At 39.3% G+C, this 144,179-nt stretch overlaps 7 protein-coding genes and 1 non-coding gene across 9 annotated transcripts; 2 read left to right on the top strand and 6 right to left on the bottom strand.

Annotated features, from left to right (window-relative positions):
• Positions 1-14,564: 14,564 nt before the first annotated feature.
• On the bottom strand, positions 14,565-14,876 carry LOC110580915 (histone H4). Its single transcript, XM_021690607.1, has one exon. The coding sequence runs from the start codon at positions 14,874-14,876 to the stop codon at positions 14,565-14,567; it is 312 nt and encodes a 103-aa protein (XP_021546282.1).
• Positions 14,877-18,039: 3,163 nt separating this feature from the next.
• On the top strand, positions 18,040-18,744 carry LOC110580854 (histone H2A.J). Its single transcript, XM_021690519.1, has one exon. It carries the CDS (start codon positions 18,184-18,186, stop codon positions 18,571-18,573), a length of 390 nt encoding a protein of 129 aa, XP_021546194.1. The 5' UTR covers positions 18,040-18,183; the 3' UTR covers positions 18,574-18,744.
• A 14,209-nt stretch (positions 18,745-32,953) lies between these two features.
• Positions 32,954-48,556, bottom strand: WBP11 (WW domain binding protein 11). 2 transcript variants are annotated; one of them, XM_044914918.1, is made up of 13 exons: positions 48,407-48,553; positions 47,999-48,001; positions 46,323-46,430; positions 45,847-45,878; positions 44,924-45,017; positions 42,290-42,486; positions 40,871-41,004; positions 40,456-40,655; positions 39,863-40,054; positions 36,993-37,094; positions 36,265-36,558; positions 35,083-35,265; positions 32,954-33,975 (listed from the first exon to the last, which is right to left on the bottom strand). In XM_044914918.1, exons 3-13 carry the CDS (start codon positions 46,384-46,386, stop codon positions 33,542-33,544), a joined length of 1,926 nt encoding a protein of 641 aa, XP_044770853.1. In that variant the 5' UTR covers positions 46,387-46,430; positions 47,999-48,001; positions 48,407-48,553; the 3' UTR covers positions 32,954-33,541. The 2 variants fall into 2 exon arrangements, with proteins under 2 accessions (XP_044770853.1, XP_021546493.1); XM_021690818.2 differs by lacking the exon at positions 47,999-48,001 and having other exon boundaries at positions 48,411-48,556.
• Positions 48,557-50,950: 2,394 nt separating this feature from the next.
• On the bottom strand, positions 50,951-58,753 carry SMCO3 (single-pass membrane protein with coiled-coil domains 3). Its single transcript, XM_021690740.2, has 2 exons — positions 58,698-58,753; positions 50,951-51,644 (listed from the first exon to the last, which is right to left on the bottom strand). Exon 2 carries the CDS (start codon positions 51,626-51,628, stop codon positions 50,951-50,953), a length of 678 nt encoding a protein of 225 aa, XP_021546415.2. The 5' UTR covers positions 51,629-51,644; positions 58,698-58,753.
• Positions 58,754-61,480: 2,727 nt separating this feature from the next.
• C5H12orf60 (chromosome 5 C12orf60 homolog) lies at positions 61,481-62,215 on the top strand. The gene has a single exon (XM_021690803.1). The coding sequence runs from the start codon at positions 61,481-61,483 to the stop codon at positions 62,213-62,215; it is 735 nt and encodes a 244-aa protein (XP_021546478.1).
• A 5,622-nt stretch (positions 62,216-67,837) lies between these two features.
• ART4 (ADP-ribosyltransferase 4 (inactive) (Dombrock blood group)) lies at positions 67,838-79,987 on the bottom strand. The gene is made up of 3 exons (XM_021690697.1): positions 79,650-79,987; positions 76,768-77,476; positions 67,838-68,385 (listed from the first exon to the last, which is right to left on the bottom strand). The coding sequence occupies exons 1-3, from the start codon at positions 79,848-79,850 to the stop codon at positions 68,294-68,296; spliced, it is 1,002 nt and encodes a 333-aa protein (XP_021546372.1). The 5' UTR covers positions 79,851-79,987; the 3' UTR covers positions 67,838-68,293.
• Positions 79,988-89,695: 9,708 nt separating this feature from the next.
• On the bottom strand, positions 89,696-89,802 carry LOC123324973. The gene has a single exon (XR_006540148.1). It is a non-coding gene; the product is annotated as a U6 spliceosomal RNA (small nuclear RNA).
• Positions 89,803-122,469: 32,667 nt separating this feature from the next.
• On the bottom strand, positions 122,470-126,278 carry LOC110580906 (matrix Gla protein). The gene is made up of 5 exons (XM_021690595.2): positions 126,255-126,278; positions 125,873-126,018; positions 124,180-124,212; positions 123,266-123,341; positions 122,470-122,846 (listed from the first exon to the last, which is right to left on the bottom strand). Exons 2-5 carry the CDS (start codon positions 125,931-125,933, stop codon positions 122,705-122,707), a joined length of 312 nt encoding a protein of 103 aa, XP_021546270.1. The 5' UTR covers positions 125,934-126,018; positions 126,255-126,278; the 3' UTR covers positions 122,470-122,704.
• Between the last annotated feature and the right edge of the window lie 17,901 nt (positions 126,279-144,179).

Here is a 144,179-nt window from a genome sequence, read left to right as displayed (position 1 = left end):
GCTTGAAAGTTCTCCTAAATATAAACAAATATACAGTTACATGTGAATAGACTATTTACATATGATACTATAATATAAACTAAAATGTTGACAGTGATGACCACTGAGGGCAGGACTTAGGGGAGTCTTTAAAAATTTGTTTCCTCGTGCTTTTTCTATATATTCTGTTTTTTCCCTATTAAATAAACACTGCTTTTATAATAAGAAAAAAAGTTACAAAAACTGGATTTTTAAAATTAGGTCCTTGATAACCTATAAGTAGTTTCAGTATGGTATGAGGGTGGAAGATTTTTAAATTTGGGTAAGTAGTGACTGTGATTTGAGGAAGTGAAGACAATGAATACAGACTGCATCTCAGAATACTTGCCATTTAAGTGCAGGAGGAGATCCAAGGATAGGTTTAGGGGGAGGTCAGGATGAGGGTAAAGAAGATATATATTCTAGTAATATACATATGTAAATATATATTAATAATAATATATAATAATATATGGTATTATTATATAGTAATAATAATACACACATATATATATGTTACTAGGATAAAGAGAAAAAGACATTGGAGAAAAATGTTTGTACACAGATTAAGGTCATCTAGAGATATAGTATCTTTCCTTATCCGTGTAACTTTACCTATAGGTAGAACTTAAAGGAAAAAGAAAAATGCAAAATACTGTGCCAACACATAGTAAAACGTGTAAATATGATGACATGTTAGGTTGTACTGGTCAAGATTCTCAGAGAAACAGAACCAATAGAATATACATATACATATACAATAGAATGTATATGTACACACACACACACACATATAAAGAGAAATTTGTTTTAAGAAACTGGCTTTCATGATTATGCAGGCTGGCCAAGTTCAAAATCTGCAGGGTGGGCCAGCCTACTGGAGACCCAAGAAGAGCTGATGTTGCAGTTCAAGTTCAAAGACCAGGCTGCTGGCAGAATTCATTCTTGCTCAGGGGATGGCAGCCTTTGTCCTATTAAGATCTTCAAATGATTGCCCACATTATGGGCAAAGTCCACTGATTTAAATGCCAATCTCATCCACAAAAAATCACCCTCACAGAAACATCCGAAGTACCACTTGGCCAAATTTCCTGGCCCCATTGAGTTGACACATAAAATTAATCATCACAAAAGTACTATGAAAAATAAAAATAGTTCTTCTGGGTAGCAAGATTGCGAGTTTTTCTTTTTTTTTTTTTTTTTTTAAGATTTTACTTATTTATTTGATAGACACAGCGAGAGAGGGAACACAAGCAGGGAGAGTGGCAGAGGGAGAAGCAGGCTTCCTGCCGAGCAGGGAGCCCGATGCGGGGCTCGATCCCAGGACCCCGGGATCATGACCTGAGCCAAAGGCAAACGCTTAACAACTGAGCCACCCAGGTGCCCCGTGAGTTTTTCTTAATACTGTCTTTAATTTTGTTACCTTAAAGGTTAAGTATAATTTTTTAACAATTCATACACGCTGTTCAAAATTCAGAAGGGCTTCAACTTGTATAATGCCTCATCTTCAACCACATAACAGTTATGAGGTAATTATGCTATTTCTATGTTATCACTGACTCCTAAACTTCTTTTCAAACATCAGTATGTAATTACATTCTTGACTGAATTTGAATATGTCCCATCAACATTCACGGAGTGGACATATTTCGTTACACATATATAAGCATATGGGACACTGGTATAAATATGTGCCATTAGGGTCTTTTGGGAAGCAGAAGTCAAGCAGCATGGGTTGTAGCCAGAACGTGACTACCAATCGGCTGTGGCAACTTGAACAATTATTCAAGGGACATGAGTCTGACAAACTACAAAAAACAAGAGGGACACTTACACACTAGCCTTAACAAGGGGTTTTAAGGAACAGATAGAATAATAGATTTTGCTTTGAAAATATAAAGGGGTCCAAAAAGAAATAAATATTTCTCCAGTGGTTTAGGGATAAAGAGGAATCAAAAAGATGTTAGAGAGAAACAGATTTTACTTTCAGTCTCTCTGTGCTTGAGTCGCTCATAAGCTAGTCGGAACTCCCAAACTGGTCAGACAATGTTATCCCTTATAACTGTCATAAAATCCTGAGACGTATTATTGCCACATTATAGATGTGGAAAATGAAACTCAGATTTGTTAAGGGACTTACACAAAGCTAATACATGTGGCATGATGCTTGCTGGAACTTTCCCATTGCCCCACAACTGGTCACAAGGGCCCCCAGTGCATTCTAGGTTTTTTACAGTGGGAAGAAAAGTGAAAGTACAAACCATTCCCTCCTCACTCCAAACCTATTGAGCTTCTAGCCTTAGGAGGAAGGGAAAGTTGTTTTTTGTTGTTGTTTTTTTTTAAGATTTAGTTATTTATTTCAGAGAAAGAGAGAAAGAGAGAAAGAAGAGTGGGAGGGGCAGAGGGAGAGGCAGAGAAAGAACCTCAAGCAGACTCCACACTGAGCGCAGAGCCTGGAACGGGGCTCAATCTCACAACCATGAGATCAACACCTGAGCCTAAACCAAGAGTCAGACAGTCAACTGATTGCACCACCCAGGGCCCCAGAAGGGAAAGTTTTGTTTTGTTTTTTTAAGATTTTATTTATTTATTTGACAGAGAGAAACATAGAGTACAAGCAGGGGAAGCGGCAGGCAAAGAGAGAGGGAGAAACAGGCTCCCACCTGAGCAGGGAGCCCGATGTGGTGCTCGATCCCAGGACCCTGGGATCATGAACTGAGCCAAGGCAGACACTTAACCGACTGAGCCACCCAGGCGCCCCAGGGAAAGTTTTTTATACTGTAAGAGATTGGAGCTTTAAGTAGATTTGACTTTTAATAACTGAGAGTGACCAAAAAGTAACAGAATCTTTTCAAGATATCATGAGGTGAAAAGACAGAAAATGGAAGAAGTTTTCACATTTATATCCTGAATTGAGAACATGTGACAAACCAGTTACAATTGGGGGTGGGAAATGGAGCAATTATCCAGAATCCTTCAAGAATCTCCACATAGACATAAATATGTATATTAGGTTCATCAAACAATTCTAGATGTAAAATTGGAATGGGAAAGATACTACGTATAGAGATAAGAATAGCCAATGGAAAATATTTAAAGCTACACGTATTCTGAACAGAAATTACCTGTGGATTATAGTATTTATGAGGATGTCAGAAGATGTTGGGTGAATCTTCTTTTGTTGTCCCAGAATTGATAACTAGGGCCCCAGCCGTGGCTAAAGAGGCATCACATACCTCACATTCCAAAGCCATTAATTGTGATCAGACGTTGCCTTTCCAGGCTACTAAAAGGAGGCAGACTCAGGTCCACCACCACAAACCATTGCTTCAGGGGGGAGAGAGGGATAATCACTGTTATGCGTCGTTAGTCTGGAGGGGCATTTTACAGCTCTTTCCTCCTCCTTCCTTACGGGAGCCTACAAGAAGAGGATTAATCTCCTATTCTGGACAGACATCTCCACAGGCAATCAACTTACTGTTTTGCCTACAGCTACGTAGGCAGGAGAAAAGAGAATGGACACAGATGGTAAGGTTGACAGAAGGGCTGGCTACAACCTGAAACTTGACCTGATTATCTTCTTTCTCTGACAAGTGAATGTAGAAACCACTGAACAAATCTTATTTCATTATGTATTTAAGCAAGACCATTCCCTGGCAGAATTTAAATGCAAATGATTACGTTAGAATCCTTCTCTCCCTTGTGGGTCTCCCACTATAATTCAGGGACTCGTTTTTCAAAGGGACAGTTGGCATATCTAGTTGAGGAAACTAGGTCTCTTTTCATTCTCACCCCTTACCTGTGAAATGTAAGCTAGGTAAGAGATGCAGACAAAGCTATATTGGTAAGGTATATATAATCTATAGATAATATCATATAGAGTCTAGTAGTGTGAGGGATATATTCTTCCCACTTGTAATACACACATACATATATAGAACCTTCCCATGAATCCTCTAGTCACGGGATGCCTGGGTGGCTCTGTCGGTTGAGCAACCAACTCTTGATTTTGGCTCAGGTCTGATCTCAGGGTTGTGGGATCGAGCCGTGTGTCGGGCTCCCTGCTCAGTGGGGAGTCCGCTGCTGCTCCCCACCCCCACTCACTCATGCTCTCTCTCTCTCAAACAAATAAGTCTTTTTAAAAAATCTTCTGGTCATATCATGTTTGTGAAAATCCATTTCAAACTGAAAATTTTTTAAAATACTGATTTAATTATGAAAGTATACTTGTAGAAAACAGCAATATTTAAAGATGAAAATTTTAAAAATCATAAACCTCAGGGATTCCTGGGTGGCTCAGTCAGTTAAGCATCTGCCTTTGGCTCAGGTCATAATCCCAGGGTTCTGGGATCAAGTCCCACATCAGGCTCCCTACTCAGCGAGGAATCTGCTTCTCCCTCTCCCTCTGCCACTCCCCGATTGTGCTCTCTCTCTCTCTCCCTCTGACAAATAAATAAAATCTTTAAAATAATCATAAACCTCTTCCTATTAATAACTACTTAACGTGTTGGTAAAGGGAAAGATTGATTGTAGTGTTCTACTATATCAACATTATGCCATATGCAGTTTTATATCCCACTTTGAAATTCTTACTTATACACATATTTGTGCTTATGAATAAAAGACCTGGAAATAAATGTTTCTGAATGTAGAATACTATCTATAGCAATAATAGCTCTGGGGTTGGTAACATAAGATGCATGAAAAGTAATAGGTTTCCAGGTCAAAAAAGAGACCTTAGAAATTATTGAGTGATATTTAAAATATTTAACAAATGGTTATGATAAAATCATTGACCGATCAGAACGGACACTAGGCACAAATAATTGGTTTGTCTGTACACTCATGTGTCTGAGTACTACTCCTGCATAAGAGAAGACAAAAGCCTTGAGAAGCCAAATAATCAAAGGTCACATTGATATTTGGCAACAAAACTATGATTACCATCTAAGACTCAATTTCCTGGCCAGGGTTTTTCCTACTATATCAAGTTGCCTCCTTATATGAAAGCTTTTTCAAATGTATAAGGTGCTATTTAAGTGTACATTCTAATTAATATTATGAACACGGTCAAATACATAGAAATTAGTATCCAGGCTCCAAAGTGCTATTAGGGAAAGCACATTTTTAAGAAAGTGTTTATCATAAAGAAATCTGAAAATCCCTTTGGCTTTTATTATAGATACATCACTTTATTCTATATAAATTCTTGTTGAAGGCAATACGCTTCAACTTTTTGTATACATGTAGTATTGCACAGTAATGTTATGTAAAATTTCAATTATAAAATTGTTCATGTCATGAATAAAATACATTTTTTCCAAGTTCTCTGTAAATTCATCTTTGACTTAATAAAGAAATATTTAGCAAAACGTTTCTTTCCTTTCTAATTAAATACCAGCTAACTCATTCTTACATGTACCTGTGAATTTTTCCACTTGCAAGTATAATAAATATAGCAGGGGTTTATTTACTATGTTTCCTGGATACCTAGTCTGACAGAAGCAAACCTGATGCATTTTCAGGAAACAGTTCAAAGATTGTATTTATTGGACAAAGTTGATTGAACATCTGCTCTGTACCATGCATTCAACTAGGCGCTCAGTATAAAGGGGAAATAAAGTAAGGTCATCCTTGTCCTGGTGGAGCTTAAGGTCTAGGACATTAAAAACAAACAAATAAACAAACTAACAGCAAACACTCTGAAATACTATGCAGATTGCATAAAGTACCAGAGCTTTGGAGAACTTGCATCACAAACATTCTCCAGTCAGCATCGTTCTGGAAGGAAACATGTTCCAGTCATTTGATCTTATCTGCCCAGACAAATGCATAATAATCATCCCTCTGTGAAACTATTAGAACACATTGTAAAGGAAGTAAAGGAGGTAGGAGGTGCTGTCTGGGGGGGAGTTGAGTTGTAAATACTTCCTGTTATCCCTGATGCATTTATCAAATGAAAGTGGACATTTGAAACCATAAGCGGGATACTGTTGGGAGAGCTCTACGATAGTTGTCATGGGACTCTACTCTTGCTCGTGCCCTTCTGGGCAGTTCTTGAGCACACGGATAAATCAATGACACTTCAGTTTTTCATTTCCACAACTACAAATATGGTATTACTATCTACCAAAGTCTGCAGGACGATGAGCAGTAATAATAAAACTTGTAGGGGGTTTGCCAACTTCCTCCTAATCCATACTCGCATTTTTGTGTCGTCCAAGTCGGCAACTTCTCCCCCCATCAGTCCTTTAATATAATCAGTCTGTGGCTTACCTTTTGAAATTGAGTCAATCTCACCATTGTTTAATGGTATTGTATACAGTAGTATATTTTCTAGTAACCAGTCAAAGCTAATAGCCTCCGTCAGATGGCCCTTCTTCATGGCCCCATGACACTGTTTCTCCTCTTCATACTATTTGACACATTGCATTTGTGTGACTTACTTGTTTGTATCTCCCACTAGACATATATTCTGTGAAGGCAGCAACATTTGTTTTGTTCACCATTGTGCATCATTCTTTCTCTAATGCCTAATGTGGTCTGGCACAGATAAAGAGCTTGGTATATATTTACTCAGTGAATGTGTGGATGGACAGTATGGCAGTGGACTCTGAATCCCTAGAGAATGGGGAGCATACATGTATCCCCAGCATCTAGCATCTTACCTAGAACTCCATAGGTCTTCCACAAATGTTCTAAATTGAAATGACAAAGTGGGTCAAGCTCCTTCAGATCAAAGATTTCGAGGTTGCTGGAACCTAACAGTACATGTTATTAGTTTCCAGGTAGTTGAGCAAGTACATTGTCCTATGAAAGATAAAAGTCAGAGCAAACTTAAGTTGAGGCCTGCAATAATAGTTCTTTGAAACTATCTGTGAGGTAAAGCTATATTGGGTGTTAAAAGTTTAAATCTGCCTCAGTTCTCTTGATTTCATGAAATTTGAATAGAGAAAAACTGCTTCCAAAGATTTATGGTTTTCCATCTAACAGATCCATTTACAATTTAAAGTGAGGAAATTTCATTTTTGCTGCATATAAATATTCTGTATATTAAATGAAAAATAAAAGGCTAATATAATTTTCAGCTGAAGGTCACATTGCAGGGTTAAAGGAAAACACAACCTTTAATAGTTGTACTAGGAAGAATTTCATGTAGAATAGCTCAAGACAAACTTGTGTCCATTTAAGAAGCTTGCTTTTTCTTATTATAAGGAACTAAATCAGTATAAATTATATTTAAATTAACTCCTCTCTGTGAGGCCACTTTGCTCCTTGTGTTGCTTAAATTATTGCATATATATGTTCTTCATTCCCTCTCCTTTATTTTACTGAGAAGGTAATGAATATTGTAAATTCAAAGCACATGACACATGCCCCACAATTAATTCTTTTCTTCCTTCCTTCCTTTCTTTTCTTCTTTCTCTTTCTTTCTTCTTTTTTCCCTCCTTCCTTCCTTCTTTCCTCCCTCCCTCCTTCCTTCTTTCCTCCCTCCCTCCTTCCTTCCTTTTTTTTCCCTTTCTCTCTCTTTCTATTTAGAGAGAGAGAGTGTGTGCACAACCACGTGCAAGCAGGAGCCGGTGGCGGGGGGCGCAGAAGAAGAGGGAGAGAGAATCTTAAGCAGGCTCCATGCCCAGTGCAGAGCCCAACATGGGACTCGATCTCACGACCCTAAGATCATGACCCTGAACTGAAATCAAGAGTCAGATGCTCAACTGACTGAGCCACCCAGGCACCCCTCAATCCACTTTCTTATTAACAGAATCCTATTTTTTGTTCAAGTATCGAGTGTCCTTGAGCAAGACAAGAGGTAGGATGCCTTATAAGCTCCAGATGTAAATCTTAATTAGGATAAGAAAAACAGTAACTCAATCCCCTTTATCTATGATTGACTTAATCTTTGACAATAAATCAAAATATTTCTCCATTACCCCATTTTCACGTATTCATTACTTCAGTGCTTATTTATTGAGTGCTTACTATGTACTAGATTAAATCAGGGAAACTCTGGTTGCAGATTTTATAGGATGCCCCATCCCAGGTGTCGGATATAGCCAATACTCTAATGCAAACTAAAGACTCCATGAAGTAATGAAATACTTCGCTGAATGATTTTTTTTAAGATTTTTTTTTTTAAAGATTTTATTTATTTATTTGACGGAGAGAGACAAAGCAAGAGAAGGAACACAAGCAGGGGGAGAGGGAGAAGCAGGCTTCCCACTGAGCAGAGAGCCCGATGTGAGGCTCGATCCCAGGACCCTGGGATCATGACCTGAGCTGAAGGCAGACGCTTAACGACTGAGCCACCCAGGCGCCCCTAAGATTTTATTTATTTATTTTCAGAGAGAGAGAGAGAGAGAGAGAGAGCACGAGTAGAGGGAGTGGCAGGCAGAGGGAAAAGCAGGCTCCTTGCTTAGCAAGGAGCCTGATGCGGGATTCAATCCCAGGACCCCAGGATCATGACCTGAAACAAAGGCAGATGCTTAACTGATTATTATTATTTTTTTTTAAGTAGGCTCCACTCCCAGTGTGGAGCCCAATGCGGGACTTGAACTCACGACCCCGAGATTAAGACCTGAGCTGAGATCAAGAGTCGGATACCTGACTGACTAAGCCACCCAGGTGCCCCCTGAATGATTCTTTATAGAATTATCTTGAAAAAGTTACACATCTTGGGTAGGAGAAATAAAGCCATGCAATGTCTAACAAAACTCTATATCAAATAATTTAAGTTTATTTTTCTAATGTTGTTTGTGTAACACCAAATTGTTCTTACACTTTTATTGCCCCTGAGTTACAGGTGTAGATATTTTATGCATTATCTCAAATAATCAAAATAGTTAAAATGAGGGGGTAAGATAAACACTTTAGTTAGATAATCAGTGTATTAAGGGTCGCAGGTGCCAAATAGCACTTGAGATAAGGTTAAAAAAATTTAACTAATTGGAATTCAACTTAATTGATACCTAAGGGACCAAAAAAAGGGGGTGCGGCTAAAAATAGTTATTCACATGATAAAAGGTATAGCCCATAAAAAAGTTATGGCAGTCATACCAAAAATACCAAATCACACATGACCAAATTATGTAAAATAAATATTATTTAAAATGAGGATAAATTGACAGAAACAAATATATAGCAGGAGGCAACACAATACCATCAGGTACAATATACACTGAGTAGACAAAAACAAAGATCCAGGTTGTATTTTCAGAATATAATTAATAATTAACAATGTTGAACAGGGGCGCCTGGAAGGCTCAGTCGGTTAAGCATCTGCCTCCGGCTCAGGTCATGATCCCAGGGTCCTGGGATCGAGTCCCACATCGGGCTCCCTGCTTAGCAGGGAGTCTGCTTCCCCTCCTACACCTCCCCACTCTCTCTCTCTCAAATAAATAAAATCTTAAAAAAAAAAAAAAGCCGAACAAATAGCTATAAATTGAATGTCATATTTTAAAACATATACAATGCCTCCTTGTCTAAGAACCATAAAGTATTTTCAAAAATTGGTCCCAAATAAAACTTCGATAATTTCCAAAAAGAAGAAATAGCAGAGGTCACTCTCTAGCTCAAATTTCTAAATAGAAATTAATATCGAGAACTAAAATAGGAAAACATTCCAACTACCTAAATTTTTAACCCCTTTTATAATTGGGTTAATTTGAGATGAAATAAAAATAAAATTATGGAACACTTAGGAAAAAATAAAATACACTATAACATTTCAAAAGTTTGAGATGCAACCAAACTGTAATAGAAATAAATCCAGAATCATAAGTTATATCTTTATTTAGAAAATAAAAAATCTAATATGAAATGGGGATAATAGGTTTGGAGAAATGGTAAAAAAAATTGTATCAAGGAAATTACAGGGTAAAAAAAATACAAAAAAATTCAAAAATTCAAAATTGAGTAATTTTTTCTTTGAAGAAGCTAATATATACCAGACTTCTGAAAAATATAACCAGAAGAAAGATAACACAAAATTCAAAATGAGAAAGACAGACAAGGTTTTTAATATTAGAATATATGATATGTGTATAAGTTTGTTCTAATTTTTTATAAAACATATAGCTTTACAGGAAAACATAAATTACCAAATTTAACTGAAGAAAAAGTAGAGAGTCTAAATAGACAAAAATAAAAATGGAGAAAGAATCTGAAAATGTAGTCCTTCCAGGGCAGGACTTCAAGGCAAATAGTTTACTAATAAATTCAAGGATCAGATAACTGTCATGGTATATAATCTTTTCAGAAAATAGAAATGTTTGAAAAACAACTCAGTTTATTTTGTTACCATATTATCAAATACATAAATAGACAATTTTCCCAAAACATTAATAAGTGCCTGTGTGTATTCAAAATTCTGGATCAGAGCTGTTCTAGGGATACAGACCTGAGTGATTCCTACTCTCAAGGAGTTCAGAGACTAGGGAGGGAAGACATATAAAATCAAATGTTATAGTTAGCTAAACCCACTGCGAGCAGTTTGGCAAACTAAACAGTCTGAATGAAATTTCTAGCACAAATGCTGCATTACAGTGGTCACAGGAAAATAAGGAAAATCTTCAAAGGGCAAAAAAATTAAAAAATAGTGAAATTACAACTGAAAGTGAGGGATAAGCAAGCATAAAATCTAGGACTATAAAGAATAAGTCTTGGGCCTCCTATAAGGAAGTGAAGTAGAATCCGAGAACCACCCATCAAGCTGAGATACTCGAGAGGGGACTAAAGGGGTCAGAAATTCATAGAAGCATTCGGCCCAAAGGTGAAGCAAATGCCAATTTTTCTTGGAGGGCAGTATGCTCCATTAGTTCCTCAGGACTCCCACAGATGATAATCAACCATGTATTATTTCAGAATAAAAATCTGCCAAATGAAGACTCAAGTTTCCATGTGTGTCAGCAGAACAAAACACTGGATGTAGACCACCCTGAGCTCATATTGTATTTATCAGTTCATTCTGATTGCCAAATTCTATTTTCACCATTTATTCATCCACTCTCTTGTCAACATGCATTTGGCTTCTTTGTTTTTGCTACTTTGGACAGTTCTTATTTTCTTTTTTTTTTTTAAGACTTCATTTATTCATTTTGAGAGAAAGAGAATGCGTAGCGGGGAAGGGGAGAGGCAGAGGGAGAGGGAGAAACAGACTACCCGCTGAGCAGGAAGACCAATGTGGGGCTCGATCCCAGGACCTGGAGATCATGACCTGAGCTGAAGGCAGATGCTTAACCATCTGAGCTGCCCAGCTGCCCAGCTACTTTGACCAGTTCTAAGGTAAACTTTAGTGAACATGTGTCCTGATATATGTGTGCAATAATCTCCCTTAGGTAAACACCCAGGAGTGGAACTGCTGGGTCAGCATACCTGTGAATCTATCTTTTAAGTTTACAAGATAATGACAAGCTTTTTGTTTCAGAAATAGCTGAATGTGTATTCTTACTAGCAACAGAAGACATTTTGTGCAGCACTGCTATTGTCACTTTTAAGTTTTCACCAATCTAGTGAGTGCAAAATCATATTTCATTGTGGTCTTGGTTTGCAGTTCCCTGACTAATCAAGCTGAATATTTCTTACTGTACTTGTTAGCCATTTTGCTCCACTGTCTTCTGTCCACTTTTCTATTGGTTTGTTTGGACCTGGTTTCAGTTTTTATCCATCTGTTGACCTAGTCCATTTCATTATTCTTGGACCACAGGACAAATTAAATACCCAACATTAGGAGGTCCCCAGTACACCATGTCTGGAAACTACTGTGGCATTTGTTCATGATGTTTGTTCCCTAAGCGTGGTTGGCTTTCCCGTTCTCCAATGGACCTTCAACTCAGAACAAATACCATCTGATCTTTGAAGATAACCCAAATCTGACAAAATTTGTCCTGTATACCAACAGCACTTAATTCATAGCACTCTAGTAAACCACATGTGTACAGTGATGCAGATGACTATCTCCACCCTCTCTACTTTGAAAACAGAAGCTTCTTGATAGCAGGGACTGTGCTTATTTATCTCTGAATCTTCAAAAGTTAACAGTAGTTGGAACAAATGAGGCATTAAATGTCCAAAAATCAGAAGAGGATGACTTTGCTAATTTCAAAAACATTCTGTTCACATTGTTAAAAGAGAGGCATTACAGAGAAGATTTAAGTTCTTTCTTTAACAAACATTTGTAGTAAGGCATTTTATTAGTCAACTTCAGAAAATCTCAGTTCCACTTTCAGATACTTTATTGTGTTATCAATCATGTGACCCAGTTTAGGTTTGGAAAACATGATTACTTTAGGACTAGGTACTACTACCATGGGACTTACACAGACAAATATAAAGATTTCCTGTGCTCAAATAATTTGGTTATATTTTATAAGGAGCATAAAACAAACAAAAATAGCTGTGTTACAAGGGAGGATATAAATTGTATTATGCAACTAGGAAGAATTGAGGCCATCACCATAAATAAATAAATAAATAAATAAATAAATAAATAAATAAAACAACCAATTCGTAATAAGTTAAATACTTAAGGAATAGATATATTAAATTGCCATAGAAATACTTATTTCCATGCTCCACCGGCGTCTTAATCTTCATCCTCAATTTTTTTTTAAAGATTTTATTTATTTGAGAGAGACAGAAAGAGAACACAAGCGAGCGAGCGGGGAGGAGGGACAGAGGGAAAGGGAGAAGCAGACTCCCCGCTGAGCCAGGAGCTGGATGGGGGGCTCAATCCCAGGACCCCCAGATCATAACCCGAGCCGAAGGCAGACGCTTAACCCATTGAGCCACCCAGGTGCCCCCTTAATGATTTGATTCATGTTAAATGGGAGATTTAATAGGTAAAATATCCATCCATCCATCTACTCAAATTCACTCATTCACACTCAACCAACAGAGGCATAAAAGTGTGCTAAGTTTGCTGCTTCTTTTAAGTAACTGTTTTTTCACCTGGATGAAAGAAAGCTGAGCTTCTGGGACTGTCTCAGTGCCCTAGACATTTAATTAATACCAGAATAACGAACACACTTCAGTCTTCATGGAATAGGGGAAAGCACTTATAAGTGAAATATCAGCAAATACGGCCAAGAGGCCTCCATGGCAGAAGCAGTGTCATATAAGGGTTAAGGACAAAGGGTGCGGGATCCAACAGAGTTGGGATCAAATCCAGCCTCTAGTTCTTACACACACGCCCCCATTATCAGTTTCCTCATCTGTAAAATAATAATAAATACTTCATAGATTCGCTGGAGAATCAGAAGCAGTAATGGAACACACAGTGTTCCAAAGTGCCTGACCCCCCAATAAACGGTATAATGCCAGCCTCCGCTGAGGGAATATTAGAAATGTTCCAAACCGAGCTCGGTTCTCGCCTCGCCCCACTAGCGGCCCCTGCCGGCCCACCCCGCGGTGGGTCTCCCGGTGTTCGGCCCCTACAGCCGCCTCTGTAAAGCGCCCCAAATGGCCGCCCCTTGCTCCGGGTTTCCAGGCGGCAGAGCGGAATCATTGAGCAAGGGGACCCGCGACTACACAGCTATCTCGCCCACGCCATTTGCGCCGAATTTATTAGAACGCGGCCCTCCACTCATCTCCCTCCTACAGCCAACCCCACGGGCGGCTCAGAAAAGGGCCTTTACTCGAAAGCTAGGGCTTATCTCCCGGCTGCGACCGGGTTACAGGACACTGCCTCCCGAGCAGCAGCAGGATGCTGCCCCGCGCCCCTGGCCGCACTGCGGGCTAACTCCTGCATCTGCGTGGTCAGGGGTTCGAGCACCGCCGCCGGGTCCTCGGGCCGGGACGCTCACCCGCTCCTTGCCGCTAACAGTGCAGCGCGTCCCCGGTAGAGCAGCGGCCGCGAGCTAGGCCCCGCCTTCGATTTCGCCCGCGCTTTGCCGCCTTCATTCGGCGTCTGAACTTGGTCACCTCCTGCTCAAACGTCAGCAAAGAAATAAAATATTCACTCGGCAGCACTCCGGAGCGCCACACCAGGACAGCACTTGGCACTTTCGCGCCATCCCACTCCCGCGTTCTGAGGGGGCGGGTCTACGGCGAGGAGCCGCCCCCTCTGTCGCGCGACCCTCCGATCCAATCGGAGGCAGCATCAGCTAACCCTAATTTGCATAGAAGCTTCTCTATATAGGCTCAGGGACAGAGGCCTCCGCTGCTTAAAAACCATGCGCTACTTATGCGTGGATACCTCCTTACCCCAAGTGGGACCCAAATTCTAGACAGGATCCCAGTCTGCATGTGCACATTATAGCGAGGTCCCTACCTGGCACCGCGCTCTCCAGACTACGTCCCAGGGGAGCGGCGCTGGATCCCCATTGCGAGCCCTACGGGTCATACCTCCCCCTCCTAAGCCCCAAGTCCGCCGTCTGCAGCCCGGAGCCACCCGCCAGGGTAGGAACTTCCACGGCACAAGGCAGGGCTTCATCTGACACACCTAGGTCCCACATTCACACAGTAAATAGAAAGTGTTGGCTCTTTTCCTGACGTTCTGAGGGCCCTTAAAAGGGCCTTTTAGGGATTTGAAGAGAAGCCGCAGAGACTGCTCAGCCGCCGAAGCCATACAAGGTGCGGCCCTGGCGTTTCAGCGCGTACACCACGTCCATGGCGGTGACCGTCTTGCGCTTGGCGTGCTCCGTGTAAGTCACCGCATCGCGGATCACGTTCTCCAGAAAGACTTTCAGCACTCCCCGGGTCTCCTCATAGATGAGCCCAGAAATGCGCTTGACACCACCTCGGCGGGCGAGCCGGCGGATGGCGGGCTTTGTAATGCCCTGGATGTTGTCCCGGAGGACCTTCCGGTGGCGCTTGGCGCCTCCCTTCCCCAGCCCTTTACCGCCTTTTCCGCGACCAGACATCCTCCCGACCCAGAGAGCAAGCAGCTAATGGTCGTGGAAGCGTAGAGCAGGGCTTATAGTTCCTGGTAGCGGACCTGTTTGAAAACCTCAAGAAAGTGGGCGGAGCTCTAGGCCCCAGGTGATTTTTGTCTTTCCTCTAATAATGAGCGAAGGAGCCGTAAGCAGAACAAGACTGGTATTTGTTGTTTGATTTCTTGGGAAAACTTTTATTTTTGCCATAAAACTGAGGAAAGAGTCAATGGAATTTATATTGCTTTTTCTCAACGCTTAAATAAAAATAGACCAGATCCTTTTGGCGCTCGTTTCCTCCCTCCCCTCCCTCCTTCCCATCTCTCCCCGACTCCCATCTCTCGCGCGCGAATTCCAATTATTTTTCAAAAGGAATGCGTCCATTAACAAACCCGAGGTTCTCACATCTCCCACTTACAAATTCAAAGTTCTTAAAAATAATGATGCCACGACGGTAGCTTTAAAGAGTGATTTCTACTGCAGATCGCCCATCAGGAGGCTCTCAATCCTTTCTTAAGAGAATCCCTGAACAAATATGAAACTTTCAATAACGTCACCGCTCTAGGATACAGGACTCTGTCTTCCCAAAAGGGTTTACTGCAATAAAAGGTAGCGGTATTTAGAGGAGGATTCATAACTCTTTGTCAAGCATTTAACATCTGGAGGAAAGAATATTTTAGTAAATTGTGCTCCCTGTCCCAAGTCTTGAAAGATAAGCTTTTCCAGGAAAAGCTTTGTAGTAAATATTTGTATGTGTGTCTGAATGCTTATAACTTACCCATCCTTACCCATCTGCATAACACAGAAAGTACTTTTTTTTATTTTAAAGATTTATTTATTTGAGAGAGCGAGAAAGTACATGAGAGGGGGGAGGGTCAGAGGGAGAAGCAGGCTCCTCGCTGGGCAGGGAGCCCGATGCGGGACTCGATCCCAGGACTCGATCCCAGGACTCCAGGATCATGACCTGAGCCGAAGGCAGTCGCTTAACCAACTGAGCCACCCAGGCGCCCAGTACTTTTTATTGTTAAAGATAAATTAAAAGAGTCCTCAGAGGGGGCGCCTGTGTCGCTCAGAAGGATTAAGGTTTAAGGGGCACTCTTGATTTCAGGTAGGTCATGATCTCAGGGTCATAAGATTGAGACCCAGCGTGCCCCCCACCACCCCAGCTGGGAGTCCGTTCGTCCCTCTCCACCTCCCTCCCTGCTCCTCCACTCACTTGTCCCTCTCCACCCCCCTCCCTGCTCCTCCACTCTCTCTCTAAAATAAGTGACTCTTAAAATAAAAGATCCCTCAGAATACTGTTTGTATGGCTGCAAAAAATCCTGAATAGTCATATTGTACTACATGATTTTCATCTTTGACTCACAGGGAAGAAGAAAGTCTATCAGATCTGGAAGAGATCAGGATTCTTATAATGGTAAATTGGTTGATTATATTTACTAAGACAAAAAATCGAGGTTAGAACAAATTTTTCAAGTTAGAAATCATTCTTGCTTACAAGAATAAAAGGAAAAAGTGTTCAAAATAGTAACAATAATTGTCAAAAATTTCCCTTGATACAGGCAAAATTTAAGCAAAATTTGCAAAATTCATATCAGGAACATGTTAATAACTGCATCAGAAACTTGTATGTCCATTTATTTAACTCATCTAGCAGTTATTGGATGCTTACTAATGTATTTAATCTTCAAAATAACACTGGGATAGGCGCAGAGCCTACCCAAGTCAACCGGTAAGTGGTAGAGCCAGGATTTGAACCAAGGCAGTCTGGCTCCAGGATGACTGACTTAATCATGACAATATGCCGCTTCTCAACTCCAAAGACATTTATTGAGTTCCTACTATATATAGGTTAATCAGTGTTCTAGGCAATAAGGACATGTACAGAAATCGCTGAAAATGATTTCAGAAATCAAATCTTTATTAGGATGGTGGGATGGTAAATTTTACTTTTAAAATGGTTACTATAATCTCCATAAAATGTCGCTTATTTTAATGTGTTTACAACACATAGCAGAGTACTTGTATAATTATGGGAAATGTTGAGGTAACTGAAATTACATCAATGAATTAGTAAAAAATAATTTCTAATAAAAAAAACTTACTTTGTTCCAAATGTTATGGCTCTGCAATTTGGGTAAGGACAGTTGCTCCCGTTCTTCTTTAGTCTTTTCATGACCTCTGAGCATCGCATGTGCAGTAGAGGGCTGGAAAAAGGGACAGCCAAGTGCCATCACAATGTCTTACGCGACCTTATTTACCTCCAGGCTCAGAATCGCCATGGAGAACATGATCAGCGCGGTGACCACTAAGGAGTAAGCCAAGACCAAGACTCCGTGCCTCAGAGACTGATCTTGCAGCCTCTCCCTGGAATCCAGAGACTCTTTTCAGGCTCATAATCTCAAAAGACAGGAGATGTTAAGTTTTGGCTAAGCGAGCTTGTTCTGCAGTCTGTGAAGAAAGCATTCACGTCTAGTGTAGCACTAGTTTCGCAGTCCCTAGAAGCTAAGATTGGCAACCTGTGAACGGCAGAACTGCTCGGGGAGTCCAGTGTCACCTGGTCTGGTTAAGAAAGTTTAGATGGCCAGTTCAGTGCGAGGCATCTTTTGGAGCCAGCTCCCCACACTGCTGGGTAGCAGCAGGCGCATCTGGGTTTGCAGGAGACCAGGCGCTTGTCTAAAGAAACGGCAGTTAGAGGGGTACTGTTGCCCACAAGCGCGGTGTCTGGAGTCAGCTAAACTGGCTAAGGATGCTATATAACGTGAGAAAATCCACCTAGGGGGCACAGCACCGTGGGACGCAGCACCGGAGGGCTCATCTTGCGACCTCCATTGCTTGAGGCGTTTCTTGCTTGAGTGTTTTTGTACTTGTACGGGTAGCTCTTCCGGATTTTTCAGTTTCTAACCGTGGTTCCTTAATTCTTAAGACGTTCTTGTCCCAGGAGCGAACTTGGACGTTGAAATCTCAGGGGCCAAAAAATTCAACGGAAGCCCCAAATGCGGAACGGTCCGGTCCTAGCCTCTCATATGAGAGGCTATGTAAATGAGGGCTAGGAGTTTGCTCTTTTGACTGGACAGAGCTGGAGAAGGCGGTCCCTTTGCCAGGAGCTCTGGTTGGGAGCGGAGCCTGCCTGTCATTGGTCAATAGAGCCGAAGATGTTGCTGCGCCCAATGGGAAGGCGCTGCCTAGTGTCAGCAAAGTGATAGAGGCAGTTCCGGTGTTGGTAAATTACATTCACCTACTGAGAACCGTGTCTCTGTGTTTTTCCTCTCGCAGGAGTTTTAGGCGAGAGGTAAACATGTCTGGTCGCGGAAAGCAGGGCGGCAAAGTGCGGGCCAAGGCCAAGTCTCGGTCTTCCCGCGCGGGCCTGCAGTTCCCGGTGGGCCGAGTCCACAGACTGCTGCGCAAAGGTAACTACGCGGAGCGAGTAGGCGCTGGGGCGCCGGTGTACCTGGCTGCGGTGTTGGAGTACCTGACGGCAGAGATCCTGGAGTTGGCTGGCAATGCGGCTCGTGACAACAAGAAGACCAGGATAATCCCTCGCCACCTGCAACTCGCCATCCGCAACGACGAGGAGCTAAACAAGCTGCTGGGGAAAGTCACCATTGCTCAGGGCGGCGTCCTGCCCAACATCCAGGCCGTGCTGTTGCCCAAGAAGACGGAGAGTCAGAAGGCGAAGAGCAAGTGACCCTGACGCCACCACAGGGGAGCTGGCTTCCCCAGCAAAGGCTCTTTCCATAGCCACCCCGCAGTATTTTTCAATATACTCGATGTCATGGAAGTCTGCCGCGATCTAGTGGGGAGGTGGGTGGCGAGGGGCCCGCCGAGTCCGGGGCCAATAAAGTCGGTGAAAATCGTGTGGTCGAGAGAGCTATGTAGTCTCGGGGACCTTCCGGATGACCCGGGGGGCAGCCAGGAGACCTCTGGAGCAGGTAGTGAGGGGTTGGTTTCTGCCGTTTTGTGGACTACTTTGGTCCGCACCCTCGAGGTGTTTTGTGGGCGGTCGAGGGAGACCATGAAGGACCCACTGGCCGGAGGTGGGCAGAATTGGGATCTCTCCCTACTCGCCTTAATGCAAAAGAGAAGCAGACTAGGGTGCGGGGGCGTCAGGGGGATTATTTTTACCTGTCATTCTCAGGGCCTTCACTCGTGTCTTGTCTGGGCTGTTCATGGGGACCCAGTTCTGAAGACGCAGTGGGGGCTAGCTGGTGTCGCGCAGGAAGGTGGCTCTCTGGCCATACTTTTCAAAAAGTATGGGAGTAACTTTCCGTCTTGGAAGAGTGTTCTGATGACACAGTGCCCACCAGATTTTTCGTAGCCTAATAGCTGTTGTGTTTTCATGTTTTGGGTATCAGATATTTCTATATACACATTTATGTTCCCATTTCTTTAAAATGAAGGGAACATCCAGTAATATGTGTAATATAGAAGCATGAGTCATAAGTAAATTTGTTCCCCCCGACACTCATGTTGCATAACAGTGCAGTGTCTTTAGTCATACATTACTTATGCTTAGGAGCTTTTAAGAGATTTTTTCATGATGGTCTTGTCTCCATCATATCATACTCCTTTGGAAATGTAATCAGTTTGATTTTGCTTCCTAACAACAAATAATCTACTTGAAGTCTCGTGTTCATTCCCGCCTTAGCCTGGAGTAATGACCTCGTTCCAACAGTACTGTGGGGGTAGCATTGCTTGATTGTACAGCACTGCTTTCATAAACATGAAATGTGAGAAAATGTAAGGATAAATGACTTAAGTGCCAGAAGTTACACATTTCAGATCTGGAATCCACATTTAAAAGTTAAATAGCCGTCTTGGGCGCCTGGGTGGCTCAGTTGGTTAAGCGACTGCCTTCGGCTCAGGTCGTGATCCTGGAGTCCCTGGATCGAGTCCCACATCGGGCTCCCTGCTCGGCAGGGAGTCTGCTTCTCCCTCTGACCCTCCCCCCTCTCATGTGCTTGCTCTCTCTCATTCTCTCTCTCTCAAATAAATAAAATCTTTAAAAAAAATAAAAAATAAAAATAAATAAAAGTTAAATAGCCATCTTATTCTGTCCTTAATTGACCCTTCCATTTCACCCTTTTCTACAAGCTTCATCCTGGCCCACAGGGCCCACAGCACAGATCCCAGTTCAGATTTCACATCTTTGGTGTCATCTTTCCTATGAGTCAGAGTTGAAGTCTTCCTGAAAAAACATTATGGTATTTCTTCATCCTTAGTAATGGGTGGCCCATTTTCCCACGCGGACTTTCTTTATTTCTTCCCCAGTATTTATTGAGCTCTTCAGTATGCCATGCTCAATACCAGATGATGGGAGTACAGCTGTGAATAAGGCCAACTAGATTTCCACTCTCTTGGAGCTCACTTCTTTTTCTTGGTACCTGATGACAGAACAATGAACAAATAAGTTAATATCGGAAAAAGGATTCACCTTCAGCTTCCATCAATACTTGTGTCTCCCTGCTGCTTATGCAGTGAATGAATGTTGGGATTACTTCTCCCACGTGGTCATCTTTTTGAGGTGTACAAAGATCAGGCTACACGTAGTACCTCTGTTAGGAGGCAGATTATTGCCCCCAAATTCCTGAGGAGAATAGACCCCAAGGCTACCATGGTCAGCAGGTGCCAAGATGTCCACAGCTATTTACTGCACTCCCACCTTCCATACGGAAGGCTTCTTCATATGTTAAACAGTCCTAATGCCAATTTTGAGGACTGAGACTGTTCATTTATATACACATTAGGCATATATTAGGTGCTGAATAAATTAAAAGAAGCTCCATTTCCTACAAGATATGGGCTTACTCTTATAGGTTAAGGTATAGGTCACTGTAATTAATAGGATTTTGTTTTGTTTTTATTTTTATTTTTAAAGATTTTTAAATTTATTTATTCACAAGAGACAGAGAGAGAGAGAGAGAGACAGAGGCAGAGGGAGAAGCAGGCTCTCCACGGAGCAGGGAGCCCCATGCGGGGACTCGATCCCAGGACCCTGGGATCATGACCTGAGCCGAAGGCAGACGCTTAACCGACTGAGCCACCCAGGCGTCCCTTGTTTTGTTTTTAATGCTCAATCATTAAGACAGTTCTCCGTATTATCACTCTGGGGACATGGTGCGCAGTGGAGAAAAAAAATGTGTGTATATATATAATATGTAGATATCCAATGCTAGTTTTGACATTTAAGTCTTAGTTTCCTAAAAGATTTGAGGCACCTGAAAGATTATTACTAAAACAGTAACAAAATAAGAACAAGGATCACTAAGACATTTATAAGAAAAAGGCATTTTTCCTTTCTCTCTGAAGATTCAGAGTTGTCTGTCTAAGCCTGTTACCCGAGGAGCAAGACAGACATGATAGAAAGTACAATGCCTGCCCCCTTACCCACACCACCTCCACTGCCCCAGGGATTCTGTTTCCTCTCAAATCCTCCCCCTGCCACAAGTTTCCACCGGTCTTTCACCATTTCTGTTTTTGAGGGTTTTTTTAAAAACCTGAATAATTTATTGGCAGTTAAAGATGCATACCTCCTGCAAAATCAATTCAGCCTGTGATCCTTGAACAAATAGTTCTTGCCAAGATATGATTGTTAATTTAAAAGGACAATATTTCTTCAAGCACAAGACCACAAAGAAGACTTAGGACAGAACTGGGTGGGACCTGAATTCTGATTTTGTTTTAATACGTTTATAATCCATAGTTGTATTTATAGACACACATACTCTTTCCTGCCAAGATAAGCCATTCGTGTGGCAGGCTGTGACTTGGGCAGGATTTGTGCTTTGTTTTTCCTGTGGGGCCAGTCTCGTCTTCGTGTCTCTGAGAACTGGTCTGTTTAGTTTTGTCTGCCTGGAACCGAAAGGTTTAGTCTGGCCCTATAATTGGTGATGCCTGGCCTATGATATGCAAACTCTTCACAAATGCCCCTGGAATGTCATATACCATGGTGTCTAAGGACTCCAGCTCTCTGGAACAACACTCAAGCTCAAAGCCACTCTGCTCCTTACTAGTTAGATGATTTTGGAAATGTTACTCAATTTCCTTAAACCTCAGTTTTATTTATTAAGTGGGCATAATAGTAGAGTTTACATCAGTGGATTTTGCAGAGGATTCATTGAGTTAATGTGAATGAGGGCACTAGAGTTCCCCATGTAGAAACATGTTCAGCGAATAGTAATTATTCTTATTTTTATGTGCAACTGGATTTAGAGTGGGTTGCAACAATTCTGGGACCTACTAAGATAGAAGAACATGGCATTCTCGCAGTCCTGTGACTTTTCTGATAGCAAACCATAAAAACAAGTTTAATGGCTGTTTTACTAATTACAGGACATCCACAACCAATCTGTAACAGGAAAGAGAGTAATAAATGGTTAAAGCTTGTTAACCGTTCAGGTTAAAACCTTAATTTGCATTTCCCCCCTCCCTAAAGATGACCTAGTTTGGAATTAATGGCTGACATACACCCATACACGGAAACTTTTGATTCAACAATTTATTGAGTATATATTATGTGTGAAACCTATGATTGATACCCAGCTGTTCAGAAAAATGATTATAACAAAAAGGTGATTACAGTGTAGCAGGCTACATGTAAAGAAAGGGAGATGCCCAGGGTGTTACAGTAACAGGGAATGGAAGCACCTGTATCACTCAGCCTGGTGGGGAATGGCACCTGAGATAGGTCTAGTTGTGCGAGTTAGCCTAACATGCTAGAGTGTTCTGGACAGAGAGGCAGCATGCACCAAGGCACAGGAGTCAAAGGACAGTGGCTGCAGTTGGATGTGAGAGAATCTAGGGGATAAGGCTGTTGGGGAGTCATAACTAAAAGTCGGCATCCAGAGGGAATATACATACACAGAATATATGTATAGATGTGTAAGTGGATGTATAGAAAACAGCCCAGCTGAACAGGGGATGTGGGGATCCATGAGATCTGATGGACTGACAGAGGAATGGGAGCCACTGAGGACATGGAGGGAGGACGTGGCCCAAGGAGAGAGACTCTGTCAAAGGATGGAGATTTCTCACGGTTTGGATCCCTGCACTCCTGGACACCCCCTAATTTGCTTGTATTTTGCCGTATAATTAGAAAATGTTCTTTGAACGTTATTACGTTCTCCTATCCAGGAAATGCTGACAGGCTGGCTCAGCTTACTAATGGAGTTGGAATGGATATGCTTTTTTACCCTTTGCGTTTTCATGTGGCACATGCAGAAGCTCGGGGTCTATATGGTGACAACAAGAGCATTTTTTTTAAAAAAGCTGAGAACAATGTTGGTAAAGAGCCCTTTAAAAATATGTCCTTTATTATCATTCCATTTAGTTGAATAGTTTTTTTACATGTTTTAATTTTAATTGAAGTTTTAATTTTAAAGAAGTTATAGAAACAGTGGTGACTTATTAACTCAGAAAACCAATGTAGTTAATTAATTAATTAATTAACTTTCTTAAGGAAAGGTATATTGCTTATAAGTATTATCTGTAGAAAGTTATAGTGATTTTTATTGAGGTATAATTGACAAATAACATTTTCAGGTATATAACATAATGATTCAATATTTGTGTATTTTTCAAAATGATCACCGTGGTAAGTCTAGTTAACATCTATCACCATTCATAGTTCCATTTTTTTTCTTGTGATGAGAACTTTCGAGATTTACTCTCTTAGCACTTTCAAATATGCAATACAGTATTATTAACGATAGTCACCACGCTGTACATTACATCCCCATGACTTCATTATTTTATAACTAGAAGTCTGTACCTTTGACTCTCTTTACCCATTTTGCCCAACCCTCCCAATGCACCCCTAGCTCTGCCTACCACCAATCTGTGGTCTGTATCTAGGAACTTGGTGTGTTTTTTTTTAGTTCCATATATACATGAGATCATACAGTATTTGTCTTTCTCTGACATATGACTTATCATAGTACCCTCTAGGTCCATCCATGTTGTCAAAAATGGTAAGATGTCATTCTTTTTTATGACTGAATAATAGTTGTGTGTGTGTGTGTGTGTGTACCACATTTTCTTTATTCATTCATCTATTGATGGACACTTAAATTTTTTTCACATCTCAGCTATTGGAAATAATACTGCAATGAACATAGGGGTGCATATATCTTTTTGAGTTAGTATAATGTAGGTATTTTCAAATGTTTAAAACAAGAGAAATTTGACCCAAACAAATCAAATTTTTTTTTTTAATTAGCTAATGTTTAGTTTCCTAAGGGAGGGAAGTGGACCTAAGAGGAACAGAAAAAAAACAAACAAAAAAGCCAAAAAAAAAAAAGAAGAAGAAAGGGAGCCAGCTGGCTTTAGGCAGATATGAAATCACCACTGTAAAGCTTTATTTTGTTTTCTCTATAAGGAGAGGAAAGAAAGTTTAGGTGTTGAAAACATATTTTAACATACACATACAGAAAAGAGAATGGCAGCACTTTTGGATAGTAACATGGGTCCTTGATAATTTTATCAAGCCATGAAGTTAAAAAGCCAATACTCCTTGACTCTAATTTATGGAAGTGAAGGAGGGATAAGCCCTGTATTCAGTTATCTATTTTTTAAAGACAAATCAGACCAACCAGTCTGCTTATGAGGGTTTATTTGCTTTCTCTTTTAAAGTACTTCTCAATGAACTATCTTGTTCGTGTCGAAAGCCCATGTAGCAACTGCAACTCTAAAACACCCCTGGTGAAATTGTTTATTAGGGAGAGAGGTGTACAAATTCCTGTGAAAATGAGAACACGTGAAGGAAGCAAGTGGTTGGCCTGGAAGAGGTGCAGTTTGAGATTGTGATGGCTAGGAAAAATCATCTGGTTTATAAAAATGGGTAATTTCTGATCCCCATAACTTGGCCAGGGGCTGGTCATCCCCAATCATAGGTCCAGACAGACAACTAAATGGACCAGTCCTCAGGGACACAAAGACAAGAATGAGGCAGAACTCTTTCTTTGATTGAGAAATGGCGACCCAAAGCCAAGTTTGCCCTAGGGTCGCTGGTCTGAAGAGCCCTGAATGCCTCAGTCCTTGGGAGGTTAGCTCAAAAACAGACTAGTCAGACTTCTGTCCACTCTCTCCCTATGGACCTTGCCTCTTAGGACAACACGAAATATCAAGCAAGCTAACAAGCAACAAAAGCAGAGAATAGAAGACTGAAAACAATTTCGTCAAAGAATACTAATGGGATCAGACAATCAAAAAAAAAAAAATTCCAAGAGCTCTTCTTCCAGGGGAAACAAAATTAACTCAACACTGAAGCTTCAACAAAATATAAGGACTCAGTTCAGCATGAACTTACCCCCCAGCCCTGAGCAGGTGGCACCTTATCCAGAGAGAATCATAAGTGGTCTCAGATGTGTGCAGTCTTACTGAGTTGAGAGTCCTGGTCCAAGCAATGGGAGCTTCAGCTGAATCTATATTTTTGTCTGTGCCCTCCAGCAAACACCACGAGGGATACACCCATAGTTGAACAAATTGGGGTTTTGCTCTTTGCAGCATGGAAGACACACTGTGGGGCAATGTGGGTGTCTCACTAAGAGGATGTTAGAAAAGATTTATTCTAGATTTTCGGTTTTGTTCGGTTTGTGTTAGGGGCATTGCCTATGATTGCATGCTGCTGTGGGTAGGGGTAAGTCTATGATTTGGTAGCTTAATACATATAATAAGGTGTAAAGAATGAAGTGAGGCTATAGCTGTAATTGGTGAATCTGGCTAATGCCCAAACAACGGGCTGTTTGGGCATTTTTGTGGTTTGGATAACATTTGTGCTTTTTGGGTTCAGAACATGATTACAGAGTAGTCTTGGTTTTCTTTTGATTTTTCACGGGCACAGAATGGCCTTGTCTGGTGTTGCTGTGCTGTGACATTGTTTATGTTCCACGGGACAGCATGACACCTAGCAGCACCAAGGCCTGGCTGAGAGTCCAGGCCTGTTACAGGCTGTTATGGGCTGCCTTCCTCTTTGTCAATAGCTAAAGAAAAAATGGAACACCCAGAAGAGGGCTTGCGGAGCCGTGGAAGTAGACAAGGACATCTCAAGACAAATGTTGGCAGTGTCCAAGCACCATGCAAAAGAGAGAGAGCTACCGTCTATGGGTATTTCTTTTTTTTTTTTTAAGATTATATTTATTTATTTGAGAGAGAAAATGAGAGAGAGAGAGAGCACAAGAGGGGGGAGTGGGAGAAGCAGACTCCCTGCTGAGCAGGGAGCCCGATGCGGGACTGCCCGATGCGGGACTCGATCCCGGGACTCCAGGATCATGACCTGAGCTGAAGGCAGTCACTCAACCAACTGAGCCACCCAGGCACCTATCTATGGGTATTTCATTTCTGTACTTCAAACATCCAAATCCTCGAGCGACATCCCCTTGTTTTCATGTTCGTCAAGGAAATTTTTATCTCTAATTGCTTTTTGTGTGTGCCTTTGTATAGGGTAAGAATGTTCTGGTTTCTTTAACATGATAATCCATGTACTGCTAATTGTAAATGATGTTTTAAATGTAAGTTTATATTTTATTTATATATACTTATATATAATTTTTATATATTTAAGTGTATATATTAAGTAAATACCATGACCTCACTTTCCTCCCATCTTCCAATATCCTGCTCCCCATTGCCCAGCCCAAATACAAATCGGTAAGTTTTTCTGATTTGAACTCATATCAGAAAAAAAAATTCAACTCAATAAAAATCTACACATTTATTTATAAGCTTGCAAAGCCTCCGTTTTTTCTTTCTTTTTTTTTTTTTTTTTAAAGATTTTATTTATTTATTTTAGAGACAGAGCACAAGAGGGGGGAGCGGGAGCGGGAGAAGCAGACTCCCTGCTGAGCAGGGAGCCCGATGCGGGACTCGATCCAGGGACTCCAGGATCATGACCTGAGCCGAAGGCAGTTGCTTAACCACCTGAGCCACCCAGGCGCCCCAGCCTCTGTTTTTTCATGCATAAAATTGGATGATCAGATCTACGCCTATAATGAAGCAGTTGGTGACGAGTGTATGGTAAGGGCTCAGTAAATTACTGCGATTGTTATGATCATTACCCTATATTTTCTACGTGGCTTTTTCTCTTTCCCTTTTGTGTTGCCATATCTCTGGGTCAGTGTTGGTGATCTGTATCCCCTACCTGCCTACTCCCTCTGCCTGTTTCAGGTTTCCATGAGGTTTTCTCCCAGGGACCTCAACCTGAGCTTGTTCCACACTAGCCCGGTTCCCTTCGTTATACTCCTCCCTCCCTAGGTCTGAATTTCTGCTCCGTTCATGGTGTACTCTGCGCAAGTTATTTAATCACTCTGTGCCTCCATGGACACATCCGTAAAATGAAGGAAATGACAGTAGCTGCCTCACCAGGTTGAAGGAAGGACTGAATAAATTAATGCACGTAAGGCAGAAATACTAGGGACTACATTCTGATTTCTCTTGATGCCTAATCCCCTGTATCACACGGATGACCTAGGCTTGTGCTTTCTGTCTCTGAACTGGATCTTCAGCTCCTCTCCTCCACCCTCCTGTGCTAGTCCGAGTGGTCTCCTCACGCATCTCCCAGCTCTGGTCTTTCACCCTGCAGCCAGCCTACCCCCCTGCATCACAGCCCTGGCCTCATTCTGAAACACAAATGTCATTCTGGAAGCACATTATATTTACCATGTGCCAAACTGCTCCTGAGAAGTTTTATGATGTTAACTCATTTGTTATTTGTGTTCAGTGACTTCTCCCTCTTTCATAGAGTATTTATTTATTCCATAAATCTTGTATTTATTCAATAAATCAGGAGCTCAACCAGCTAGGATCCTGCCAGGAAAGAGATGGCATGCCCAGATACGGTGATTTGAGAAATGTAATAATGGGATTATTTACAATGATATGAGTAGTGTGCAGGGAAACCACAGGGAAGGAGGTTAGGGACAGCTGGGCTCCATGACCACCCCTGGGCTTGATGGAGTGAAAGGAGGGAGTGTTCACCAGACCTGGTAGGAGAGGGTTGTGTGGAGGGGGCCTGCATGACAGGAAGAATCAAGGGGGTCTAATCTAAGACAGCCATTCAGGTTCCCATGACCTCATTTTCCTCCCTTCCTCCAATATCCTGCTTCTCATTGGCCAGCCCAAGTGAAAGCCAAACGACAGAAAAGGCCCCTTGATGCAATCGCTACAATTCAGCCTCCTAGGGCCATAGAACAGAGTGGAAATATGTAAAGAGAGGGGCTCTGAAGGGCCAGACCTCTTAGCCATCCAAACACGAAGTGGGTAGGCACCCACTGCCATAGGGGAAGAGGGGAACTGGGCCTTGTGTGGCGTGACAAAGATCACCCCCCCGTCACAAAACCCTTGACCTACAGAGAGGGCTAGCAAGAGCAAACAGAGCAGATGAGATCCCCATGTTCCTGAAGCTTTCACAAGAGTAGAGCTTAAATTAAGTCTATAAAACTTAGAGATTCCAGCCTATTTTGCCATTTTTTCATATATATACCACTCACCAGCCATACCAAGCTACCTCCTGTCCCTTCCAGCAGCAGATGCAGAAACACAGGGAACTCACACCCATTCTTCTTTGCTTCAGCCCCTTGAGTAGAACTAACCCCATGTTTAATTTAACTGCAAAGAAGTTTGGAAATTGTAGAACTGTTGGAAAATTTTAGTGAGTACCACTGTCTGTCTGAGTTTCTCTCAGAGCAGCTTTTGCTTACCTTCCACTTAGCTTTGTTCTAGTTAGCGTACTCCTGACATGGAGACTGCCAGTCAACCAGGGTTCTCTTGAGATGTTTGAAGAACAAAAATGATGGCCCAAAAAGCCTTTTATCATTAGCTCATACACATAAGCTAACAGTGCCTAACCGGTTACCTGGCAGAAGGAACTTGAGAAATACTCCATTAGTTTTTGTCAGAGGAATTGGTGCCAATAATTTTGTAAGTAGGTTGTGACAGGAGATTGGATTTTCTTCAAACACACATAAGCCAGTTATGAATTTCTTGCCTCTGAGCCCCACATTCAACCTTCGGTACTTGCTCTGAGAAAAGAGGCAGAATTCCTTTAATCATTTTTTCCATTTTGGTAAGCATGCTAGTCTCTCAGTAGAAGGCACTGGAATGACTTGGCAGGAGGAAGGGACAGCTCTTGTTGGCTCAGGCTGCCGGTGGTAGTGGTGGGTAAGCCGTGAGGTGTGTGAGGACATCAGATGGCAGTCTGCCCCAGCCATGTGTCCAGAATGCACAGTCTCTCTGTGACCCGGCAGCCCCAACTCGCTCTGGGGACTGCCTTCCTGCAGCCTCCCACCAGGGAAACCACACTCCAGGCCTCTGGCCTTCAGCAGTGCCCAGACCCCTGCACAGGGCCACCTCCCAGAGCTGATCTCCTGTGGTCCTTTCCTGGAGGTCAGGGAGTGTGACTGTCTGCAGTGCAGAGTTCACACTACAAAGGCAGCATTGAGTCGTTGTGACAGAGACTACAGGGCTCACAAAGCCCCAAATACTTACCATCTGGCCCTTTACAGAAAGTTTGCTGATCCCTGTTCTTGTCTAATAGTGTAAACAAATAAAAAAACAAAATAAAAACCCGAATAAACACAAAGTATCTATTTAAATGAATTGTCCTAATTTTTTTCAGAAATGTATTTTCATGCCATTCTTTATGTTCACCATAAGTTTTCTCATGAACATGTATTTTATGAATAAACTCTGAGTATAAATACGGATTTTAAAATCGCTCCTCCTGAGATCTGGGTTACTCAGCAGTAAGAATGGTCATAGGAGAAGCTGGATTTGTATTTGCCTGCATTTTGATTCTCTTATCACTCGAAAAAGCCGACATATTCGAAGGTATGGAGTTTTTTATTTTGGATTTTGTTTTGCAGTAAGTCCCTAAACATGGCAACCTTTATCAACTCCCAGAAAAAAAGTCCCACTTTCATAACAGCACGACCTTTTCATTTGTGGGTAGTGTATTTTATAAAATCAGACAAGATTTCATAGCTATCTATATTCATGTTTTCCCCCTCTCCCTGCCTGAAGTTTGGCTGTTACCTTTCTTTTCTTTACCTTATTCCCCATTTTATTGGAGTCAAGGTTGCTGGGTGCAGTGGTAATGATGGAATTAATTCTGTTTTTCCTTGGACTCTAATTTTTCTTGAGATTCTATGGATATAAACACCATTGGATCCTAATTTTCCTCTGCTATGCAAATCCTTAAAATCCTTAAAACACTTTTTTTTTGCATCTCACAGCATTCTTAGTGTTAATTCTCCTAGTTCTCAGTTATTTATCTCCTGTAAATGCAATATAATTCTTACTAATAAGGATTCATGCTGGTAAATTGCAATAGTAGACAGCTTATTTTTAGGCTTCAGACGGCCAATGAGGGGAAATACTGTTTGAATAGGACAACAGGTCAAGGAAAAACAATGTATTGGGGAATCCATGGTCTTTTCTTTGCAAACTTATTTTTTTTTTTAATGTTTTTCTCTATTTGGTTGCAGCACCGTTAAGGTAATCAGTTGATATTTAGTATTTTTAAACCTTCAGAGAAAACATTTCAATTTTTTAAAAACTTTAAAAAAAGGCTTAGATTATAAGGTATGATGAATTAGGTCTTCACTGGCACATGGCATAGAATAGCTGTCAGATTTTTTTTTTCCAAATTGTTCATTAGCACAGGTTAAATGAAATAAATTCTTTTAAAAAATTAATATTGGTAAATACCGTATTCAAGGTATAAGACAGAAGTGATACAGACATTGATGCTTTATGTCTTAAAATTTCCATAAGGACCCTGAGGGTAGGGACCTCATCTGACTTTCCTTGCCACTATTTTCCCAGCACCTAGCTCACAGTAGGCGCTCAGTGACTATCTGCAGAATAGTTTATGACTCACACACCTCCCCAAGCCCTCAGGTAGCTCATTCCATCAATCACTCTTTTCATTCTCCAACCTGTCCCTCTCCCCTGGCTATTAGCCCTCAGCAAACTGGAACATGCTGATCAAGCAAAACCCCTCCCTCTGCTCACCCAGTCCTTAGACACCTGCCCTCTATGCTACCTAATTTCCTTCACAGCAAAACTCAAAGGCATTCTTAGAAATAAAGAGAACTGTGGTACGGAGTTATTTTGGTCTCACAGAAGTCCTAGCTCCGACCTTTGCTAAAAGCCCTTAATTCCAGGGATGTAAAGAACAGAAAAATTTCTCCACAGCTCGTTTATACCTTCCTGAACCCAGGACTAGGTGTGGTAGACATTATCCATAGCTCTGCTCGGTAACAGCTCTGAGTTCCGGAAGTGCTATAAGGCCTGTCCTCCAAACTGATTCTGGCTGAGGAACATTTTCATGTATTAGACCTGCTGCAGTTGGAATGGAAGACAACATGAGTGTGCAGTTCTATATGGGATGGGGATTGTGGCATCTTGTAGCCTGAAGAATTACTTGAAGTAAAAAGAAGTTTAATATTAAAAAATGTCTCCCAACTATGTATAAATAAAGCAATAGTTTATAAAGAGCACAAACTAGAATATGCAATTGAGAATTGAAACTAACAGAACTTTGGATGTCATCTAGAACTTTATGCTGATTCCACACCATGGCAGAATACTGTTGTGATCATTAATTCACATTTTATACCTTAAAGCCCAGGGAAAAGAGTAAAAGGAATTTCAAAATGACTTTAAGGGGCAGTTAATGTATAATAAAGTGACACTTTCAGAAGGAAACAGAATTGAGCCGTATTGTCTGATTAAAGATTTGTATCAAATTTAGCAGTGATCCATTTTGAAACCATAATGTAAATTATGATCATGACAACAAATTCCTACTCAGAATCTACCCAAATTTTGAACTGCTGATTCCCCTTTCCTGCAAATACAGCTGACATATGAATGTGTCAGATTTTACAACTGTTTTCAGAAAATAAAACAAGCGATACTAGAAGATGACTTTATGATAAACTGTGAACAGCTTCCTCAATAAATATGAACAGAAATCTCGGAAAAAATACAAATTTCAAGCAAGAACATTAAAAATATTGCACACCAAATACCAAAGAATAATTATTTACATTTAAATTATAATACTGACTTGATAATGATGTAACTGTGTTCCATCCTTTCATCTAAATGGTAAAAGGTTCAATTCACTTACTGGCCTAGCTAGACTGATTATACTAAAAAAAAAGAAAAAAATCCAAAGTGACCTATAGACTGCTTTGACAGGACCTGCTTTAATCTGGAAGAATGACTTCCAAGAAAAGTCTCACACACAAAGGATCTCAGAATAGAAATCTAAAAATCCATCAAGGAAATCACCTGCAAGAAAATAAAAGCCTTATTGTGTTATTGCATTATCTTTTTAGGATACCGCCAATTTTTGATGACATGGGATTCACATGAAAGGTATTGAAGATACAATGGAAAGTAAGAATAGGTATGCCTCGTTTAAACCCAATGCACACATTGTCTCATTGTGCATGTGTGTGTGTACATCTTTGTTCATAAAATATTCATACTTGGGGCCACTGGATAATCCATTAGCTTCAATACTCTCATCTATAAAATGGGGAAACTATCTGTGAAAATCATTTCCCAGGATTACTGTCCAGCTGAATTAGTTATTAAAACACTAAAGAAAATGGTATCAATGCAAATTAATAGTACTGAGCATTCTTCATTTTATGTCTTTTAATAATAAAAACTTACACAACTGACAAATTGAACAAAGTAAAAGTAACTTTTTCTGGCTATCTAATAATTTAGACATGGTTTAAAAGCTTTCGCCCATCAATTAGTGTCAGCTTACAGACCTCTGGAAAAATAAACAATCTTTGAGGAAAAGACTCATGTTCTATGCAATTAATAACCTCTCAATTTCTCCAAAGCCAATATCATAATCCATTAAGGAAAATAATTCTCTTTTCTTTATGCCTTAAAATTTAAAACTTATTTTCAACGATATTCTTAATAAGATTCTCATTGTGTACCAGCAATGGTAGTTCCTTAAAACACAATTTTTAAATACTTGCTTCTTTTCTGCCCATAACACAGATACCATATTTATATATTATCAGTTAACACAAAGGATATCTTGGTGTAGAACATTTATTTATTTATTCCACGAAACACTCAAAGTTTAGCTCAGTGGGAAGTAATTTTAATCAAAGAATTGTACATTTTCTTCCCACATATCTTGCTTTGTATTAGGAAATGACACTGCGATCCATTTCACTAAAATATTACAAAATATTTACAAGAAAATATTAAAATAACTCAAACACAAAAGGCAAGTTGGGGTAAAATAAACCTTTTTTTTTTTTTTTTCAGAAATCTCTACTCCAGTGCCCACCGCACACGAGAATCAAAACAAGGAAGTAACAAAGATTCCCCCCGATCACAAGTTTCCAAAGAACTGGAGAAGGGGAACAAACGGGATGAAAAGGGTGGTCTGAAAGGGAATGGATGTTAGCAGCACTGCTTCAATAACCAATCTATTCTGAATGAAATAATCCTCTCTTATATGCAATAAATTCTGAACAAGGCTAAACTTTAGGATATTCCTTGAACTAAAATTTAAAAATACCGACAGCGAAAGTCGCTCTTTCACTAAGTGTAGTAAGAGCCTCTTTCCCCACGAACCAGATGTGAACAGAAACCTGCTGTGGCATTAAAAGCTGTCACAGAAGCCCTTCCATCTCTTTCATAAAAGCTTCATACACATCATCCTTAGTCTGCACTGAGACGGGAACAGATGGACCAGATTTGGGAGCTGCTTTGGCAAGAGGCACAGCAGAATCATCCTCTGACTTTCTTTGGGGAGCAGCAGTGGCCCCTTTATTCTCCCGACGTACCCTCAATGCAGTGGGCACGAATCGAGTAATCTCTGCCTTGGGATTAGTGATCTGTGGCTTGGCACTGATGGTTGCCGTGGCTTTCTTCTCAATGGTGGCTGCGCTTGTATCATCCGCCTTGGGTCGCTGAATCAAGTTGGGTGGAGCACTTAACACCCCCGGGTTCGGCAAGGGAGCTGGTGGGAAAAGCCCAGGTGGGGCAGGTCCAAGTGGAGGCACCAAAGGTGGGCGCATCATGCCGGGACGAGGTGGAGGGATACCTAAACGAAGGAGAAAACAGGCAAATGAAGACTACGAGAATAAATTTTAACTACTATGAAGGATGTGAAAAACAGAGGCTGACAATTTTTTCAAAATTGGCATTTACAGAAAATACGCTAAAACCAGGCCGCTTATTACTATCTGAAACTCGGGAATACGTTTTGATAGTAAGGAATATTTTATTATGAAATAATATTCACTTTCAGTCTGTACCCCTGTACTTAGGTTTTCTTCCTCTCTGAGTAATGTACTATTTTAAAAGAGAAAGCTGTCAACACCAACTGGTTTCAAATATGATTTCAGATTTGACAGCCGAAGACTCTATTCTAGCTGTATAGTGCAGATGCTATCAAGGCCAAGATTGGGGGTTTGAGTCTCATGCATTATTTACTGATTTCCACACCATTCCTCCCCCGAAAAAGGTAACCCAATGGGCAGGAAATGGAATTTTAACCATCAGAGGACATGAATGTAACTGATCACAGTAGGTTACTGCCACTGGGAAAGAATTCATGTCCTTTGATGGTTCAGACATACCGTCGTCGTTTACCCAGAATTGCAGATTTAATTTTCTTCAAATGCCACTTTTAAGAACAATTATAAAATGTCAAATTTCATTGAACTTAAGATACTACTGCTTATACAGACTCATAATTACTCCAGAAACCACTGAGAGTCCAAGCTGGGGAGTTTAAGAGGAGACCTTCACATTAAACTGGGACAGTGTAATAAACCAGAAATACACCTACCACATGTAATAAGAGCACAAGGAAATCTGCCCTGTAATTTCAAACTTAAAGTTTGTACTCATGCAAATATATGGAACGACTTCACAACTGCCTCCCCCTGTCCCCCCACCAACACCCTACTCAAATGGAGAATTTAATCCAAAGTGGTCTCTGCCTGGGAAAAGTCCCTCACATGACAGGCAGAATCCAGTGCAAATACCCTGTGGAAGAACTCAACTTCAACCTAGGCCAAAAGCAATTAAAAAACATCATTTTAGGATACCCCTTGATTCCAAGATACTGAAATGTGAAAATATGTCTTAGAGCAGATGAAATACATAGTGGTCAAGTTTTTGTACTAGAAATCAAAAGCTTCACCTGGAGGTGCAGGGGGAGGTAGCCTTGGTGGGGGTCCCCGAGGAGGAGGGCCAGGAGGCAGACCTGGAGGTGGACCTGGGGGAGGGCCAGGGGGTCGGCCTGGTGGTGGGCCTGGAGGCAAAAGTCGGGGTAAAGGCCCTCGGAGTCCCGGCATTCCAGGTGGTCTCAGGAATGGAGGAGCTCCTGAAAAGAGAAAAATGACAAATTAATGTAAGAGACATACATACGAAGTCATAACTATGGTATAAAGGTAACTCAAGTGTGGTCTGACTTAGCATTTTAACTTGAAATCAGGTAACTTCAAAAACTGATCAAAACATAGGTAGAAAAAGAATTCATTCAACAAATACCTGAGCACCAGAGACACGGAACTGGATTTGTTACGGATCATTTCTCTTTATTTGCCAGTACTGACAAAAAGCATAGCTTCTTTTTTTTTTTTTTAATAGCACAGCTGAGCTGGGCTAGAAACTGTACAAAGAGAAGAATAATTCTTAAATGGGTTCCAAAATAAGCTGAAAATGGAATATAAAGCAGGGTGCTTTAAGGATGCCCCCCTGAAATGCAGGAAGACATAGGCAACGATGCCTGAAGATGACATAAGACAGGTAATGTGCTTTTGCACCACCAATCAGAAAAAGATGAACTCAATGAAGAAAACCTAACTGGCCAACTATAGGATGAAGGACTATAAAATCATAAGTAACCAAGAAGTTCAAATTTCAAATGAACTTCTCATTCTTATATGCCAAAGATTATATTAATACTGATCCCTTTTGCCTCTAAAGACCGACATCCAACAATTCCCAACCAAAGAAGGACGCCTGTTAGTATTTACTGTGCCCCAGTCCCATTAGCTATCAACTTAGAATTGGGTCAACTTGTCATATTTAAAAAACAATACTGAAGAAACCCCCAGATTCATACTCCTCTGCCTGCTAACCTCAAAACTACAGAACCCTAAAAAGAGAAGAGCTTTGGAGAAAAAGATGGCTGTCAAAAGTACTATGAATTGCAAACAGTGCTGTAGGAATAAATAAACTGAACGTACCCTTTATCTCTTAGTGACTTATACTAGGAGAAAACAGAACATCGATACTAATGATGTGTATTTTTGGAAGGACTTCATCCCTCTAATCACAGGGAGACTTATTTATTCACAATGTATCAGAGCTGACTTACCCGGAGGTGGTCCAGGAGGAAGGCCCGTAGGTGGTCCAGGGGGCCGTAAGGGCGGAGCCGGTGGTGGTCCAAGAGGAGGCGGTCCTGGCATGGGAGGTGCTTGGATCTGAGAAGGAGGAACAGACTGCGGGGGGGCCTGCTGCTGTGAAGAAGCAGAAGATGTGCCATCGGAAAGAGATTCCTCTTTATGCTGTTTTTGTGATTGCTTTTCTGCTTCAGAATCATCGGAATCATCGTCGTCGTCATCCTCTGAAAATTCTTCTACTTCCCGTCCCTCCTCAGGGATTTCCTGACCTAAAAGAAATAGTAAACCAGGTAAATGGAGTTGATTCATTTTCCATAGCCTGCAAAATAGCAATGTCTGAAGACACGTGCTCAATTAAGTGCTTTCTTAAAATTAACAACTAAATAGCCTTCTTCAATAAACTACTTGGATGTGGAGGAATCAAACAGTATTCTGTTTGAACTAATACACTATGCTAGCGGAGCACAGTGAAAACAAGCCCAGGCTTTAGAACAAGAAAGACCTAGATTTAACTGCCAGTTTAACCACTTACTAGCTGGGTAACTCTGGGCAGCCTGGAATGTCTCCAAACCTTAACTTTTGTAAAACAAGGATTACTTACTTACTTCAGGGTTGTTGAGATACTAAATGGGAAAATGTACATAAAAGAACTGGCCGGAGGAAATACCCGAAAGGTGATTTCACTACTCTTTCCTTGTCTTACCTGCCATTCGAAGCATCATGGCTTGAAGAGGAGTCAGCTCCTTCATGTTCTTCTTTTTCTTCCTTGATTTTCCAGGCATATCTGCAAATCTTACACTCAGACCTAAGCGGGTAGAGGGAGAGAATGGGGTGGATTAGGAACAAAATTCAGCAAATGCGTACTATATAATACTAAAAGCCCTAGGTAGGATTGCTGCCCACTATTTGGCAGAAGTTAAGTGCCGGGAAGAGACAGCCATATAAAAGATAGTGTAATAAGTGCCAACTGGTGGGTAAACATATGCTATTGTGATTTAAAAATCTATGAATTTCAAAAATTTAAAGAATACTATTAACATCTTTATGCCAATAAAATTGGAACACCCAGATAATACACAATTCTCTAGAAAAACATAAACCACAAAAATTGGCCATGGAAGTGCTAATACCAGAACATATAAAACTGAAATGGTAGTTTAGAAATCTATTTTTAACCTGGCCCAAATAATTTTATAAGAAGTTCAGCCAAACATTAAGTTACAGAAATTTCCTGTAAAAGGGCACAGAAAAGATGGAATGCAATCCAGAATTCATGAAGCCAGCACAACCTTGATACCAAAACTAACCTACTGTAAAATACAGCTGACTATTGAACAACATGGGTTTGAACTGAGTGGGTCCACTTACACATGGATTTTTTGTGATACAGCACAGTACTGTACTGTATTTTCTTCATGAATTCTCAACATTATTTTCTTTTCCCTAGCTTACTTTATTGCAAGAATGTAGTATATAATACATGCAACATACAAAACATGTGTTAATCGACAGTTTATGTTAATGGTAAAACTTCCAGTCAACAATAGGCTATTAGTTCAGTCTGGGGGAACTCAAAAGTTATGCACGGATTTTTGATTGCGCAGAAGGTCAGTGCTCCTAACCCCCGTATTGTTCAAGGGCCAATTTTATAACCAAATTGAATCCAACAGTTTTAAAAGAAAACCACATCATAAACATGTAGGGTTGGTCCCAGAAATGCAAGATAAGGCTGAACATTAGAAAAGCATGAATAGAATTCATTACAATAAACAATTTAAAGAAAAACTAAAACATCCCAACAGATACTTAAAAATATTTATAATAAAAAACTCTTAGCAAACTAAGACTAGAAATTTTTACCTATTTTAGTTATTTAATTAAATAATTAATTTATTTGAGAGAGAGAGAGAGAGAGACCGCAAGAGCGGGAACACAAGCAGGAGTGGGAGAGGGAGAAGCAGGCTTCCCGCTGAGCAGGGAGCCGAACGCAGGGCTCCATCCCAGGACCCTGGGATCATGACCTAAGCCGAAGGCAGATGCTTAACGAGGGGACCTTTTCAACCTGATAAATCAGGCTATCCACTAGACGCTATTAAACATCTTGCTAAATGGTGCAATATTAAAAGCAGTCTTAGTTGGTAAACATTTACAAAGTTCCATGTGGGCAGGGCTTTAGTTTTGTTTACTTTGTAGCGTTTGTCTAGGAAAATTCCTTGCATACAGTAAAAACTCAATGTAAACCTTAGATAAATGTCAAATCATAGTAGGAGAGCCACTTTAAGCACATGTACACTGGTGAGTACACAGAAATAAAACAAGTTGGCAGAAAAAGAGAAAAATGAGGCAAAGGATCACACAATACATTCCAGAGAAAAATGAAGCTGCTGTGGCTCTAAGGACTTTCTACTTTCTAGTACAAGCTTCCACAAAAGTCCTCTATAGTTTTTCACTACCAGCTCTATCCACCCTGTTAAGATAGCTTTTGGTTTGCAACCATGATTCTTTTGTTTTGTTTTAAAGATTTTATAATTTTATTTGAGAGAGAGACAGAGAGAGGAAGAGCAGGGAGGAGAGGGAGAAGCAGACTCCCCACCAAGCAGGGAGCCCGACATGGGACTCAATCCCAGGACCCTGGGATCATGACTTGAGCCAAAAGCAGACGGTTAACCGAGCCACCCACGTGCCCCTGCAACCATCATTCTTAAGAAATATCAGAACAGAAATTTGTCATCATTATAAATACGAACATCAGTAGTATTACAACCACATAAATATGGTGTCGTAGGCTACAAAAACAACTTTTTTTTAAAGCTCTTATTTATTTTTGAGGCCGAGAGATAGAAAGCATACATGTATATGCATGAGCAGGGGGAGGGGCAGAGGGAGAGGAAGACTGCATTGACGGCAGACCCTGACGCAGGGCTTGATCCCACAACCCTGAGATCATGACCTGAGCTGAAATCAAGAGTTGGACGCTTAACCCACTGACCCATCCAGGCACCCCTACAAAAACAATCTTAAAAGAAACTCCAGGACTACTGAGGTGTGACAGATTATACATTTTGTATTGCTCAGTATCTATCATGATGCTTAAAATTTTCTTGATGACTGCCATAACTACTTTTTAAAAATACACATAACTCAGTCTGATTTTATAATAATCAAATGGACATATATCATACATTATGGATGTTTCCATTAGATCATGATTCCGCTCACAGGTGTAGCTAAATTATAATTATGGTCTGGTTGATGTGAGACACAATGAACACAAAAAATTGAAACGGCTTCAAATGCAAATATTTAAGCAGACTTAACCAAAAAACAACAATGTGAATATGGCTTTCTCAATATAGTTATGTGGTTATTCTTCTTTCTTATCCAGACCTACAAATGTCCACTGAGTACTATGTGTCCAGAACTTTTTAGATTTTTGTGATATAAAAATGAATAAAGCTATGATCCTTCTTTTCAAGGTGCTCACAATTACTTTCACAGATGCATTAATAAATCAGGACCTTCATCTTGTGTGCTACTTACTGATCAAGCCATGGAACTTTCATTTGCACATACCTGACTTTTTTTCTTCATTGTTATCTCTCTCGTTATCATCACGGTGCACAAATTCATCCCCTTCACTTTCTCCATCTGATCTGTCAGTGTCGCTGTCATCACTACTGTCATCATGCTTATCTTGATCCATGTCCTCAGGATACCCGTCATCTTCACTGGTGCTGGAAACATCATCATCATGACCCCGTTGAGCTGAAAAACAAGTATTATGACTGGGCCTTGCACTACATGGTATACCAAAGCACAGAAAATTGTGCTATCTAACTTAGAATCTAAAGTTCATATGTAAAATGATTCTGTATATGATATGGCTCTTCAATAGTCTGACAATATTTCCATTTGGTAATAGTTTTAAAACCTTTTCTAAAAAAAAAAAAAAGCCTAGTTTAAAACACAATAAACATTTCTGTACTTCCTTACGTATGCTGCTTTTACTTGGGTAAGTTCTATGATTTATCCATCTTGTTAGTATGTACATGTAATCCTCATTTATTTCCCAAGTTCTGAGGACGGTGAACCAGATGTTAAACAGGGCCAACAAAAAAAAGGACAGCGGAAAGCTCACAAGAGCAAAAGGAACAGTCACTCCTTACCAAGCTCCGGGCTATATAACATGTCTTCATCCCGCCTACGAGGGGGAAGATCTAGGGCAAAGCCCACTTTACGGCCATACATTTGCAAGACTTGAGGAGGTGGTGGACCGGGGGGAGGACCAGGAGGTTTTCTGCCAGGGGGCAAACGTGGCACACCATGTCCAAGAAGAGGAAGTATAGAAACTGCCCGTGTTGGAGGGCTGAAAGAAAATTCCACAGTAATCACATTCACAGTAATGAGGTATCTAGCTCCTCTTCTAAAATATTTTCAAGGGATTTCTTATTTCACATTTCATCAGGTGAGGCACCACTTATGTTCACACTGCCTTTTAATTCCCACTGCAATAATTTTGGCACTGGACAGTTAAAAGGTACTTTTAATAAATGTCATTTAGTTAGGCTACCACTTCCTTACCCATAGGCTGAGGTTTTTTTAAGGATGGAGGGTGGCTGGGCACCAGGAAGTGGAATGTCCTGGATCAAGATATTGGAAGGAGCATGTGGCATATCCGGCAAGGGAATACTCTCCACTTCCACGTGCTGAGCATTCTGAAACAGAAAAAGTCCTTCAATAGTATCAGAGCAATCCACAAACTCAACACTAAAACTTCAGTTTCTGTGGTTTCATAACCTGGATTTGCTTTCCACCTAAGTATCAGGAAAAAACAAGAATATCGGTATTTGTCAACATTTCCAAAGTCTGCCAGTGAATGGAAAAAATCTCTATCGCCTGTAAAAGAAACAAAACTCAGCTGTTTTTCTCCCATTATTAACTTATCCTTTTGGGTTATGGTCTGAAATTGCTGCTGTTTATAGAAATCCAACTGTTAAAACTATCCAGCACCAAAGCCACCCTATTAAATATTCTGGATGATAAAGAGCACTTATCAATTAACTTAGAAATAGTATATATCCAGTGGTAGAGCCTGGGTTTCTAAAATTAGTCTTTGCTGAATTTCTGCCACATACTAGCTGTATGACTAAGCAAGTTCCTTAGTTTCCTTATCTGTAAAATGGGACCTATACTACCTACTCTGCAAAAACGATACAATTTTTTTTTTTTTTACATTTCTGGACAAAATTCACAATGAAATGTATAAATTCTGAGTTCTGACAAATGCGTATAGTTCACACTTCTCAATCAATCCCTAACACTATCCCAAAGCAAACACTTTTACAAATGCTTTCATCTATAGATTAGTTTTGCCTGTTCTAGAATTTCATACAAATGGAATCCTAACTATGAAAGAAATTCAACATACTTTGAGATTTATCTGTTAAAATTTTTTTCTTGGGGCGCCTGGGTGGCTCAGTTGTTAAGCGTCTGCCTTTGGCTCAGGTCATGAGCCCAGGGTCCTGGGATCAAGCCCCGCATCAGGCTCCCTGCTCAGCGGGAAGCCTGCTTCTCCCTCTCCCACTCACCCTGCTTGTGTTCCCTCTCTCGCTATGTCTCTGTCAAATAAATAAATAAAATCTTAAAAAAAAAATTTTTTTTTTCTTAATCCCATGTTATTTTGAGTATCAGTAGAGCATTCCTTTTCATTGCTGAGTACATTCAATTTTACAAATATACTAGTTTGTTTATCCATTATCCTATTAATGGACATCTGGGCTATTTCCAGTTTTTGGCTATTACTGTGTTGGCAAATGAATTAATTTCTCTTGTATAAATATGTAGAATTAGATTTGCTGGCTCATGGGGTAGGGATAGGTTTAGTCTGACAAGAAATTGCCAAGAGGAAGAAGTTCATCATGACCAGTTCTCCCATTAACAATTTTAAGAGCAAATCTAAATATAACATTTTAGTTTCTCTCTCTAAAGAAACTTGATTACCTTGACCGCATCAAAATATTGGCTTAGTTGAGCCCTCTTCTGTTCGTATTCTACTTCTAGCTTTCTCAGTTCTTTGTATATATCTGGATTCTCTTTCTCATAGAGTCGCAGGATACGTTCAAAAGTTTCACGCAGCTTTTTACGCTTGTCTTTCAGCACCTTCTCATTTAACTGTGGTTGCTGCACTGGGTTAAACTCTGAGAGAAAAGAGCAGATACTGAAATTCAACACAAAAAGTCACTTCATTTAGGTATCAGCTCTGTCATTTAATAAAATCTCCTTATATGCTAAAACTTTTAAAAGGGCTTTAGACCAGGTATACTCTCTTAAATTTTATTAAAAAGAAGCACAATAGATATTTATCGAAACTCCACCCTTTTAAGATAAACCATTAATTTTACTTTCTTAAGAAAGTCTAACGTCACCTAATTAATTTTCATTATCATTGTAATAAAAATCAATCTTCACTCCTTTATGCTAACAACTTGTTATCGTGAGGCTTCAGTCAGACACCTGTGTCATTTAATTCTGAGATCTTAGGCACTTGACTTCTCTGATCTTTAGCTTCTTAATCTGGAAAATGTGGACATCAAGTACTTCACAACAAAGCTCTGAGGACTAAATGTTATCACAAATAAGATATCTAGTGGTGTCTAGCTCACCACTTAATTATTTTTATAACAGACTGGTGTTCTTTATCTACCATACAATCCTTTCTCTTTCCACGTATTCAACATGGGGCTTAATTTCAGGTCTTTTGCCCCAAAAGGGATTATTAGCACAAGACCAAACTTGCCTGGTCAATTATTCCTGCCTCCCTCCGTTCCCCTCACCAGTGACTGACTCAGAGATCAACTGGCGCATGATCCAAATTGAAACCAGATCCTTCTCTGAGACTTTAAATGTCGATGTAAGAGAGTGAAGCTCTTACAGGAGGAAGAAATTAAACCTAAAGCTGTGACCTTGTTTCCCCCTAATTCCACACCCATTTTCCACTTCCAATCCCAAGAAGTTCATCAGCAATGTGCTGAATGAGGCTAACAAGACAGTAGACCAGACAGATGAACAGTCTTAATAATGATACCTGTGTTTTCTAGGAGAGCGTCCCTTTGGGATTTCTAAATTATAGAAGTCAATGTATGTATGTTTTTCTGCCTAAACTACTTTGTGAATTTTATAAACTGTGTAAGGTTATAAATTATAATTAGAGCTCTGATGAACAGTGTTCCCTTCTCCCTTTTTCTTTTTTTTTTCTTTTAACGGATAACAAGTTTAATTATCTTCTTTCCTAATTCCTTTTAGCCTTATGATTTATTCAGAAGGTAGTCTGACATCACACACTATTCTTAGTGTGATTAATAAAAATACCGAATGCCTGAGTTTTAATCCCAGCTTGCCACATCCTAACAACATGACCTTTTGGAAAGTATATAATCTCTCTGTGCCTGAGCTTCCATACCCATAAAATAGGGGTAATACACCTACCTAAAAGTTGTTGTAACATGTGGAAAAAAAATTGGTGCATTGTAAGACAAGAGCTCAATAAAACCCCATTACTACTATTATCTCCTTAAACCGTATGAATCAATCTGAAGTCATTTACTAGGTCATTTAATGTCTTGATACCCCAGGGATATCAAGTGCCCATAGTAATATTTAAACCAGAGGCAACAAATGGGATCAGTTAGAGCTGAACTGGGAAAGATTTGGGATCATGCAATCTGACCCAGAACTCTTGCCCAGGCTAAATGCATAAGCTGTGCTACCTTATTTAAGAGAGCTATAACCCCACACAACTGGATTTTTTTTTAACCCATTTAATCTATCATTGAGATCCACTGTACCTCTTTCACTTACTATCTGATTTTTGGCAAACCACTTAAACTGAGTACCTTTTGAAAACAAAACTTGCCAAGATCATTTCATTATGCAAAAAAAAAAAAAAAAAGGGCAAAAAAAAAAATTCCATGTTCTAAGATTAAAAATGGGTTTTTAATTTGTGGGTTGCAATAAAACTTCCAATGGCAGCATCACACAGACAATTCTCAAGCAACTTAGATGCAAAGAAAGATAACATGCAGTTATCTTGTGTGATTCCAGTTATGACAAAAGCAGTGATACTGAAGATGCATATGAAAAAAAGGAGTAAAATTATTTAGAGAAGTGTGAAAAAAGGGAGAAATCCCAATATGATATATAGGATATTCTATAAAATTAGATTTTAAGTATTTCATGATTTCTTCTACCACCTTACTTAGTGGGTCAAGTGTCTTTGATGTTCTCATTGGAAAAAATGGGGAACTGATAAATTCATGGTAGCCTAATACTTAGATTTACATGGTAGTTGCCAAGATTAAAAAAACAAAACAAAAACTCCAGATTTCAGTCTTCTCTCAATAACTAGTTCAAGCTACATAACGGCATTAATCTAACTCTAGAGATCCCCAGTATGCAATCGCCTCCCACCACTCCATTTTGTCTTTCTGACACTAAAACTAAACCCAGTGTCACATGTCATCATGCTTTTCTGTTTTTCTTATGCCAGTGCTGCTTCTTCATTACCTGCCTGCCTGCCTCTGTGTATCAGACTGTTAGCCCTGCTCTAATATCTAGCCTTTTAAAATAAATTCTTACCCATTTCATCCAATTTCTCCATGTCCCGGATAATCTGTTTGGGATCCTTCATCTTCAAAACTGCAGCTCGTACCATCATGCGCTGTTTTTTGTTCTTAGAAAAAAAGGAGCACTATGTCAAAAAACTGGACATACTTGAGTTCTTACTTCAATTTGCATCAAGAATCAATTATACTGAAGTTGAACTTCTCTTTGGTTTCTGATCACTTGTTTCAACTACCATAAACAAAGCTATGTAATTTTTGGCTCTCAAAAAATGTTTCAACTTTAGACAAAAAGATAAACACTATTTAGTATGTGTACTTTCTTAGGCAAATATTGCTTTTAATTTTGTGGTATCTTTAGCAATTACTTAAATTAAGATTTTTTTTAGGCTAAATTGTAAAATTATATATTAAAGAAAAGTTTTGCAGGATTTGATGCTAAACAATGAAAGAGAAAAACCCAGTTAAAAAACCATTAAAAATCTGCATTCTTTCAGTGTGTTAAAGAATACTAAAAAGTAAATACGGTCTTATTCTGGGAGAACACTTTGCCACAAACTCAACAGCTACATAATGAGGAAAATGAACTCACAAAGCTATTCAGAATCACATTTATTTCCATTCACTAATTTGGTACCTTTTAACAAAGCAGTATGCTTTAATAGCAAAAAAAAAAATTCCTTTCAAAGATATTTATTTAACTCAGTGGGAAAGATAATCAAATATATATTACGATAACCATCATGAGCTTATCTGCAAAGTTATTTCAGTTCAGTTTCCAAGTACAGCATTTTGACTTAATAAATTTTATTGTTATAAGAAGCATAAAGTATCTTTTCTGACAAATAACTGTAAATATTGTTTTGAAATCCACTAATCCCATATAATAAGATGTCCCAAACATCACTTGTGGCTAACAGGATGCTTCTCAAGTCCTACCTTCTTTAATTCTCTCTTCCGGGCTTCTTTTCCTTTAAGAGAGAGACAGAGAAAATATAAAACTTTCAAACCTTGAACGCTAGCATTTTCTCCATTTTAATACAGACAAAAAATAATGTGGGAGGCTGTCCTGTGCACTGCAGAGTATTTAGCAGCATCTATGGCCTCTACCCACCAGATGCCAATAGCAACCTTTAATTATGCCAACCAAAATCTTGAGAAACTTTTGTTTTAAGCTTCTCAAAACTAATCTGTCCAAAATTACAAATACAGTAAGTTTCAAGCCAATTCTACTCTGCAGTCAATCAAATTAAAAATATCGGTATTTTTTTTGCATGTTCAAAGTTTTCATCATGTGCCCACAACAGTGGATAACTTTATACAACTGACTCCTAGCAATGCTGATTTTGTAATTAAGACATAATAGATTCTCTGGTGTTTGGAATTTTTATCACTCCACACTAATGGGCACTTACGGGCTTGGTCTGTGGGGTTCATAAATTTTCCACTCTTGGTGGATGATGTAGATCTCCGTCCCATGTTGACAATTTGTATGATTTACTTGTTCATTAAAACAAAAAAACCTGCAAAGACAAAGAAATAGCTTATTCTTCTGATTTATTCACAGAATTTCTTCCTTTTTATATTATGAAATTTCTTTCTACCAATCTCTTTAAAAGTAACATTCCATTTATTAATTTTTTTATTTTTTAAAGTTTTTTTATTTTATTTGACAGAAAGAGAGAGAGAGTGAGAGAGGGAACACAAGCAGGGGGAGTGGGAGAGGGAGAAGCAGGCTTCCCGCCAAGCAGGGAGCCCAATGTGGGGCTCGATCCCAGGACGCTGGGATCATAACCTGAGCGGAAGGCAGACGCTTAATGACTGAGCCACCCAGGCGCCCCCATTTATTAACTTTTTTAAATGGATCACGGACTGACTCTGAAATTGAAAAAAAAGAATCCATCAGAAAATGCTTCAACAATATGGGATAAACCATGAATATGAAAAGCCATTAGTCCTTTTTCTTTTCTTTTTTTAAATTTTATTTATTTATTTGACACACAGAGAGAGAATGAGAGCAGGAACACAAACAGGGGGAGTGGGAGAGGGAGAAGCAGGCTTCCTACAGAGCAGGGAGCCTGATGCGGGGCTCGATCCCAGGATCCCGGGACCACGACCTGAGCAGAGGGCAGACGCCTAACGACTGAGCCATCCAGGGGCCCCGCCATTAGTCCTTTTTCTACACCCTCCCTTTGTTTACATGTAGGGTGAAAAGAGGAATAAAAAGGGAATGGGGGTAATTATATGCGTTCAACAACAAATGTCACCCTTGACTCTCTCCATGGTTTTCTTCACATGTATTCTCAACATCTGTAAGATAGTAAAAACTCATTAATTTAAGCCTGTTTAATTCAAATTTAGTTCTAATTCACATGTAATTCTTGACTCTGAAGAGCTTAAGACATAACTGAAAGTGCATATATTAAAAATGAAAGTATTACATGCAGGAGTGTCCAAAAACGTCAAGACACACATTTTTCTACCAGTACCTACTTGACTCCTGATTTCTATTTTTTATGGTAACTGAAAGGGATGACTGTATTTGAGAGAAAATATTTTGCAAGTCAAAATTTTTATTAACCTAAGACACTACTATATTATTTCTTTCTCTTATTCCAGTCATTTAACTTTTTAATATTTATTCTTCCCAATAATAAAATTGACAAATTTACTTCCTTTTGGAAGTAGACTTTTGAAGGGTGTGAAAGGGAAGATCATGAGGTAAATTTTTCAGTAGCCCATACAATTAATTATACCTTCCCTTCTTCCTTGAAGATTTTTGTCAGAAAAGTTCATTAGTTAATGCCTTGATTTCTGCTAAACGCTTCAGAGCTGTTCCAGTGGCAACTAATTTACCCTGTGCAGGGTTTCCTTCTCAGAAAAACTGGGAGTGGGGGAGAAGGGAGGCCGAAATAAACAAAATTAGTATAAATAGGCTCTCCTGTCTTTGATGGCCTGTTTATCTTTTTTGCTGTCCTCTCTCAATTACCCTCGGGCTCCTGTTTTGACCCTCTTCTCCCACAAGTGAAACAAAGAACAGATAGGATTTACAGAGAATGTCTACAGAAGACAATGAAGCCTTAGCGTGCACAAACTACTTTTTGTCTAAAAGCAGAAACAACAGGGAAATCGGGCCACAGAACCGAAGAGGCTGCAGTGGGACGGAGCCCAGATCCACCAAGAGAAGTAACAGCAGCAGCAACTGCCGAAACCATAGCGACGGTTGACCCTGACTCGAGGTACGAGAAGACGTCAAATCTAAAGCAACCGGTCAACGAGCAAAGGCAGGAGGCGGCGCGAACCGACTCGGATGAACAGCTGCCTAACTGCTGGAAGCCGCACCGCCCCTGGCTCCCCGATCCCCCGGTCCGTGACCCGGGAGACCCAAACCGCGAAGAGGAAGAACCGGGCAGAGGGGCCTGGCGTCCCCGAGGCAACCGCGCGGACCCGGGGCAAGGCGGGAAAAGATGAAGAAACGGAGTGAAACAATCCTGCACACTCACACTTCTGCTGGACTCTTGGCACTGCGAGAAGCGGGGAGGGGACGATTCTCGTCGTCTTTTACCTCGTAGGGGCCTTCACCTCTGTATGCCGGTCAGCCACCCAGCCACCGCCATCTTGAAAGCTCGCGCCCCTCCGCCATCCTTACGTCACTTCCTATCCCTAAGGGCCCAAGATCTTAGCGTTTCTTCGCCCTGGCACCATAGAGAGTAACCAAGAACTCCAGGACCAGAGTCTCTTCCGCTCCAAATCAATACCGAATTGGCTGATTCTCTGCTAAGGTCCCGCCCCCACTACGCAAAACACGTCAATTGACACTTCTTTAGACCAATAGAAATAAAAAGAAAAACGAAGCGGGTCGGATAGGTGATTGGCTGATGAGAAGACGACTTTGCCTCTCGGACGGAGACAGTGTGACTTAATTTCCGGAAGCTGCGTTTATTGGGCTGCATGAGACCGCCGATTCCAGCTAGGGATCTGTTTTGCTGTCTCTGTAGGGTGGAATTGTATTAGTTTTTGGATTTTGTTTTTTCATGATGTAAGCCAGTGCGATCTCTTTTGATAGTGTCTGTTTTAAAAATGGATCCCTGAATAACATTTGCTACTCCGTTTGTTGCGCTTTCCTGGCGTCATGTCCGTCTGGGAAGTTTATAGGCACACAGAACACACGTAGACCTGAGCAAATAAATCAGTGCCCGTGTTAGAGTCCCAGATTGTTCATCTACGGATAAAGTAATCTACAGTAATCTACAATGAGTTTTTTGAGGAGGAAATATGGGGATACATATGCAGTCAGTTTTAAATTTACGATTGGCGAGGTTGCTTTATATTGGCTGCTCTTCCGTTGGTCTTTTGACCAGCTAGAAGTCCTTTATGATGTCACTATACGTATATACGGATTATCACTTAGGTCTAGTCTTCGTCCTTCCCTTCTCTTCTGTCCACTCTTTGTCTAAGACTCTTCCCCTATCTTTTCCCCTTAAAGGTAAGTTTAAATATTTAAACATTTTATTTTTAAGAGATACCCTTGGTCATTTCTGATCTAAATATTCCTTATTGGAATATACGTTAAGTATAGGTCAGTTCTTACTGTTAATTATAAATATTCCAAAATATTGAAAGAGATAGACATTAATTTTTAACAGCAGAATATTTAAATGTGCACTTAACCATTTAAGATGGGTTCTTTACCTAAACTAAGGTGGAAGTCTTTGAAAATGACTTGGTTTTAGGCCGAATTTTGAGTCCCAGAAAAAGCAATAACAAGGTCTTGAAGTTTAGAACTTGTAAGTTAAGTAATAAAATTTAATTTTGGAGGTGAACTAATTTAGTTTTGCAACTAATTTTAAGAAGCAGTGACGAGAAAAATGAAGAGTACATTTGAAAAATTAAAGTCTTTCATCTAGCTTTTTAAGTTTTGACATATGCTTAGGTTTTTAAAATTTCAACACATTTCTTGTACTTAGATGCAAGAATCAACTATAACAAACACAAAACTTAATGATTACGTAAGTAGAACCCAAGAGTCACAATGGGGAGTTATTGGTTGGTGAAGGATTTAGAAAACACTTCTGTCTGCAGAAGTTAACTGAACCATTAGGCCTCCTTAGCCTCTGGATTTTTCTGAGATCAGGTAATTAATGAAATGGGGCACCTGAAGTTTTATGTAGCAAGGACAGCATCCTCCATTCTGCTAGTGTAGAAAATGAAATTTCATTTTTCTGGAAACTCATGAGGTAATAAATTTTGACTCTCCTTTAAATAACAAATTCCTAAAAGAGTAACAGTTTCCTCTCCTGCATCCTAAATGCATTTTATGCATGTGTAGCTGGGATTTGCATGTTTGTTTTTTAAAATGTTCCAGAGTGTTCAAACATTCACATGAGGGCTATTTAATCATCATACCACAGTTGGTCAGGGTTGATTGCAATTATAGAAACAGAACCTTTATCTTTTCAGTTTTAACTTTTATCTTTTAAAAATCCATTCAAGTTTATAGGGTGTAATTAGTGGAAGTTACAGAACCATTGCGTCCTTTGATCATTGAAGTAAATTGTTACAACTCATATTTCAGTCTCTTCTACTTTATTGAAAATTGGACTTAAGCTGAAGGTCAAAATTATGGTAGTATTTCTATTTCATTCAAAGGTCCACAGTTTGTGTCTAGGCAGAAGTTACTAAGTACATCCCCTTAGAAATAAATGATGTCTGAAGCCAGTGGTGAATTAGAAAAGGAAGAGGTAACCCCTACACCCGCTCTTACACAATAGCATTTAACCTAATGTTGATCTGGTAGAGCAGAGTAAGAAGGTATCCTGGGATATAATCTTTAACCTCGCAGGGTCTAGCACCAACTGACGTAGGCATTCGTTGTTGATACAAAACTCTGGAGTCCTCTGGTTTTAGCGTCCCTTAAACCATCTTTCCAACTTGTTAACTGTATTTCTGCCCATGTTGGAAACTTGGAAAATGAACCTAATCAAAGAAGCAAAACACTATCATTGAGAAAAACAGAAAAATATTCCAATGGCACAGTGGCTGTTCATTTCATTTGGTGTTTCACTGTGTTAGTGACCTCAGTAATGGCATGATGATATTTTTCTGAAGCGGACTTGAATTCCACCAGATGCTTCTCATAACTTTTAATGGCTGCTTGAAGCTGTGTTTTCTCCACTGCTCCCAGGATGGCACGGAAGATCATATCTATGCCAAGGCCAAGAACAGCAACTCCTATACTACCAAGGAGAGAAGCGCCAATTTGAGCTAGCACAGTGACCAACTTGCTAATGATGCCAGTTGTGACATTTGAGCCCACAAGTTTAACAGCTACAGCACTGGCTGCAGAAGTAGCTTCTCCCAGGATGACTGAAATGACCTTTTGTACTATTGCGATTTTCTCTGTTTCCCTTTCTTTAATATCCTGAAGTTTTCTGTAAAGGGTTGGCTCTAGCTTATCTTTTAGTGCTTCATCAACCTTTTGCAATTCCTTTTGGATTTCCATCATGGCTTGGATGATGATATCACAGTTTTCTTTGATGGTCCCAGCTCTTTTCATCTCGATGGAGGCCAGCCTGCACCCCAAGTGCATGTTTAAGACCTCAGTCAGCGTATTAGTGGCATGGAAACTATCAGATAAGCAGTCAAGAAGCTGCTGGTGAAGACGGCTTACTTCCTGCCTTCTCCGTGGGTTCTCTGGGTAGAGGAAGTCACTCTGAGCCATATTTCAAATATAATCTCTGAAAAATAAAATAGTAAGTCTTCACTAAAAATTTTGAAAAATACCTGCTATCTGAGTGCATTTGACCAAGAAATCTTTTACTTTATGAGTAGAAAAACAGCACTGTGCTATCTAAGGAATTCCTCAGAAAATTCAACAGGTTCTTTAAAACAATTATTTTTATGAAATTTAGAGTCCGTGTATGGGAATGTGGGTCACAAGGCAACCTACTGATGCAATAAATACAGCACTAGGTTTTTTGTGGTGGAGAGAAATCCTAGATAGGAAACATCTGTGTTTATCAAGCATCTGATTATTAATAAATAAATGTGATTATTTCCAAGTTATATTTAATAAGGTCTGACAGAGACTGCAGTTTGATATGGTTAGCTCTTGATTACCAGTACTCCTTAATTTTCCCAGACCCTACTCACCATAATGAATAGACCTACCAGATTGGTTTCTCTAATATTTGGAGATAAATTACTAGGGCCAGAAGAATATTAAGATCTCTGAGTTTACAGAGCTATTAATAGCTAAGCTTGTTTATATACTGTTATCTTAATTTATAATATTCAAGTCACTCTGTATGTCTTTACAGGCAAATTATTTGTTCTCTAAGGCTAGGGGACATCAAAGGCAACACACAGAATCATTACAAAAACTTTTCATGTTAAGGGTATATATTCAAAATCCTTTAGATTAAAATCTCACTTGGGGAGAGATTGCGCATGGTGCAGGGGACAATGCAGTTATGACGCCCTCTGTGGTCTCCATTTGCCAAGCTTAGAAGTTAAGTTATTTAGACTGGTTTATAATGCACTTGGGCATGGTAAAGATTAGATAGAATTAGCCTTAGAAGATAATGCCATTTCACAAAAGAAAGAGTAAGTAGCTAGAGTACATCATAGAATGAATAAAATGAATCAGGTAGGAGCCTTCTTGTGTTTGTTCTTATGGCTCAGAGTACTATGCAGAGAAAAAAGGAACAAGTATGTTCTGAGTTTATTTGGATAAAAAATTTGAGCACTGTAAGAACAATATTACAATATGCATACCTTGAATAGGCTTACTATGTGCTCGGTACTTTTATTTTTAGTTTAAACTCTTGGGAGAAAAGAGAAAATGAAATCTGTGTGGGGCTGGCACATTCTCTCTTGAGTAAACAACCTCCTGATGAATTTGGGCCCTATCTGTTCTGAGACCATGGCTTTTAGTCTAGATATGGGGAACCTCACGAGCATGGAATGAAGGAATGAAGATCTTTTTCTCTCAAGAAAGTAAACATGAAAATAACCTATCCTCCAAGTCATAAAGATATAATTTGGAAATAGAAAGGGGAAATATTTATTTAAAAGATTTTATTTATTTGAGAGAGCATGAGAGCGAGATTGAGAGAACAAGTGGGGGGAGAGGCAGAGGGAGAAGCAGACTCCCTGCTGAGCAGGGAGCCCGATGCGGGACTCGACCCCAGGACCCCGGGATCATGACCTGAGCCGAAGGCAGCCGCTTAACCGACTGAGGCACCAAGGTGCCCAGGAAAACTTTTTTTTTAAACGGATTGGGAACATCGTCATTTATGCTGTTCAGTTTAGAAAAATGCCTTGGTACCCTTGTTAGAATAAACTTTATCATGGTCAGAAGTTCATTTGTATCTTTGATTCAGATCCAGCACACGCGCGTGCGCGCGCACACACACACACACATACACACACATTCACACCCATGTGTTACACAAATTTCCACAAAATAGTACTTAGAAAATATCTCAATTTCATTTAAAGAATTTGTTGAGGGTTTATTAAATATTCCCCAACTCACCATTGGGTTGCATACTGCACTTCGATAACCATGAATCTGGACTTTGTTTCTCCTAGAAATTTTCCATTCAACTTTTTTCTTTTCTTGGCTCCTAGTTTTCAGATACTATCATGAAGTGAAAACTCCAGTTTGAATTCAGAAGACCATCAACTACAATCCTATTCAGATATTTAGGTGAGAGGAGTCTTTCTTAGCCTGAGAAAGTGTAAAATATCTCTAGCAGCTATCATCTGCAGTTATCTTAAGGCATAGCTTCCAGAAAAGGTATGTGGTTCTATTTACCTAATGATAAACAAATGGAGAGATGAGCCTTCCTCCTGGATATATGGTTGAATGCTTCCAACTGGTCAATTGCTTCCCACTTAACTGTTTTAAGACACCTTGACAAATTAATCATAAAATAAAAATAAATTGGGGTGCTGTTTATTTGAGAAAATGTACCCAGATCTCACACAGATATAGAGGACTCTATTTTCTCTTTCTTTTCTTCCAAGAATTGAAGCAAAATTAAACAAAACTAAATAAGATTTCTTATTTTTTCAGGAAAAAGTAATGATAGGATTTTATCCTCCCCAAATATGAAAACATTATAAAAATAATATTAGTATTGTACAGGTACAAAAGTAGATGGAATCCTGGAACAAAATAGTTCTGAAAACAGACCCTCTATACATTTAATATATAATAAACGTAGACTCTCAAATCGATAATAGTTGAAATTATTGTTCTATAAATGTTCCTGGCATAATTGGCTAGTTTGGGGAGTTAAAAATTAATTTAAAAACAGTGTAGTATTTGTAAAAAATGATAAAATAGCCACTAAAAAGAAACTGGGAAAAATGCAAGAAAAATGAAGTATGAATTTCTAAAGACTGTTGTTATCAATTAGAAAAACAGTAGTTATCTAATAGCTAAATGAGCAAACAACTCTGGACAGTAAAAGAGTAGGAGCTAACTAATTGATGAAAAGACTTCAATCTTACCAGAAATCAAAGACCCAGTACTTTTTCAATTATATTTTCTTTCTTTTATATACCTAAGCCCTGACACCTGCACTTTTATACCCTTTTTCCCAGTTTCCAGATAATCGATCTATAATTTTGTGCCAGTAACAAGTTTGAGTAAGACATCATGATGTGCTCAGAATTACTTTTCAAATCTAATGAAAAAGGACTTGTATTTTTCTGAATCGGGCTTACCTTCCTAGCTCCTTTTGTCTTGGGGAACGGCTTTGGGAGGGTTCCTTATGGCCTGCCACCAGACCTTCCCAGTACTGAATACAGTTCAAAATTATTTTCATCCCAACAGTGAGATAAACATTAGAGAATTAGGTGTGGGGGAGAGGTAGGGTTTCAAGGTGAAACTAATGAATTATTTTTGGGCAGGTGAAATTTGAAGAGCCTGGTGAAGGAAGCAGTTTAATAATTCAGTAACTGTTTAGTGGACTAGTACCTTACTATGTATAAAGTAGCATGCTGGGCTTTATAGAGCATACAAAAATGAAAAGGACATGGTCCCTGCTTTTATGGCATTTTTAATCTGGTTAAGTAGTTAAGACAGACTTCAAACTACTTGTTGAGTTGAAAGTATTATGTCATTTGAAATTACAGGGTTGGTGCTTGATTTGTGCAAATACAAATTTTAAACAACCCGCAAGTTAATATGTATTACTACTAGGGCCATATGGAAACATTCAGTCACTTAGGGAAGGTTAATAATTTGTTCCCTTTCAAACTATTATTCTTAAATACATGCTTGATATTTAGAGGAGAGGTTATATAACACATGGAAAAACAGTTGGCAACGTGCAGCATTTCCACTATTGCCCATAACAATTTAGCTCTGACTCTCAAAGTGCTTACTTCACTCAGCAAAACAAAAGCCTTCCAATTAGTTGGAGGCATCCTTCTTGAAGATCAGAGTTGTCACTTAGGCATGCCTTAAGGGATGTCTTACCAACAGATATGTAGTATTTACCTAAAAAAAGTCATTTACCTAAGAAAAGAAATTACTTTTCCCTATTTTACTACAGTTTCAGGCATGACCTTTTAAATATTGACTTAAAAATTCAGTCTTTCAAAAATCATTTCTTTTGGGGCGCCCTGGGTGGCTCGGTTGAGCATTTGGCTCTTGGTTTTGGCTCAGGTCATGATCTCAGGGTCCTGAAATTGAGCCCTCCGTTGTGCTCTGCGTACAGTGCCGAGTCTGCTTGTCCCTCTCCCTCTGCTCCCCGCCCCTGGAATGAATAAATAAAATCTTTAAAAATAGATAATAAAATAAGAACATTTTTTCTTTTTAGTTAAGCTCCGTGCCCAACACGGGGCTTGAACTCACGACCATGAGATCAAGAGTCCCATGCTCTACTGACTGAGCTAGGTAGGTGTCCCTTAAAAGTCATTTCCAAGTCATTTTATAAATGAATTTTAAAGATTGGTGCTTTCAGGTAGCTAAATGGTATTCTTAGTCCAGTTCTTACTACCTGCACCATTTGTGTGGTAAATGTGATTTTTACAGTGTTTGTTATCAGATGATAGTGCTCCCTGTCTGTGAAAAATTCACTCTGCACAGTTGCCATCCATTTCTGAACTGCAGAGTTTGTACTGTTAAATTTGAGTATTTTTTGTTACCTTGGGTCATGAGGTAGGTTCTGAAGAGCCCCAGGGCAGCCTGACGGAGAATTTCTGGCCAGCAGGCGGCGCTCTTGCTCTCCGGCATGCTTATTTCACCCTAGTCTTTGTGGACCAGCAGAGCTCTCTTGTTGCTGTATTTGGACTGTGGGTGCATAAAATGTTTATTTGATGAGAGAGTTCTGTTGCTCTGTTGCTAAAAGGAAGTTTGGAAACCACACGTATTGTTATTGTATCTGTAACATGACTTGTTATTTCGCACAAAAAAAGAAACTTGGAAATGCTGATGCCAGTGGTCAGCATGTTTTCGGAAATTGGAATGGAAACAAAGACCAGCCTCAAATGGATTCTCACTGAAATTAACCTTGTCAATTTTGTTGAAATGAGAAGTCAACAGTCAAGGTTAAAGAGGGTATGAGAAATAGTAGAAATATATTGGTGATTGTCTCTGAAAGTTAAGATCTATTTAGTAATACTATACAATTGTTTTAGTTTTTTTGGGGGGGGGGGGAAGGAATCACGTTCCAAAATGAAAATGTATGGATTATCACATATTCAAATAAAAAACTCTCAGGATACTTTTGTGAATAACAGCTAAATGTCAAGCGTTATAGAAATTTAAAGAGGGAAATTATATTGAGCGATTAGAGGAAGTTTCATGGAGAAAGTGACATGTGATATGTGTTCTGATAGATGGTAGAATTATAACATGAAGAAATTAAAAGATTAGATAAAAAAGTACTTTGAAGTATAAAGTCAGTACAACTAATATATAAACACTTTAAAAATAAAGAAGGAAAAACACCCATAAACCTACCATCTTAAATTTTTTTTGGTTGTTCTTTTCTTTTTTTTTTTTTTTTTAAAGATTTCATTTATTTATTTGCCAGAGAGGGAGAGTACAAGCAGGGGGAGTGGCAGGCAAAGGGAGAAGCGATGTGGGACTCAATCCCAGGATCCTGAGATCATGACCTGAGCCAAAGGCAGATGCTTAACCATCTGAGCCACCCAGGCACCCCTTGGTTGTTCTTTTCTAAAGTTTGTTTAAATGTGTAAGTATTTTTACCAAGTTGTAATAAGAGTGTAAAAACAATTTGCATCTTATATTAATTTACTTAAACACCTTCCCAAATTCTTAGTTTTTTAATAATTTTATTATATAAAATATTCCATAAGATATCCACCATAATTTAATAAATACTCAATTGTTTCCCTATCACAATATTGTAGTGGGCATTTTAATACACAATTTTCCCCCCCTTTTCAATTATCTGGATTATTTCCTCAGGATAAATTTCCAGAATAATTGCATAATCCATGGGAATTAAAGTTTTTATTACTTTTGATATGTATTACAAATTGCATTCCAAAAACTTTTATACCATCATCAAAAAAAATTTTTGATAGCAAGTCACTGTGTATGTTTCAAAGCCAAAGATGGTTCTGTTAAATATCTATTGTTAATTTGGGAAGCACAAAGTTAAGTTTCAAAAAGAAGAGTTTTTGCTTTTGTAGAAATACATAGTGAGTATGTTAATGATGAAATGATACGCATGATCTCTGAGATTGGCTTCCAAATAATCTGGAAGGGAGTGTGGAGTAGGTTTACAGAGGAAATGAGATCAAGCTTGTTTTGAAAATTTCTGACCCTGGGTTATGGGTACATGGCAGTTTATTATTTTATCATCTCCACTGCTGTGTATGTTTGAACTTTTCCCATAGTAACAATTAAAGAAAGAGAAACAAAGAAAACATGTCTCAGCCTCTAACATGTGCTCTCTGAGGTTTTGCGTTTCTCCCTGCTGTCACTTTCCTCACTATCCACATCGGGTCCAGCTATCCTACAAGTTCACTTATTTGGGAGTTTTGGAATAGGAGATGGGTGAAACCAGAAACTTTTCAAGAGAAAATAACGGCTACTAACTAGTTCTGAGACTTCGCCTTTAATTTAAATAAAAACCCTGGCCTTTAATTAAAAAAAAACAAAACAAAGGAATTGATGATGGTATGATGACACTTTTTAAGTTCTTCTAAAGAATGTTTCTGACCGGAAAGCAGAATATCAATGACATTCATCAGCATTTGTCAAATGCTCAGGTGAGAATCCTCTATTTCTATGCCTTAAGACATTAAAGAAAAAAAAAAGTAGACAATGTTTCTTGCCCTCAAGAAGGTAACGGAGACAGACGGCATTTAAATGCAATATAACTTATGAGGGAGCAGAAGCTCTATAAATTAACTAGTATTAGATTGCACATTCCTTCTTTCACAGATCCTGAGTGCTTATATTGATGTTAGAGACATAAAAGGAAATGTTACAATCCATGTAAACAATACACAGGTGTCATTTTGTCCTTAATCCTTTCTAAAATTGATGTCTTTACAGCTTTCTCTTCCCCTCTGACTTAATCAGTTATATAAGCTGTTAATTTTCTACTATATCTGGTGTCTTCAGAGAAATAATCACAAGGAAGCTGCCATAGGGTCCTCTTAAAACAAAGTTGTCTTGTGACTTTATTATATTTATGACTAGGATTCAAGACTGACATGTTATTTCAAATACCCTTTAATCCGGAGAACCAGAATATCATATCCATACTAGTAGAAATATCCATATCGCTTACCTTGCTGTGTTTCTGAGTTCAGTAGTCCCAGCAGTTGTTTAGGAATATTGTTAAAGGGCTTTTTCATCTGGTTTCATCTGGATGTTTCCATGGAATGTGATGACTTACAGCCTTTGCTAGTCTCTGCTGGGTCCCTCTGCCTGTCTGGTTTATAGACGATTTCTGCATTCCTAATTCTCAGAATTCTTCTATTTCCTATATTAATATAAAATTAGTATGTATGAAGTAATCTAATTTGAAAGGCTAATAAAGTGGCGAAACATTGAATTTTCTGTTCTTTAATGGACTTTCTGGTTGAAAAATGCTGTACAACTGAGTTAATTCAGTTCAGCAGAAGAGATGGCTCTTTGCAGGGCTCAGATTCTGGGATTCTGTCTTGTCAGCTATTCCAGATACTAAGTTTCTTTTTGCCTCTGTTACATTCATACCTCCATCTGTTGCTGATGCCTTTGTTTCAGTTCTCAAGAGAGAAAGCCAGATATGTGCAGCCAAATATGGTTTTTGTGTGTGTGCTCCTTTCCTGGCTAAACGTTCTGCTCTTTATTACCGTCTCTCATTGTGTTGGTGAATGTCTTGACAATAGGAAAGCCTTAAAGTCCAGCTTGACTTCTTTCCCTTAAAGCTTAGATCGGAGTCTATCGTGCTTCTCCCTCTAGATTCTGTCCTCATCCCCACTGATTGCTCTATAGCAGGGACACCTCAGAAGCAGGAAAATCACTCAGTCCCCTATAACTTAATGGAAAGAAAACCCACAGCCGTTAGAATTGGACAGTCCTGATTTTGTGTACCCAAAGTATTGCTTACTAGCCATGTACCCCTGGGAAAGCCCCTTAATCTAATTTTTTTTCATTGGTGTGATGTGTTAGTTTGTAATTGATGGGTTGTCATATGGTTTAAATGAGATAATGCATGTAAAGCATTTGGCAGAGTGCCTGGTATATGACAAAAACTTACTAAGTGGTAGCCATTCGTCTTACGTTAACAACAGTCATTTCTGTTGTTATTGGGTGGGTCAGAGGATACAGAACCGAGACTCCAGCTACAAATCTAAAAGGTGCTACTCTGTAGTTTTAAAGGAGGACTAAGTGGGGTATTATTTTGCTTTTGTCCCAGTGGGTCATTTTGCACTTGACATATCCTGGAGCTTATCATGTATGGGCACGGGGATAAAAGGGAAGAAGGATGTGTGTAGATAGTGTATCTGAAGTAAGTATGGATGGATAAGTAGGATTTTAGTAGATGTGTAGGGGGTGGGGTAGGGAGGAGAGAATGCGGGTGGAGGGAATACTATAAACAAAGGAGCTAACAAAATGTTGTAGACCATTTTCAGGGCACAGACTTAATCCAGGATGCTGGTGGCCCAGGACATATGTGAGAGCAGTGAAGGGAAGAGAAATAGTGGAAAATTGAGAGCAATCTGTAGATGACCTTAAATGCCATGCCAGGAAATTGTATTTTTTTTAAAGATTTTATTTATTTATTTGAAAGAGAGAGAGACAGTGAGAGAGGGAACACAAACAGGGGGAGTGGGAGAGGGAGAAGCAGGCTTCCCGCAGAGCAGGGAGCCCGATGCAGGGCTCGATCCCAGGACCCTGGGACCATGACCTGAGCTGAAGGCAGACGCTTAAGGACTGAGCCACCCAGGCACCCAGGAAATTGTATTTTATTCTCTAGGCAATACTGAATCATTGAAGGACTTTTATTATGAGATAATATGAAGAGGTTGGATTTCAGGAAGCTTACTTTATATAAACTACATTAGTGGGTATGGCCAAAAACGAACTCCAATGCCTACAGCAGCTGGACCAGACATACGTAGTTGAAACACTTAGTGTCAGACAATAGGGTGTAGATGGTAAATGTCCAGCTTGAAAAGGACAGCTATAGCTCTAGACACTTTTTCTAACTTATAACATGGGCTTGTGCTGCCAGTTAATCTCATTTTTTCAATAAGCAATAGAAATCCGGATTTCTATCTTTCAATTTTTTAAATTTAGCAGTTGATACAAGCAGTTGTTGGGTCAAACAAAACACATCTTCTGGTTGGACTTCGCCTGTGGATGCCCTAGTTTGGGACCCCTGGGCCAATGTTCACAGTCCTGTCTTTTTGTATCTCCTCCAGAATTCTACTTGTGAACATTGGTTAGAGACATCAACACTCGTCTCTATAGCAGAAGAGGATGAGTTGTAATGAAAGTATAGAAACATTCTTAGGCAAGACAGACATCTTGGGAGTTGGCATCAGATGGTCTTGATCTTCTTCGAAGTTCAGTACTCTCTTTGGTCTGCTCTTCCCCACCTTTCAGAGTTATCTGATAGTTACTTTATATATTCCGTCCAGGATTTTTAGTTGTACTCAGTAGGAAAGATTGGACAGAGTGTGCTTGCTGTATCTTAACTGGAACCAGAGCCCTTCTATGTAATTTTTAAGTTTTATACAATCTTCTCCACTAGATTGGATAATTATTGAGGATGATGCCTGAGAATAATATTACTCCATATATCAGCATATCCAATTGAGGATCCAGTACACGATATTCGCTCTGTGGCTTAAATTCATTGAAACACCCCTATTCTAGTCTTTTAATTATTTTTGTTGTTATTTTTATTAAAGCACAGGATCAAGTCCCACTTTATACCTGGTGTAGCTTTCCTACCCTTGACAGGAGTTACTTTCCACACTTAGATTATATGGTCAGTCCTTTACGGTTGACAAATAGAATTTAAGTTTTCATCTGGATTACTACTTTGTTTTACAGTGCTGAAACATTTTTGTTGGAGAAATGTCTTCAGAATCAGAAAAGGACAAAGAGAGGCTAGTGCAAGCTGCCAAAACATTTTTCTTTCACATGCAAGATCTTGTTGCCTTCACTAACACACTTATTGAATTGTTTAACAGCGCAATGAATACCCAGATCCACTCCATGGCTGTGAAAGAACATGATAATGTTAAGGATGTCTTTGAAAAAATATTCACAATTTTTAAAGAGATGCAATCTGTCCTGGAGGCAAAGTATGACCAGATGCAAAAGGAACCTTTATGTTCCAAGATTGCAACAGCAGTTTGCTCTATGGTTGAGAAGAATACCAATGTAAAGGAATGGCAGCAGTCAGCTAAAGAAATGTTCAAAAACGTTCAGACACCAATCATTGTCGCTGCCCTGAATAGCAGTAACATCCTTGGCAGTTTGGAATCTTCTCTTTCACTCTTGATGACATATCCCATCATGAATCTTCAGTTAAGTGACCTCTATAGAAAAGACACCGAAGACCAATCAGATGCCAACACATCGGAGAAAAACAAAAGTCCAGGTCAATCCAAAATTGGTATAGTAGACATCTTGAAAAAATTGCAGGATGCGCTAAAAGCTGAACATGTCAAGAATACCATCGAGTCAGCTGCAGATCAGTTGGAGCAAATTGTCAAAACTATGGGCCCAATCTTAGAGGTCCTCAAAAAAGCCATAAGTACTATGGAATCCAAGATTCCTGTGCCCAAGAAAGCCAATGACCAGTAGGAATGCAACAGAGGTGCTCATTTCTGTCAGAAAATCAGTTCACATCCTGTGAATTTTGGGAGTATGTTCTAGGACCTTTGCTGCCAGAAATGTGTTATATTAGGACATAAGTGCAAAGAGTAGTCACCCAGAAGACCATTTGCCTCAAGTTTTGCTTTATTCAAATAAAAATAATCAATGAAAGTCTGCTTGACATGGGAGTTACTAAAAAAATTTTGTTCAGAATATCAAAGTAATGTATTACATTTGGGGAAGTCTCTAAACATTACATATCATCTTTTTTTTTTTTTTTTAAAGATTTTATTTATTTATTTGAGAGAGAGAATGAGACAGAGAGCATGAGAGAGGGGAGGGTCAGAGGGAGAAGCAGACTCCCTGCCGAGCAGGGAGCCCGATGCGGGACTCAATCCCGGGACTCCAGGATCATGACCTGAGCCGAAGGCAGCCGCTTAACCGACTGAGCCACCCAGGCGCCCCAACATTACATATCATCTTAATGCATAATTAAAATAACCCTAAACTAATTTCCACTCTTGGTAATTCTATTTCTAGATACTATGTGTGAAGTCCAGGTAAATGTAAACATTATTGTTAGATAATGTGGCAGAAACTACTGTTCAGGTGCAGGAAACATATAAAATAACCTGCATTTTTAAAAAGATTTTATTTACTTAAGAGAGAGAGAGCTAGAGAGAGAGAGAAAGAGAACATGAACAGGGGGAGTGGCAGAGGGAGAGGGAGAAGCAAACTCCCCGCTGAGCAGGGAGCCTGATGTGGGGTTTGATCCCAGGACCCTGGGATCATGACCTGAGCTGAAGGCAGACGCTTAACTGACTGAGCTACCCAGGTGCCCCCACCTTCTGCATTTTTGTCACTCCTATACCAATCTCTGTATCATCAGTGCCTTACCTATCATAAGCCATCACTAAATACTTTTGGTATGATTTATCCAGAAGTTAATTGAGAACGATGAATGAAGAGTAATAGTTTTCTTGCTTAGTTGAATAAGAACAGAGCAAATGATTTATTCTTGTCTGCCTCCTACTGAGGTCTTGTGATTAGGAGCTATTGGAGGTTCAAAAATGATGGTGCTCTAACCTTTCACAAAGAAAAGACCATAACACTCAGAGAAGTAGGATTTCTGAGATGTGCTCGTGTTGGCGAAGAAAGGTTAGACAAGTCCCTTTGCCCTCCCAGAACGTCTTTGGCTCTCATGCAATGGGAAAGAGTGCATGCTTTCAAGATTGCCCTATTCTACATGATACTTAACAGGAACGTTGTTGAGAATAAGAAAAGCCATTAATAACTCTAGTTCTTTAGTGGAATTTTTCTTCTGAGAATACTTAAGTTTTGTCCTCATCCAAACATCTTCTCATCTAAAGTCTTAAATCCCATTTTCTCCTTTAAAAATAAAACCTATTTCCCTATACCTAAAAATAAGGCCAAAGCATGAGAAACTAAAAGGGAAAAAAATTGTGAGCATTTGGTGGAGAGGGGGAAGACGACTCGCAGTTTCTGTACTTTTTAGTCTGCGATGCAGTGACGTCCACCAAGGTTGCCAGGTCACCTCCCCAGTCGTGGCTACTTCGAAGTTGCACTTTTTGCGAGCCTGAGTCAGGAGCTCAGCTCCAAAGCCAAGGCTGTCATTGGAATCACCCCTGTAATTTTGAATTAGGAATCCCTTCTTTGCTCCCTAACAGTAAGACCTTCAGAATGTCCTGTGGCCAAAGGCCAAGGGGATTTGGGCTATTTCCAGGGCTTATAGGGCTTGGAAAAAGGATGAGTTTCAATACGCGAACTCTGCATTTTCTCTCAGCTCCAAATAGCTGGCTTATTTTGAGGACGTTCTTGAGGGTATCCATTTGCTACCCTGTCCTCAAAAATACACATACATCAATGGGAGGCAGGAGGTGCAGCTCTCACTTTGTTACTTTTTCTGAACCTGTGTGTGTTCAGGTTCTCACCTGCCTTCTCTCAGTCTTAAGATTGTGTCCCAGGAGGGGCACCCGGGTGGCTCAGTCAGTTAAGCATCTGCCTTCAGCTCCCAGGTCATGATCCCACCGTCCTGGGATAGAGCTCTGCATCGGGCTCCTTGCTCAGGGGGGAGCTGCTTCTCCCTCTATCTCTGCCCCTCTCCCTGCTCGTGATCTCTCTCTCAAATAAATAAAATCTTAAAAACAAAACAAAAAAACAAGATTGTGTCCCAGGATATTGCAACAGCTGGGAGAGTCACATGGAAATGAATGGGCCAAGGGCCAAGAAAAGTCCTGGTCATGGGATGCCTGGGTGGCTCAGTTGGTTAAGCGTCTGCCTTCGACTCAGGTCATGATCCCGGGGTCCTGGGATCGAGCCCCGCATTGGGCTCCTTGCTCGGCGGGGAGCCTGCTTCTCCCCCTGCTTGTGCTCTCTCTCTCTGACAAATAAATAAATAAAATCTTAAAAAAAGACTGGAAGCATGACCGGGGGCAGTTTGAGGGAGGTCCTCACCACACGTCAATGGGAATGGCAGCTAGTGTAGCCGCTTGAGGTCAGGATGGGCCGCTCGTGCTTCAGTAACGGTGGTTTCCAGATGCCTGTGGCTCCTGTGAGGCTGGCCATCACGGGCAGTGCCTCTCACATTTTCCCAGCCCCGAGGACCACTGATCTGCCCACTCTGATGACTTCTCGTCTGCAGCTGCTTCCCAGCCTCTCGACATATGCGGGGGCGGGGGGGAAGCCGCACTCTTCTCAAACCCGGTATTCTTATTTACTGTTTCTCTCAAATTCTTTGTTTTGGGTTCCTCTCATTTTCTCTCCATTCCTTCAGGTTTTGAAAAGAAACCTGGGCAAGATTCACTAGTTTCTACCTCATATCTAGTTTCATTCCTCCTCAGAGGCCACGAGCACAGTGTGACCTAACTGAATGAAGCAATAGTGGGGAGGAAGAAGTGAACTGTCATAAAGCACAACAAAATAAAACACATGGGCACTTACTACAAGAAGATAAGGGAGGGAGGGAGGGAGGGAGGAGGAAGGGAGGGAGTCCTGTAATACCCTTTTTTTCCCACATTTTATCACTTGCCAATATTTGGTACATGTTGGTGTCTCTGAAAGCGTCTAGTTCAAAAAATGTTTGTTGAATTTTACCAAATCAGATCTGGGCTCATAAAGTATAAATCAGTTTGATTTAGATCATTAGACAACTCAGGCCAAGAATCCTGGTGCTCCAAGTAAATCAAGCTTTACAGAAATTTTCTTTCACTGGATTTATTATTTTTTGAAGTCAGAGCAAATAGGGGACCTCGGGACAATCAGATAGGCATAGTAGAACACTGAATTGTAAAGATACAAATAAAACAATAAATGAAGCCAAAGTATTTTTTTGTGTACACAAAAAAGAGAGAAGCATTAATAACAATTACTATAGGAGATAAATACTCTGCAACTTTATAGTGCCAACTCTTTTAATGATCCATGTGATTTTTTGCACAAAAACTTAGGACTCTAGGGAGAGACTGAGGGAATGCAAAGTATGCACATTCATCCTTAGCCCACAAATCTACACAGTTCAAGAGAATAACTTCTATCTCTGGAGATTTGTTCTATAAAGCAGCAACAGGAGGAAGAATTAAGTTATCTTTTCAAAAACCTGGTTATTCCTTTACGGATCATAATCCCATAAGTCACAAGCCTGAAGGGCTTCTTAACACAGGTTCTGGGTTTCTGATTTTACAGATTTGGGATCAGGCCCTAGAGTTCACATTTCTAACGTGTTCTTAAGGGACATTGGTGCTCCAGGTGCTGGGAGCATGCGTTAAGATCACCTATCGAGCATGTCTTACTCAGAAGACTGATTTCTCATGGAGATCCAATGCGTTAGGCTGTCCTTTTAGCTTGATTGGGTGGCTCTTTCTTCTTCAGTCCACATTACAGCTTCTCTCTGCCAGATCTATTTCCTGACCCTTGTGTACACTGATCATTCCTATATCCCCTGTCTCTTTTCTACTCAGCTCTCCTTTTTCCATCTGAAGCCCTCCCTTGAGCCTCATTTCCAGTAGAAAGCTGTATCCAGCTTTGAGAGGGATCATAGCAGAGGGATCTCACTTTTCTCTAAACTCGAAGCGCTTATTATTTGCATGCATTTCAGCACTAAGCGCTTGACACACACCTACGCTGACTTCTTCTTCTCACCCCTTGCTCCCACCCCAGGGTCCCAAGACCTCGCGCAAATGCTGCCTCCTCCCTGAAGCCTTCCTGGCTTCTTCTCTTGCCTCAGAAGTTCTTCTGAGCTCTCATGAACAGAAGGCTTGATATTCCCCTTTCTTTTGGTATTTCCTCTGTGACTTGTGTTCTTTTCTTCATTTCTCCCAAGAGATTGTAAACTATGGAAGATCTGGCTTACACTATTCAACTTTTAATCCCCAAGGTGTTTTGTACATAGTATGGCTCAGTAAGTGCATTTATATGGCACAGAAAAAAAAATATTCACAAGATGTTGGGAGGCTTTTCTATTGCTTCGCTAAAGCTCACAACAAAGCTTGTTCGCAGAGCCAGGCCGATGAGACTCTATTCAGTAGCTGCTAACCTGCCAATGTTCCTGGGCAATAAATCATGAAAACATGGAAAATTTAAGCTTGCCTTATTAGGCATAGAGGCCAATGTAAGCTAGGTGACAGAGGTGCGCTTGGCCCTGTTCTCAAAATTCCGTGTAAAGAATGATATACTAGATGCCTGAATTCTCAACCGGGGGATTATATGCAGCTAATTCCCCACTGAGTCTCTTCTCTCATGGCACTGTCCCTTTAGAAAGTCCTCCTGGGGTCAAATGAGCTGATTTCACTTTCATTGTTTCTTACCCAAATCTCAGAGGGGCTAAGTAGCATGGACTTTCATAATTGCACTCTGTTTAGCCCAATATCCGGATCTTTGGAAATCAGGGCAACTCCCATTGTCCCATTTATATTGTATACAACTGAAGGGAGTTGGAGAAAATCCCCAGCTTTGAAGTTTGGTGATTTATACTTCCTTTTATTTAATTACTGTCACATAGTAAGTACTCGATATATCTTTGATATTTGCTTGGTTATCAGATTTTTTTCCCTCTCATATCTTCTCCTTTATATCCACACACATCTGCATGCTTTCCTAATAAATGTACCTAAACTTTTGATGACGACTTAAAATCTAATTTGCCATAAAGTCCCTCTGTAAATTAACATGTGAATTTAAATTCTAACTTTTGTAATACTTTAGAAACATGTGTGGTGCCCCATTACTGCCAGTGAATGAGATTTCACTAACATCTTTTATTAACTTTCCCTTTTATTTCTCAAGTTTTCGTATTTCCTCCTATCTGAGTCTACACTGGTTTGGTCTTGAATGCTGATAAAAATCTCTGAAGAAAATTTACACTTTTAATTATTTCTCTGGGGTTCAAAGCTTTTCCATTTGATGAAGATTTTTTTTCTGTGCTTTCAAACTCAAGCTTCTCGATTTGTTCCTATTTAGGATTGCTAAATAAAAAAAAGAAGCATTCATAACTCCTTTGATTGCTTGAGATAGGAAATTTAATTCAAATTATTTATGCAAATATACAATTTATTGATTTATGTAATTTTTAAAAAGCCCGGGATTCCAGTTTCAGGCATAGTTGGATCTAGGGGCTCATATTCTCTCATCAGAACTGTTTCTTTTCATTTTCCAGTTCCTCCTTCATTGTGTTCACTCCATTCTCAAGGAGACAGAGTCTCCCCTACTGGTGGCAAGAGAGCTGCTAGCAGCTGTAGGCTCATACTCGTTCTGCTTTCATCAATCTCCACTCAATAAAAAGGCTCCCACACCCCATTCCCAATCCCAATTCCAAAACATTACCATGACTGTATCTCACCAGCTCTGACTGGGTCCTTTTCTATTCCAGGATGAATCTCTGTGTCCATGGAGAAGAAATATACTGCGTTCTAGGTCCTCTCACAGGCAGCGGGCTGAGCCAAGCGCTGCATCAGTTGATAACTGGGCAGAGTGATTCCCCGAGGGTATTCAGCTTGCCTCTGACTGGCATCAAGCAAAAGGGCACAGAGAAAGCAAAACCACAAGGTTCCTTTATACTCCACTTTTGGAAGAGATGACAACACTGGTCAAAAAGGAGAGAGAAGCAATAACCACAGGAGCAGGGTTGAACTTTTTGCTGGAACCTGTCAAAACGAACACAAAGTTAGAGAACTTTTAGGTAGCAGAGTTTATTTTTTTAAAAACTACCTTATTTCTCCTTTGATTCACTTTTTTTAACTTAGAAAATTCCTAATAAAAATATTTGAAGTTAGCTACTTTAAAAAAAGTATCCTCTTAGAATTTTTTCTAACCAACAGAACTCAGCTTGTTTATTTTGCAGATGAAACAGCACCAACAAGTTCAGAGATTTACTCCAGGTTACCCACCTGGGTAGTCGGTGTGTGAGAACTCCTGATTTTCCATCTTTATTGTCATCAGCGGCACCATCACCATCACTGGTATCCCTATTTTAATTACCATCATCTTCATCACCATTATGAAAGCTAACATTGATTAGCAACTTATTCTGTGCTGTGTGCATTTTAAGCACTTGCTAGCAATTAGCTCATTTAATCCTCACGGGAAATCTATGAGGTATTTGTTCTCATTATCCTCATTTTTCTGCTGATCAAACGGTGACAGACGTGTAGAAACTTACCGAACATCGCACATCTAGTATGCAGTGAAGGCAGCATTCCAACTCAGGCAGCCTGGCTCAACTCTATCTTTTTAGCCACAGTATTGTTTCTTCACATATTGCAAAATGCTCTAAAGAGTGGGATCTCCTTTCCAACTAGCCTTCCCTGACTATTTAGGATAGAAAAGATGTTTGGGAGTAGAAAGACATTCAACTCTGTGATTGCCTCAATATTTGAATATATTGCTTGATAGGATGACCAGACGATGGAGAAATATTTTCCCATTACTTTCACATAATAACGCATAAAATCCTTTGAGTTTCCTGGAATTTCTTGGAATTCTATATATACAAACTATTTAAAATCCATTTTCGCTAATAAGAGTAGATAAGGAAAATTAATAGTACATACCTATTTCTAAGCTTTTGTCAAAGTTCCTGCTAAAATTGTATTATCTGAATTCTCACAGGGACCTCGAGACCATTAATACCACTTGAACAGCTCATTCATTAGAATAATTCTCAAACATTTTTTGTTTTGTTTTCACTGAGGCTGAGATCACAAGGACCTCTGTCTCTGTCCTTTCTCACTTTGTAACAGGATATGATTCTACTGAAGAGTTATCAGAGAATATTGATTGACAGTGAAACAATATAGTGGGTAGAAATTATGGTTATTGGAAGTGATTAGCTTGGGTTTTGAAGCTTTGTCCCTAGCTGACCTTTATGTTAGTTACTTTCGTTGGACCTGAGCTTTCTCATCTGTAGAATGAGAGCATCTCATCTCAAGACTGTTGGAAATACCACAGTCACTACCATTCCCCTTTGCTGTACTTCACGGCTACTCTAATGATTGATGCTCAAATAAGGACAAATATATGGACATTACCATTTTGTAATCATACTCATCCTTCAAAACCACCTCTTCAGCCCCCTTCATAACTAGGATATTAAAAAAGCTTACTTTCATTTTATTTTCTCAGGTTAAAGTAACTTTTCTTTCCTCTCTTGTTACTTTTTCTCTCTCTCTTTTTTTTTTTAAAGATTTTATTTATTTATCTGAGACAGAGAGAATGAGAGACAGAGAGCACATGAGAGGGGGGAGGGTCAGAGGGAGAAGCAGGCTCCCTGCCGAGCAGGGAGCCCGATGCGGGACTCGATCCAGGGACTCCAGGATCATGACCTGAGCCGAAGGCAGTCGCTTAACCAACTGAGCCACCCAGGCGCCCACTTTTTCTCTCTTATAGTGTTTAACATTTCTACCTCATGCTTTATCATTATTATCATTATTTTTACACAGACAGTATCTTTATGTAGGTGAATAAATGAAAAACATCTGTGAATTAAATGCAATCTACGAAATCTTTCATTTAAGGAAAACTCACATTAAATTTACTTTTGTATTTGTTTTTACCTTCCTTCTAGACTATCTATTCAATGCTTTTTATTCCCTCTGTATCCCAGTATTTTTCAAATCGGAGGTTGTGATGCATTAATGCTTTATCATGACCATCACTGTAATAATGTGATAAAATGGGTTAGAATAAAAAACACTAGAGTCAAACAGCATGTGAAATGGTGAATGATTGTCTTGTTTTACATGCGTGTGTGTGTACTTGTATGTTTATGTGTATGTGAAGTTACAATGTAGTCACAGTCACAGAGGATTGAGACTAATAGTAGGTTCTTAGTAATATTTTTGAACAAATTAATCTCCTGAAAGCAGTCTGTAGAGAACATTGTCCTGGGCTTTTTGTCATAAAACATGGGAAAGGGTCTTACTTTTGTCATTTATAAGCTGAATAATCTCATACAAACCATGTAACCTCTCTCAACCTCAGTATTCACATCAGTATAGTGGGGTCAGTAACCAATGTACAGTGTGGTTGTAAGAATTAAACAGATAATGTGTGTGAAAACCTTCTGTGAATGAAATTTGCTACATAAGTACCATTTTTTTGTGGATCATAACCTAAATTTGGTCATTGCTGCCTTAGGATATACAGTTTGGGGAGAAATACATAATTATTACACCCTGTATTTCATGAACTCCGAATCTGTGAATTATATCAGATTGTTCAGAAAGAAATACTCAATCCCTTGAAAAAAGCAGAAAAAGCTAAAACTGATATGCAGTATATCTAGTTAATCTGATATTTGGAGGCAAATACTCCAAATGCTTTAGAGCCCCTTTCTGTCAAATGTGGAGATTAATGAGTGTTACTCTTTAGAGAGTTATCTAGGAACCAGTTGGCGCTCAAACAAGGATAAGTTTTGTTTCTTCCATCTCTTCGTTTTTTTCTTCACCGTCAATATCACTGAAGCTCACATTTGTGCTTCTGAACTAAACTATTATCCCACTTCCATGTGCAAAGTGCTTTCCCAGAGTTTTTCAGTTGTGTTTGAGAGGGTGGACGCCAGGGACTGCCACAATATTCCCCTTTGCCTCCACTTTATAAATGAAGAAACAGGCTCTTAGGTTGTCATTTATACGAGGCCACATAGCTACTAACATATATGCCCAGCCCTTCCTGGCTCCAAAGTCCAGTCTCTTTCCACCATGCCATGTGGCCTCCTAGATTCATTCAATTCCTCTTTTTCTTTCCTTCCTTCTTTCTTTTTCTTTCTATTTCTTTCTTTCCTTCTTTCCTTCCTTTCTTTCCTTCCTCCTTCCTTCCTCCCTTTCTTTCTTTCTTAGGTTTTATTTATTTATTTGAGAGACAGAGATAGCAAAAGAGAGCAAGAGAGAGAACGAGCGGGGAGGAGAGGGAGAAGCAGGCTCAGGAGAGGGAGAAGCAGGCTCCCTGCTGAGCAGGGAGCCCGATGCGGAACTCTATCCCAGGACCCGGGGATCATGACCTGAGCCGAAGGCAGACATTTAACCAAATGAGCCACTCAGGTGTCCCTCAATTACTCATTCTTTCATCCATTCGGCTGAGTCAGACACTCTACTTCAAGGTTAATGTGATGCCACAACTACGGAAGACTAGTTTGAGATAAAGCCCAGAGTAAAAAAACAGGAAAACAGGAAAATAAATAAATAAATAATATGTAACAGTAATAGTACCTGCCAATTTTGAGTACTTACTAGTGTCAGAATCTGTTCTAAGAGCTTTTACATGCATAAGTCATTTTATCCTCACCGGAATCCTAGAAGGGAGGTTTCATTACATTTCCCCCCTATATTACATATAAAGAAATGGAGACACACGAGGACTAAGCCTTTGCCCACATTCTCACTGCTAGTAACTGGCACAGTTAACATGTAAAACCAGGCTTACTACAAAAGCTGACTGTATTTTTTCTAGAAACATGCTTAAGAATTTTGATTATGTGAAACATTTTAACAAATAAATCCTTCTTTGTGAATCCAGTGATACAGAACAGAGTATGTATTTGTGTGTTTACAGATTTTTGGCACGGGTTATTTTCCTGAACAAAACAACATTTAAGGACAAATAACTAACGTGACATATTTTGAGTCTTTCAACGGGCATGAAAACATCTGTTTCTATGGTAACCAGTATAGGTCACGAAAGGGATGAGAGAAGAATTAGAAGGGAGAGCCGTTAGTGTAGAATGTCTTAAACAATTTTTCTTTTGCATTGCCCTTGCTTAAATATATTATGCTACCAATTTGACCTTTTAACTCGGAACGTGAGAGATTCCTCGGTACTCTTTGAACTTGAGAACTGTAGTTACAAGTTAACAGAATCAATTCTGAAATAAATCAAGGGACTGGGGAAGCTATATTCTCTAATCTATTATCTTTTCATTGGGAGAATTATGGTGTCCTGGCTGATCAATTTTAAAGGTCTTCATGTTGTCTTTCAAATATGATGTCTGTCAGATTAAGAGGGAACAGGAGAGGAAACAAGTCATTGGCTCAGAGGACTTTTTAGATGTAGAATAGCTTGTGGCTTCTGCTTGGGAAAAAAAAAGGAAGGGATAAGAAACAGTTTCCTGAGAGGATTCTGGTTTCATGAGGAATTAGATATCAGTCCTCTAGAATACCATCTGGGAATCCCTAGACTGAGGTTGATGGCAGAAAATAGCAGTTAGCTAGAGAAGCAGGTCTGGGGAGAGTCCATTGATCTTACTCCCTTCCAGTGAAGGACTCCCAGAAAAGAAAAACACACCACTTCCCTCCTCCCATTGTTCATGTATGGATCAACCCAATACTGCTCCAGGATGTTGGGATAAGTAAAGTGTTATTAGTCAGTTAACAGAAATGACTTAAAGAAAGTTTCAGAAATAGCTTACTTATTGAGAAAACAAACAAACACCACTGCAGTGAATAGCTGAAAGCATCATGAAGTTAATCAAACTTTTTTTTGTTTGTAATCAGTAGAGACAGTTGGATATTGGTTGTGTTTATCTCAAGATGATACAGTCTTTTTGTCCTCAACTAACTTGTCTGTGCTATCAACCAGCCAATGGCAGCCTTGAGGCTTCCCTAGTTGGCTTCCATATGAGGTTTAGGGAAAGCAGAACCAGAGGATGGAGCAGCCTTCTCTGCAACGTTCAGCCAGAGCCAACAGAGTCAAAGGAAGAATGGAATCCCTGCAGCTTGAGCTGATTCTTCTCCCTCTTTCAATCTTCTGAATAGTTTTGTAGTTGTGCTGGCTGGGAAGAAACTCCAACTCCAGCTCTTGGCCTACCCTGCAATGTCTCTGACCAAAATATCACCCTTTACGACCAGGGGTCGTTTTTTCCTGCCATTTACAATCTCTTCCCAAGACTGCACAGTGGTGAATTTCTAGGAAAAATTTAGATGTAGTAACTCACATTGCAAACGACCACATTCTAGATTAGTCATATCATGGCTATAGCTCCTTATTTTTGACTAGGGGTTGGCTTTCTAGAATATTTTCTCTTTCTAGTAAATATCGAAACTGTTTTTAGTCAATTGAGTTATCTGGTCATCTGACCCAAAGACCAGATCACTTGGAAGTATTAAAAGAGAATGCTTCATTTATTCACTCATTCAACAAATACAGATTTTTTTTCAACAAATGTAGATTGATCACCTCTATGTGTCAGGAGACTAAAGTTAATATTGGTTAATACTTGCTTACCATTTGTTACATGCTAGGTCTTGTAGAAATACTTTAGTATTTTGGTGGTTGGGGTGGGGTTGGTTTGATTTGGTTTGGTCTGGTTTGGTTTGGTCTGGTCTGGTCTGGGCTGGTTTGGTTTGGTTTGGTTTGGTTTCACAAGAGCCCTCAGGGGCTCTATTATGATGCTCCTTACATAGTTGAAGAAACAAAGGGAGTTTAAGCAACTGACTGAGAACACAGCTAAAAAACTGCACAAGTTGGATAGGAATCCAGACAGAGTGGATCTGGGATCAAACTGCCAGGATTCCATGCCAGACTCTTAAATACTGTGTAGTCACATGTCTGCCTACAAAGAGCTTACAGAGCAATACAAGATTACTGATTCCCTTAAGTATGATTTGTGATTTCAAATATCCAGTCAAGACCAGCCAAGCTTCCAGAGTCTAGCAATGTGCATGGCTATTCCAGCTAAGCCTTAACTCCAAGTTGTGTTTGAGTAGCTTCCTGACAGGAAAGCAAAGATCATTAGTTTGGTGGGGACGGTCTTGAAATAGTTTCGAGACTTACGGAGTAGAGAATACGGGTAATAGTTTCTATTATAGGGGAGCCTGGGTGGCTCAGTCCGTTAAGCGTCTGCCTTCAGCTCAGGTCATGATCCCAGGGTCCTGGGACTGAGCCCCACATCAGGCTCCCCAGGGAGCCTGCTTCTCCCTCTCCCTCTGCCTCCTCCCCCTTCTTGTGCTTTATCAAATAAATAAATAAAATATTTTTAAAAAGTTTCTATTATATACTCCTTTTTCTCAGTTTCCTACCCTTTGATGTAAATGTTCTACAACGTTTTACTTAATGTATTTTACTGTGTTCATCAACCCAGTAGAAAAATTTTTCTGTCTCAACTTCATCCTGATGAGGATGAAACAACAACGTAGTTCCAAAGAACCCTGGAATCTGGCTATGAATGTTCTTGTTTGGTGTTAAAATCTCACTGTTTGCTTCATACTCTAGTTTTTCATTCGCCTCTGCAAACACTAATCTCTTGGTTCTGTGGAACAGATACTCATTTCACTCATGTTGCTGCCTGCCACACTTCTGCGGACAGGCAGGAAGAGATAAAAGTATTGATAGGTCACCTCTCCCCTGGTCTGTGTTTGCAGATAGGCCAGAATAAGCAGGCCCAACACCTCAGCATGGATGCCAATTTTAGGATCATTGTAACACTGCAGCCCCCAAATGCTGAGAAATGCTGATAGCCTGAATTATTAACAGTAGCAGTAATGATGGAATAGAGAAAGATTCAGGGATATTTCGAAGGTAGACATTACAGTTAAGTGTGAGTGTGAACACATGCACACGTGGGTAAGGACGATCTTCCTTCTAAATCAAACACGGCACAGCCGCTTGCCACAGAACTACCATTTTGTGCAGGGCCTCTGGCTGGCAACGTACAGGGACGGAATGGAGCCGGCCACGTATTTTTCTAAAAAAGATCTTAATATTTGTTTGTTCTGTGAGGTCTCCAATTTCTCCCACTTCAGTTCATTTTTCACAATATCATCAGAGCTCTTGCTAAAATACTGATCTCATTGATGCTCCACTCTTTAAAAACTTCCAATGACTTCTCATTACCTACAGCATGAAGTTTGAAAGTCCTTAGCATAGAATACAAGAGTTTTAACCATCTGGCCTGTCAGAAGTCTCCCCACCCCAATCAATTCCCGATTCCTTTTTTTCTTCTTTTTTTTTTTTTTTTAAAGATTTTATTTATTTATTTGACAGAGAGACGGCGAGAGAGGGAACACAAGCAGGGGGAGTGGGAGAGGGAGAAGCAGGGAGCCCGATGCAGGGCTCGATCCCAGGACCCTGGGATCATGACCTGAGCCGAAGGCAGACGCTTAAGGACTGAGCCACCCACCCAGGTGCCGCTCCCCTATTCCTTTTCTACTCCTCGCCTCTTCCTGTGTCTTATGCCTCCTATATTCTAGCCATCCAGAATTACAAAGATTCCCTAGACACTGGCTATTTGAAACCTCTGTGATTCAGCATATGCTGTTTTCTGCTTGGAATGACTTTTCCTCTCTTTTTCACTGAAAACCCCCATTCTTACTTCAAGTCCCATGGGGTCCTCTATCGTGTAGACTTTCTCACTTTCTCCAGAGAGAATGAGTAGCGTCCTACACTGAGAAGCCACAACCATTGCTTAAACATCTGGTATATTGCTTAGTGCTTTTGCGTGTGGACATATGCTCATATTTCCATTTCTCATTAGACTAAAACTCTTCCTGGGATAGTGATTTTGCTTTATTCATTTCATATCACCTGACGCCTCCCATCCCAGTTCCTGGAACATAGAAGATGGGTAATAGATAAGAGTGAATGAATAAATCATGCCTCCTGCTTTACTCACAGCACTCCTTATTCCTGTAATGACCATGACAAACAAAAAAAGCCAAAAAACCAAAAAACCAAAACAAAACAAAACAAAACCGAGTTTGAGGGTGAAGGTAAAAATAAATAAAATAAAGTAAAAACAAATTTATGTGCTATCTTTTTCAGTAGAGGTTTACTCTCTGTGTCTAGAATGTCCCACATATTAGTGCCACTGAAGTAACACATTTTTTCTAGAGGTAGTTGAGGAGAAAGAAGGGGAGGGAAACCAAGAAATAAGGCAGGTCTTCTCTAATCTGTCAGTTCCACTACTTCTGAAGGCCAATTTCCATGTTTTTGGCCTTTCCCCCAATAAGCCCACTCAGAAAAATAACTTTTTTAAAAGAATAGTGGCCTGTGATCCTGATAAAGAGTAGATTCCATTTAGATCGATAATATGATACCTTTTAGCAGCTGACAGTTGTACGTGCTCACGTTCCCAGCTGACCGCAACAGCAACCAATTTCCTCGCGGGTGGTAGCTCACATTTACAACCTTGAACAACTCATAGGGAGGGACCAGGACCTCCTTCTTGAGAGAGACTTCTTGTACAGGTGCACCCAGGCAGGTGAATATGGTAAATAGAGTTTGGTTCCCAAACTTCTGTGCGTCTTCTTTCAGGAGGGAGGTGGAGAGGAATTGGCCAAATCGGATGGTGGCACCTCTGTAGGCTTCCAAATAGATATCCTTCGTCTCATGATGCACCTCAAAACACAGAGAGTCATTCTTCATGACCATTTCTTTCCTTAGCAGCTGGATTGCTGAGGTCAGGTAGTAGTGCAGGTATTTGAAATGGAATGAATGTTTATACGGCTGTGGAGACCTCCCAGCACTGGCCATGGCTTTCGCGAAGTCTGTGCGGACACTATTGTTTGATGTATAAACCAAGATGGCCACAGCATGTGTAATATTCATGTTCTTGGGGAGATCTTTCCCTCTGTTCAGCCAGGTTAAGTGGGCATTCGCCCAGACCCTGTGGTAATTTCTATGTACTTCTAGTTCTTTTGTGAAATAATCCCCTTGACTCAGCTTCTCCATGACTTGTGGGCTGCAGCCTTGGTACTGATCATCAAAGGAATCTGGTGTCAAGTCAAAGTCAATGTTAACTGCAACCTAGAAGAAAAGAAAAATCTTGACTTTAACTTTTCAAATCAGATGGTGGATCCGGTGCCTGACTTGCTATCCTCCCTAAAGCCAAGTCTTCTTCTCAAAACTTATGTGCTGAAATAAGTTTCACTCCTAATCATTACCCTGTCCTAGTACTTCCTACATCAGGACCTGTGCCAGAGATTGAATTTGGTTTGATAACTATTACTAAAAGCTCAAAAAAAACCTCACCTCCCCAGGGAGGAAGTGACCCTTCTTGTATAACCAAAGCCAGTATTTCTGCATAGTACTTTGAAGAAAAAAAATTATAATCTTAAAGTTTATGTGTACTTTCTGTCTCCTCTACTGACCCCCTTCACATCCTGTCATGGGTGTTAAGGAAGATCTCTTTTATGAATACCTAAGACTTGTATTAAGTCTCTGAACTTTATTTACGAAAAAACTTCAGTGATGAGTAATGTTGGGTTGTCCCTAGGGGTCCCCAGTAAATAACAGCCCTCTCTTCTGACCAGGATCGGATTTAAAAATTGAGGAAAAAAGAGCATGTATGAAGGTTAAAATATCATCTTTACTGCTGAATTGTTGGGGCACATATCTTTGGGTCTGATGGCAAGTAGATTTGTTAAGAGTAAACCCCAGAACAAGGCAGACTTGCCCACTGAGCTGCAGACAGTATTGGATTGTGGCCTGCCCAAAGATAAGATTCTTGTCATGGAGGAGCACACAGCTCGTGTCCTTTTCTGTCAGGCTAACTCCCAGGAGGAAAAAGAGCAGAGTCAAACTCAGAATGCCCAGTTATTATTCCTGATGTTACCAATCAACGAAATTTGCCCACCACCAGGGGAATGGTAAAGTGCTCAGGAGTGTGCCAGGAGTGGGAAAAAGATAATTTCCTATGGGTAGTCAATTGAAGGTTACTTATTAATATCTAGTCCATATTAAACTGAAGTTAGAGATTTGAATACAAGTTCATTAAGTATCATCAGTCTGTTTTTCAGAGCCATGATTTCAACTATCTAAATTCCAAGATGTTTTCTTCTTGGCAAAGAAACGATGCTTTTCTAATAAACAGCACTCCTTATATTAGGAGATAAGATTCCATCCGGTCAATGTCAACGATGTTGCAGCTGAAAACTCAAAAACATACCATTTTGGTGTTTTACTGTTATTTATGATGAGAAGACATCTAGGTGTGTGCAAAATGGAACAGATTTTTAAGACTGCTTAAATGATCTTTACCAATAACTCTTTACAGAAGGTTTACAAATAGGTCTACAGAATCTATTTAAGCCAAAACAAAACAAAATCAATCATATCATGTTCTATTACGTCTTGTGAGCTCTAAACACTTTACTATAATACTAGATCTCAAGTATGTACTCTGTTATCTCTTAACAATAGATTATTTTTCATTATATAGATCTTTAAATTATAATACTTCTTTTGAGTTGATCCCTATGAAATGGTCGAAAGCCAAATAGACTTTATTTTGCATCATTTGTCCTACAGAAGCAATGTTTTAAATTTTATGGAGAATCAAGAAAATAACATTATGCCTCTAGCTTCCATTAATGCCAAATTTATAAACTCTAAAGAATTCCACAATTTTTAAGAATTGTTTTCAACACCCTTCACTAGCATTATTTTTTTTTTAAGATTTTATTTATTTATTTGACAGAGAGAGACACAGTGAGAGAGGGAACACAACCAGGGAGAGTGGGAGAAGGAGAAGCCGGCTTCCTGCTGAGCAGGGAGCCCGATGCGGGGCTCGATCCCAGGACCCAGGGATCATGACCTGAGCCGAAGGCAGACACTTAACCGACTGAGCCACCCAGGTGCCCCCTTCACTAGCATTATTGGTTAAAATGTCTGAATGAGGGGCGCCTGGGTGGCTCAGTCGGTTAAGTGCCTGCCTTTGGCTCAGGTCATGATTCCAGTGTCCTGGGATCGAGTCCCATATCGGGCTCCCTGCTCAGTGGAGAGCCTGCTTCTCCCTCTCCCGCTCCCCCTGCCTGTGCTCTCTCTCTCTCTGTCACATAAATAAAATAAAAAGCCTTTTAAAAAAATGTTTGAATGAAATCAGATCCCAAGTGACTAAAAGTCACTTAAAGGTTGTCACCAGGAAAGCGCTCCAGTGGGGCACTGACCATAAAGAATCACCTCCTCAATTGTGCCCTACCTCAGAACACCCGGTGGGTGTCTGCAGGGCGGAGAACAGCATCACGAGAGGAAGCGACCTCGGGAGGAGCCAGATTCTCATCCTGGGGGCTGCAGTAGTTGGGAGAATCCTTCTGCCTCTGTTGGTCAATGGACGGTATTCATTTGTGGTACAAATACTTCTCTGCTCTTGCAGCTTCATCCTGAAATGAGTGCTCAGCATTCTCTGGGATTTTCTTTGGGTGAGTCTCAGCAAGAACTTGCCTTGTTCATGTTTTGTTGAGACTTCTGTTGACCACCTCCAACCAGCGGTTTTTCTGAGGGAAGCTCCAGCTCCAGCTCCAGCTTATTTGCAGAGCTGAAATCTCTGTGAAATAGACAGATCTGTGCACCAAATAAGGGATTGGGAAATGAACTCGTTAGTTTCCAATTAAAAAAAAAATCCCTTATCTAGTCTGTGTAGGGGGGAATTCCAAAGGCCTGCTAAGGGTCAGGCTCAGCAGCTCAAACTTAACTTTCTCAGGAAGACAGGAAAGGCACGGGCTGTACAGTGTTTGGGGCCAAGTGACATTATCTGGAGCTGCAGGTCTCCACTGTGAGTGATATGATTGGCTCACGCAGGTTGCTGGGGAGATGCCACCTCAAGGTGGGCCTATGTCTCGCGCATTTGGTGCTGCTGATAGGCCCTGCCCAGAAGGGGCTGATAGGAAACAACACACCTTTCAGGATTACCGTCAGAAAGAAGGCTCTCCTTGGTGCTTTTCCACAGTAACTTTGAAACTCTCCAATCCAGAAATTATACCTGTTGGGGTCACAGCTCTTCCCCGTTTTCTCTTCTGGAGGCATCAGATCTTCTGTCCACACTAGTTCAGTCTAGTGTGAATCCTTTCTGTGAGAACAACTGACCTCAATGGAAAGTAGGGTCCAGTGTGCCAAGTGAATGCCTTACACCTGCTCTTTTAAACACCCTCTCAGGCACGGCCCTTTCTAGTTTGAACATCTGGCCTCTATTCCCAATCCTTGGGGTAATTGTTTTTCTTGCAAATCTTTCCCATCTACACTTCTTGATTCATTATTTAACTGTGAAGAGAAACTAAAGCCCGTTCTCAGAAATTCTGTTATTTTTTTTAGCACCCCAAAATAGTTTTTCATGTAAATTTTCTGACGATCACAGCAGTTCTTCTTCTTCTTCTTCTTTTTGAGGTTTTATTTGTTTATTTGAGAGACACACAGAGAGAGAACGTAAGCAGCGAGAGGGAGAAGCAGACTCCCTGCTGGGCAGGGAGCCTGACATGGGGCTCAATCCCAGGACGCTGAGATCAGGACCTGAGCCGAAGGCAGGTGCTTAACCGACTGAGCCACCTAGGCGCCCCAGCAGTTCTGTCTCATTACAAAAGTTCAGGATATTCAGACAAGTATAAACGAGGACACACAATTACCCATAACCTATCACCTGGAGGAAGGTACTACTTAGATTTAGATTTTGGTGCTACACACACACACACACACACACACACATTTAGGACTGAAATAATACAGTATGCAATTTTTCATACTGTTTTGTCCCTTAACATTTTTAATGTAAGCACATCTCCATATAATTTAATAATTATTGAAAACATGATTTTTTTCACTGTCGCACAATAGTCCCTCTGAAGTACTACCATGCAGTGAAATGTGGACTGGATCCATGGATCTGTCTCAGAAGCCGACTGATCAGTGAATAGAACATATTGGAACCTGCCTTTCTGAATGCTTTGATCTATTCCTAGTTCTTAAGACAGCATCTGGCACTGAGAAATAAATGAAATAAATAAATAAAAACAATTATCATTATTTGTACAAAGGTTTATTGAATAAATATATTTAGCTTGATTTCAACTTTGTACTGTTATAAGTAATGATCTGTGAACATATTTTGGACATAAATCTTTTTTTTTAAAGGTTTTATTTATTTGAGAGAGAGAGTACAAACGGGGAGGGGTGGAGGGAGAGGGAGAAGCAGACTCCCCTCTGAGCAGGGAGCCCGATGCGGGACTCGGGGACTCTGGACTCGATCCCAGGACCCTGGGATCATGACCTGAGCCGAAGGCAGACATCCAACTGACTGAGTCACCCAGGCGCCCCTGGACATAAATCTTTGTGCGCTTCTCTTCTTGCAATTTTAAGACCCAATTCTGGAGATAGGACTGCAGGTCTTTGAAATGCATATTTTTTTAAATTTTATGGAAAACACAGGTAGTATATGAAAATATCCCTGTAAGACTTTTAAAATTCTTAAGATTCCTCATTATCACCTATTCATCTGGGAGACTGAGGTGTGAGGAAGGGCACTAACGTCTGAAAACTTGGATTATGGGCTTAGTCCTACAGCTCGCTGGCTGAGTTAACTTAAGAAAATAAGTAAGTTGTGGGGTGCCTGGGTGGCTTAGTTGTTGAGCGTCTGCCTTCGGCTCAGGTCATGATCCTAGAGTCCTGGGATCGAGCCCCGCATCAGGCTCCCTGCTCAGCGGGGAGTCTGCTTCTCCCTCTCCCACTCCCCCTGCTGGTGTTCCCTCTCTTGTGTGTCTCTCTCTGTCAAATAAATAAATAAAAATCTTAAAGAAAAAAAAAAGAAAAGAAGTAAGCTGTTGCTGAACCTCTGTTACCTAACCTTACAGAGCTGTCAAAAGTAAATAATAGTTAGCTCTTATTGGGAGTGTACTGTGCTTCAAGACCCTTTACTATATTATCTCAACCCGTAAGACAACTGTGAGAAGGGGATAGTCTAACGTCCCCGTCACAGGTGCATTTTCTGAGGCCATGTGAGGTTAAATAGACTGTCAGTGATCACAGGTTCTTTCCTCTCACCCCGTTGCCCCCCTGCCTCCAAAAACTCTAAAGGAGTCTAAGTGTCATTTTATTCCTACGGTCTGTAAAGTTTTCCTAATTTTCCTAATGTGACTGCCATTTCTAGACACATACCACCAGGGGGAAGCAGGAACCTTCGTAACCTTTTTATACAACTAGAATTTCAAGGAGGTGGAAGAAAGGGAAAGAAGGGAGGGAGGGAAAGACAGAGGTAGAACCAGGGAGAGAGAGAAAGAGAGAAAGGGAAGAGAAAACACTGACAATAAAATGGAGTAGGGAAAGACAAGAGGTCTGATGTGTGACTGTATGTACATTTTTGGATTAAAATGAGAATATTTTCTGAAAATGTTTATAGAGTCAGTGAAAAAAAATCATCTTTTGCCTTCGTGGCTGTTTTAGGAAAGTTCCCATGGGATAATTTAATATTAGTTACTTTAGAGCTTGGTGTTCACTCAGGTATCATTTTCTTGATAGCCAATTCTTCAAAATGCAATTTATTTCTGCTGTCTTGATGGGTAAAAGGGGTAGGGGTTTTGAAATTGCACATAACTGTGTTGGTGTTTTGCCTTCATCTCTTTCTAGTTTTTGTGAATGTGAACAACTTATGTTAGTTCTCAGTCTCGTTTTCTTCACATGTAAAAGTGGAGATGTGAGTGACGTCACTCTTATAGGGCTGTGACGACAGGGAAATTGAGATACTCTATAAAATATCATGGAATGGATCCATGAACCATTACTGCGTTGGAAGCAAATTGATTAGTGAATAGACCACAGGCTCTTGAGAGAGACACCTTGGTTTCAATTCCTAGATCTATCACGTCATTACTGTTTGACCTTGGGCAAGGTATTTTACCTCTCTGTTCCTCAGTTTCCTGTCTCCTAGTGTCCCTGACAGCAGCTTCTCAAGGCATGTTGGCTCTTCTTATGCTCTAATCAGATTTGTGAAGACCAACTCACCGGGTATCCAACAAAGTGAAAGGTAATTTTTATTAATGTTTTAAATAAACAGCTGTTTAAGGAAAGGTTTTGCCCACTTTCTAGGAAAAATTCTAAACACTCTAGTTTTCTACAGCTCCTTTTGGAGCATAGGTTGAAGTCATTGCTAGAGGGTCTCGTCCAGGGGGAGCTGTATATTTTGCAACCAGCCTAAGGGTTTTGAAATGGAGCTTAGCATTTCCTGTTTGGCTCTCATTAAACTCCTTTGGACCTGTGTCAATTTAATGGGGGTATTTTACTGCCAGAAGTCCTTGTTTTCCAAAGGAGGGTTGTTTGATAGTGACCTCCAAATTTGGTAATTCAAAATTGTTTCAACATTTTAACCTGTCAGTTCTCTTTTACCCTTGATACCCTTACAAAAGTGAGCAAAACTTGCTTAATTGTTTTATATAGATAAAATTTTAAACTTAACAGAAATGTTACAAGTCTGTACAAGGAACACACATATGTCCAAGGAACTCTCATATCCCATATCCACATTAGATAGCATATAAGTTTAGATTTCAAGATTTTGCCCTACTTGGATCTAACATTCTCTCTCTTTTTTCTAAACCACTCGAGAACTAATTGCAGACATCATCTCCTGGTGAAAAGATAAACAGAGGCATATTACAATTTTTAAGAGCTTATTTGAGCAAAAATAGATTCAAATCAGGCAGCACCAGCCCGGAAGTGATTAGAAGAGCTCGCTCCACCAACAGGAACCAGGGGCAAGATTTTTATAGAGGAAAAAGTGGAAGCAGCGCAAGACATTATTTGATTGGCTGTATCTTAAGCATTTGCCTCATTTGGGGAAGGCTAATTGGCTGTTTGTGATTAGTTGTCTTTAGGTTTTGATTTCTTTACCTTGAGGTCTTTACACGCTTAGGTTTTGGCTTGCTTACATAGGCTGTTAAGGGATTAGAACCATCTCAGTCAAATGGCCTTCTTGTTTAATTAACACACTTACCGTTAAATGCCTCAGAATTTATTTCTTAAAAACAAGGACATTTTTTTATATAACCACAGTACAATTACCAATATCAAGAAATTTAACATTTATAGAATATCATTATCTTACACGTAGTCCATTAACAAATTTCATCAACCTTTCCTATAATTTCCTTTCTGGCTATTTTCCAGGATCACCATTTGCATTTAGTTGTCAAGTTTCTTTCGTCTCTTTAAATTGGAACATTTCCTCAGTCTCCATATTGCTTTTTGACCTTGACGTTTCTGAAAATTATAGGCCAGTTATTTTGTAGATGTCTCTCAGTTGGGGCTTATTTGTTATTTCCTGATGATTAGATTCAGATCATACAGTGTTGGCAGGGAAATCATAGAAGAGATGTGCTATCTCAGGAGGCACTTGCATCCATTACTTCAATATATTTATAACAATAGTTGTAAGATCAATCACTTCATTATGAAGCATGTTATCTAACCTTTCTCATTTCTCCTCCTCCTCCTCCTTCTTTTTTAAGTATAGGACCTTAGTGTTGAGAAAGCTTTGTTTTCATCATCTTCTACCCACTGAATTTCCTCCTCAATATTCTTGACAGATAACCTCTTGGATGGGAGATGTATAATAAATATATATTTGCTCTTGTCTATGGTTTGTGCCACACACCTCCTAAAACCTTTGCAATTTCTTAAATGCTCAGAGATTTAGGGGCATCTTTTCCATTCCTGAAATAACTCCAGAGTCAAAAGGGTCAAATGGGTGTCTTTTGTTATTCCACATCAGCCCCTTTCAAACATACCTGAGTTATGTTAATGAGGTGGTTCCTTAAAGTCCCTTAGGAAGTTCTGGTTCAAGATAGCTTTTTTTTAGGAAGACTCTGAACTCTCCTCCCTCAAGGCAAACACCAAATTACACCTATTAATAGAACAGTTACTCCTGAAGAAGTAAGGGCTGACTGAACAGATCTGGAGCAACCAAAGGTAGAGAGAATGGCAAACGGAACAGGAAGAGAGATGGAGACCCAGCAACAAAGGGAACCCCTACCCCTGAGGCTGCAAACGCAGTGGGGAGGGACAGTACTGAGGACTTGGGAACAAATCCCTCTGTCCTTGGGCACAGGAAAAAAAAGGCCTGGTTTAAAAGAACAACTAGCATATAAAAGAGATAGCACTAGAACGCTGCTGTGGGAAAGCTTTCCAGGTCAGAGGGATATGGTTTATGTTATCACCTCACCTAGATGGGAGCAGGGTCTGGACACCGGAAGGGGCAGGTCCAACTGTCTCAGTGAGCTTGGGACTTCAGTGAACCCAGAGTCCACAAGCCTACATCAGCACTAGCCACGCTGGGGCACAGAAAAAGAAGCTGGGTTTTAAAAGGGCCAAGGAGCTGTGGAAACGCTCTCCTCATGCCACTTTAAAAGCCCAGACTGGAGCAGGGTCTGGACATCATAAGGCACGGGCTGGGATGCCATAATTAGTGGGTCCTAATGCCATAACTGGTGGGTCAGATTGGCACAGAAAGTTTGCGACCTCAGCAAGCCCAGGGTCCACAAACCCACACCAGCCCTAGCTGTGCTGGGACACAGGAAAAAAAAAAAAAGCCACCATTTAGAAGCACCCAGGAACTGCAAGAACATTCTCTCCCTGTCCACCTTAAAAGCACAGACCGGAGCAGGGTCTGGATACCATAAGGTGCAGGTTTGGTTGCCATAAAAGGCAGCTTCAGACTCCATAATTGGAGGGTCCCGAGGAACTAACGGGCGGGTCCAGACACCATAACTGGTGGGTCCAGTCATCACAGAGAGCTTGTAACCTCAGCAAGCCCAGGGTCCTTAAGTCCACACCAGCCCCAGTTTTACTGAGGCACAGAAAGAAAGCTGAGGTTTAAAAGGGCTGAGGAACTGTGGGAAGGTTCTCTCCTCATCCACCTGAAAAGCCTAGACCAAAGCAAGGTCCAACTCCCAGAGCACTTGCGACCTCAGCAAGACCAGGGTCCACAAGCTCACCTCAGCCGCCTGTGCACAAAAAACAGGCTGTGATTTTATGGCCTTTTAAATTTAAAAAAATTTTCATTCTTGTTCTCTTTTTCTTCTTTATGTCCTTTTCTTTAATTTTTTTCTTTTATCATCATCATCATTATTATTTTTCTTTATTCTTTCTATAAAAAAAACCATGGTTTAAAAGAGTAATTAGCAAATACAGCCATAGGTCCAGCCAGCCAGGAAAAGTCATCAAGCACACACAGTCTGCACAGGGGACAGCATACACAAGACCACTCCTTCAACTTTAGGAGAAGTAGCCTTTTCACCTAATCTGTTAGAAACAAACACAGAGAGTCAAGCAAAATGGGGAGATGGAGGAACATGCTCCAAAAGAAAGAATATGAAAAACCTCAGAAAAATAACTAAATGGAACAGAGATAAATAATATGCCTAGTAAAGAATTTAAAGTAATGATCATAAAGATACTCACTCACTGGGCTGGAGAAAAAAGTGGAAGAACTCAGTGAGACCTTCAATGAAGAGATAGAAAATATTAAAAAAAAAAAATCAAAGTTGAAGAATATAATAACTGAAATAAAAAAACACACTAAAGGGAATCAATAGTAGGTTAGAGGATGCAGAAGAATGGATCAATAATCTGGAAGACAGGGTATGGAAAACACACAAGCTGAATGGCAAAAAGAGGAAAGAATTTAAAAAAATGAGGCTAGACATCTTTTGGACAACATTAAGTGAACAAACATTCACACTATAAGAGTCCCAGAAGAGAGAGAGAAAGTTGTGGAAAACTTATTTGAAGAAATAATAACTGGAAACTTCCCTAGCCTAGGGAGGGAAATAGATTTTCAAGTCCAAGAATAACAGAGAGCTCTGAACAAGATGAACCCAAGGAGGTTCAAACCATGGCAAGTAATAATTAAAATGTCAATGGTTAAAGATAAAAAGAAAATCATAAAAGCAGCAAGAGAGAAATAAAAAATTGCCTAGGGAATTTTAGGGAAAAACTATAAGGCTGATTTTTCAGCAAAATTTTGTAAGCCAGAAGGAGTGGCATGATATATTCAAAGTGCTGAAAGGAAAAAACCTACAACCACGAATACTCTATCCAGCAAGGTTATCGTTCAGAGTTTATCACCACTAAGCCAGACTTACAAGAAATGTTAAAGGGACCTCTTTAAATGGAAAAGAAATGGCCATAATTAGACATAAGAAAAATATGAATAAAAAGATGTAAAATATGAGAACATATACATAAAATGTGGAGAAAGGAGTTAAAAGAGGAAAAAGATTGTTTTCTTTTTTCAGTTTTTTGTTGTTTTGTTTTTGTTTTTGTTTTTTTATTTTAGAACGTGTTTGTACTTAATGACCATCAAATCAATATGGACTGTTATTACTTAAGATGTTATATATGAACATGATGGTAACCACAACCCCAAAACCTATGACAAATACACAAAAAATAATGAGAAAGAAAGCCAAACAAAATGCTATAGATACTCGTTGACCACAAAGAAAGAGAGGAAGGGAGGAAAAAGGAACAAAGAAGAACTATAAAAACAACCAGAAGACACATTTTAAAAATGGCAATAAGTACATACTTATCAATAATTAATTTGAATGTAAATGGCCTAAATGCTCCAATCAAAAGACATGGAGTTGGGAGCACCTGGGTGGCTCAGTTGTTAAACATCTGCCTTCTGCTCAGGTCATGATCCCAGGGTCCTGGGATTGAGCCCTGCATCGGGCTCCCTGATCAGCGGGAAGCCTACTTCTCCCTCTCCCATTCCTCCTGCTTGTATTCCCTCTCTCACTATTTCTCTCTCTGTCAAATAAATAAATAAAAAATCTTTTTTTTTTTAAAGATTTTATTTATTTATTTGAGAGAGAGAATGAGATAGAGAGAGAGAGCATGAGAGGGGGGAGGGTCAGAGGGAGAAGCAGACTCCCTGCCGAGCAGGAAGCCCGATGCGGGACTCGATCCCAGTTCTCCAGGATCATGACCTGAGCCAAAGGCAGTCGCTTAACCAACTGAGCCACCCAGGAGCCCCAATAAATAAAAAATCTTAAAAAAAAAAAAAGACATGGAGTGGTGGAATGGATAAAAAAAAACATGACCTATCTATATGCTGCCAAAAGAGACTGATCTCAGACCCAAAGATGTATACAGACTGAAAGTGAAGGTATAGAAAAACATTCACCCTGCAAATGGAAGCAGAAAAAAGCCGACATAGCAATACTTATATCAGACAAAAAAGACTTAAAAATAAAGACTATAATAAGAGACAAAGAAGGGCATGACATAATGATACAGGGTTCAATCCAATAAAAGGATAAAATGATTGCAAATACCTTTGCACCCAAATACATGAAGCAAATGTTAATAGACAAAAGAGAGAAACTGATGGTAATGCAGTAATAGTAGGGAACATTAACACTCCACTTACATCGATAGATCATCCAGATAGAAAATCAAAAAGGAAACAATGTCTTTGAATGACACATAGGAGCAGATGGGCATAACAGAAATATACAGAACACTCCATCCAAAAACAACAGAAGACACATTCTTTTCAAGTACAGATGGAACATTCTCCAGGACAGATCACATATTAGACCATAAAACAAGCTTCAAAACTTTAAGAAGACTGAAATCACACCATACATCTTTTTTCAACTACAACAGTATGAAACAAGAAATAAATCACAAGTAAAAACTGGGAAAAAACACAAACACATGGACACTAAACAACATGATACTAAACAACCAATGGGTCAATGAAGCAATGAAAGAAGAAAGCAAAAAATACATGGAAACAAATGAAAATGAAAAAAAAAAAAGTCCAAAATCTCTGGGACACAGTGAAAGCAGATCTAAGAGGGAAGTATACAGCAATACAGGCCTACCTCAAGAAACAAGAAAAACCTAACCTTACACTGAAGGGAACTAAAAAAAGAAGAACAAACAAAACCCAGGGTGAGTAGAAGAAAGGAAATAATAAAGATCAGGGCAAAAAGAAATGATGTAGAGATTTTAAAAAATAGAAAAAAAAAATCAATAAAAGCCAGAGCTGGTTCTTTGAAAAGATAAACAAAAATTGACAAACCCTTAACTAGATTTATCAAGAAAAAAAGAAGAAAGGACCAAATAAATATAATCAGAAATGAAAGAGGAGAAGTAACAAAAGATACCCCAGAAATATAAAGGACTATAAGAGAATACCATCAAAAAATTATATGCCAACAAACTGGACAACCTAGAAGAAATGGGTAAATTCTTAGAAACATACAATCGTTTGTGGATTTGCATGTTATTCCTGTGCAGGGATCATGCTAATCTTCTCGGTATCATTCCAATTTTAGTATACGTGCTGCCGAAGTGAGCATGAAACATACAATCTTTCTTTTTTTTTAAATTTTATTTATTTGAGAGAGAGAGAGAGGGGGAGAGAGAGAGCATGATTGGGTGTTGGGGAGAAGGAGAAGCAGGTTCCCCACTGAGCAGCAAGCCCAAAGTGGGGCTCTATCCCAGGACCGAGACCATGACCTGAGCTGAAGGCATATGCTTAACTGACTGAGCCACCCAGATGCTCCTATAATCTTTCAAAACTAAATCAAAAAGATATAGAAAATCTGAACAGATGGATTACAAGTAACAAAATCGAATAGGTAATAAAAAAACTACCAAAAAATAAAAGTTCAGGATCAGATGGATTCACAAGTGAATTCTACCAGACATTTAAATAAGAGTTAATACCTATTCTTTTCAAACTATTCCAAAAAATAGAAGAGGAAGGAAAGTCTCCAAATTCATTCTATGAGTCTAGCATTATCCTGATACCAAAACCAAAGACACCACAAGAAAAGAAAACCAGAGGCCAATATCCCTGATGAACATAGATGCAAAAATCCTCAACAAAATATTGGCAAACTGCACAGAATATATTAAAAAGATCATTCATCATGAGTAGGTGAGATTTATTCCTGGGATGCAAGGATGACTCAATATTTGCAAATCAATCACCATCATACACCACATGAGCAAAATAAAGAATAAAATATGATCATCTCAATAGATGCAGAAAAAACATTTGGCATGATTCAACATCTGTTCATGATAAAAACTCTCAATAAAATAGGGTTAGAAGGAACATACATCAACAAAATAAAGGCCATATATGAAAAACCACAGCCAACATCATTCTCAATGGTGAAAAATTGAGAGTTTTCTCTCTAAGGTCAGAAACAAAACAAGGATGTCCACACTCATCACTTTTATTCAACATAGTACTAGAAGTCCTAGCCACAGCAATCAGACAAGAAAAAGAAGAAATAAGAGGCATCCATATTGATAAAGTAGAAGTTAAACTGTCACTATTTGCAGATAACATGAAATAAAGAAAATTCTAAAGATTCCACCAAAAAACTAGTAGAAATAATAAACAAATTTAGTGAAGTAGCAGGATACAAAATTAGTACCCAGAAATCTGTAGTGTTTCTATACACTAACAATAAAGTTGCAGAAAGAGAAATTGAAAAAGCAATCCCATTTACAATTGCACCAGAAAGAACAAAATACTCAGAAATAAACTTAACCAAGGACGTGAAAGACCTGTACTCTGAAAGCCATAAAATATTGAAAGAAATTGAAGATGATACAAATAAATAGAAAGATATTCCATGCTCATGAATTGGAAGAATTAATGTCAAAATGTCCATATTACTTACAGCAATCTACAGATTCAATCCAATCCCTATCAAAATATCAACAGCATTCTTTACAAAACTAGAACTAATAATACCAAATTTGTATGGAATCGTAGAAGACCCCAAATAGCCAAAGAAATCCTGAGAAAGAACAAAGTTGGAGATACCACAAATACAGATTTCAAGATATACTACAAAGCTGTAGTAATGAAAACAATATGGTCCTGGCACAAAAACAGACACACAGATCAATAGAACAGAATAGACATCCCAGAAATGAACTCACATTTGTATGGCCAATTAATCTATGACAAAAGCAGCAAGAATATACAATGAGGAAAAGACAGTCTTTTCAATAAATGGTGCTGGGAAAACTGGACAGCTACATGAGAAAGAATGAAACTAAACTACTTTCTAATACCATACACAAAAATAAACTCAAAATGGATTAAAGACCTAAATGTGATACCTGAAACCATAGAAATCCTAGAAGAAAATACAGGTAACAATTCCTCTGACATCAGCCATAGCAGCTTTTTCTAGATATATCTCCCAAGGCAAGGGAAACAAAAGCAAAAATAAACAATTGGGACTACATCAAAATAAAAAGTTTTTTTTTTTTTTTTAAAGATTTTATTTATTTGACAGAGAGAGTGAGAAAGCACAAGCAGGGGGAAGCAGTAGAAGGAGAGGGAGAAGCAGGCTTCCCGCTGAGCAAGGAGCCCGATGCAGGGCTCGATCCCAGGACCCTGGGGTCATGACCTGAGCTGAAGGCAGACGTTTAACCGGCTGAGCCACCCAGGCGCCCCAAAATAAAAAGTTTTTGCATAGCAAAGGAAACCATCAACAAAACAGAAGGATAACCTACTGAATGAGAGAAGATATTTGAAAATGACATATCTGATAAGGGGTTGATATCCAAAATATATAAAGAACTTACACAGCTCAACACCAAAAAACCACCAAATAATCTGAATAAAAATGGCCAGAGGACCTGAATAGACATTTTTCCAAAGAAGACATCCAGATGTCCAACACACACATGAAAAAATGCTCAACATCACTGATTATCTGGGAAATGAAAATCAAAACCACAATGAGATATCACCTGATACCTGTTAGACTGGCTAAAATGAAGAAGATAAGAAGCAAGGTTGGCGAGGATGTGGAGAAAAAGGAACCCTTGTGCACTGTTGGTCAGAATGTAAATTGTTACAGCTACTGTGGAAAACAGTATGGAGGTTCCTCAAAAAATTAAAAACAGAAATTCTGTATGACCCAGTAATTCCATTACCGGGTATATACCCAGGGAAAATGAAAATGCTAAATGGAAAAGATGTATGCACCCCTCTGTTTATTGCAGCGTTGTTTCCAAAAGCCAAGACATGGAAGAGACCTAAGTGTCCATCAGTAGATAATGGACAAGGAAAATATTATATATGTATGTGTAATATATATTGTAAATATATATTATATATTCTTATATATATTATATATAAAATATATAATGGAATATTACACAGCCATAAAAAGGATGAAACTGTGCCATTTGTGACAACATGGCTGGACCTAGAGGGTTTTATGCTAAGTGAAATAAATCAGACTGAGAAAGACAAATATCACATGACTCCACTCATAAATGGAATCTTAAAAAAGAAGAATAAATAAAAAGCAGAATCAGAACTATAAATACAGAGAACAAACTGATGGCTGCCAGAGGGAAAGGGATGGGGATGGTGAGCAAAATGGGTGAAAGGAGAGAAGGCGATACAGGCATCCAGTATGGAATGAGTAAGTCACAGGAATAAAATGCAGAGCATAAGGAATACAGTTAATGATACTGTAATAGTGGTATAATGGGACAGATAATAGCTACACTTGTGGTCAATGTAGTATAATGTATAAACTTGTCAAATCACTAAGTTGTACATCTGAAACTAATGTAACATTATGTGTTAACTATACTCAAATAAAAAATACAATTAATAAATACAATGAAGTTGAAAAAAAAAAAAAGACTTCTAGGTCCAAGTATCTCTTTTATGCAATCGGCATTTGGGGAAATTAATATGTCAAGGATTCTTAAACATAGACTCACAGCCACTGTATAAAATGATGTTGTATGTTATTGCATTTTCTAAAAGAGATGGCCCATAACTTATACTAGAATCCCAATCTATTTGTAACCATAAAAATTAAAGATAATAATTTTAAAATATATCATTTTTAAATAAAATTATTTATATTCCATTAAAAAATAAGCCCTAAAGATGGTTGCCAGGGGGAGCAACAAATGTTAGAGGGTTGGAACTTTCAGTCCCACTACCTCCAGGGAGAGGAGGAGGCTGAAAGTTGAATCAATCACCAAAGGCCAATGATTTACTCAAGCATGCCTATGTGATGAAGCCTCCAAAAAAAATCCACTAGGGTGGAGTTTGGAGAGCTTCCAGGTTGGTGCACATGTCAACATGCCAGGATGGTGGTGCACCCCACTTCCATGGGGACTGAAGCTCCTGCACTTAGGACCCTTCTGGATCTTGCTTTATGAACCTCTCCATCTGGCTGCTTATCTCTATCTTTTAAAAAAAACTGGTGGAATGTAAGGAAGTGTTTTTCTGAATTCTGTGAGCTGCTCTAGCACATTAATTGAACCCAAGGAGGTGGATGTGGGAACCTCTAACTTATAGCAAGTTGATTAGAAGCACAGATAATAACCTGGACTTGTGATGGAATCTAAAGTGGGGGAAGGCAGTCTAGAAGCTGCTTCTAGTATAGAAATATTTATAGTTCTGATTCTGCTTTTTATTTATTCTTCTTTTTTAAGATTCCATTTATGAGTGGAGTCTATACTGGCATCTAAAGTGGGGGAAGGCAGTCTAGAAGCTGCCTTCCCCCACTTTAGAACCCTTCATCCACGGAATCTGATGTTATCTCCAAGTAGATTGTAAGACTCAGGTAGATTGAATTAATTGCAGGACACCCAGCTGGAGTTGCAGAATTGCTCAATGTGTGAAAAGCCCACACATCTAGTGTCAGAAGTGAAGTGGTATTGTAGCTGAGTATTTAGAGTAAGGAGACGTATGGGAGTGTTTGCCTTTATAGCCCCCACACAACAGTTGGCTCTCAGTAAGTGTTGAATGAATGAATGTTTCCAAACCTTCAGTAACTGGACTGTCTCCACCACCCCAGGAAGTTGACATTTGCATTAGAAATGTGAAATGGAAGAGTTGACATTTCCAACAATCTTCTAGTCATTTGTTCAAGTTCATGTCTCTCAAGAAACATGGGAGAATACAAAATGAATAAATACAAAGAAAGTAAATAAGGAAAGACATGAAGAAGGAATCAAGAAAGAAATGAAAGAAAAAGAAAGTGACTGAAGGAAAGCAGAAAGAGAAGGAAAGAAAGAAAAGAAAGAAAAAGATAACTTAAAAATTATCAAGACAACATTTTATTAAGTCATTGTAATCTTACTTTTTTCTTTGCTGGTACATATGTATACTCTGACTGGGGCAATATTGTCTTTGAGGATGAAGCAGTGAATGGAGGAAGACCAGAAGACAAGGAAACTTAGAGCTGAAGGAGGAGGCAGAAAGGGCTGGGGGCTGGACAGACAGGACAGAACTCCTACAAGAGGCTCTAAGCCTGGCTCCCAGGCAAGACATAGGTTCAAGGACTACAGTCAGGTCTGTCCATAGCTCTGGGTGCACAATGGGCAGCCGAAGATCCATCATAACTCTGGGACCATCTCAAAACTTGGGTGCAACAGAGTGGGAGTACCCATGGCCACCATTCATGCATTTGTTTATAACATATTTACTGAACTCTGTCTGAGGCCCTGGGGATTCAGCAAAAACCAACCAGATATGGTCCTCGCTCTCAAGGAACTTAGATTTATGCAATTTTGAAGGTCACTCGTAGGTAACAAGGGCTTAACACTTAGGAGAAAATTCAGGCAAAAACCTCCATCTTTCGAAAGGGATATATGTATATAAAATACTAGTCAGATTATTTAGCTAGAACATGGGGATTAGAACTGAGGTATAGTCCCCAAACTATCAATTTTTAGTAGAGAATGGAAGCTATAATATTTTGAAGACATCGTCAGGATTGAGGGTACTGGAAGTTAATTATATTTCTAGGGAGAGACTGTAATCCCAGATAAATCCTGAGAGCAAGTTCCTGGATGGGAGAGTAGCAAATGAGAGGACCTGCATCCAACACCAGGACCCAGGCCCTGAGTCCCTCTGAGGTGCTCATATGAGGCTGGATATATGGCAGTCCTGAAATAAGCAGGACTGAGATTTTCAGAGGTGGAAGGAGTGGGACCGTCTGTGGAAAAAAGGCTGGCAGAAAGGGGAGAACAAGCAAGGAAAAGAGCAGCATGATGACATGAGCAGCGCTGCAATGTCATTCTAGTGAGATTGCTGGCATTTCTATTTGAGGGTTTTATTTATTTTTATTTTTTAATTTTTTTTAAGATTTTATTTATTTATTTGACACAGAGAGAGCCAGAGAGCAAAGAGAAGCAGGGAGAGTGGCAGCCAGGGGAGAAGCAGGCTCCCCGCTGAGCAGATGTGGGACTCGATCCCAGGACCCTGAGATTATGACCTGAGCAGAAGGCAGACGCTTAACCGACTGAGCCACCCAGGCGCCCCTCTATTTGAGGGTTTAAAAAAGTGTACGTGTGCATGTGCGTGTGTGTGTGTATACATATTTATATGTGATAATATAATATTTTGGAGGCGAGTATTCTTTTTTTAAGATTTTTTAAATTTATTTGAGAGAGAAAGAGAGCACAAGCGGGGGGTGGGGAGAGGGAGAAGCAGGCTCCTCGCAGAGCAGGGAGCCCGATGTGGGGCTCCATCCCAGGACCCTGGGATCATGACCTGAGCCAAACACAGATGCTTAACCGACTGAGCCACCCAGGTGCCTTGGACACAAGTATTCTTCATGATACAGAGTTTTCTCTTGACCTAGGTTCCTTCATTTTCTGTCCTTTCCCCATTTTGGCACATGTTTTGATCTACATCCTGGTTGTTTCTCATGTATGTGGAGCTTACTAAGTATTGACCAAGATTTCCAACCAATAGCAGCAACTCTGTGTTCCATGTATTAGTAGTTGTAAATTCAGTTCCACACTTATGTTGGTTCCTACACTCCTGGGAAATTAAGGTCACTTCTGTTTTGGTATAATAGTTTTACATCCAAAAATATTTTCTTCACACATTTCCATTTTGTTCATTAAAGGTCCAAGGGACTGGAAGTCTTTTTTTTAAATTTTTTTTACCAGGTTTACATCTGCATCTTGTGTGGTCGGTCCCTTCCTTGTATTTCTTACGTGATGTGTCTCTACCGCTGAGAGCAGAGAAGTATCATTCCGGGAGGATAAACCTCACTGTCCTCTTGATCCTCATAGTGAGTGAATGCTTCTTGTGGTTCAGAAGTCTGCTTCTGGAGTGATCTTTTAACCCATTACTCCACCAAAGATAGGGCTTTTGTCCTATCTCCTGCTTCTCTGGGTTCACAAACCACTCCCTAGAAATAGAATTAACTTCTAGTACCTTTAGTCCTGACTGTGTCTTGAAAAATGTGTGGCTTCTGTTTTCTAGTAAAAATTGATGGCCTTCCTCCTCCATCCAGGCATGACCTGGATTCTGGGTTCACTGTTCATTGATGTCCCTCGAGAGGCGGGCAGAGTGAGCTATCTTTTCCCGGATGGTGGTGAGGATAGCAAATTATCCATGCGATAGCCATTTTTTTCCTAGGTTCTATGACAATCTGAAGTCAAATACATTTTGGTAATTTAAAGATTAGTTTTCTTTGAAAAACTGTCATCTTCTCGACAAATTAATGTTTGAGTCATAAATATAATATTGGTCTTATTCTATAAAATGCATTATCTTGGGGCGCCTGGGTGGCTCAGTCGTTAAGCGTCTGCCTTCGGCTCAGGTCATGATCCCGGAGTCCCGGGATCGACTCCCGCGTCGGGCTCCCTGCTCGGCGGGGAGCCTGCTTCTCCCTCTGACCCTCCCCACTCTCATGTGCTCTCTCTCATTCTCTCTCTCAAAATAAATAAATAAAATCTTAAAAAAAAAATAAATAAATAAAATGCATTATCTTGGTTTTATGCTAACAGGACTCTTCTTGCTCTCCCCTTGCTCTGAGACAGGTTACAAATCTTCTTACATTAACTAATAATGAATGGTACAAACAAATCACATTTCTCTAATTATTAGCTTTTATTCCCCCTACTGACCAGAAGAGAAAATGTTTCCGTCTACCTTACCCCAAATGTAATAACATATTAAATAACACATATTATTACATCAGTTTCCTCTATCCTTTTGAATAATCTCTGATGTGGTGACCAAACCCCTCCTCCCCCATTCTTTTCTAAATTTGAAGATCTTATTATGCTTTCTCAAGTTTTCTTTTTCCAGATTCAACATTCCAGCTCAACTGTTCCTCAGAATCTCTACCATCCTGGCCATCTTCCTCGTTCAATTCCACTAACTCAATGACCCATATGAAACGTGGCAATGGGACACCCACACAGGTCTCTAATCCATGGGACTAAGGCTTCTTTTGTTCCGAACACTTGCCTTCACGGTTGCAACCTAATGCGAAGCAGCTAGCGGGGCGATTACGTCATTTTCTTGAATCACTGAATTCACGCCTATTAGAAATTATAAGTCATTTGCACATCAACTTCTACTGTTAAGTAAGATATCACCAGTGCTATGCGCCTGTAAATCTGAAGTAGATTTAACAAGCTCACTTTTAGGACCTTACATTTATGCATACTTAACCACTTTATTTTAACCTGTCAGTGACTTCATGAATCCTGATTCTGATATGAAGCGTTGTAGCAAGAACTCTTTGTTTAATTTCATGCAAAAATTAGAATACTATTCTTTTTATATCTTCATCAAAACATTACTTAAAATATTAAAAATAACACAGGACTGAGTAGAGATTCCTGGGCATGCTAAGAGGTGTTTCCTCTTAGGTTGAAATTATGCATTTCAAAGTTCTTTTTAGTTATGCATCAACCAGTTGCTTAACCAGGTTTGGACACATCTAATTCTACTAACATCTTAGCCAGGAACCACATTTTATCAGGTGAAATAAAAAGATATTTTGGTTTAGCATGCATAATATTAAAACATTTTTCAAAACTGGAGTTGGGTTGGTTTGTATTCTCCATTTAGCCATAATTCCCACCTTTTACTCTTAGACTAGTTTAATAACATATGCTATTATGGACTCTTCAGACATTTGCGTTGGCCAGCCCTCTCTGAGTCATTCCACTTAGGGTGTAGAAACCTTAAGAGAATAATACTCCCACCCTAAAAATGAGAAAGAAAGCCAGATAATCTACAAAATAATAAATTTCCTGGAATCCATGAAAGAGCCAAGGTCATGTGACAAGCAGGTCAACTGAAATTCAAAGGGTAACAGACCTTCCGAAGAGAGATGGGGCCCATAAGTTGCCTCATCTTTGTCAAAATAGAGGAGAAAGAGGCAGCTGCCATCAAAGTGGGTAAAAAGTAAACAGCCAAATTTTAACAAATCCTTAAAGGTCAAGTGTGGGATAACAAAACAATTTAGAATCTGCTGGAGCCCCAGACTCAAAGAGAATAGGCACTAAATCTCAAGGTCTTTTCTGTGCCTCCACTGGGTAGTCACAAGGAAGAATGGGGACAGGACAGGATCAGAGAGATTCCTTCTCCTTGGTAATGAAAACAGGTTCACAACTTCTCTCATTTAAAGCAAAAGCCATCTACATTTGAGGGACAGGCAGGGAAACCCATCTGGCTCAGGCACCTAAAATCACGGAAAGCAGAGGTCTACTACCATTGGGAAGGGGCAGGAAACTGTCCATGCCAGACCCTTCATAGATTAAGGCAGAGTTTGACTGCCATGATAGGGGGCAGAGGGGGAGATTAGAGGACACAGGGGGAGTGTTGAGATAGTCCCATCCCAGAGGCCAGGCCAAGAGTCCTTCCTAAGTTTGAGGCTGTAGCAAGAGGACAGGGAACCCTTTCCCCTGCCCCATAGGGCTTAATTGTCTTAATTCTTTCAACAATTTTATGAGGTGGTATTATAGTCCCTTTTTTACAGATGATCATATTGAGATGTTCGCCCAACATCACTAATTTAGAGTAAAGCAAACAAAAGATTTAAACCAGGTCTCCTGACTCCTAGTCAATGAGTGTTTGCACTAAACTGTACCATTACATTAGAATGCTGAAGGCAACCCTCTAAAACAATAAGACCACCACTAACATTTATTCAATACTCTCCGTATTTCCAGATACGTTTAATTTCATTTAATTCTCCCAAATGCCCTTTTTGGTAATTATATTATCATTATTCCAAGTTTCCTGATTGAACTGAGGTTTAAAGTAACTAAAGTAATGTTCAGTCTTCTTCCTTAGTTTCTGTTACCTCTTGTTCTCTAGATCCATTGTTGGGGTGGGGTGGTGGGGACCTGTTTGGTTCTTTTGTCCTCACTCTTCTGACTTGTGTTTTTGACCCCTTGTACTCAGAATCTTGCTTTCCTGGAGTGGTGGTACAAGCCTGTTTTTTCTATGTTTGATTCTTATCCTTATGAAACTATAGTACCTGGTATCTCCTTTCTGACTCAGCTTATTTCTCTGAACTTGACAGAGTTTGGCAGTTCACAGACCGTGATGTGCATGGTTTGTGATTCTCTAATCCAGTCTTGATGAATTATAGCCACAGTTTTAACACCTCTTGGCCAGACTTAGAGTCTTGATGTCTAAGTTCTCACTGGCATTATCTCTTTCAAGTTCCCGCAGGATCAAAGGACACAGTGCTTAAGAAACAGGCGGATGTAGGCTTCACTCCTGATTCTGCTTTTTCTAGTCTGATGACACTGAGCAAATTATTTACCTTCTCTGGGTCTCAGTTTACACTTTTGGCAAATGGAGATAATACTATCCACCTCATATGGTCATTATTAGGACTGAATGAACAAAGTTTGTGAAGTGTTTAGGACAGTGTTATATAGGGAATGCTCAAGGAATGACGATTACTACTATAGTTTTTATTACTATGATTATTATGGTTTAGAAGGAATTTGCCTAGACCTAAATTGATATTTTTATTTTTCTTAACACTGTAGGTTAGTCATCAGGTCAAACCAGTCAAAATCATCTATCTGCACAATAGTTTCCTGACAAATGAACCTCACTTTTCACATATAACCATGTTTTCGTTTGTATTCAGTTGGTTGATTGCTTAGCAAAGACCTTGGGGAGAGGGGTGGAGGGAAGAGGGATTTAAGTATCAGATAAGGGGCCATAAGGGTTCTTATAAATTTTAAATTATATAATTCCTTTAAGTTGCAACTGCTCAACATTTTATTATGTTCACTGTTGTTTTTTCTTTTTTCTTTTTCTTTTTTTTAAGTAGGCTCCATGCCCAATGTGGGGCTTGAACTCATGACCCTAATATCAAGGGTCACGTGCTCTACTGGCTGAGCTGGCCAGGCACCCTTCTCACTCTTTCTTATTTATTTATTTATGTATTTTATTTATTCTGTTTTTTAAGGATTTTATTTATTTATTTATTATTTGAGAGAGAAAGAGAATGCAGGGGGAGGGGCAGAAGGGGAGGGAGAAGGACAAGCAGACTCTGCGCTGAGCCCAGAGCCCAATGCTGGGTCGATCCCAGTACCCTGAGACCATGACTGGAGCTGAAACCAAGAGTCAGATGTTCAACCAACAGAGCCACCCAGAGGCCCTGACACTCTTCCTTTTAAAAAGCAATTATGAATGTTATAAAGATTATTATTCTTTTCTTTTCTTTTCTTTTATTATGTTATGTTAATCACCATACATTACATCATTAGTTTTGATGTAGTGTTCCATGATTCATTGTTTGCATATAACACCCAGTGTTCCATGCAGTACGTGCCCTCTTTAATACCCATCACCAGGCTAACCCATCCCCCCAACCCCCTCCGCTAAAAGAAAATATATGTACATAGTGCAAAGAGATGCTTTGTAATTTCAATGTATATTTAATTGTAAAAATGTTAATTAATAGATACCATGTTATTCAAACAGAGAGAGTAGTGAGAATATTTTAACTGAGATATAACATAGGTTTTCTGGGCCTGGCATCCCATTTCATTGCTTAATTAATAGTAGTATTTTTTCCCTTAATTTTAAAAATATGTCTTTAACTGTTGTTTCAGGCTGGAAGATCTTTGGGTAAAACCCTAATTGCTGTCAAGGAAAACACAATTTTCTGGCCAACTTAATATAACCACACAGTTCTACATTCATGTAAGATGTGTACAAAAGCAGAACTGTCCTGTAATATTCAGAAGGAAAGTTTTGGTCAAGCTGGTGCCTCTGGTTTTTGACTGTAGGTGCATAAACATTGACATTTGTGACTAATGACCAGGAAAACAGCTACTCACACCAAAAGTTCAGGATTAGTGTTGTTCACTTACTGGCCTAGAAGAACAATTTCCTATAATTCTCTCAGTGATTTGAATTGGGAGGTCCCAGAGCCAGCTGGGGCAGAAGGGGCAGGCAACTAAGCCCATGAGCTCTCCTTGCTCACTTGTGCCCGATCTTCCTTTAATTAAATAGGGGCTAGGCTTGCAGGCTATAGCTAGGGATAAATCTGAAAAGGTAATTATCTATGAAAAAGAGGATGCATTGATTTTCATGTAGCAAGGTACACGTGATGGCAGATTATTTCTCAAGGAGAGATTTTGGCTTGGATTATGGGTTAAAAAGGCTGGCAAAGGCTACCCTTTACCTAGAAGTAAGGTGTGGTAGTGGAAGAAAGGGCAAACAAAAGGGAAAGGAGAGACAGTGAAGAAAAACCTACTTTAGGATTTTACCTTGAGTTGGTCCTTTTTTTTTTTAATAAAGATTTTATTTATTCATTTGAGAGAGAGAGAGAGACAGATCTCAGAGGGAGAAGGAGAAGCAGACTCCCTGTTGAGCCAGGAGCCCAATGCGGGGGTTTGATGCAGACTTGATGCAGACTTGATGTGGGGCTTGATCCCAGGACCCAGAGATCGTGACCTGAGCCAAAGGCAGACGCCTAACCACCTGAGCCACCCAGGCGCCCCCTTGACTTGGTCCTTTGTATGATGAAGGGTCTTCCATTATCAGATTTAGGTTAGAAGTATTGAGTTATCAGAAAACACAGAGGGGCACCTGGGTGGCTCAGTTGGTTAAGCGACTGCCTTCGGCTCAGGTCATGATCCTGGAGTCCCAGGATCGAGTCCCGCATCGGGCTCCCTGTTCGGCAGGGAGTCTGCTTCTCCCTCTGACCTTCCCCCGTCTCATGCTCTCTCTCTCTATCTCATTCTCTCTCTCAAATAAATAAATAAAATCTTTAAAAAAAAAAAAGAAAAGACAGAGATACATAAATTAGTATATTTTCACATTTTTCTGTTTATAACATATAGGAAACTCCTGTTTTAAAGACTGGTGTTAGAAATTTTTTAAAAAAATAAAGTGAGTTATGGTCTGCTAAAAAGTGGTTGCCTAGTATATATTTTTACAAGTCCTGTGTCTAGAAGTATATAATAGTGTGGATAAAAATATCTAACCTGGGTCAAAAATTCTTTTTTATGCATGTTTTCCCCCTTCATATACCAAATATACACTTAAAAGTTTAAAAATTTTCATTATCTGATTTAGTTGTAATAATAAGTGATAAGATAGGTAGAAAGATATTATTAGCCTTATTTTCCACAGTGAGGAAACTGGGTCAAATAGGCCAAATGTTTCTGTTAAGTAACATATAACTAGCATGTGTTAGGATTAGGCATAAGACCCTCATCTATTGTCTACTGCCTTTTTTCTTTCATTTAAATTCAAGTTAGTTAACATACAGTGCATTATTAGTTTGAGGGTAGAGTTTAGTGATTCATCAGTTGCTTATAACACCCCAGTGCTCATTACACCTAGTGTCCTCCTTAATGCTCATCACCCAGTTACCCCATCCCCCACCCACTTCCCCTCCATCAACCCTCAATTTATTCCCTATACTTAAGAGTCTTTTATGGTTTTCCTCCCTCTCTGTTTTTATCTTATTTTATTTTTCCTTCCCTTCTCCTATGTTCATCTGTTTTGTTTCTTAAATTCCACATGAGTGAAATCATATTTGTCTTTCTCTGAATCATCTACTTCTTAAGATTAGATTAAACCCAGATACATTTCTACTATATCACATGGACCATAGCAAAATAAAATGTGTAATAAATGTTTATATTAGTTTAATTACATTTAAGATTATGAGGCACAAGATGTTTAGAGAGTAATAGAAATTCTTTCTTTCCTTCCTTGTCAGACTCTTGAATGTTACCCACATTTGACCACATTTATTTCACAACCCAGAGCTGTGATTACAATGAGACCTAAAGAATTAAATCAGTTATCCAAAAAGTAAAGTTCAAGCTCCAAATATGCTCGCTTCAAATATATGTTATTTGTGCATATGAATGATGAGTCCAGATGTGGGCCTAAAATGTCAAATAGTTAGTTAATTTTATTCTGTTACCATTCTAATAGCTCAGTTGTAATTATCTCCTTTTTTGCCCATTCTCATATGCTCATTCTTTTTTTAAAATTTTTTTTAAGATTTTATTTATTTATTTGACAGAGAGAGAGAGCACAAGCAGGGGGAGGGGCACAGGCAGAGGGAGAAGCAGGCTCCCCACAGGGCAGGGAGCCCGATGTGGGACTCGATCCCAGGACCCCGGGATCATGATGTGAGCCGAAGGCAGTCGCTTAACCAGCTGAGCCACCCAGGCCTCCTTTCATATGCTCATTCTGTCTGACCTGGAGTACCTCACTTTCTTGGTGTTTTTTTTTTTTTTTTTATCTTATACTGTATAATTCTCTTCCTATTCTGAACAGAATGGGTGCTAACAGCTGGTTTTATGGATATAAGCATTGGCTTCATAGATCTCTCCTCTTTTTTTTACTCTTTTTTTTTTTTTAATTTATTTATTTGACAGAGAGTTAGAGAGCACAAGTAGGCAGAGCGGCAGGCAGAGGGAAAGGGAGAAGCAGGCTCTCTGCTGAGCAGGGAGCCCGATGCGGGGCTCAATCCCAGGACCCTGGGATCATGACCTGAGCCGAAGGCAGCCCCTTAACCGACTGAGCCACCCAGGCGCCCCGATCTCTCCTCTTTGAGCATGATAAAAATCAGAGTATTAAGGGGCAGCTGGGTGGCTCAGTCATTTAAGTGTCTGACTCTTGATTTTGGCTCAGGTCATGATCTTAGGGTCATGAGATCAAGCCCCGAGTCAGGCTCCAGACTCAGTGGGGAGTCTGCTTGAGATTCTCTCTCGCTCTGCCTGTGCCCCTGCCCCCACCCCAATTTTTTTTTTTTTAATTGGAGTATTAAGGTTAGAAGTTTCATTTGGTCTAATCAACAATCTACTCCAGGAATCCCTTTTTCGTTGTCCCTGTCAAGTGGTGTTATTCCCATGTTTAAACACTATCTGTGATGAGAAGCTTACTGCGGCAGCCCTTTTCTAATTCGAACTTGTCTCTTAGATTTTGCATTCATTGAAATAAATTTTTTCTCCCTGTCCTTTTTACCCTTTGTTCATAGTCCCACCCTTAGGATAACATGTAAGTCTTTTTCTTTTCCCACGTGCTGTACCTCTGCATATTTGTACCTGGATGTCATATACACCTTCTCTGCTTCAAACCAAAGAGCACTCATTATGTCAACCATTGATCATATAGCTTAGTTTTAAGTCCCTTTCCTTTTCATATTTATTCTCTTTTAGACATAATGCCCCTGATATCCAGGGCCTGTTTTTAGGTTATAAAATAGAGCCATAAAATGAGCCATAAAATAGAGACAGCCATTCTGATTTAAGGGACATGTACATCTGAGCTTTCTAAGGAGAGCTGGGTTACATAAGATTATGACATGAAGAGAGGTCAAACAAAGGAAGGGATCTTTTCTAGCCTTTTTTTTTTTTTTTAAGATTTATTTATTTACTTATTTGACAGAGAGAGACACAGCGAGAGAGGGAACACAAGCAGAGGGAGTGGGAGAGGGAGAAGCGGACTCCCCGCTGAGCAGGGAGCCCAATGCGGGGCTCGATCCCAGGACCCTGGGATCATGACCTGAGCCGAAGGCAGACGCTTAATGACTGAGCCACCCAGGCACCCTTGCTTTTCTAGTTTTGACCCTCTTTTGCTCTAGTGACTGGGGCACAAAAAGACATGGAGAGTGATACTGAAAATAAGCTCCAATTCAGCTTAGGGTAAGGGTAAAGGTGACTTACATTTCTTGCCCTCTCATGAAGGAGTAAGATTTCCAATCCACCCTTCCCAAAAAGTCACATGCTCAGTAAAACATCAGCCAATGATGAATTATAGAAGCAGCATCATGACCAAATAGGGAACAACCACAAGGTTTCATTTTAGTGCATCCACCCATCTCTTGAATTATTTTGCATTTCATTTGGTAGTTGAAGACAGAAAGAAGGCATTTTGCTAATTCTCTTTGAAAGCGCAGATTTATGTGTACCAGGATTAGCATAGTTACCTGTTAGATAAACTAGCTGTATTGTAGGGTAGTGTCTCATGAAAGATCTTGGAAAACTGGTGGCTTACAAATATGGATACTGAAAAAACTTTGAAGTATACACAGGGCTAATTCTAGAGCTTGAATATCTAAATACTTAGCTGATCCTGTCAAGATCTTATTTAGCTTCTGAAGTCATATCTATTTGTTTTTAATATGAAGGTAATAAATCATGTCATTGTTTAAAATTGTAAGGTATGCAGTACACCAGGCAGGCACAGAGCTGAGTTACGACTTTGAAGCTTTTTAACTGCAACATTTAGAAACCCAGTGCAGCTTGTGGAAAACCATGGACATATTTTGGTTTGGCTCAGAGCCTTCTTTTCATCTTTCAGGTCATTGAGTGCAAAGGGGAAAAAATCCCCCAAGCTGTAAATATGTTTGAAGTACAGGTCTATTTTTCCCTCTTGCAAAACTAGAATTGAATTATTTGATTTTGTCCAAGGGATCTAGTTTGTTCCAAGACAGGAGACTGAATTTTTATTACTGAAAATTGTTGTTTAGACAGATTTCAAACATGTGACTTTGTGATTTCCAAGGAAGTCTTATCAGAAACTTGACTGCAAAGACGCTTTTCAGTCTCAACATTTCTTCCTGCATTCGGGTTGGATCTTCTCTTTTCATGCTGTTGAAAGTCTGGTCGTTTGCAAATGTTGTCCATCCCTAGTTTCGCTTTTGCAAAAAGACTCCTTAAGCTTCTCACCTGTAGTGAATAGGGGCCATTAAGATATCGAAAATTGGTATCAGTGCTGGTTTGGCTTTTAAATTACTTATGACTTTAACCCAGTAATGTTTTAGTTTTCACATCTCTTGATTATGGATAATGATAACCGCTTTGCCTACAACCTATAGATGCTGTTAATACCAGTGAAAATGATGTATGTGTACCAAAGCATTTAAAATATGGAAAATTAATACCATATATCCACGGCTCCTTGGACAGAAGTAAGGGCAGAGCTTATATGGAGAGGATCTTGAATTATGTTTGCACTGAGCTGGGAGAGAGGAGAGTTACCAGTCCTGAGATTGCTTCTCTTCTTTTTTCCATGGCATACATGCGGGCGTGCACATGCAAATACCATTTCTAGTTAGGTCTGCACTCACAGCTGACATTCTAGATATTAGGCTTAACATGCTTCTCTTTCAGATCAATCCTGTCTTACATATACTGGGAAAATGTAGGGGCTCTAGAAATGAGTAATTCCCAGGGATCCAGATAAGCTTCAGGTTCCCCCTCATGTAAAGAATTCCTCAGAGACCAGGTTAGTCTGGGCCTCTTTTTTCCTTTCTCTTGATGGACAGCTTGAGAAACGGGCCTAGCTGTTCAGCTGACAAAGAAGAGCCTCTTTACTTGTCCATAGACTAGGTTGCTACTTTGTAATACAATTTGAGATGTACTCTGGGAGCCATGCAGCAAAACATCTTGTTCAGGAACTTGTCTTGCTGCCTTTAAGGTTACTATTTTAGACTTAGTTTTTTTGTGTGTGTGTCAACACAGTCCTCTCCAAATTCTGTTTTTAAAATGCAGACATCTCCTTGGGAAGACAAAGGCCAACTTGTTTGGGTCAGTAGTGGGGAGGGAGTTGATAGAAAAAGAGACACTGGAAAGGAGAAGTGTGGATGCTTAAGACAATATTTTCCTTCTTTGTCAAAGTTCTAGCTCAGACTGACCTGGGCTCAGGTCTTTCTATGCCAAAGCACATGTTAGTACCTGCCCAACATGGACTCAAATCTCTGGGGTGGGGAGGAGTGAGTAAGACCTGGCCTGGGAAGTCCTCTAAATAACACTTCATCTGGGAGACTTCATCTGACTCACTGTAAACTTTTAAAGACCTTTCTTTGTCTTCCATCCTTTTGGCCCAATTAGTGGGTTTATATTGGATTATATGTTAGCCAATCATTATGCCTAGGCATTTTGAATGATAAGGAAATAAAGTAAACGGGGTCAAGTGACTAACCTCGGACAGCACATGTGAGGAATTTATTGGCTTCCTAAATCTGCATTGGAATCTCCAATATAACAGGCTACATTAATGAGGATGCTGTGCTGCAGCAGGTGATAGAATTAGCTTTGAAGTGAAATTTTTTTTATTGTTTTTTTAAAGATTTTATTTATTTGTCAGAGAGAGAGAGAGAGAGAAAGTACAGGCAGGGGGAGCGGCAGGCAAAGGGAGAAGCAGGCCTCCCGCCGAGCAAGGAGCCCGATGTGGGACTCGATCCCAGGACCCTGAGATCATGACCTGAGCCGAAGGCAAACACTCAACCAACTGAGCCACCCAGGCATCCCGTAGTGAATTTTAATGCCAACCCTTCTTTCCTGGGGCTGCCTTCCCTCACCTTTTTTGGCTCTTTCCTTCTGATGAATCTGTTGCTAATCTTTGTTGGTAAAGATATTTTATTCAAAGGCATAGATGACTTTCTCATCAAATTTTCAGGTGAGTCAGACCTCCAAAAAGAACTAATAAAATAAATGACAAAATTATCTCAACTATTGAATTCAACAAGATGACAATTAAAAAAACAATAAAATATACTTTGCATTTAGATTATAAAATTACTCAGAAGGACAGGATGGGGGAAGATATGATTTGTTAGCAATTTGTGTCAAAAATACCTGAAGGCTTTAATAAGCCATGAAAAGCAACCATGAGAGAAATAAATGTAGGCTTGGACTCTCAAAAAGTGCAACAAGGGTTGGGTCATGAGCAGTCACAGTTGTACTCTGAAGCCATTAGACAATGTTTTCTGCTTCATACTGGGTCCTATAAGACAGATACTGATCAACTAGAATATATTCAGAAAAAGTTGCTTTGGGGGTGTGTGACATAAGCAAGATGGTGAAGTGGGAAGCCTTGGACATGCCTTCTCCCCCAAAACACCAATTCAGCAACAATTTACAAATTCCCTTTGTGAGTAACCCAGAAACTAATAGAAAGGCTGCTGTGCCCAGAGCAAACACAAAACCAGACTCACTGAAGCTGATAGAGAAACTTGGGACCCCCTCACACTGGAGTCCCTGTCCCTAGCACAGCCATATGATCTGGAAGACACTCTTTAGCTCCCAGCTTCAATCTGGGGAAGGAAGGTCTTGGTTTGTGTATCAAGCATCCCAACTTTTCTGAGGGGGCTATCCAGAAAACTGGCTTCTATCTTACTAGTCTTGCAACTCTGACAGGTTTAGCACAGCTTAGTCACCTGGGGGAAAATGGAGATGGCAGCTTGGACTGGTAAATGCAATAGATCCTTCTCCCTGCTCAGCATAGAATGATTAGGATCTGGGAAAATGTCAGCTCTCAGCTATACTTTGGGGAGGGAAAAAGTTGATCCATGTGTCCAGTGCCCCAACTTTCCTAGGGCTGACCAAATAATTAACATCTGTCAGTCTTGCCAATCTTGGAGGTCTGATGGGTCTGGCACAGTCTAGCTGCTGGCAGAGGTTGGAGATGGTGGGTTAGGTGTGTAGAAGCCATAGATCCTCTCCCCAGCTTAGCACAGGATAAGCAGATTGAAAAAAATCCCAGCTCTCAGCTTCCCCCTGGATAGGAAAAGAGTTGATCCATGCATCTAGCATCCCAACCTCTCTGGGGATTCCCCAAGAACTGGCATCTATTTTCCCAGTCTTGAAGCTTTCATGGGTCCAGCATAGTCTAGCCAATGAGAAGGAATGGAAATAATCGTTTGGACTGGTAGTCACCAAAGTTACACCTCCTTCTGCTTCCCCAACTCAGCACAGAGCAAGAGGACAAAGACCACAGCTGCCTGTTTCTTCCTGAGGAGGAAAAGAGTTAAGAGAGGCCCCCAGACTCTCTGGCTGGGCTGATAGATGAAGCTGTTCTTCCGTATGATGCCCATCCATGAAGACTGGGACAGGTGCTTTGTGTAATGTGCAGACACCAACAGAGCGTCAAGAAAAATGAATCAGGCAAAGTTGTTCTAAACAAAGAAACAAGATAAATCTTCAGAAACCAACCCTAATGAAATGGAATTATATGATTGATCTGAGAGAGAGTTCAGAATAATTGTCATAAATATGCTCACTGAGGTCAAGAGAACAATACATGAACAAAGGGAATTGCAACAAAGAGATAGAAAGTAAAAAAAGTACCAAAACAGAAATCATGAAGGTGAAGAACACAATTGAATTGAAAAATTCACTAGCGGGGTTCAATAATAGACTAGATCAAGTGGAAGAAAAGATCAGCAAACTTGAAGACAGGTCATTGGAAATAATTCAGCCAGAGAAGCAAAAAGAATAAAAAAAAAGTAAAGAAAGATTTAGGGAACTAATTGAACAAGACGACCAATACGCACATTATTGGAATCCCAAAAGAAGAAGAGGAAAAGAAAGGACCTGAAAGTTTATTTGAGGAAATAATGGCTGAAAACTTTCCAAATCTGGGGAAGGAAATGGACATTTAGATTTAGATTCAAGAAGCCCAACAAAAACCCAAGTAAGATGAACCTCAAAAAAATCTACAGATCTTCCTCAACTTATGATGGAGTTATGCTTTAATAAACACATTATAAGTTCAACATACATTTAATACACTTAACCTATTGAATATCATAGTTTAGCATGGCCTACCTTAAACATGTTCAGAACACTTACATTGACCTACAGTTGGGCAAAATTATCTAACACAAAGTGTAACAAGTATTGAATATCTCACTTTAATTTATTGAAATTTATGTAATTTGTTGAATATATACTGAAAATGAAAAAAGAATGGTTGTAAATATATTCTCGTGATTGTGTGGCTGACCGGGAACTCTGATTTGCCATTGCTGCCCCGCATCGTGAGAAAGTATCATACTACATATCACTAGCCTGAGAAAAGATTAAAATTCAAAATTCAAAGTGCAGTTTCTACTGAATGTATTGCCTTTGCATCATTGTAAAGTCAAAAAATTATAAGTTGAACCATCATAAGTTGAGGACTGCCTGTATTCTGAGACACATTATAATCAAACTGTCAAAAGCCAAAGACAAGGAGGGAATCTGAAAACAGCAAGAGAAAAGAAACTTGTCACATACGAGGGGACCCCCGTAAGGGGATTTTTCAGCAGAAACCTTGCAAGGCAGAAGGGAGTGGGAAGATATAGTCAAAGTGCTAAAGGGAAAAACCTGCCAACTAAGAATAATATATCTGGCAAAATTATCCTCTGAAAATGCAGGAGAGAAAAAGATTTTCTGAGACCAAAAAATATACAACATGACACACACACACACACACACACGAGGGAGTTCATCACCACTAGGCTTATCTTATAAGAAATACTAAAGAGTTTTTCAAGTTGAAATAAAAGGATGCTAAATAGCAATATGCTGGCATAAGAAAGTATGAAATTCATTGGTAAAAGTAAATATATAGACAAATACAGAATACTGTACTACTGTATTCTGGTTGATCAATCACTTTTAATTCTAGTTTAAAGGTTTAAAAAGAAAAAGTATTAAAAATAACTAAATAAAAACATGTTAAAAGATACACAATATGAACAGATGCAAATTGTGACAACAATAACATAAAATGCATGGAGGGGGAGAAGTTATAGTGTAGGATTTTTGTATGTGATTGAATTTAAGTTGTTACCAGCTTAAAATAGACTCTTATAAGGATAAGATATTTTACGTAAGCTCCAAGGTAGCCAAAACAAACTACATATATATTTAATATATATCTTTATATATATATTTAATATATATCTTTATGTATATATACATATAAAATTACACAAAAGAAAAATAGAAAGGAATCAAAGCATACCAAGACAAAAATACATAAATAAACATATACATATAAAATATATATCACACATATATGATATATATATATATATCAACAAAACACAAAAGAAGACAGCAAGAGAGGAAAAGACAGACAAAAGAACTACAAAACTAACAGAAAATACCTTAAAAAATGACAATAGTAAATCCTTCCCTATCAGTAATTACTTTAAATGTAAATGGATTAAACACCCTGTCTTAGTCTGTTTGGGCAGCTATAACAAAATATCTCAGAATGAGTATCCATTTTAATTTAACAGAAATTTATTTCTCACAGTTTTGGAGGCTGGGAAGTCTGAGATCAAAATGCCAGCATGGTCACATTCTTGTGAAGTTTTCGTTCTGACTCATAGTCAGCATTTTCTTGCTGTGTCCTCACACAGCAAGGGGCTGAAGATCTCTTTGGAACCTCTTTTATGAGGCACTAATCCCATTCATGAAGGCTCTACTCTTATGCTTTATGCACTTCTCAAAGGTCTATACCATCACCTTTGGGAATTAGGATTTTGTCATATGAATCTGGGGGAGGGGACACATTCAGATGATAATACTCCCAAATCAAAAGACATGGAGTGTCTTGGATTGACTGAATGGATTAAAAAATCCCAACTATATCCTGTCTGTAAGAAACTCACTTTAGATTTAAGGACGTACATAGGCTGAAAGTGAAAGGATGGAAAATGATAAGCCATGCAAATAGTAATCAAAAGAGAGTAGGAGTGTCTATACTTACATCAGACAAAAGAGACTTTAGGTCAAAATCTAGTCAAAAGAGGTAAGGAAGGTCATTACATAATGACAAAAGGGCCAATTCAACAGGAAGATATAACAATTATTTATAATTGATAATTTATAATATTTATAATAATATAATTATAATATACAATATATAATAATATAATTTATAATTATTTATAATATATGAACCTAACATCGGAGCACCTAAATTTATAAAGCAAACATTGACAGAACTGAAAGAAGAAATAGACAACAATACAATGATAGTAGGATGCTTGAATACTCCACTTCAATAATGGATAGAGCATCTAGACAAAAGATTAATAAAAAAGTGGAGGACTTGAATAATACTATAGGCCAATTGGACCTAATACACTTATACAGAACATTCCACCCTATAGCAGCAGAATACACATCCTTCTCAAGCATTTATGGATCTTTCTCCGAGATATTAGGTCATAAAACATATTAGGTCATAAAAGAGGTCTTCACAAATTTAAGAATTGACACGTGAATGGATGAAGAAAATGTGGTATATACATACAATGGAATACTTTTCAACCTTAAAAAGGAAGGAAATTCTGCAATGTGCAACATGGATGAATCTTGTGACATTATGCTAAGTGAAATAAGCCAGTCACAGAAAGAAAAATATTGCATTATTCCACTTACATAAGGTACCTGAAAATAGTCAAATTCATATAATTGAAAAGTGGATAGTGATTGCCAGGGGTTGCATGGGGGGGGGTGGTTTGAGGAGTTATAAATCCAGGTTATAAAGTTTCAATTAAACAAGATGAAGAAGTTTTAGAGGTCTGCTGTAAAACATTGTACCTATAGATGATAACAATACACTTAAAAGAATTAAGAGGGTAGATCTTATGTTAAGTGTGCTTACCACGGTAAAATAAAATAATAAAAAAGAAATTGTATAGCTTTTCTGTCCTAGAATCATGGCAAATGGAACATATAGCACTGGGTTATTTTTTGTGTTAATATAGAAAGAATATTTCAATTGGTAAGTGAAATAGACCCTCATTCCTGAGAGGTGTGAGCTCCTGGTCACCATGTATTTCTCAGACCATGGCTGATATACCTGGTTACCATGCTTATGATAAGAAAATAACTTTATTTTACAAATGAATGGAGTTTGTGTTTCTGTTTGCTGAGAGAGAGAGAGAGAAAGACGCATGGGAGTATGAGTGTGTCTGAGTAGCATATCAAATATAGAAGTTTAAAAAGGAAAAAAGAGAAATGAGGCAGTTGAATATATGCACTCTGTTTTATTCTAGAGAGAATAATTAATGCCAAAATTTTTAAATTGATTCAATATAAGAAAAATTTATTTTTTAAAGATTTTTAAAATTTATTTATTTTAGAGAAAGAGAGAGAGAGAGAGAAAAAGAGAGAGAGTGCCAGCGTGGGGAGGAGCAGAGGGAGAGGGACAAGCAGACTCTGTGCTGAGTGTGGAGCCTGGCACAGGGGGCTGATCCCATGGCCCTGAGGTCGTGACCTGAGTTGAAATCAAGGGTTGGAGGCTTGACTGACTGAGCTACCCAGGGGCCCTGGTATAAGAAAAATTTCTATCCTAACAATCAGTTATCCAAAAATGAGCTAATATATCATGTGACCTAGAGAATTTTCTAACACTGAAGATTTAAGTGCAAACTGATCATTTTCTACTGCATGGCCATACTGTGTGGTATAGAGCAAGTATATGATAAATACTTGTTAAATGTTAAATACATGGTAGGCATGCTATAGAAGGAAAGAGAGAGAGGTTGGGCTTGAACAATAATTCTGAAGTAAGTTGTGCAAGATGGTGACAAATACCCTTTAAAAAGAATATTCTATTGTCACATTATCTTGTGTACCCCTGTGTTAAATAGATTCAAACAGATTCCTTTACTGATGGACCACACAGAGGGTTTAATATAGCAAATTTCCCATAAATATATATCTCCAAGAGGAGATTATGCAAAAACAATAGAACTTATTTGGGCATAAAACAACTTTTGACAAGACACTGACTGGGACATCATTCTTTAGAATACTTATTTGAGAAACGCTGGCCTAAATTTGCTCCATTTTTTCCTTCTAATTCTTAATTCCTTTATGTTTTCCAAGAGATGGGTGCTATTTGTCCTTATGCTTTTACTAAACTTTGTAGTTCTAGCTACCTTCTCCTGGATAGCATGGGTGTGTATAGAAATGTATTTACCAGCTTAGTGAAAAATTTATCTCTTTCTCAGCTCTATGACATCTTCTTTGGTATACTCTCCTGTTTGAGGTCTAATTTACTTCTAGGGGTAAGTCGTAGCACTTAGGATTTTCTTTGAATATTTTTATAATACAAAATCATTATCTTTAGGAACATTTCCAAGACTTCTTGTAAAGAGGAAAATTCTCTCTCAGAATGTTTAAAAACTGTATCTAAATGTATGCAGATTATTTTCCTATTTTATTATAGGTTTGTGGTCAAAAGGAGTGGTCATTATCCTTAGATGAAATGGCCAGAGATAAATTTTGTGTATTGCTTTCTCCAAAGTAAAGGAGTCAGAGTGTTTCTAGGCAAGCACCATAAAAATCTCCTCTGTTAACTGAGAAAAGAGCACATTTCTGAACAGTATTTTTCAAAGCTTAACCTCATGTTTTAACAACCCCAGATGACTTATGTTCCTGGCTCTCTTGTTCGTTGGTTAGCCTTCAGTGGCTGAATTCAGAGAAATGAGCGATGGAAAAACCCCCAATGGGTCACCCAGTTCATTTCTCTAAAGAAATTAACTGGTGAGTCTCATAATGTAGTCCCTCGCATCAACTTACTTAAGGATAACTCGAAGGAGAGGGGTTTACATTTTTTTTTTTTTTAAAGATTTTATTTATTTATTTGACAGAGAGAGACACAGCGAGAGAGGGAACACAAGCAGGGGGAGTGGGAGAGGGAGAAGCAGGCTTCCCGCAGAGCAGGGAACCCGATGCGGGACTCGATCCCAGGACCCTGGGATCATGACCTGAGCTGAAGGCAGTCGCTTAACCAACTGAGCCACCCAGGCGCCCGGGGTTTACATTTTTAAATCAGAAATAACTGGGGCCAATTTCAATCTCAGGATGAATTTAGAGTCCATCAAAAGATTTCCATATACTACCTCTGCTGTATTTGTGTGTGTGTGTGTATATATATATATATATATATCATAAACTGGGTACTTAAGCCAAATACATTCTGGCTTGGAGCTTGTAAGGGGAAGGGAAGATAAAAAAGAAGGAAATCACAAGACTGAAAGATACCAGTGTCAGGGTAAAGGCCTAGGTCTTTATGCCCTTGCATTGACCAGTTTTGAGATGTGGGCTGTTTCATGACTTGGAGCGAGCTGCTCTCTTCAGCTAAGGGCAGTTTTGGGAGAGGGACTCAGCCCACTCAAAGCCATCAGCTGCTGGCATTTGAGGGAATGAGTGCCTCAGTCCTGAGGGAACTGAGCCAAGCACCATAAAATCAATTACAGTCCACACTTGCCCTGTTACATCCACTTGTTTCATACAATATGTTTCAGAAATAGCTTCTCCAGGATTTTGGTTGGTCTCTTCCGGGAAAAAAATTACAATCTAGTCACTTTTTCCTGGTTACTGTGGCTGTTTCATAGAAATGTGTTTAGTGTAACAGTGATCTCTTTCTTAGCTCTATTGTTTCTCCTTTGGTGTAGTCTCATATTTGAAGTCTAGTTCACCCCTGGAGCATGTTAGAATACTTACAAAGGTTAGTCGGACAAACTACAGCCCGTGCTGAGGCAGCTGGTTGTAAAGTCACTACTAAAACTATTTCCCGGGCGCTTGGGTGGCTCAGTCGTTAAGCGTCTGCCTCTGGCTCAGGTCATGATCCCAGCGTCCTGGGATCGAGCCCCGCATCGGGCTCCCTGCTCAGCGAGAAGCCTGCTTCTGCCTCTCCCACTCCCCCTGCTTGTGTTCCCTCTCTCGCTGTGTATCTCTCTGTCACATAAATAAATGAAATCTTTAAAAAAATAAAAAAAAAATTAAATAAATATAAAAAAAAATAAAACTATTTCCCTCTTCAACTACCCATTCTCGATCACCTTACTCTTAGTTAACACATCTGGTGGTCTAGGTGTGTAATTTACTAAGTGAAATAGATCCCCATTCCTGAGAGTTGTGAGCTGGTCACCATGCCCTTCTCAGACCATGGCTGATATACTATTTGCCCATTTACTATCACAACTGGGCAGAGAAATGTCAGGAGATATTCCAATGGATTACCAAGATATCCAATGTATTTTTCTTCTTAGATTCAAAAGCCCTACCTTCTCCTGATAAACAGGTTCAATGATCCCTTTTAGAAAAGATGACTCTGTTACTTGCTCATTGTTCTCTTAGAATGAAGAGACTGATGTGACAGCATCTAGAGCTTAAATGGGACTCTTTTAATGTCCTGTGGTGAAATCGTTCTCTCTATCTGAATCAGGATTTACAACCCACAGATACTAGAATTGTAAGGAGGGAAAGTATAAATTCTTCATGTGGGTTACAAAATATGATAAATAGAGCCACTCCTACTTACTTATCTGGGGTCTGAGAACCCATGTAGTCTTCCTACTGGGGACATGCCATTGTATGATGCTTGGTAGTTTAGGTTGTATAACACATCATGGATAAAGATGCCCCATTCTTGCAGAGAAAGTGGAGTGGATTAATATATTCTGTTCTGAATTAACATCAATTGCTAGGGATTCTTACTGATGGAGGAGGTATGGCAGAAGATATATCTGGCAATAGTCAGAGAGGTAGCAATTTCTGGGCTCCAGAAGAGGGCCATCTAGGATGAAATAGAACTCTAGTTCATAAATAAAAAAAGGCAATCTGGGCAAAGTTTCAGGGTTCCAAATCAAAACAAGTTCAGTATAGAATTTTCTCTCATTAGAATTCTGTATTATGGCAAGGAACTGGGCTAGAGTGTTGGAATTGAGGAAATGAAGGAAAGGCTATTACTTGCAGATTTTCTTTATTGAAAAGGTAACCATAGGGATTTAAATAGTGCTTGAATATACTACTAGTACTACTATTTAAGTATATATCTTTAACTCCATTCTAATATGGACACTTTTGTGACTGCATAAAAATATAGTTGCATGAATTCTAAACCCAGGTGAACATAAAAGCTAAGATAATGAATTTTCCTTAAACAAAAATGAACTTCCCTGGCCTAGGATTCTAAAACTACATGTTTCATCAGCACAGGTAGATAAGGCATGGGGGAAAATTGAGGAAGAATGAAATAGGTACAAGCTGGCCTATGCTATCGATAGTTTTTGGCTGTAAATTCTGCTGGCTGCTTTCAAAGTGTAAGTGGGAATCCCCAAAGAAAGATCATCTTGCCGTTTCTTAATATCCAGAGCATAGTACATTACAATAATAGAAATAGTACAATAGAAAACAACAGTAGAAATAGTTAACATTTATTAAGCACTTACTGTATGCCAGTGTTTTGTGTACTTCACATATATTTCATTTATTTGATATTTACAACAAGGTTAAGATGGGTACTAGAATAATCTTATTTTACAAAGTCTTTATTCTCAAACACTATGCTAAAATGTAAGATGGCTTTTATGGGGTGGGAGAAGAGCATTCCGACTCTGTTTAAGCACTCTTTGGTTCCCAGGATGTACTACTTCATGAAAGGCCTTACCAAGGTCATGAAAGAGGAAGAAAATAAGACCTGTGACCTGTCACTTCATGTGTCTTAGCTCTGAAAAACCAATTATTATTATTATTATATATTTTTTTAAAGAATTTTTATTTATTTGTCAGAGAGAGAGAGAGCGAGAGAGAGCAAGCACAAGCAGGGGGAGTGGCAGGCAGAGGGAGAAGCAAGCTCCCAGCTGAACAAGGAGCCTGATGCAGGACTCAATCCCAGGGCTCTGGGATCATGACCTGAACTGAAGGTAGATTTGTAACCAACTGAGCCACCTAGGCATCCTGAAAAACCAAATTATTTCAGAGAAAGAAATAGAACAGAGAAGGTGTATAAACAAAATTTTGACTGACCTGAAACTACATTAAAACTAGCTTTATCAGATTGGAAATTGTGACTGCATACAATGAAAGGTTGATACAAATATATGGACCATTTGTACATAACCCTTCTAAAAACTGGCTTAAGGAATTAGATTTTATGAGGCCTAAAGTGAATTTCTCAAGAAAATAAAATACTTGTCCTTGGAACAGTCATTTAGTCTCTAAGCTCTCAAATTATTCAACATAAAATGAGGGGGTTGAATGAGGTTTTTGCTGAACTCCTTGTCAGCTCAAAAGCTATGAATCTAATGTTGTGTGATTGATAAAACAAGAGGTTTGGAGCTGGAAGACCCGGGTCCCCCTATTAACCAACTGAATGATGGTCACAGATCTGGCTCCTGGGAAACAGACTCTAAGATTTGGAGATTTGTGTGCAGATGGTTTATAGGGAAGTACTCTTAGGTACAACATGGGAGGGGTGAGGAACATAGGCCTAGACAAAGTGAACATTTGAGCTGTTGTACAATTCCAATAAATGCCTCAGCCAATTCCAGGGGGAAACTCTGAGGCTAAGATGACCATTCAGAATAGTCCCGTCCGATAGTGGGCTTTTGGGCAATATGGAGTCTTAAATGGGATTTACCCTTTCTTTAGAAATAACTAAAGAAAACAGACAACAATACATATGAAACAATGATTTTCAAGACACCGGGCATCAATCAATGAAAGATGATGGTGATCCCTAAGAGATGAGAAACAAACAAAGTGAGTCCTGTGATTGCCTCAGTTTATTGCCTTAAGAAAGTTTCCAGGCCATGGCTCAGGGAGGGGGGAACCAAAGTGAAATATGGTGAACATTTTGAGTTCAGATGAGTTGAAAGTCCTAGGAGAATATGGTGGTTATAGTTTAAATGGCAAAATACTGGAGAGGAGAGTTACCAAGAAAGGGATCTCTGGATATCTGGATATGCAGCAGAGAACTGATTGGCACATAAATATAAGAAAATAATCATCCAAGAGGAATAGAGGGAATAGTGACTGGCATTAATTCAGGGCTGGGATTATTTCCTCCCTACCACCCAGTCATGGGACATTGGGTACAGTACTCAGAGGGTCTTTCTTCAGTGTGGGGGAAGCAACTGGCCCTAGACTAAATACTGAGTTGGTCTCCTTTTAAAAGCAAGATTTAAGCAATGAAGCTTTTCCCAGGTCATTTAACTGTCCCAGAACAAAGCTCAAGAATACTTACAGAAATACAAGAGTATCCAGCACACACAAAAATAAAATTTGCAATGTCTGGTGTCAAATAAAAGATTACCAGGAATTCAAAGAACTAGGAAATTAAGATCCATAACAAATAGAATAATCAACCAATCAAAACCAATGTGGAAGTGACATAGATACTGGAATTAACAAAGATATTAAAAAAGTTATCCTAACTGTATCTAAGATGTTAAAAAAATTGAGACAGAAAATACGAAAACACCCAAATCAAACTTCTACAGGTGAAAACTTTAATGTCTGAAATGAAAAATGCCCTAGATAGGATTAACAAAATTAGATACTAATGAAGATAAGTTAACAAACTTGTAGACACATTTAAAGAAACTGTCAATAATGAAATACACAGAGCAAAAACAACTTATAAAAATGAAAGTAATATCAGGGAGCTGTGGGACAACTTCAAGTGCATGTCATTTCAGCCTCCAAAGAAGAGGAGTGAAGGAAGGAAAATATTTGAAGAAATAATGACTGATAATTTCTAAATTTAATGCAATCCTAGAAGCTCAACAAACCTCAAGAACAAGAAAAATAAGGAAAAACCACATGAAGGTATGTCATAATCACTTTGGTTAAAACCAAATGATAAAGAGAAAAACGTTAGAAGCTGCAAGACATAAAAGACTCAGTACATACAGAAGCATAAAGATAAGAATGACAACAGATTTATAGCAGAAACAATGCTAGCTATAAGACAGTGGAACATCTTAAGAGAATTAAAAGAAAAAAACTGGCAACATAGGATTTGATATGCAGTGAAGATATTTCAAATAATAAGGCAAGATTTCAAAACCAAAAGAATCCAGCAGATCTGCACTAAAAGTAATGTTAGAGGAAATCCTTTAGGCAGAAGGAAAATGAGACCAGATAGAAATCTGGATGCATACAGAAGAATGAGGAGCTGTGGAAATCAAACTGCATAGGTAAATGTATGAGATTTTTTTTGGTATTATCTAAGCCTTTTAAAAATAATTGACTATTTAGGGGTGCCTGGGTGGCTCAGTCGTTAAGCATCTGCCTTTGGCTCAGGTCATGATCTCAGGGTCCTGGGATCAAGCCCCGCATCGGGCTCCCTGCTCAGCCAGGATCCTGCTTCTCCCTCTCCCACTCCCCCTGCTTGTGTTCCCTCTCTAGCTGTCTCTCTCTCTGTGTCAAATAAATAAATAAAATCTTTTTAAAAAAATAAAAAAAAAAAATTGACTGTTTAAAGCAAAAATAACAAAAATGTCCAGTAAGATCTATAGCATATGTAAAAGCAAAAAAATAACTGGACTATTTAGACTCTTTACATATAATGAGATTACTGTGATAAGTTTAAGACTATCATCTTGCTTTTCAATTTGTCCCTTTTGTTTTTTTGTTCCTCTTTCCCCCCATTTTTGCCTTCTTTTGGACTCCTTGACACTGATGCAAATGAGGATGAGTCCTATAACTGCCCCAACTTCTTGGAAAGTTTTCAGGTCATAGGATAGACAATAGAACCCACCAGAGCCATATGGCCTTCCTAAATTGAGGAGATAGAGCTGGGAGTCCAGAGAGGTGGCTGGTGATCACAAAGAAGAGTACCAGAGAGGAGAGAGATGCACATAAGAGAGAGCCCTAGAGATCTGTAGAGAATTGCACTCAAGTCCTTAGCTGGGAACCATCAGCTGCCAATATATCTGGTGGCCAGGTGAATAATATCTCAGCCTCAGTGATATACCACTGCATTTACTACAATGTCTTCAGGAAGTTACTTCTCTGAGTCTCAATTTTACCATCTAATAAATATTACCCATCTTCTAGGTTGTTGTAAGACCCAATGAGTTATCACATGCAAAATAGCTTAGAAAATGATAAAACGCTCATCATCATATTAATATGATGATGGTTTAAATTATATAACACACATTATTATGATGAATGTAACAGTTTCCAAATTGGGTGAGCACTCCCAGGCATGACTAGTCAGTCTGTTTTTAGTCAGCTTTCATTAAAAACCCTTTGTGAACAGAACATATTAACAAGCCTGTAGAGAGAAAAGAAACTGCAGTTTCTTACCATAATGTTAGCCAAGAAAATATACATAAAAAAGAAACTTTAATCAAAATATGAATTGAATAATATTATTGTACTTGATTCTACATATATTGTTGAAGGGCTAGACACTGGCTTGAGTAGTATGATAGGAGGTGGGTGGATTTAATCATTACTGATTTCATAAAGTACTTGAGTTTTGAGCTGGATTTTGAAGGATTAGAAAGATTATCCACTAAGGAGATGAAGGCAGTGGGCCTACCAAAAGGAATGGATGTAAAAGTTGGACATGGATGAGCTCTCATGGAAGAGAAGAGCAGTTTGAAGTGGGATTGAGAAGTCCTGGGCTCTGTCTCGAACTACCAAGCAGGAGACTCTGGAGCCTCATCTCCTCGTTGGCAAACCAGGCTTAAGGGAGATATAGATCATCTTGTCTGGCTCCAAAATTCCATGACTGAATTGTTTAAACATCTCTGGTGATTGTGAAAGCAGACATTTTCTTGGCCCAAGTGAGTTGAAACTGTGACATCTTAGGAAATGATAACACTCAAGATATTATGATGAGGGTGATGAGCCAGGATAGAGCCTGGAATCCACACAGAAGGAATTTAGGGCCATTTAAAGTTTGGGAGCAGGAAGATCATGATTAATCACCTCTGAGGTTTGAAAACTCTGGAAAACATATACTAGGCGGCATTCACCAATCCCAAGATAGAGTCTAGACAACTTATGGCTGAATGTCTTCTAAGTTTCATTCTTTCTATGTAATTATGTTTCTAATCAACACTAGAATATGATTAACAGAATTTCCTATTCTGGGTTAGGTGGGCCATGGTTTAAATATCTCAACACTTTTTCCAGAAGAAATCAGACTCACAAAATGAAAGTATCCAACCAACAGTTTATTGTGTAATAATCACACATCTGAACTCCCTCTTGACCTTTCCCTACATTGCTCTTTCACTGCCTCTCAACCTGGGGGCAGGAAGGAGGGTAGCAGTCAGACAAGAACACTTAAGAAGGAAGCAATTCGTATGTGTTTATGTAGGTCAATGATGCTACTGCAAAGGAATACAAAACCAGGCACCAGACTCTGGAAAGAGACTTTTTCCAATCTCATTTGGCCCCTCGGCGCTGCCTGAAATAGCGATTGTAGGCAGCGTTGTATCCATAAACCATGGCATAGCGTTCACAAAGCTTGAAGTCATCACAGGCTTCCCGATTGATCTCATAGGCAGGCTTGATGCTTTCTCTGATCCTAGAAAGTGGGGGCAGGGGGATGGGATGGAAAGAGGCCCAAAATGAGAAGCATAAATAGAGTAGGGGGAAAAAAAAAAGGAAAAGGGGAAAAAAAGAAAGAATAAGAAAATATGAGAGAGATCCCATTTATCCCCCAATATTAGAGGGAAAGGTGGAATGGGGACTTTTTTTTAGCGAAAATAGAAATTTTCTTTCTGTCCTCCTTTCCCTTCTCCCTCCCTCTGCTTTCTGGGTCTTTCACAAGCTAGTCTTCTTGAAATCCAGTTGTTTTCTCTATATTGTTTTTTAAATTCTATGATTTGGGGATACAATTAGAAATAATACATATGATTTAAAAAAACGGGTTTCTCATTCTGTTCAGATCAGGGGTGCTACATTGGGAAAAATTACCTCCCCTCATCAAGTTTTGTTACCCACCTCTCTTGGGCTTTAGCTCTCCATCTCAGTTGCGGGGATATAAAAGTATTAGCATTTCTCCTGTTAATGAAGGGATCTTAAAAGAAAAAATAAAAAATTGCAGTTTTAGGAAAGCAGTAGTTGGAGATATTTCCATGAATATTCCCTGACATAAGTATATTCGAAAACTCATTAAGTCATGCATTTCATGTAACTAGAGATCTTACAAAAGTCAGAGGGAAAGATAAAGCGGGTTTCATAAACTGCCTGATCAAAAGAAATCAGTATATGTTTTTTTAGAGATTTGTCACATAGGCCCCAGTTATTTTTTTTTATTTCGCCTATGGGCAATCGCTTTGCCTTTCTCAATTTGGTATTCCTGGTCAGTGTGTGTTTAATTCCTGTGAGGAGAACTTTTCTCTGTCCTGAGGACTTGTAAAGCATAACTTTAGATTACCAGAAATAGACTGTGTAAATATTATGAAAATAATGAACAAATTGAAAATGAGAGTGGTATGTTACTTCCTCCTATACTCAGTCTTTGTAAGTCCAGATACTCAATAGCATTCCACATGCTGACGACCGTGGTTTCCCAGCTGACTAGGCCTCTAATTCCCTACTTTGCCATTTGTCATTTTACTCCTTGTTTTCCATCTGTGTGGTTGATGTGGTGCCAGCTTAGAATTTCCAAATGCCTCCAACTCTGTTGAATGCAGCTTCAAGGCCATATTACACTATTTCAAGCTTCAACAATTGCTCATCTGGAGATTTTTATAGTCATTAGATTTTTAAATTTACTTTAGTTTTCCCAAAAGAGACCCCCTCTTTCCCTTCCCTATTTGACCTCCATATATTACCATTTTGTCAATTTAAGAATAGGAAGAGAGATTCTTTAAAGCATGAGATTTAAATAAGGAAGTCAAATGTTTACTTACTAATTTCATAGGATTCCATGCTTTCATGAGATTCTGGAATAAAAAAAGATTCATTTGATTGTTATTTATCACACATGGCAACGGTCTAAATTTAGGGAAGGAAGGAGAGAAAAGAGTCAAAAAGATGTGAAGAATATAGTGAGCAGTGTGATTATTACAAATTTCCGGCATTAGGATTTATGAATTGTTTCTCTAGCTCTGTCCTTGGTGTAGAGATCTTTACACTTTAGTTTTTTCTGTTGTTGAAGGAACCAGTGGTTAAAAGTTAAAAGTGGTCTTGGTTAAAAGTTCCCAAGGGCTACGAGGTCTTCAGGCTAGTGAAATAAGATAATTTAAGTGCTACACACAGATTTCCAGAGAGGCTTCTTCTCTGATTCATTTGAGACCTGTCCAAGAGCAGGGTTGAGAAAGAGACAGAGGGGTCCAAAAAATAGCCCAGGTCCTCCAGGCAGTGTGGGGAGATGGTCAGCTGGGCTCTACCAGGATAGGTCTCAAAGAGGTTCCTAAAGGCTCTTAGGAACCTGTATGAACTTGGCAGCCACAGAAACCACTGGCTCCAGCTGACAACTCCCACTGGGCTGCAGCCAGTTCAGAGGAAAAACTGAGCTGGTGCCAAAGCAAAAGTTTTCTTCTTTCTACCACTTTCCTGTGCATAGTAGGTAAATTTGGCAATAAGAGGTTTGTATTTGTAAGCAAGTGATTTTATTTCAAAAATTAAAAAGGAGATGAAAACACCAAATCCTCTGATACAGAAACCATGTGAATAATTTCAAGAGTCAGAAGAAAAGTACTAATGGTTGTTAATACAATTGAGGTTTAAGGGCATCTAAATATCCAGATAATTGAAGCGTAAGACAGACTGAAACTAATCTTACTTCAGTTTTTCTTTCGTAAGCTTTGAACAGACACGGATCTAGTTAACAACGGAGAGAAACCAGGTGGAATTTATCTTTTGACAATCGAAATTATACAATCCGTTTTTTCTCTGAGATTCTTTAAATGCGAAACTCTATTTTTTTTTTAAGGTTTTTATTTATTTGACAGAGAGAAAGACAGCCAGAGAGGGAACACAAGCAGGGGGAGTGGGAGAGGGAGAAGCAGGCTTCCCGCGGAGCAGGGAGCCTGATGTGGGGCTCGATCCCAGGACCCTGGGATCATGACCTGAGCCGAAGGCAGACGCTTAAGGACTGAGCCACCCAGGCGCCCCCGAAACTCTATTTTTAAATTAATTCACTGAACAAATGTAGGAAGTTCATGAGATTGTCCTGTCCCTGCAGAGGGCTAAACTTAACACTTCATGTGAAAACTGATTTTCTTAAAGGTGAGTGATTTCACTAATACCTTTAACCAAATTGTTACAGAGTATAAATAAACATCCCCAAAAATGGGAACTCAGGGGGCTGGGAATTTGATATCTTCTTTCTGTAACAGCAAAGTTTCTAGGTGTATAGCGACTTACCATAGACAGGACCTGCTTGTTAAGTTGCCTACAGAAATCTGGATATTTCGGATGTGAAGAAGACTTGATGGGACAAATCAGTGTCCACGGGGCTTGGGAAATGTTAAATTGATGGTACTTTAAGATTCTATTAGAGAGAGGGGGGAGAAGAGGAGGAGGGAGGGAAAAAAAATCAAACTGAAATCAGAGGCAGAAGAGAAAACCTAGAAAAGTGGCAGGAGAAAGGTTTCTCACCATAGCACAGAGCTGCCATAGCCCAGGCAGCCAGAAGGCAGGGAAGGAGCAGGCTCTTCATGGTCTCTCTGTGTCCCGTGGGTTGGTCTCACTGGCTTTTGTGGCAGCAGAGGGGAGAGAGGCTCCTGCAGGCTGTTCGTGAAAGGCTGTGGAGATTTTATAAGAACGAGAGCAGCTGAAAGGGGAGGAAGCAGTGGGAGGGGGCCAGAGAAGGTGGAGACTGGTTGGCCCTAAACTAGCACTGGGACTTTTCCCAAATCCTCATTCCTTCCAGATATTATCTACTCTGGGTGGGCAGTTTTCCCTCACTCCTGGACCAGACGGTGCTATAGCAGGATGGTGCCCTGCTACAGACGTGGCCGCCCTAGGTTTGGGGCCAGACCTGGGCAAAAGTCCACAGAAAAGGGAGTTGCCACAAACACGTGTTTGCCTTTCTAATTCCTTCTCCGATCCACTCTCCTGGCCCTGACTGCAGGTCTGGTGTGCAGACAGAGCTGAAGTGTTCCGCTTGCTCCCCTGATGGATGGATGAGCAAAGGACTTCGCTTCATAAACTGGTTCTAATGTAGACTTATTTTCCCAGTAGGGTTGAACTAACAGTCCTGGACCAATTGCATATGTGCCCAGTGATATGCAACTTTTGCGTTTTTTCCAAGTGCTCAGCAGGGCAGAGATGTTCAGTGACGCCCTGAGTTCTGTTTCCTCAATTGGCTCCATCGTAACTTGCCCATCCAGTTTTGTGTCTTGAGTCCAATCCTGTGCCCCAAAGCCCTCTTAGGCTGGATGTCACTGATCTAAAGTGCAGCAAAAATAAAAGGGTAGCTATCTCTCATTTTCTGAAGGCATTGTCCTGATAATGAACTAATTCAATATGCTCTTAGTGAGCGAAAGATGAGAGGCAAGGAAGTGTGCTGGGTGCTGTGGGGAGATCTAGAGACAAACAAGACACGTCCCTAAGGGGGTAAGTAATAGCTACTTACTATATTCATTTTGTGCTTTAGCTGCCATGTGTCCTCAAACATAGATTTTTCACAAACACACACTTCCATTATACCATTATACCCTCAGTAGCAGAAGTGCTGTTTCTTTTCTTGCAGGAGGAGGATTGTAATTTGGTGCCTCTGGTTATCTTGTAGACAGAGCTTTTTTTTTCTTCTTCTTCTTCTTGGACAATCAGAAAACCTTTACTATCAAGATGTGTCTCGGCTGTCTGGTACCCCAGAGTCCTCTTGGCAAACAGAGAGGCCTGAGTCACAGAGCAGCAGACTGTAGATGAGCTAAAGCTGCAGGACCACTCACTTGGCTGGAACAGCAAAAGGGTTGGCTTGGGAGTAGGTGGGTATAGTTTTCAATAATAATTTATTTCAAGGAACAGTGATGGACAACTAGGTGAAGCCACATGCCTCATTCTTTTTGTCTTTTTGGGGTGCACTTTCCCTCCCAGCCTCCACCTTCTGAAGAGCTTTTATAAATACTAAAGGATTTCCTGTTAAAGGAAATAGTTCGCAATCCTTGTAATCGGAAGGATTCATGAGTTGTGAAGGACCAATAAGTGTCAGGGTTTCCCCTCCAGATTTTGTCATATCGAGAGATATATTCTTTGTGATAAAATCCTAAAGACGACCTCAAAAAGAAGACAATATATGTTCATCCCTGATAAATTCATCCATTGTGATTTCCAGTCACAAGATTGGTGGTTGTCTTCTTCTTTAAATCATAAACTTGCTCTCAGGATTGGCTTCAGTGCCCTTTTTCCAAGATAAATCATCCAAATCATTATATTTGCAAAAGCCAGTTTACTACGTTGCATTTACTACATTTACTACATTGCTTGTTTTGGGAAAACAAGCTAGCTGTGGCTTGTTCATGTAGCATTTTATATGTACTAAACTCCGTTACTAACCCCCAATTTATATGAAATGAAGCAAGTTTGGTTTCAGTGTTTTATCCCTAAAATGAGTAGGATACTTCGCCTCTCCCACCCTATCTCCGGAATTAGAGAAGTCTCTCTTTTCCAGCTACAAACATGTGCTTTGTGATGTACGTTAACTTGGTCTTTTCTGGCCAGATTCCGCATGTCTCCTCCACTCCCCAAGTTCAGATGAAAGCTGTGCTCTGTCTGCCTTCTGACATTGCAGTTGTTTATTCTTACACTCTCTGAACCCAAGTGTCAAAATCTTACACTTCTCTTTCCAACATAAGCTTCCACCTTTCTTCACAAGTTGTTTTCATCACTGCTTCCACTGGCTTCCCTAAACTTTTTTTTTTTTTTTTAAGATTTTATTTATTTGACAGAGAGAGAGAGAGAGCACAAGCAGTGGGGGAGGGACAGAGGGAGAGGGAGAAGCAGACTCCCTGCTGAGCAGGGAGCCCAATGAGGGACTGGATCCCAGGACCCTGGGATCATGACCTGAGCCAAAGGCAGATGCTCAACCGACTGAGCCACCCAGGTGCCCCTTCCCTAAACTTTCCTTATCATCTTGCTTTTTGCAAGGCTAACACTTTCTGTTGGAAACTGTCTCCCTCTCACCAGTCACTTATCTTCCCTTTCCCCTGTTTTCCATATATTTATGGGTTCTCCTATGCTAAATACCATTTTTATATAATTTATAGCAATTAATAACATGTGTGAAAACTCAGAGCTCTTCTTTTTCTCTTCTCCCACCCACCACTCCCTGTCTCAAAGATAATTTTGCATGCGCCGACTCCAGTCATGTGTTTTTATGAAGAGGATCAGACTAACTCGATGGGGGCTTTGTATTGGAAAGGGTAGAGATTGACCTGTCAGAAAAAAGAGAGAGAGAGAAAAAAAACGGAGGTAGAAAAAGGTGGAAGGAGAGAAATGAGGAGGCCTTATAGATTTGGTTTGCTGGATGGGAGAGGTTTGGGTAGATAGAGATTGAGTTGTAGAAAGAAAAGCTTTGAGGCTGCTGTAAGACCTGAGACGTTGAAAATGAGACAGGGGAAAAGACAAATAAGAGCTGTTTTGGTTATGAATAGACTTGTTTGAGGTTGTAAAAGATTGAGAATTGCCAGAAAATATTAAAATTGTTTTTAATTAATGTTGGTTGGTAGGGGTTTTTTGAGAGAGAGAGAGAGTGCGCATGCGCTTGTGTGAGAGCTGACTGAGCCACCCAGGTGCCCCTAATTTGTATTTTCTTAATTGAACTATCTTGTAAAGACTAGACCACATGAAATTCCAATTTATATTTGGATTTTAGATAATTATGAAAGATATTTGTATAGATATTTCCGCCTAGCTAAAGAGGAATATTCTTTAGTGGAGAGACTATTTGCAGATACTCCCAGGAGTGACGACAAAGGGATTGGAGAGACAGTGACATGATTGGCAGTGTTTTCAGACTCCCCGGGAATCTCTGCATGGGAGATTGGAGCATGGTATAACCCAGGCAACAGAATCCACAGAACAATACAGGATCTCCTCTTCCACCTGCCCTTAGGAGGGAAAGAGAAGCACGAGAATGCCCTCTAGGGCCAGAAATAGCCTCATGTTTTAGTCATTCTTTCATCCATCCAGCCATCCATCCCATCATCAGTCCATTTAACAAATGTATCAAACATCTTCTATGTGCCGACTCTAAACTGGAAATAGAATGGAGAAAAATATACAGATAGGGACCCTACTCTCAGGAATCAAGCATGATCTTAGATCATAAATTTAATTAGTGTGTCTTCTTTAAAAATTTGTTTAGGCAGCCAACTGGGCCTAGAGAAGTCTAAGTGATTTGCTTTCTCATTGGACTGACTTTTTCTGGGTACTCAGGAGCATCTTTATTTGCAGAACATTGTAGAAAGCACTAATGACAAGGTCAGATAATTCTGAGTTCAGGGAAAGAATGGAGGAGAGGGAAGGTTGGCAGACCTGCCAGGAATTATTGTGAGGAGAAGCTTTTCAGAAAAGTATGTGCTGGCGGACATACTAAAAGAATTATCCCTTTTCTATAGTATTTCTGTGACTAAACCCATAACATCCTAATAATAAAGTTAACATATTTCCCACAATTCTATACCCTCTGTCCATCCTTGCTTATCCATTCTTTCTTTTTCAGACTACTAGATATTTTGTCTCCTTGAGGAATTTTCCTGGCTCCAGTCAGACTTCCGTTTTTTTTTTTTTTTCCTGTTCCATGAGATTCCACTTTATTTACAGAATGTTGGTTTTATGAGTTCACAGTATTATTTTACTGACAGCACTAAAACCCTTAGTCTTGCCATTAAAGAAAAAGGCAAAGGGGAGAAGAGTTAGGAAGTACCAGCCCTGAACATAAAAACAAACATCTCTTTCTAGGACAATGAAACGAGAGACAGAAACCTAGCCAGGTTCCTAGGATAGTGCTGACCTCTTAGTTCTGTCTTTTTAAGGGAAGCCCCTTGAGTGGATCCTACATCTCAGAATCCTTTCCTTTTTAAATTTTATTTATTTATTTGACAAAGAGAGCACAAGCAGGGGGAGAGGCAGAGGGAAAGGGAGAAGCAGACTCCCCACTGAGCAGGGAGCCCAAACTGGGGCTCGATCCCAGGATCATGACCTGAGCCGAAGGCAGACGCTTAACCAACTGAGCCACCCAGATGCCCCCACATCTCAGATTCCTTAACTGACATAGCTTCCCAAGCCTGAATCCCTCAGTCCTTTCTTAATTTGTCTCAGCTGAACTAAGTGAAAATAAGTGCTTGTCAAGCTGAGGTATGGGAGGGACATCTAGGGAATCCTGGGGAGAAATGTCTGGGGAAATGCAGAGAAGCCTGGATAGTAAATAAACTGGGCTCCTGGTTGGGAGTAGCTGCCACATTTTTTTTTTTCCCTTCCCATATAGATCAACTCCTCTACCCTTTTCCTGTCCATTAAAAGCTTCAACTTTTAAATAAGATAGCAAATGTGAAATAATAATTATACAACTATCCAAGTAATATCATCATGTATCATATAGGTACTATGATAAACACTTTTTATTCATTATGTTATTTACTTCTCATAATAATCCTACAAACGGAGTATAATTACCCATATGTTATATATGAGAAAATTAGGGCTCAAAGAGGTTATGTATTTTTTCCAAGGTCACATAGTAACTAAATCGCAAAGGGCTATTTGATTTCACAGAGACACAGGGATATATGACTTGAATCACTGATACAACCACACACTGTTCCCCAAGGTTCTGACAATTGTTTAAAGAAGTCTGTGATTGTGTCTACAGGGAGTGCTGAGCCTAAAGTTTCAGAGATAAAGATAAAATTATAAAAATATATACATATTTAAAATGCTAATTTCTTCAACATCTTTTGAAATAGAATAATAGGAATTAAAGATCTGCCTTTTGCCCCTTACACCCAGGTAGTTAAATGACTTACAAAACCAGAGAAAGGGATGAATTTGGTATTCAAACTCGAGTCCCCCATTTGTTTGTTTATCCAGTACTGTGCATACTAAATTGTCTGTCCAAAGAAGCTCCAACTCAAATATGTTGCTTTCTAAAGCCTTTCAGCTTACTTTAGACATCACCACGTCTACGAACACCCATGTTTGCTGACTGTTAGCTGACACTGACTCTAGTTTGGTTTAAGAATACCGTCTCTGTAGTGTCTAAAAGTCCATTTCTATAGTTACTTAGACCCCAAACGAAACTGGACTCTAAGCTCAATGTATGGCCTGCTCCTTCAACTCAAAGCAAAATGGAGAACAGGTTCTCCTGTCTTGGCTGGACATGAAGTTAGGAAAGGTTGGCCATTTACTCATTAGACTCTCGCTGCTGGTTCTCAGTGAGCTGTGAGGTTAAAGTCTGGGGAATTTCTCCCACAGCACCATGGCAAGCGGTCCTTTTCGAGGAGGGGAAGGAGCCCTTTCAGATCTCTTCTACTGTCATCCCACACCCGCCACGTCCTTGTATTCACCTTTCATTATTCCAACTCACCAACAGAAAATACCCCTTCCTACGTTCAGGAAATGTATGACAGCAAGCAAGGGACTCCAGTAATTTGTAGGAGTTGAAGAAGGTATTTGAAGAAGACTCACAGAACAGGAGACTCGAAATTAGGACTGGTGAGCTGGGATATGGGAGGAATGAGTTGATGTCTCCATCAGTGAGGTGGAAGAACAGGAGTTAGCTAATATTTGTCAAGACATGAAGGGAAGGGAGAGGATGATAGCTTTGCTCATCAATCACAGTATACAAGAACTTGAGAGCACAGTTATAAGTTGTAAGATGTATTTTGGAGGAAGATAAGACAAGAGCTGTAAATGACAACAAGTGATTTAATAGAAATTTAGTAAGCATAACAACAACATTAGTTATTAAGAGAATTTAAAAAATGATTGACACTTTTAAATTTGACGTGAGAAATGAAACATGCTCTTTGAAATCCTTCAGTTAGAGATAGATGTCTGGATGGATCTTGTATAATCCAAAGGGACTTCATTTAAATGAAGATTTAAATCATTCTTAAAGTGATTTTAACTTTAGGTAACAGATTGACTAGAAGAAAATCTGGTAGCCAACTGCATGAACCAAACCTACGAAATTCCTTTGCACTTCAGCACTTTTCACTTGCTCTTCCATTGATCTCTCAGACAAAACAAACAGCAAATTGGGTGTGTGTGAGCATTTCCCATCCTTATTCCATTTTCGTATTCCCTCCATACTTTTGGCACCCTCTCAGACAAAAACTCATCACATAAACTAGAATGGACTCTAAAGAAAGGCTCTGTAGGAAGTGAAGAGCTCTTCTGGGTGAGGGATATGCTTTTCAGAATAAGAAAGCCTATGGAAACAGTCTAAGTGTCTGTTGACTGATGATATGGCATAGGGGCCCCTGGGTGGCTCAATTGTTAAGCGTCTGCCTTCAGCTCAGGTCATGATCCCAGTGTCCTGGCATCGAGCCCTGCATCGGGCTCCCTGCTCTGCGGGAAGCCTGCTTCTCTCTCTCCCGCCCCCCCTGCATGTGTTTCCTCTCTCGCTGTGTCTCTCCCTGTCAAATAAATAAATAAAATCTTTAAAAAAAAAAAGATGATATGGCATATACATAATGGAACATTATTCAGCCATAAAAACCATTTGTGACAACGTGAATGAAGCTGGAGGACATTATAATAAATCAAATCAGCCAGAGGCAGAGAGACAAATACTGTATGATATCACTTATATGTGGAGCCTAAAAAAGTTGAACTCACAGGAACAGAGAATGGAATATACTGTATTGTATACTTGAACTAATTCAAGGTCAAGTTGCTAAGAGATCTTTAGTGTTCTTACTGCACTAAAAAAAAAGATAACCATGGGAGGTGATGGATACATGGTAATCATTTCACAAGGTATATGCATATCAAACCATCACATCTCAAATATATACAATTTTTGTCAATTATACCTCAGTAAAACTAAAAAAAAAAAGCCTGGATTTGGATTTTGGTTCTGCCACTTAACTCCTTGTGTGACATTCGGTAAGTTAAAATTCCTGAGCCTCGGGTGCCTGGGTGGCTCAGTTGGTTAAGCGACTGCCTTCGGCTCAGGTCATGATCCTGGAGTCCCGGGATCGAGTCCCGCATTGGGCTCCCTGCTCATCAGGGAGTCTGCTTCTCCTTCTGACCCTCCCCCCTCTCATGCTCTCTCTGTATCTCATTCTCTCTCTCAAATAAATAAATAAAATCTTAAAAAAAAATTATAAAAATTCCTGAGCCTCACATTTCTCAGTGACACAATAATGGATTATAAAACCTGACTCACAGGACTGTTGGATGGATTAAACAAGACAATAAATGTAAAGAAAAAAAAGAAGACAATAAATGTAGAGCTCCTTGAGTAATGGCTGGCATGCAATGCTTTCAGAAAGATTGGTTTAACTCCATTGGTTCAGTGGTTCAGTTCATTTTCCCCAGCAGTTGAGGAATAGATCACTCAGGATGGCCAAAGCAGAGGCGTGAATGCAAAAAGTGGGAGTGACTGACTCAGCAAGATCTCCGATGGGAACCGAATTGGGAGTTGGCTGAGCTCAGTTTAATTCTGACACCGCCATGTAATGCCTATGTGACTTTTGAACAGATAGTTTAAATCTCTTTTCAAGCATGAGTTGGAATAGACTGGTATAATTTTGTGCTTCCAGATTATTTCATCCTTGAAGTAGATAAATAAGATAGAAAATTATTCTACAATTCGGCATTTGAATAGAACACTCTGGTCCTCATACTATTTTGCCAGTGATGCTTCCCGGGCTGACTCGTGTTTGGGTGTCAACCCCTGGGCCTGAAAACCGCTAATGAGGTGTCTTGCAAAAGTTCCATTCAAATAAACCACTGCCCGCCAGGAGGGCTTGTCAGCTGTTTCCCTGTGTAGTCAAATATCTTCCTACCTTTGCATTAGATGTGGATATGCTTTGAAATCTTTGGGACAAAAAAGAAGATTTTTTTCTTTTCTTTCTTTCTTTCTTTCTTTCTTTCTTTCTTTCTTTCTTTCTTTCTTTCTTTCTTTCTTTCTTTCTTTCTTTCTTTCTTCTTTCTTTCTTTCTTTTACCAGGGTTTGGTCAGTGAGAGAAAAATCTCATGGAAGAGATGTGTAATTCTGCAGTTTCTCTCCTTTGTTACATAATCTAGTCATTGCCAACCCTGGAATGGGATGACATTCAGAAAAAGAATATTTAGAGAGGACACAAAGGAAAAATTTCCAGGTTGATATGAGGGAGAGTATAGTGCAGAACATGCCTTTGCTGATCAAGCTACAAAATGAACAGGCTGCGAAATGAACAAGCTGAGAGATTGTTTTCACATCCGATTTCTCCCTGATTGCACCATGATGGAAAATAACGCAGTGAACTGTGGGTTGGGACGGCCTGCAGAAATCCAATTCGGCCCTGCCTGCTGGGGGCGTTCACCTAAGCAGTCCTATAACCAGTGCTTATCTGAATCTTGGTGGCCTCACCCTGACCCTGTTTCTTCCAATTCATCATTCTCTGTGTTTCCTGTCTTTCTCATAATCTTAGATTATTTATTTCCTGTCCCTAGGGAATTTGGAAAGATACTTTTTTTTTTTTAAGATTTTATTTATTTATTTGACAGAGAGAGAGAGACACAGCAAGAGAGGGAACACAAGCAGGGGGAGTGGGAGAGGGAGAAGCAGGCTTCCCGCGGAGCAGGGAGCCCCATGTGGGACTCTACCCCAGGAACCATGGCATCATGACTTGAGCCGAAGGCAAACGCTTAATGATTGAGCCACCCGGGCGCCCTTGGAAAGAGACTTTTATTTTGTTGAGGGAATGAAAGGACTTTTCACTGGAGTTCTTCCTCTGGCTTTGGGTAGGAGAAAACGAGTGGGTGCCAAGAACGGGATCCAAAGGAAAGGGAGATAAACTGAAAAAAAAAAAAAAGGGAAAAACAAATAAAACCCAAGATGTAATGGAGTTTTTTGTTTTGTTTTGGGAGAGCAGTAGAAGGGCAGGTAAAATGGATAGGAGCTGGGGTGTGGGATTAGTAATGATGAGAGTTGGGTGTGAACACTTGTCTTGCTCTTCCTCCAGACTTTGGGGTCTTTGAGGTTAGCCTCTGGATCTTATTCATCTTTAAAACATACAACAGTGGCTGCCACTGCTTGGATGAAGCCAATACCCCTCTCACATGGGTCCCCAGTTCTCTGGTGACATAAAACAGTGGACAAGAACTTGGGCTTTGGAGTCGATGGGACAGAATGTGAATTCTGCTCCATCACTTAGGGATCTCTGCCATTTCCCTAGTTCTCATTTTATTTATCTAAAAAAAAAAAAATGGAAGTGATCATGGAAAGTAGCTTATACAGTTGTAATGAGGATTAAATGAAATAATGCATGTGAACATCTAAACTGGCATAGTGCCTGCATATAGTAAATATACCATGAAAGTAACTATTATTATTATTATTTCAAACTAGCTTTGTGACTCTGAATAAGTCATCTCCTCACTGTAGCATGTGAGGGATGACAATTGTTCCATAAACTGTGGTAAAGATTTAATGAGATAGTGCTTGTAAAATACTCCATGTCTGTGATATAGTAGTTGGTCATTAAATGTTTGTTTCCTTCCCTCTACTCCTGATTGTCTTTTCCATTCTTTCTTTCACTATTTCCCTGCATATAACCAATACTCTAGTCAAATGGAACAACTTGTTCCTCAATGTTTGCTATCACATCTTTGCTCATTTGTTTACTCTCTTTTTTGGGCTTTTCTGTCTCTGTCTCTAGGAAACTTGGGCATCTTTGGAAGCTTATCTCAAAAACCGCTGACTTCATGAGATGGATTACTTAAGTTAGCTTCCAATGGGCTCTTTTTCTCTCCTTTAAACACTCCCTTGATACTCTGTTTTATTTCTTTATTACTATGTATCTTCCTTTTTGAGTTACAGGCATTTCTGTTCTCCATCTTGCTATTTACCCTCTCCCCAGCTGTTGAGGGTACAATCACTGGTCTCCAGACAACATTCATCCACCAGACTCTACCTCGTTATCTAGGAAACTATCATTTCTAGAAGATCGAAATCTTTCTGAAAGAAGAAAGAATTCTCTTGCTGAATTCACGCATTGAGTTAAATGTCTCTCGTATGTTCTCACAGTAACCCTTGGATACCCTTTCATAAATCTTATCTGATTTGATTACAGAAGACTGAAATTGTCTCTTTATATGACTGTGTTCTACACTGAATTTTAAGCTTCTCAAAGGAAGTCAGGGTTTGTATTTTATTCATTTTTGTAGCCCTAGTCCTGTGCATGTCATCTTGTCAGCAAACCTAGTATAGTGCTTGAAAAACCATAAGAGCTCAATCAAGTTGCCCTTAACAATCCACTCCAACAGTCTCATAACACATACTCAGAATATCCCTACCCTTTAATTAAAATATAAATTTAATTCTTGTGAAGACAAGAAATTGATCTAATTTGAAACATGAAATAATTATACAGTATGCTAAGAAAAAAAGGGAAAATGCGATTTCACTCCTATTTTTTCTACCTTCACGTTATGTAGCAATCCAATGATTGAATTAGTTGATTATTGTCTTTATGAAATAGCAGTATTCCTGAAAGGTTTCCAGATAATAACATTATAAAATTAAATTACAGCATAAACACGTGAAAAAGTATATTCTTTCTTAAAGGGAAGTCACTTGAAAAGCAAGAATTCCTCCGGAAGAATAAAATAAATAATGTACCCTGGCTGTGTGTGAAATGTAAGCTCTGCCCTTATGGGCTTTTCCTTCTAAATCTTTACACATTAATCTATTGGACTTGAACTGCACTTGCAACATGAGATCAAATAAAGAAACTGACTCCATGTTACAGCAGCAGATGCTTGCCAATTATGGAGATAAGAAGTTCGATGGAAAGAAATCAAGAATATGCGAAAGATTGCCAAAGGGCAGAATTAATTAATTAATTAGTTAATTAAACGACCCTTTTCCCTAAATTAGAAATGAATAACATTTGTTAAATAGTATATCATTTCTTTCCTTTCTCCATTTTTTTTTTCTGGTTCGTCAAAACAAGCCTCTCATCTATGCCAAATAGCTTAAAACAAAGCACAATTTTTAGTTTGAAAAAGAAAAAGATGACTGACCTATCTATAATTAATATATAGAAAGTTAACTTGAAAAACAGAGAGAGTTGGGCTAGCCAAAAGCTTCTCCTCTACCTCGATAATGCAGATGTTTTATATTCACTGAACATTTTACTGAATAGTGAAAGGAAGACACTTTTGTACCATTTTCCCTTTTCCCAGAAGCTGCGCTGTATTTACTGGAATGAATTTCAGCGCTTTCTTCCCATTTTCAGATGACTGTGACATATGAACTTTCTCACAAGGTCAGCAAGCCAGAGCTGAAGGATTTGTGGGGATTTGTGTTTTGAGGCCAAAGATTCTTGGGAACAAGAAGAAACTGAGATACAGATATTGGCCATTCTCTAGGCTGTGTACTCTCCAGAAAAGCTGTTTTTAAAATACTTAATATTTTTTGTGCCAGAAAAAATGGACAATGGCGCAAAAGTAAAAATGTTCCTGGAATAACTGGAGGCTTTTGACCTTAGCTAGTCTGGCAACTTTAACTTGGATTTCTCGGCCCCCACATTTGATCTTCATATTGTGCTCTATACCTGGATTCACCCCTTCCGAGCCCAGGCACAGTTCATCTGGCTACGTTTTTTCCTGTGTAGGTTCAAAGATAAGTAAAAAAGCGGACTCACTGTTCTTTTGTTTCTCTGTCTCCCCAAACAAAAGCAACAACATAGGCTGTCATGAGTAGATTGTGCAAGGCTTACTTGTAGGAATGATTTCCATATGGTGTAAGATTAATTACTCAAACACAGGGCAGTTGAAGGACCCTAAGGCATTTTAAATGTCCTGAAAGAAAAGATCTAGCAAGGAAAAGATAGGGAGACATTTCAGTGATTCTCTAAATAAATGTATGCAGGTCATGACATGTAGCCTATTATTTAAACTCTCTAAGCCTTAAATTATGTTTTTTTTTTTAAGATTTTATTTATTTATTTGTCTGAGAGAGAGAGAGAGAGAGGGAGGGGAGGGACAAACACGGGGAGGGAGAAGCCTACTCCCTGCTGATCAAGGAGCCCAATGTGGGACTCGATCCCAGGACTCTGGGATCATGACCTGAGCTGAAGGGAGATGCTTAATGGACTGAGCCACACAGGCATCCCTTAAATTATGTGTTGTGGAAATTTTTTTTCTTTATTTTATTATATTTCATTTCAATATATATTTCATGACACAAAGGAAGTTTCAGAATCAAAGTACTGATATTATAGATAGGCTACATTTTCTGATTATGATCCAGTAAAATTAGAATTTAACGTGAAAATGATAGCTAAAAAAACTGAAACATTTGGAAATTAAAAATATATTAGCAAATAATCCTTAGAAAAAATGAAATAAAGGATTAAAGGAAATAAAGCAATGCATTTTCCTCTCAGCACTACTTTGATGGGCTCTCACAAATTTTTATATGTAGTGCTCTCCTTATGATTCAGATCTAAGCATTGCTTTACATACATTAATCAGAAAAAAAGAAAAGTTGAAAACAAGTGAGCCAAGCATGCAACCCAAGTTGGAAAAAGAGCAAGAGAAACAACCTAAGAGAAAAAGGAACAAAGTAATAAGGATACAGTAAGAAATTGGGGAAATACAGAACCAAATATAATGTAGTAGATATGTATACAAACTTATTGTTTGAAAGATAAGTAAATAAGAGAAATATCTCTGCAAACACAAAAGTAGCAAACCCAAAACTGGCAAAAGAAGAAATAGAAAATTTGAACAGATCATTAAACATCAAAGAAACAAAATGGCATCCAAATACCTCCCCTCCAAAATACCCCCTGCACAGATGGCTTTCTAGTTCAGACATACAAATCTTTTGAGAAATAGTTTCTATCTTATACAAGTTGTTCTACAAAATTTTAAAAATGTTCAAGATATGTAGCTCATTTTATGAGACTAGTGAGCTCTTCATTGTAAAACCAGGTAAAAACTACTGAAGAAAACAACATTATTAGGCCTATTTTATGAAGGTGGATACTAGAATCCTAAATAAAATAGTAGTTAACATAGTCTGAAAAATACTAAAAAGTCTACATGCTGATCAAGTAGGTTTGTACTAGGAATGCAAGCATTTTTAACATTAGGAAATATATCAGTGTTATTCACCATAATAATAGATCAAAAGACAAAAATTGTGTCATTATCTCAATAGATGGAGAAAAACCAGCTGCCAATGTATATCTTTTAATTTATTTATATTTTATATATTAATTTTATATTTATTTATTTAGATAGAACTATAATATAAATTTTATATATAATTATAGGTATATATATCTTACTAAATTAGGGATAGATAGATTGGTAAAAGTTATATGCCAAAAACTCACAGCAAACATTCTTCTTAATGGAGTAAGTTAAAATGCATTTCCTTTAAAACTAAGGATAAGAAAAACACATTTATTGTTATCACTATTTGTCACAGGACTGGAAGGCCTGACCAATGTTACACAGAGAGAAAAGAAGTAAAACAAGAACTGAAAGGGAAGAGAAAGATAAATAACATTGTTTTGAGACAATATTATCTAAGAAACATAAAAATAATCATCCATTCAACAAACTATTAGAATCAGTGAGAGTTTAGCAAACTTGCCTATAAAAGATCAATTGAGAAAGTACCATTTCTTTACATCAGCAATAACTGAAAAAAATAATGAAAATAGAATACATTTCACAATATCAACAAGAACAGTTGGGTATCTTTGAATTAACTTAATCAAGAATACATAGACTCTTTATGAAGAAAATTCTAAGACTCCAACAAGACTGACGGAAGATAATCTGAATAGATGGAAATATCTTCCATGCCCCTGGATAAGATGGTTTCCCACCATAAAGATATCAATTTTCCTGAACTTAACCTATAAACTCAGGGCAATCCCAATAAAAATTCCAATTGTAAATTTTGAGACATCATAAAGATAATCTCTCAAGAATTTTACTTTTTATTTTTCACATTTAGATCTTTAATCCATCTGGAAATATTTTTGTTCTGGATGTAATAGTTCATCCTTTCCTCATTGGTTTGCAATGTTCTCAAGCTCCCATCAATGAGGAACTATTTCTAGTTTCTATATTCTGTTAGACAGCTGATTTCCCTGTGCCATAACAAGTCTTCCAATTTCCCAAGACATCTAGTAATTTTGCTCTCTAGAAGACTAAGTTTTCCCCTTTCCTTAAAATTATTTTGGCTATGCTTGGCTTTTTGGTTCTCCTATGATTTTTGATTAACTTGCCAAATTTTATTTAAAATTTTCTTGGAATTACATTTATATTCATTGAGTAATTTGGGAAGAAACGACATCTTTAGAAAATAAAATCACTCCATCCATGGCCATGACGTGTTTTAAAATTTCTTTAGTTGCTTTATATTTATTATAAAAAATTTTACATTTATTTTCTGCAAAGATCTTGCACATCTTTTGTTTGATTTATTATGACATTCAGTGTTTTTGTGGATAGAATTTTAAAAGTTACATTTATATATGTAATTTCTACTGGTGTATTTAGGAACACTGAGGATTTTTAAAAACCTGTATTTTATAACATGGTAATCATATAGAACTCCTATATTAATTTAAAATTTTTTTTCTATGGATTCCTTCAATTTTCTGTGTAGGAAAATATATAAACAGTAAATATTGACAATGCTGTTTTTGTATATTCCTTTCAAAAATATATTTTAGATATTTTGTTTGTTTTATTGCTTTGGTAGGAATGAGGTAGACAGTAGGTATCCTTACCTTGTTCTTAACTTGAAAGGAAATGCTTCTCGTGTTGCCCTTGATTATAATGTGATATATTTATAGATTTTTTAATGAGTATCCTTTATCAGGAGAAAAATGTTCTCTTCTAATCTTAATCTTCTAAGAGTTATTATTTTTAAAACCAAGGGGGTGTTAAATTATATCTAATATTTTTTCATCTGTTGTAATATCACTGTTTTTCTCCCCACTAATCTCTCAACATGGTGAGTTACAATAATAGATTTTCTAATGTTGGCCCCACTAAATTATTTCGGTTTCCTTGATTATTAAAAGGTTTTAATGCCAATTAAGTTATTCCCATAATTAGTCACTGTTATCATTAATATTTTATACAACAAATGTTTGTTTTGACTTACACATTTGTTTACCAAACCCCTTGCATTTAATTTCTGAAGTAAATCCATTACCAACAAGTTACAGTATTTGTCTAAAAATATATTTATTTGGGGGCACCTGGGTGGCTCAGTTGGTTAAGCGATTGACTCTTGATTTCAGCTCAGGTCATGATCTTGGGGTCATAACGTCAAGCACTGTGTGGAGCCTGCTTATTCCTCTCTCTCTGCTTCCAGCACCCCCACCCTCCCAGGCTCAAATAAATAAATAAATAAGTAAATAAGTAAGTACATAAATAAAATGAATCTAAGAATATATTTATTTTGTCCTTCCTCTGAAGTGATAGTTTACCTAGAAATAAAAATTTTTGTTTGAAATTTGCTTTCCTTAGTACTTTCAAAATGTTTTTCCATTGTCTTCCAGTTTCTTCTGATACTATTGCAAAATCTGAGGTCAGTCTAACAGTTGCCTTCTCTCTTCAGTGATTTTAAGATTTTTCTCCTAATTCTTTGGTGTTCCATGTTTTGCTAGGATATGGGTAGCTCTGGCTAAGTTTCTATTTACATGGCTCAGGACTGTGCTTCTGTAATGTGATGAATTCGTGTCTTTCTTCAATTTGTGCATTTTCAAAGACATTATTTCTTCAAATATTGCCTCTGCCACACTTTTCTTTAATGCCTCTTTCTTCAACTTTTACTAATTTGTGTTGGACCTTTTCATTTTAGCCTCCATGTGTCTTAATACTCTTTCATACTGAATTCTGAGTAGTTTGCTAAAATATTTTCTCCTATTCACTAATTTTCTCTTCTTGATTTTTATGTCTGTTGATGAGTTCCCTCATATATTTTGTGTCTCTGGATAATGAGTTTATCTTATTTGGGCTGCTATTTGTGGGAATCCTAAACAACCAACTCATTAGATTATCTGTCCAGAATTGTTCTACTTTTAATGAAAGTGCCCAAGGGGGCAGAATTTTGTGCTAATTTATCAACTTGAGAGTTCTTGGACACAAAGTTCGTATATATTTAGAATTCAAATCCTTCCTCAGAGTAAGCTTAACTTTTTGATTTCTCATGGGAGACTTTTTTTTTTTTTTTTAAATGTGCAGATACCAACAAGCATCCATGTAATCTCTCTGTGCTGCTGGATAAATGTCTTTCTGGCCATTTATTGACTCATTTATCCAACAATATTTAATGCACATTAACTGTGTGCTACACAAAGTGCTAGATGCTGGCTACTTTCAATACAAAGGTGTACCTGCTACAGTTCTCAAAAGAACCCAGAATGTAAAATGGCTCAAGTTAGTCACTCAAATGTCACAGTAGCAAAAATGTGGGCACTCCTGCCTTTTTGAGACAGTAGAACCTCCTCAGGAGTTAGCCAGGTTCAGTCTGTGCCAGAGTATAGACACTACACTTCCTACTTCAGATTCCACAACCATGAAGTTGTGTTCGTTTGTTTTTAACACTTCTCAGTGGAATGAATGACTCATTGGCATGAGTCACCTTGGTCAGTCTGTGCTGCTCATTTCTCTAGCCTCTGAAAAGCCCCAAAGCTCAACCAAGCCTAGAATAATGGCCTCAACACTTTTTCCTGGTTCATAGATCTGCCATAGTGGGGTTTCACCATTTCAGCTGCTTAGAATATATAAAAAGGATAGAACCGGTATTAGAGGCTCATTCTTCAGTGAAGTGGTTACAAGGGTGAATACGAGATTAATCAGCTCCTTCCTCTGTCTACTCATTGTTAGTTTTACTCTACTCATTAAAATAGCAACAACAGGGGTGCCTGGGTGGCTAAGGCGGGTGAGTGGCTGACTCTTGATTTCGGCTCAGGTCATGGTCTCAGGGTCCTGGGATCGAGCCCCGTGGTTAACCCCTCAAAAGGTCCCCTGCTCGGTGGGGAGTCTGCTTCAGGATTGTCCCGCTCCCTCGGCCCCTCCCTCCCCCCTCTTGCTCTCTCTCTTTCTCTCTCAAATAAATAAATAAGTAAATAAATCTATAAACAACAACATAAACAGAGGATTACAGAGATGCATTCAACAAATATAATAATTTAACCACATATCTCACAGCCATTTTGGATGTCTGTTCCTCTCTCCATAGCTACCTCTCTAGGTATTCATTCCCACTTTCCAGTCATACATATTATTCTTAGACACTGACCACCCTCACACATTTATACTGACTTCTAATTATAGACATAATTTTCTTCTTCCCTGGGGCACAAACTAATTTTTGTGGCATGAGTTACTTCTTTTGAATTGAGTCATTAATTTTTTTTTTCATTTTAATGTGACATTCACTTTCATTCATATTTCAAACCATCTACTTATCAAACCGATACTATGTGTAGGTCCTGGTAAGAGAGGGGACAAACAGTAAACTAATTAAATAAATAGTTTCATTGGAGCCAGTGGTAAATGCTAAGAAAAAAATGGAAGGATTATAGGAATTGCTTTGAGGGTCTGCACCTATATACTGCAGCTCACTTATTCATATTTGAGTGTTCCTTTGGGTTAGCACACCCCCATCTACTCCCAACACATGCTTATCACAGTTTAGGGCTGTACTAATGAGCAAGAGGGATACATCTCTACCCTCTAGGACACATAGTCTTATTAA

This window comes from Neomonachus schauinslandi, chromosome 5 (assembly GCF_002201575.2).
Source record: "Neomonachus schauinslandi chromosome 5, ASM220157v2, whole genome shotgun sequence".
In the NCBI taxonomy this organism is placed as follows: Eukaryota; Metazoa; Chordata; class Mammalia; order Carnivora; family Phocidae; genus Neomonachus; species Neomonachus schauinslandi.
Note: the sequence above shows the minus strand (reverse complement) of the source record. Positions and strands in the feature narration are given on the sequence as shown.

Excerpts from the sequence above, each read along its gene's own strand:
- LOC110580915 (XM_021690607.1), bottom strand. The coding sequence starts at position 14,876 with ATGTCTGGTCGCGGAAAAGGCGGTAAAGGGCTGGGGAAGGGAGGCGCC.
- LOC110580854 (XM_021690519.1), top strand. The coding sequence starts at position 18,184 with ATGTCTGGTCGCGGAAAGCAGGGCGGCAAAGTGCGGGCCAAGGCCAAG.
- WBP11 (XM_021690818.2), bottom strand. The coding sequence starts at position 46,386 with ATGGGACGGAGATCTACATCATCCACCAAGAGTGGAAAATTTATGAAC. Across the intron at positions 45,018-45,846 it reads GGAAGAGAGAATTAAAGAAG|AACAAAAAACAGCGCATGAT; the intron begins GTAGGACTTGAG and ends TTTTTTTCTAAG. Across the intron at positions 42,487-44,923 it reads GGAGAAATTGGATGAAATGG|AGTTTAACCCAGTGCAGCAA; the intron begins GTAAGAATTTAT and ends CTTTTCTCTCAG.
- SMCO3 (XM_021690740.2), bottom strand. The coding sequence starts at position 51,628 with ATGGCTCAGAGTGACTTCCTCTACCCAGAGAACCCACGGAGAAGGCAG.
- C5H12orf60 (XM_021690803.1), top strand. The coding sequence starts at position 61,481 with ATGTCTTCAGAATCAGAAAAGGACAAAGAGAGGCTAGTGCAAGCTGCC.
- ART4 (XM_021690697.1), bottom strand. The coding sequence starts at position 79,850 with ATGCTGAGCACTCATTTCAGGATGAAGCTGCAAGAGCAGAGAAGTATT. Across the intron at positions 77,477-79,649 it reads CACCCACCGGGTGTTCTGAG|GTTGCAGTTAACATTGACTT; the intron begins GTAGGGCACAAT and ends CTTTTCTTCTAG. Across the intron at positions 68,386-76,767 it reads CAACTGTCAGCTGCTAAAAG|GTTCCAGCAAAAAGTTCAAC; the intron begins GTATCATATTAT and ends TCGTTTTGACAG.
- LOC110580906 (XM_021690595.2), bottom strand. The coding sequence starts at position 125,933 with ATGAAGAGCCTGCTCCTTCCCTGCCTTCTGGCTGCCTGGGCTATGGCA. Across the intron at positions 123,342-124,179 it reads CATGGAATCCTATGAAATTA|ATCCCTTCATTAACAGGAGA; the intron begins GTAAGTAAACAT and ends TTTTCTTTTAAG. Across the intron at positions 122,847-123,265 it reads AGAGCTAAAGCCCAAGAGAG|GATCAGAGAAAGCATCAAGC; the intron begins GTGGGTAACAAA and ends CCCACTTTCTAG.